General features: G+C 39.7%; 2 protein-coding genes across 4 annotated transcripts; one reads left to right on the top strand and one right to left on the bottom strand.

The window, feature by feature from the left end:
- The first annotated feature begins 6940 nt into the window (after nucleotides 1-6940).
- On the top strand, nucleotides 6941-13486 carry VGLL2 (vestigial like family member 2). Of its 2 annotated transcripts, XM_060030558.1 has the most exons (4): nucleotides 6941-7021; nucleotides 9267-9579; nucleotides 11651-12172; nucleotides 13446-13486. In XM_060030558.1, exons 1-4 carry the CDS (start codon nucleotides 6941-6943, stop codon nucleotides 13484-13486), a joined length of 957 nt encoding a protein of 318 aa, XP_059886541.1. The 2 variants fall into 2 exon arrangements, with proteins under 2 accessions (XP_059886541.1, XP_059886544.1); XM_060030561.1 differs by lacking the exon at nucleotides 11651-12172.
- A 17865-nt stretch (nucleotides 13487-31351) lies between these two features.
- On the bottom strand, nucleotides 31352-143886 carry ROS1 (ROS proto-oncogene 1, receptor tyrosine kinase). 2 transcript variants are annotated; one of them, XM_060030557.1, is made up of 45 exons: nucleotides 143764-143886; nucleotides 134161-134205; nucleotides 132014-132073; nucleotides 129918-129944; nucleotides 125141-125201; nucleotides 118252-118400; nucleotides 117454-117592; nucleotides 114567-114768; nucleotides 113540-113616; nucleotides 111945-112067; nucleotides 111595-111779; nucleotides 110755-110852; nucleotides 108231-108727; nucleotides 106651-106863; nucleotides 105789-105899; nucleotides 104467-104645; nucleotides 102111-102302; nucleotides 98604-98704; nucleotides 93678-93895; nucleotides 93190-93350; nucleotides 92664-92808; nucleotides 89870-90132; nucleotides 87855-87918; nucleotides 87339-87541; nucleotides 85545-85750; nucleotides 84385-84671; nucleotides 83928-83930; nucleotides 80558-80734; nucleotides 78973-79175; nucleotides 76634-76778; nucleotides 75240-75472; nucleotides 74976-75152; nucleotides 70699-70867; nucleotides 69849-69966; nucleotides 66763-66953; nucleotides 63007-63090; nucleotides 59900-60035; nucleotides 58504-58666; nucleotides 56395-56459; nucleotides 55331-55460; nucleotides 49209-49306; nucleotides 48776-48979; nucleotides 47607-47741; nucleotides 39272-39435; nucleotides 31352-31662 (listed from the first exon to the last, which is right to left on the bottom strand). In XM_060030557.1, exons 1-45 carry the CDS (start codon nucleotides 143884-143886, stop codon nucleotides 31352-31354), a joined length of 7035 nt encoding a protein of 2344 aa, XP_059886540.1. The 2 variants fall into 2 exon arrangements, with proteins under 2 accessions (XP_059886540.1, XP_059886539.1); XM_060030556.1 differs by lacking the exon at nucleotides 83928-83930.
- Between the last annotated feature and the right edge of the window lie 293 nt (nucleotides 143887-144179).

Genomic DNA, 144179 nt, shown 5'->3' with positions numbered 1-144179 from the left:
CCATGCTACTCATCAGCCCCTTCCATTCTTAAGAAAGTAACTAAGATAATGTCATCAGGTTGAGGGTGTATTACTTTTAGAGAAGAGACAGGGCAATGTCCCATGAAATGCAACCACTGGGCTGAGATCCCAAAGTATGTGACCTCTACAGTCACAGGCAGCCAGGGCTTAAGTCGGCCACCTCCAGTGCTTCAAAGGTGGCAATCAGCAACACACCCTTCCACCTTTCCCCGCCCCTTTTAAGAGCTAGGGGTGCTCTCTGGTTCTTTAACTACTTGCTCACCTAACTATTTGACGAGTGCTCTGAAATGTCTTCCTTTTGACATCTACTATTGGAATTTTCTTTCTACTGAAATAATTCTCTGTAGTTTTCAGGTCTACTACCCAAGGTAAAAGAAAAAAAAGGGACCTTTGTTTCTGTTTAACTTGTTGGGAGGGTTGCTTTAATTTAGCACTTTATTTGAAATGCACAGACACGGCCTATTTTTCTAACAGCAATAGTTGTTTACTAATAGAGTTATCCTACTGCATCACTGAAAGGCTGTTTTACCACATCCATTACCAAAAATAATAAAGGGTAGTGCCCTGGAATTAGCTACTTCCTCATATACCCAGGAACAAAGCCATATACATTGATGCAGATTAGGGTTTCAACTTATTGAATAAATTGAATAAACTCAATTTATTTTTCCACTGAATTCCCACAGAGAAAAAGAACGCTAAGGGGTAAAAACACGTGTTCATTTTGAACCATTTCAGAATCACTGGCTTCTTAAACTATTTACAAACACCAACAGACACTACTAAGGTCATGGCCACATTCTGAGTACATGATTTGTTTGGAGAAAGAATTAGCTATGCTCAGGAGTATAAGCATTAATCTACTAATATGTAAAGAAGCTTCCTTGGTGAAAGCCCACTTTGAGACCTGAGTTTTTCAGTTTGATTTCTTACATGGTCATATTCAGCTGGTTTTCATTCCAAATTAGCTGGACAACTGACAAATTTCCACTTTGATTCACTGTGCAGCAATATCTTGCATGAGGCATATAAAATGATATACTGTTCTTAAATTTTACATTTCAAATTTTTAAAACTTTTATTTTTTAATTACCCCTGTAATGTCACGGGTTGGATTACTTTACAAATTGATTGATTCATTCCTCTCTTAAAGAAAGATGAAAAACAATAGCAGCTGGTGAAGTTTAAATTTCATAGTCAACAACTGGACTTCTACCTTAAAATATGATGCACAGTATTTATAGCATAAAGTTAAGATCAAAAATAAAAGGTGTAGTCTGCTTTGGGGTCTGCTAAGCTAAGTGTCTTGATGCACCATCAAACTTCTTTCTACATGTTATACTTAAGGCATAGTTAAACCTAATTTACTTATGTCACCATGAAACAGACTTCAAAATCAGTCATTATAACCGAATACATTAAAGACAAACAATGCCAGTCTAGGAGTCAGTGCTAAAAATTCTTCCACACGTGCCAAAAGAAACTTCCTACGAGTGAGTTTCTAAGAAGCTGTTTCTTGAAGCATGTGACAGGACATCACACCCACATGGATATCTTCACCTTCTGTCTGTTATTACTGTGGTCTCCTTTTAATCCCTTTAGCATCCTGCTGAAATGAAGTTTATAAACAGAAGTTTGGGAATGGATCAACACCAATACTGTCAAATATCTAAGTCAACAGTTTAAATCCTTCAGTCTACTACTACCTTCTGAATCTGCAAAATCCTCTATGACCCTGCATCTTACAAAAGGAGTTTCACACATATGTTAGTTTCTAGCATATGTTTGTTTCTAGGCTGTCATCTCCAGACTGTATGTCTTTAAAGAAAAAAAATCCACTATGGTCAGAAATCTAAGGCAAGTAGAGTGACTTTTCCAGCCAAGTAAAGATGAAAAATAACTTCTTCCCATTAAGAAATAATTTATACATGTTCTCTGAATTAACTCTTTGTGTCCAAGTAAATAATCAGAGGATGTAAATTTTCTTCTAACATTTCCACTCTTGTAAAAATCTAACAAGCCAAAATATTTTCCACACATCTATTCCAAATCTCCCTTTTTGTCATTTGTTATCGTTTTTAAGGTTTGGCTCTTGTGAATTGTATTTGTATAATAATATTTTTATACTAAGCATCTCATAGAGACTCATTAAAAAGAACTCATTTCTGAAAGATGAATCTGGTATTAAATATATTTCTCAATCCTAGAACTGGACATTACTGTCAACATGAATTCAAGAGAAAACTAAATTCAGGAAGTTGTCTTATACCTAACATGAAAATAGTCATTAAAATATAAAGGAAAAAAAGTTTAACATTCTTATAATAACTAAATATATGTTAATAATTACAAAGTAGTCTCATCTATTCATCAGGATAAACCATAGACGATTTTTACTTGAAAACACTGTTAAAAACTACTCTAATTTGCATGAAAATAATTGAACCCTCTTTCTCTTGGTTTTTCACAAAGTAAACTGGAATTCCTCCACTTAGCATTTCAGTGAGATTTCGGAGAACAGGAATTTCTCCTTTTTTCTTTATTTCTTTAAAATAAAATCACCATTCAGACCCTCCATTAATCACTAGAGTATCATTACTAACACTGAAAAAGCTGGCTTCTGCAGACATGTTTTCAACTAATACTATTAATAGGCTGAATCCACAAAATCTTGTCAGCTACTCTCCAAATTCCAAACACATCTCTGCTTTGTAAAACAGGCAATGATGGGTTTAGGGGTTTAAAAAAAAAAGTCTGCAAGATTACCATCATGTTCATCCTCTGGCTGGCAAAACAAGGCAGCATAAAATGCCAAGACTCAATGATTCAAATAAACCATGGCTGAGGGAGGGGCTGGACTGGCTCAGGTCAGCAATCCAAATTAGTTTCACTCCTTACATCCTTCCTATAAAGCAGCTTCTTTGCAGTTTTCAGAATAAGATGACACAGGTGGACAGAAAAAATTCAGAAGGTAATGAAGTCAGCTTATTAAAAAACGAGAGGCAGTTCTTCTGAAAAGAAAATAATTTCATTGTGATGCTACCTTGAAACATGTATCATTCAAAAGTAATTTGGCTTCATTCATGAACTTTGAGAGTAAAGGCACTTTTTATTTTCACAGTTATAGATACTGTTAGAACTGCACACTAGAACTAGGGTACTGAAAGGGAGTTTTGGTGTAATTGATTTTATTTTCATATGGCACCCCCTCCCCCACCTTGGCAGCTCGGTAAATTGCCATGAAGCTATCATAAAGTGGAATTCCTTTCTAAAAGAAGTTTTATATTCGCTCGGCCCAATTAGGAAGTTAAAAGGCAATTAGATTAGATGCAATTCACAATAGCTGATTTTTCTGGGGATGTTAGTACATTTTTCCTCGGGACCCAAGTTCTGGGACATTTAACTGTTTGCTTTGCAATCTCTTCTCCTAAAATAACTGTGAAAGGGGAAGAGAGAAAGAGGGAAGAGGAGAGAGACTTTCCTCCCAGTTTTCTCCTTCAACCTGTACCCCATCCCAAGGTTCTAAATCAAAACTTGACTCCTTTGACTCTACTAATGTCCTGGCAGTTTGAATGGCTGGGAGAGTAGAGGGGTTAAATTTAGTTGTTTTTACTTTCTGCCTCAACTTAGAAACAAGAGGCAACCTCATCAGATTGATAAATACCACCCACGTGTAAACGACAGCTTTTCAGATATACAGAAAAGACTGAACATGCTTCAATCTTTGGATGTATTTTAAAACTGCGGACTGTTTGTTTTCCTCTCTGTACTTTGGATTTGGGGGGAGGAGACTGCTTTCCTGCCTAAATTCAGGATTGATGCTCACTGGCCCAATTGCCTGTGTTCCTTTAAGCTCCTGTGCAGTCGGTACCCTTAGTTAGGTTCAATGATGTTTTTAAAAACTGTTTCAAATAAGAGAGGATTGAGAAATGTGAACAGAAAGAAGCCTTAGGCAACTGGCATCGTACTCTCTTCATTTTCTTCGTTCAAAATGTGGGAAATCGCTGCTTCTGTAATCCTTTTCAAAAATAACAATTTGTTGGACCTTGTTGGTTCAGAAAGGTTGGCGTTATTTTCTCCTGCATTTGTAGGAAAAGTAAAGTTCAGGGCCAAAGTAAAATTAAAATGTCAGCGTGACTGTGTACAGAGGATAGGCGATGTCTACTGGGAGGTGAGCGAGGACAGGTTTCGAGCTGCCGAGCGCATTGGCTAGACATGCGATTCGGCGCTTGCCTCCCACCGCTTTTCCCGCGCAGTACTGCCAGCCTCTGGCCACGCTGCAGAGCCTGGGCTGCTCGGGAGGAAGCGCGCTCAGGCGACGGACGCTCAGGCCTGGAGATGCCCTACCCCAAGGAAGCCAGAGTAGAAACTCTATGTCCAAGGATGGACAGAGGGACCTGCGCGAAAAGCGGGAGTGTGACCGACCCACGGAGGCCGCGCCTACCGGCGGCGATCTATCCCGGGCACTGCGGTGTCCTTACACTTGACCCGGGGCTTGCGGGCCGGGCCCACCCAGGACCTGGCTTGGTGCGAGACGAAGTGGTCCCCAGCAGCAAGGGTGGCTCTTCCCACGACCGTTCGCTTCTTTGTCCCCAGAGGAGATACGCGTAAAGCGATTGTTGCCCTCCTCCAAAACTCCTGGGGAGGGAGGGTTGGAGTAGTGGTGGGAGGGACGTTCTGCTTCACCTGTGCGCCTGGATCATGGTAGGCTCCAGAAGCCACCCAGCTCAGCCACAAGGCAGCCTGGCCCCTAAAAAGAGACTTGCGTAAAACTGTACCACAGGGGTGTCTTTTTTTTTTTTTAATTTGCTTTAAAATAGATTGCACTGTAGCTAATTAAAAAAACACTTCAGCCACTCACGACTTCTCACCATTTATAAACCGAACTGGAGACATGGAGCCACTACCCACTTATAAATTGAACAAAACCAAAATTCAACCCTGAAACCATTTGGCTTAAAATATTCACGTTTTAAAGACAAATATATCTTTTTAAAAATTTTAATTCATTCATTTTTGGCTGCGTTGGGTCTTCGTTGCTGCACGTGGGCTTTTCTCTAGTTGTGGTAAGCGGGGGCCACTCTTCGTTGCAGTGCGCTGGCTCCGAGCGTGGGCTCTAGACGCGTGGGCTCTAGAGCGCAGGCTCAGTAGTTGTGGTGCACCGGCTTAGCTGCCCTGCGGCTGTGGGATCTTCCTCGACCAGGGCTTGAACCCCTGTCCCCTGCATTGGCAGGCAGATTCTTAACCACTGTGTCACCAGGGAAGTCCCTAAGACAAATATATCTTTTAAGGGTGCATTTGTTCGCAGTTTTATAGTCTGTGAATCGATGTCGGACTTTTTGTTGTATTTATACTCTATTTATAAACTCTAGTTATTCACTAGAGTTCATTTCTATCAGTGATCCACGCTGCTTCTTTCTTGGGTCTGGGCTCTCAATGCTCCCAACCTCTACCCTCCCTACCCCCAAGTATGCCCCACAGGTATTCTTGTAACGTTCTTTCCCCCACCTGTCCCGACGTACAGAAAGCCTTGTCTCAATTCGTTCCTAAACTTTAAGGACAGAGAACTACAGGGCTGGGGGAGGGGTGCCTGGGAAGGCGGAAAGCGTTGCAGGAAGCAGGTCCGAACCAGGAGAGGTCTCAGGGAAGGAAACAGAACGGCGATGCGAAATGCGTGTTTCACAACTGGAGTGTATTCTCTTTCACCTCTGAAACGAAACAAGCAAACAAAATCGCAGCTGCTGTATTACTGACTGAAGAGTCAGCAAAAGTCCTCTCTGACCTCCCTGCAGTGCCTAGGATAATTCCTCTTGCAGCCAATGAGTCCTCGTTCCAAAAAGTTAATGAAACTTTAAAGGATGACGGCCGAGGAGAGTCGGGGCGGCCGGGGTCTGGGTAAAGCCGCCTGGACTCCTCGAAAGCAGCTGGTACCCGGACGAGCTGGAGGCGGGGAGCGAATAACGCGGACCTAGCGGGCTCGGATGGAGGGCGTCAAAGAGAAAGGGCGGGATCATAATCTAGAGGGGCAATAGGGATCTGCCCCAGTGAGCGGAATTAAAAGGTGTGGTAGCTGACGGCGTACGGATTGGCTCAGAGGGGGCGCAAAGGAGGTGCCACAGGGCAGCGGTTACAGGCTTCAGCCGCTGCCGTTTCCCCGCAGAGGGAGCTCCTCCGCGCAGAGAGGAGTTCCTGGACTCTTACATCCTGTCTGCGAAGATCCGGATTTCCTGGGGTATTCCTAGGGATAGCGCCGTTCCTCCCGCCGAGGAGCCGAGAGCAAAGAATCTTCCCCACCTCGCCACCCCGGACGCACACACTCAACTCTCCAGTGTGAGGTCGGGACTTCCCACAAGACCTTTCCCCACTACTCAACAACTTTCTTTCTCTCTCCAAATGTAAAAGCCCCCATTTCTGCCCTCTCCTCTCCGTCCTCCCGCCCCCTTCTGCTTTAGCCTGGAAAATCCTTGCTTCTCACAGTGCGAAGTCTCAGGGCTCAAGTTCCGGGCTGCGCAGTTCACCGCACCCTTCGGCCACAGGTTCGCCGCCGAGTAGCCCAGGGAAACGCACCGGCAAGCCCCTCGGTCCCTCGTCCCACGCACCCCATTGGCCTCCCGGCCCCGCCCCCAACCCCTCCTCCTCCGCGGCCCGGGAATGGCGTCAGCACGCCGGCCCCGCGTGGGGTTTAAATGCCCACTAGCCGGAGGCCGGGTGCTTGCATCTCGGAGCGCGGTGGCGACTGGAACTGCAGGGGTGGGAAGGGAGCGTGCGAGCGGGATCCCGAGCCGCGGAGCACGCTGCCCCTCGCTCCGCCGCGGATGACTTGGGAGCTCGGGTCCAAGTGCCGCCCATGCAGCATCCCTGCCCTCCGCCGCCCGAGAGTTGATGATAAAACACTTAACCGTCTCCGCTGCGGGAAGCCATGAGCTGTCTGGATGTTATGTACCAAGTCTATGGTCCTCCCCAGCCTTACTTCGCAGCCGCCTACACCCCTTACCACCAGGTACGTGTCTCTTCTCGGCCGGGCCTCGTAGACAGGAGGCGCGCCCTGGCTTCTCCGAGCACTGCCAGTACTCCGAGGTTCCCGGTGCCTCCGCGCGGGTACTGGGCATCCGAACAGCGGCGGGCGCCTCCCGGATGCGGGGATTGCCCGCGCTGCCACCCAGTAGGTTGAGCTAACCCCTTTAGCTTGCCCGTTTGCTCTCTCGGGAAGGCAGCTAAGTCCTGCTAGTGCGTGCCCCGGACTTCCCGGGAATAATTAGACGAGGATCGCGCGAGCTGCATCGATTTCTTAGGGTATGTCGGACTCCAGATTTCTTCCACGCCCGGTGCTGGCGCGGGGAGATGCAAGCAAAGCTCACGCAGGGAAAACCAAACTTTGGTCCCAAAGGTGAGAGTGACAACAAAACAAAAGCAAAGGCCTGTCTCTGTCTTTATGTCTGAGAATCAAAGACTCGCGTTCTCATCTCTGCAAGCTTATTTTATCAAAGGCTTTTTTTTTTTTCAGTTTCAATTCTCAAGCGATCAGGCCAATTAATTCCAGAACCAGCGAATTCGTTACAAAGAGAACTGCACGAAACTCACTGGCTTTATAATCTCTGCTTTGCAAAGTTCTGGGAAATATTATTGACCTGGCAGAGGCAAGCTTCATAGATAATACTTCGCCTTTCGCTAGCTGAGTCCGGCTGCCCTGCCATCAACAAACCCACTTTTGAGAAGAGCACTAGCCCCGGTTCTGCAAACTCTTCAAGTTTCGTTTAATTTTTACAATATTTCTATTCTCCGGGCTATATCTGGTCGAAGTTTTTCTTTTCATTCCTCAGCTGCTGTAGTCGAAACTGAGGACAGTAGTCCAGGAAATGAATAAGATCGCACTCCAGTGGGCAGAGGGGGGGATCCCCTAGGAGTCCGGACGAGGTTGGAAAGTGAGGGCCTGGACCTCCTGCTTCGGGAAAATTGAAATACATCCCAATGTCCGAGTCCATGCTTTTGCCAATTTTGCTTGCAGAATATCTATTTGAAAATTTCCGGATGAATTAATGATGGAATGGGTAGACTTTGCCTTTTGTTTTTGTTTTTCTCCCTCCTCCTCTCCTTTTTAAAACTTTCCAACCAGAAGTTTGTTTAGTCTCAATGTTAATTTTAGTTATCACCAGAGTCTCTCACTGTAAGCCAAGTGAGAATGTGGTAGAAATGGTGATATTGCTAAATAACTCCAGTCTTTTGGCTTCGGTGTCCAAGATGAGCTCCTTCCCAGGCTGCGAGTATTACAAAGAGGAAAGGAGGGTTGGTTTTCTGTCCGTTTGGTCCTTTCTCCTCCCTGACCCTGGACCAATCTATTGCCCCAAGATCTCTGTTCATTTTTGTATGATCAGGGTCTCCCTTGAAGGGCATCCCTGCCTGCATACTGCTTTAACACTGCATTCAGTCCATTGCTCGTTTCTAAGAAAATGTTTTCAGCGGCCACACTTGGTTTTGTAAATCACTATCAGACAGTCATGATTTACCCAACCTTACAGACAAGATCATCCTCTGCTCCTTTTTATTACTTTTTCCCTCAATATACACAGATGGTGAGGTAGAAATTGTCATAGCCCACTGGTTTTTCCTTACTCAAAAGAAGATCTCTTTAAAAGCTGAGACTTTCTAATGGCCAGTTTATGAATGACCAAATATCAACTTGCATTTATTAAAATGATCCATGTCACGATGTTATTCCATGTTTTTATCCTACAGCAGTTCTTCCTTTATAAACATCCTTGTTGTGTAGAGTGGATTTTGTTATTTTCATGTTCTATCATGAGGATGCTTTAATCCTGCATCTTGCACGTCTGCCCTGAGTTCTCAGGCAGGGAAGAGTCAGGCCCTAACTGGACTTGGGTGCCTTTTACCCTTGGAGCCTGATTTTAAAACTATATCTGCCTTGAGCCTGGCTCTGTGGTCAAACTGCTTAGGCGTCTTCCTGGACCTTCACCCTGACACCTTCAGAGAGTTCTCCCTGTGGCCTGGCAGCAATTCCAGGGAGACAGAGGCTCCAAGAAGGGCAGTCGGCCTCTCAGGAGCCCCACCTTTGTTGAGCTGCAGGTTGGGAGGCCTGTTGACTGCAGCCCACGTTACTGAGCACCGGGCATGGACACCCATGTCAGTTGCTCCTGGATACCTTTGGGATCCGGATGAGGGAGTGCAGTCTGAACACAATTTGCTCGCTCTTTTGAAATTGACTTCTCTATTCTTTCTCCTTTGAGCAGAAACTAGCCTGTTACTCCAAAATGCAGGAAGCACAGGAGTGCAACGCCAGCCCCAGCAACAGCAGTGGCAGTGGCAGCTCCTCCTTCTCCAGCCAAACTCCGGCTAGTATAAAAGAAGAAGAAGGCAGCCCGGAGAAAGAGCGCCCACCAGAGGCGGAGTACATCAACTCCCGCTGCGTCCTTTTCACCTATTTCCAGGGAGACATCAGCTCTGTGGTGGATGAACACTTCAGCCGGGCCCTGAGCCAGCCTAGCAGCTATTCCCCAAGCTGTACAAGCAGCAAAGCCCCACGGAGCTCCGGGCCCTGGCGGGGTAAGTATGGGGCCCCAACTGGCAAGGGAGGATAGAGAGCCCTCATAGACTGGGGGCCACCTACAGGGGTTCAAAGAGATGCAGCTGAAAGAATGCTAGGTGTTAGAGAAGAGGTGAGGAGAGCCATTGGGAGAGGATAAGGAAATCGAAGGAGGAGTAGGCACAGGCCTAAGATCTCTCCTTGAAGAGGCAGAGCAGAGCAGTGACCTAGAAAAAACCAAAGGCCTTGGAATTGGGAGGCCTACGTTTGTGTGTTGGCTCCACCACTTCCTAGCAATATGACCTTGGGCAAGTCTCTTAACCTCTTGGAGGTCACTCTATTTACTGGTCTCTAAAATTAGAATAATATTTGCCCACTTAACTATCCCTGGAGGTGGCTGTAAGGGTAACAGAAAATGTATGTAAATGTGCTGTGGAAATGTGAGGTTTCCAGCAGCCTCCCAAGGCAGGTGGGGGGGGGAGGGGGGAGGGGGATCTTCACAAACAACAGCTTACAGGGCCCTTACCCCATTTCTGAAACTCTTTCCAGAGAAAAAAGTCCTAGAATGCAGTGCAAGCAAAACCTGCTGAAGAATGTCTCCTAAAACCTACTTATGCCTTTTGCCAGATTTTGATTACTTGGGAAATCTTGAAGCAGAGAATGTCTTTCAATAAGCGAGTAAAATAATAAAGAAATAAGAATTTAAGGGTAGCCAAAACATCTCTAAGGGATTTCCCCAAACACATCCCTTCTTTATTGGTTTACCCTCCTCACCAAGCACTGCTTTACCTAGCCTGGGACAATGATTTCTTGGATGAGTTAACGAACTCTCCCTTCTATTCTGAAATCTTGACCTCCCTTTATTACCAAAACAAGGGTGGAAGTAACTATTTGGTAACTTTGGTAACTTTCTCACTAATCTTTGCTTTTGATGTGTACCAAGCTGAGAAATGAGGACTTTGTTGTAACAAAGGAAAACAAATATTTCATTTTGGGGGAAATGACAACTGTCGCCCTTCCTTTTTTTTCTTAAGAGTGTGACAGTTTGTACAAACCTTGCCTAGACAAGATCCAAAAACATTAGTTTTAAATACAAAACATTCTTTTTATTCTCCAGTTGCCTAAATACTTTTAACAGGAAGACTGTTCACTACTTAGAATGCATTTTCAAAGCATTTTAAATTATCTACTATGAAATGCAGGTGCCTTCTCCAGGGTTCTTTTAATTAAATGTCTTTCTTTCCTTTCCTCCCAACTAAAGGCAACAAATTTGAGCTAAATGCTGTTCTCTTAAAATGCTTCCAGACACTAGGGGTCAACAATGATACAAACAATAATAATTATTATTGTTGTTATTATTATTATTCCTGACGTCCACATTTTGATGCAGAAAATTTTTTAATTAAAACTGAAAAGACCTGTCCCTTCGTGTCCTCCTCTGCAAATAATACAGCTGCCCTTTTAATAGGTCAAGTATACTCTTTGCAAAAAAAGTTTTTTGAAATAAAGTTTCTAGAAAGGAGGCTAATAATAGCAAGACTCCGAAATATGTCGATGGACTTCCAGTCCATCCGAGGCCTTGGAGGGGCACATTTTCTGGAGCAAGAGAGGCTGAAACGCGAGAGCGGGTAGTGAGATCGCTAGGCGGCCGACCAAGAGCGGGAAGAGGTACCTTTAGCTTCAGGAGAGGCTGCGGGCCGGGAAGGCGAGGCCGCTTCTGGTCCGAGGCCGTCCAGCCCGGAGTCCGAAAGAAGCTCCCTGCGCCCTGAAACTGGGGCTGGGGAAGGAAGTCTCTCCGCTCTTCCTCTCCCCGCCAGTCTCCAGGTTCCCGCAGCCTGGGACGCGCCTGCAACATCCGAGGAAGCGGCGCTCCTCCCCAAAGAGTTCCCCAGTGCGGCGCCCGGACCTCGCGTTCCCGGGCCGCAGCCCCGCGAGAGAGGCGCCGCGCGTGCGCCCAGCACGGCGCCTTTCCCGCCCTTTGCCCGCCCCGGCCGTTCAGTTCTGCGGCGGCCGAGCGGCGTCGGCAGCCGTGCTTCCGGCGGTGATGCGTTCCTCTCTCCCTCTCCTCCCCTCCGCCTCGCCGGCCCAAAGACGGCTCCTTCCCGATGAGCCAGCGCAGCTTCCCCGCCTCCTTCTGGAACAGCGCTTACCAGACGCCGGTGCCCGCGCCGCTGGGCAGCCCGCTGGCCGCCGCTCACTCGGAGCTGCCCTTCGCCGCAGCCGACCCCTACTCGCCGGCCGCGCTGCACGGCCACCTGCACCAGGGCGCGGCAGAGCCCTGGCATCACGCGCATCCCCACCACGCGCATCCGCACCACCCTTACGCGCTGGGCGGCGCCCTCGGCGCCCAGGCCGCCGCCTACCCGCGGCCCGCAGCCGTGCACGAGGTCTACGCGCCGCACTTCGACCCGCGCTACGGGCCGCTGCTGATGCCGGCCGCCTCGGGGCGCCCGGCCCGCCTCGCTCCCGCGCCGGCCCCCGCGCCCGGCAGCCCGTCCTGCGAGCTCTCGGCCAAGGGCGACCCGGCCGGCGCCACGTGGGCCGCGCCCGGGGGACCCTTCGCGAGCCCCACGGGGGACGTGGCCGGGGGTCTGGGCCTCAGCGTGGACTCAGGTAAGCGGGAGAGGGAACGTGGCATCCCCGGGCCCCTCCTGCCCTGTGCCCAAACCTGGGCTGAGGCCGGGACCCTACTTAGTTCTCCTTGGAGACCCCAGTGACCCTGAGGCCCGAAGGTCTGCCTGGCGGGGTTGTGTTTCATCAGACAGATGACCCTGTCTGTTATCGGTGTGGGCAGAATGAGAAAGTAGCTGGTTAATATTACAGAGGATTTTTAAAAAATAAAATTTGTTGGAAAGGTTCTAGCTCTGTGCTGTTCAGCACTGTAGCCACCGGCCACATGTGTCGGTTGAGCACGTGAAACGTGGCCAGGCCGAATTGGGATGTGCTGTAAGTGTATAATATACACTGGATTTCAGGACTTTGTCCCAAAAAGAATGTAAAATTCATCTCACTGATGTTTTACATTGATTGCATGTTGAAATATTTTCAACACATTGCATACTGAATATATTGGGTTAAATAAAATATATTACTAAGTCTCACCTGTTTGTTCTTTACTTTTTTTCGATGTGGCTGCCGGAAAATTTTGAATTATGCCCATGGCTCCCATTGTGTTTCTGTTGGACAGCGCTGATCTAGAGTGCCTGCTAAGAGGGTAGTTTAAATGGTGGCCCGGGATGGGGGGTGCGGGGGGGTCTTGTCACCTCTTGTGGTAGTTACAAGTCATACAAATATGACTCATGACTCTGATATCAACTTAATTGTCAAATTATATAGGTCTCTGGAAAACATAAAACTTAACAAGAATACGATTTTAGTGATAATATTAAGTCCCTGGCTTGAAGAGTTGAATTTGAAAGGTACAGGCAAATAAGGGTTTACTTTTTTGTTTGCTTTATTTTTAGGGCAAATGAAAAAAATAGTTATATAATAAATGCAATCGTTGGCTCGTAGTCTTGCCGGCTCTCCCTTCCCTCAGGTGCAAATTTGACACTTGTTTGCTTTGCTTTTACTTTCATTCATGCCCTTTAGATGAATTCTGTGACTTTCACAATGAAACAGTGCTGTTTGTCTTTCTCTTTCTTTAAATATCTTGTGCCTTCCCTCCCCCACCCCCTTCTCTCTCCCTCTCTCTTTCTCTTCTCCCTCTCTCTCTCCCTTTTATTTTCTCTCTGTTTTCAGATTTGCAGCCTCAGGACAAAAGCAAGGATCTGTACTGGTTTTAGACAACCCACCTTCTTCCCTGTAGGTCTCTGCATAGCGCAATTGGTGACACTCAGAGCTGAAATCAAGTGGGTTTGTAACAGCTTCTGATCTTGGTTTGCAGCTCGTCGTTATTCCCTCTGTGGTGCATCCCTTCTGAGCTGATCTGCTGACCCAGGGTTTCCCCTTCCCTTTTCCTTCTGACCAGCCATGGAGGCTGGCATCTGTGCCTCTCACTTCATGGATGAGGACATGGGGGAATGCAGAGACTTCAAACTTCTCCGTGTATTGGGAAAACCAGAACACACATCGACAGAATGTTCATCTAAAAATAATTCCTTCTGCCAAAGAGGAAATCCGAAGACTCTGAATGATGCTTAATGACTTTTGGGCAAATCACTGGAAATATCCATGGTGATCACTTAGGTGACATGATATCATAGTTTTCTTGGAAAGAGGGAAAGAAAAAGAGATGTTTTGGTGTGAATATTTTTTATGCTGATGTGAATTATTTCATTAAGTAGTGTGATCATAGCACTGCCGATGTCAATATCCTCAGACTGAAATGTATTTGTATTTGCATCAAAGACTGTGGTAGAGAAGTCAAAAGAAGCCAATTCCTTCTTCCTCACCTGTAGCCTCCAGCTCCTTTCCTGCCCGCTCCCTCCCTACAACACCCACTCCAGACACAAAGACACACTTTTTCCTTCGGACTGTGAACGTGGAAGCCTCAGCCTGAATGTGAGCGGCAAGTGGCTTATCTGGAGCCACCTGCCTGAGTCTTACTGAAATGCAGCTGTTGTAGGACAACTGTTTAAAACTCCAGAAATACATCGACCAAAGGGGGCACTTCCCAGTGTTTGGCACAGCAATTGCAGTTGCACTGGATATGTTTTATACGTGTGTGTGTGTGTGTGTGTATATATCATATTTTTTACAAAGAACATTTTATGATGAAAGAAGAAACTCTCTCTGCCTTCTCTCCCACAAATTCTGTCCCTCCCTCTATCCTCCTTTGGATGAAAACAAGTAAGCATCAAGAGGCCCCAGTTGTCTCCAAGAAGAAGAACTAGGAGTCACCAGAAGGGGAAGAGATGCCCATGGAGTCTCTGGTACCTCGAATATTCTTCTCAGTCTCTGTGGTCATGGTTTGGTCACTTTAGTGTTGGGACAGGGGAAGGGGTACACATGTGGGCAAAACTGAAGGGGATGAGGAAGAAGAAACGAACATTAAAGATGTTTGTTTACCACTAGGTCGCTGTGTTATTTCTTAAAAGGAAAACAAATACCTTATTTTCTCTCTAATAGCATAAAATAATTTATAGTAGTATGATCTGATGTCAGGAAGTAAAATTACTTCGTATATATATTTTTGGTTTTCCAAAGTGATTGTCATGCTGTGAAACCTGTGAACCCCTTTCCACCTCATGTCAACCCTGGAGATGAGAAGTTGGGTATCCCCCCTCCTTTTTACAGATAAGAAAATGGTAGCCCACGGAAGGCCAGGTTATCTGATGGCCTTCATCAAGTAAAAGCAGAGATGTGTAGAAAACACTACTTGTATACCATTGAGTCAGATACACACATTTTTCTCCAAAAGAGAATTATTGTTACTTCTTAAATTCTAGACTCTTCAGATAGTAGAGTCCTCAATTTAAAAATGTTTTGGAAATACTGGTTATTTTATATTTTAATCAGCTAGGCTAGGAAACCAAACCTACAGCTAGGCCAAAAAAAAGAAATTATTAAATTAATGGTTTTATTTTCCCTTTTATTTTATTTTATTTTAATGGTTTTATTTTATTCGTGTCCTTTCTCTGAAGAGATTTAGTGTTATGCCCAAACTGCCCTTGAAAGTTGTTAAAGCATAAAATACTAATTCAAATCTTGATCTTCATTATAACACAAGAGGCAAATACAGTGTATCTTGGGTAATTGTCTCAAGAGTTGGGTGCAGTTAAGGGACCTTACTCAGAACATGGCTTAGCAGAGTTACCCATCCCCTCTTTCTATCATTTTGGTACATGTTAAGTAGACTATGATCATTACAAGAACCTATTACTGTTTTTGCTCAGATGGAAGATACTATATGATTATATTGTCCCAGATGTGATAGTAATTAGTAATAACTAATTGCATTGCATATAGCAATAACTAATGTTAATTATCAGGCACTGGTCTGAGGGCTTTATATATAGGTTAACTCATTTAAACCTCACAACGATTCTGTGTGGTACTTATTACCACAGAGGCTCACAGAGGAGAAGTAATCTGCCCAGTCACATAACTGGGTAGAGCCAGGATGCCAACCCAGGCAGCCCGGGGCAGAGACTGCACTATTATCCACTGCAGTAACTACTGGCCCACTTCTGATCTGTCTTGAAATGCTCACCTTTGGGCTTACTTTCTCCTCCACAATAGATGAATAAAGAAGGGAAAAGAGACAGGCCAGCAAAGACTGACATGCTGTAGAACTTATAGAATCCCAGGTCTCAAAGGAAGTATCAGGACGTTGTCCAGACTCCTTCGTCAAATGGCACTACCTGTAGACCATTCAGCCAGATGCATTTTTCAATTCATCTCTAGGAAGGAATTATTATCGCTTCTCTTATTAATTCATTTCAGTATTTATAGCCTTCTCTGCTCTGAAGCTCTTCACACCCAACCTAACCAAGTCGTGTTCAGCGTGTTAGTCTGAGGTTTGGACATTGAAGCAATAACTAAAATTAAATTTGGATTCTCTGTGATTTTTTTAAATCCATGTTCCATTGGCATGGATCGCTGGCGTATACAAGCGTAAATAAAACGCATTTGGTTCCAGCGCCCTTTTAAAACTTTGCCACTGAGTGTACAGATGAAGAAGAAAGCACAGCAGGTGCATTCTCTGCTGGACATCTTTTCCAAGTAGTCCCCCTCCCCAAGAAGCTTTCCCCGTGCTCAACCTACGTTAGCACTCACAAGATCTCTGATCAGGACCCACAGGGGGCCTTTTCCCTGCCACGAGGTTCTGATTACTGAAGCCTCTCTCCTGAGCTGCATCCAACCTGAATATCAGGTTGCTGGTGAGGAGACTCATTCACTGGAACTGGCCTTTGGGGCAGTCCTGAACAGACCGTCCAGACTGCCGAACAGGGCTCCAGTGACCTACAACATAGGACACACGGAGCAGAGGAGCAGAGCCTTTCCCTCCATGTACATTCCCAAAGTAGAAATGCGAGAGGCCCTGGAACTATCATCATTCGGTTCTGTGTAATAAGACTTTCGAAGGGAACTTTGGTGAACTCATAGCTCTAACTGACATTTTTTTGACATTCTTTTAGGCCCACCAAGTCATGTAAAGGATGAATTCTCATGCTTGTCTTGCTAATATTCGTGAAACCATGCAGAGTAGAGAAGGCCCTAGTAGTTGAAAAAAGGACATTCAAAGAAAGGAGGGATGACATGAGAAAAGGTAAACATGATGTTTTTGCATATATTATACCTGGTTGGGGGTCTGAGAGAAAGATTAGATTCTCCTCTAATCATCCCGGTTGGCACTGGTGTCCTCCTCATCCACGGTTTTCCCTTTGCATTTGGCCTCTACTGAGGGAGAGGTGAGGAAAAGGGGAGAGACAGCTCCCCGCCACCAAATAATCCTGTTGCCGATTGCCCTCTGGCTGAGAACTCAGTCACCCAACTGCAGGGAACTCTATCTATTCTACTCCCTTAGTTTAATAAGAGTTGCCATCCTGTCTCATTTACCCTTTGAAGTTCTATTTCCATGCGTGGCAAATTCTAGCAATGACTTAAGATTGATTCAGGCCTGGACGGGAGGGAGGGCAGAGGTGGTGAGTGTTGGGATGTAGACTCCCTGACTGGAAGCTTCTCTTGCCACTCTTTCTGGGTAAATACTGCATTTTCTGTGCCCTTTCGAATAGGGGGAAGCAACTTGTAATTTTAACCTCCCATTTGCTTAGAATCATAAATCCTGTGCTTATGTGCAGGCACCTATACACCTTCTATCAAAATAAACAAGAAACCTTTTCTTAAACACTTAGTGATTGGTTACTTCAGAGTTGGGGATTTTTTAAAATAAAACTTAAACTGCTTTCCATATAAATGCCGTTTCCATAAATTGCATTTTTGAACATAATTCACTAGGAGTCAAAGCATGGAAGAAAAGTTGAAAGATATTTGAAAAGACTTTAAAAATAAATGAAACCAAAAAACGTAAGATTCCTTTATAAAATTGCTTTAACAGTCTATGGATAATTTGCATGCAAATAATTCACATTTTGATTGTACTTGTGAAGGTCTTTGCTCTCTATGGTCCCTTCTTCCTTGCAAGATTTTTAAGATTTGTTGTTCTTCATTATTTGTTGCATATTTCTAAATTCTGAAGTAAAGGAAAAAAATGTCCTAAAGGCAATATCATTGTTATAGTTGCTGTTTGCACATAACTGAAGTTTTGACATTTACACAAACAACAGGATTAAGCAAATGTAAATTTCATATTTCCTCAATATCAGCTCTCCCTCATCTCCCATGAATAAATGAAACTCACAATACAAATACAGGATCCATACAATAGAATCTATTTATCTACAGATACCACACACACATAGACACACACACACACCACTAATGCATGCCTAAAGAGAAATCAGAGACCCCATGCCCTCAGACAGGCACAGACACAAATGATTATTCTCACTTGACAGACCAAGTGTACCGCTCTTTCCTTGTATTTCATTCCAGCCACAGAGGGCTGGATCAGGAACGAGACACTTGATAGCTGCTGTTTCCGTGGTTGAAATATTTGTGAAGTTAACGCACAATCTGAAAGCAGAAGCTAATAAATTATAGGGTGCTAATTGGAGCTGGAGCAGAGCTGTCAATCATGTTATCCTAAACACAGAGAGACCCTCATAACCTAAAAAGGCAAGGCAGCCTTCAGGAGGAGCGCCCAGTTGTCTCCAGCCTTGACCTCCACCCCAGTGGAAACACTGTCCAGGCAGAGTGGCCACTGGCAGAGTCGGCAGAGATGATTCTGCTAATCCAAGCTCACTTTAAGAAAATAGACAAATTGTCTTTGGGGGAAAAGAGTAAAATATTTGACTGAAAAATTAATGTTTAGAGAAACATATTGTTTAGAGAAATATATAGTGAATTTACTGGAATAATTAATACTTTGATAAAATGTTACTCTTTACTTGGAATTTTTCCACTTTAAAACACAAGTTTAACTCAATAAGAGAAAAATCTAAAGTTCTCCACAACACAGGGTCATGTCTACCTCAACTTACAGTGTTTCCATTGGTTTACCAGTGTACTCATGAAACAAAGCACCTCTAAAACAGAAATAAGGAGTCCAAATTTCCTTTGTCTTACGGAATTCATTTCTTTCATCTAGAAAAGCAACAGCAGCATATTTTCTGTTTGTTTTGTTCTTCGAATCTCCTAGTAAGCTCTAGTTCTACTTATCTCCCAAAATTTCAAAGTCACTAAAGTGATTTTGCTCAAACCATCCTCCTCTGTCATTACTATTTCCATTTCCTATCAAAACTGCATAAATTAATAAATATACAATTTTCATTACATATAAGAAATTTAGTTTAAAGGTAGACTAAAATTTGGAAAACAAAACTAAAGAATTAAAATATTTTGATTCCTAATCAATATTTGCATGACTCTAACGATCTAGTTACCACTAGATTTTTACCAACATTTATTTAAGGAGTATATACTTTAGTCTATATATGTATTTACAACTGGTAAAATACTCTGTTTACCTCATAATTTTGAAGCTTCTTTAGAATACTTCAGGTAAAAATAGTTTTCGCTCAGGAAGAGCAAATCAAGTATCTTAAAATTCTAAACACATAATTGCTTAAAACATGGATTATAATTGATGGGAATGTCAGAGCTTATTTTTTTTCCTGCTAATTCTCATTACTACAGCTTTGCCCTTATTTTTGGCAACTACATTATCAGCCCTGTGCCAGTAATGGTATTATCAAGAAATGGGATGGAAAACAAACAAAAATTAACAAAACTTTTTGTTACTGCTGTTTATTTTTACTAGGTACAATCCTTTTTCTTTTTCTTCTTCTAGTGCATTTTACCCAATGTGTAATCCATCTCAGAAAACAATAGGATCCTTTTTCCTCTAGTATCATATTACTTTTTTTCATTGTACCTGCTTTTTTATGGAATTTCTTGACATATCTGGGAGGTTATCTCGATATATCTAAAGGTTCTGTATTATTAGTATTCTTCCATCTTGCTTTGTGGAGTGTGAAATCCTGTTTTTACCTCGGGCAGTTTCTCCTCCACACTCAGAAACCGACAGAGGGCATTGACAGACAGATTTGGTAAGAAACACAAAGAACAGAGCTTATGATATTTGTTCTTCCTTGTTCAAAGGCTTCTTCTAAAAACACATTCTTCGCTTGTACTTTCTGAAAGGAGTAAGATAAGAGCCTAGGGACATGTCAGACTTGTATCCCGAGGGAAAACCATGATGAAGTTGTATTCAGTTGGGATTGGTGAGAAGGGAAATTTTATTCACAATTTTATCCTTAACTGTTTCAAACTAGCTAGTAAATTTTAAAAATGATAATGCAGGCACCACCATCTTGCATTGAAGTTTGGGACACCTGGTTATTCGATGTTTAAGGACTGAAAAACTTTTAAACCTGCCAGTGAGGTACTGCCATCTCCCTTTTTTGTTTGCGATATAAAATATATTGAAACTATTTTAAATCAACTATACCCCAATAAAAATTAAAAAGGTTTTAAAATTTTTTAAATAAAATGTATTGAAACTAAAAAAGAAAAACAATGCTTCACTGCCATAAAATGTACCAGGCTGCAGGTTAATATAGGCTTTGGGTCTTAGGAGACTGAGGTAGAAAGAATAGGTACCACTGAATACCCCTGTGTCACAGAACAAGGGCAAGGCATTAAGTTAAAACAAGACAAAATTATACCACTTAATAATATATATTCTTTCAGATCATAAAAGCTTCTGACTACATTTTTACTGCTATTTTAGAGTGCAGATTTAATTCTTGTCACTTCCTTTATTAGAGGAACTTCTAATTTGAACTCAAATTACCCATGCTTTATTCTCCTTCTCCTTAGTTATTATAAACAGAAAAGTTCTAAAAGTGGTATTATAGAAAATGCTTTGCATGTTATCTGCTCGTTTCCTGATCTAGTTCTTATGCTTGTCCTATATGTCCATATGGCTGCTCAGAATGAAGTTAGAGCTATCTTGTCACAGTTCTCAGGAGGACATCAAGCTCACTACGAGACTATTTCAGCTCAAGGGTACATCATCTAGAAGTGACCAGAGTACTTATCCCAATTCTAGTTGACCGCTCCTCTGGGTTAGTGCACTCGGCAGTGTTTTTCTCATATTCCACAGAAGGTTCCTGGTAAATTCCTTCCTCCCATTCTGTTAGAAAACCTTCACCCTAACTACCTTCTCATCCAAATGCTATCTGTTCTTCAACATCTCACGTAAGTTTCTGCCTCTTCCTGGAAGCCTTATCTCCACACCAGACACAGTACGTGGTCTCACCCATATCAGAACTCCTACCAACTAATGTCTCTGCCATTTTTTTGCCATTTATTATTTAGCATCTTGGGACACACGTTCAGAATTTAAAAGGTTGCAGTAACCCTAAAGATTATCTCATTCTCCCTTGACTTGTTCTTCACCCCCTCAGCTGGATATTTAAGTACATTGAGCAGGTACTACCAACTATTGTGAAAAAAATACACACGTTATTGCATTAAACTTTTTATTTTACATGCAAACCAATTTTTAAATACAGGTTCATCTGAGGTTTAATGTCCAAGTTAAAAAAAAGAAAATAAAAATAGTCTGGAAGCTGCTTCAGTAAAGAAAATCCTCTTATTAAAAGGAGTAGGGAGAGGTTCTTCACTTTTAGGAGGCAGTGTCAAATATCCTTTTTCTGCACTTGTATACTGATCCTCAATCTCTGTCTTCTGCTCAAGGACATCCCTTCAACAATTGTCCTCTCTTTTCCTGCATCATCATTTCTCCCTCTCTACTGGATCATTCCCATTAATATAAAACAGGCTGCAATATTTCCTGCCTTAAAAAAAAAAAAAAAAAAAGCAACCTTCTTTGACCCTGTCTCCTTTTAGTTACTAACTCATTTCTCTGCTCCCTTTAAATGGCAGCGAGCCTTAAATGAGTCATCCTCTTGCTCTCTCCACTTACTTTTCCATTTTCTCTTGTACCCACTCTAGCTTAGCTTCCACTACACACACACTTGTCAAGGTCATCAGCTAGCTCTGTGTAAACCTGAAGATCAGCTCTCAGTAACCTTTTACTTGTCTCATCAATAGGGTGATACATCAGTGAAGATCCTGCCATAAGCAGAGGTCAAGCCATATACCGTGCACTTGAGGCCTTATTAATATGTTCTAGCAAAGATACTACACCTGGCATGGCAGTTGCAATTGGGCTACTGTTTGATTTAACTCATGCTACACTACAGCCATGCTCCAGGATCCATGTGGTTTCTGCAGAAGCTCTGGTGAATTAAAAGGAGGTGTGACAGAAACCATGAACCCTGTGACCTTTTGAACATAAATGCTGGCACTAATCATTGTAATTCCCCAGGATCCTATTTTATTTTTGACTTACTATCTTGGCTAGGGGAGGGAAGAGAGGAGGGCAGCAGTTCCAGAGGTTTCCGCTTGGCCTTCCACACCATGATATATTTTACCCCACAGGCCAAGGATCCAGTGATTCAACCACCAAGTATGTCAACCCCTATTACACATTTATAGAGTGTATAAATGTGTGACCCCCCCCCACCAGTGGGGTCACGGACCCGGTGGACACACTGTAGGTTGGCCTTTAGCCAGGACTCAATTTAATACCTGGCTCCGTAAACCCCACCCTAACAAAGGGGCTATGATGATGCTTCAGGTCTCTAGATACCAATGTCAACTCAGATCCTGTGTCTAATAGTCTGAAATGTCTGGGGATTCCCAGTGCACAGTACTGGAATAAATGGACACAGTTCCCTGTGGTGGAATCATCATAGTATATACAGTGATGGTGTTACAGGTTCTGTCCTAGGACCTGTCCACTTCTTCAGTCAGTGGGTTACAGATCTGTACAATGGTGATTTTTATTCAAGTGACCACATCGGCCTCCTAACTCCTCCATTTTTGCCTTTCTCTGATTGTAAATGGTAAGCACTGCTGCCCTTCTGTCTTGTCCTGGGGACAACATGCTTTATTAACCATCTCCACGACTCCCTATGCTCAAGCTTCTTTGGGTGCCTCTCCATCATCATGGTGATGGGGGTCCCCTGGCTTCTAGTAGTCCAGTGCAGCCATCTGGTATCCATTATTTCAGGGCTGTGTCATGTCCATAGATTTTAACGAGCCCAGATGTGGATGGCCTGCAGAGGAGGCCATTACTGAGCTGCTTAGTGATGCTCAGCGAGGCACCCCTCTCATCATCCTGTTTCTAATGACCTTAGTGTGTCCTTTGATGGGTCTTCTGGCCTCACATAATATGTCCGTGCCAGCATTCCCACTTCCCTCAGTCTTTTTATTCCTTCCTCTCCCATCTGACAGGGCATCTCAGCATGGGCCTTTGTTTTCTCCAGGCTTCCGAGTCTACCCTAGCTGAAAGTTTGCCTTGGGTCTTTTCCAAGATGTTAAAATTTCATGTTCCAGGAAGTCCCACTGAGTGAATGAATTCCTGCTTATCCAGTCTTACCTTCCCACTCCCTTACTCACGTACCCTCCGAATGTAATCCCAGCATTACTCCCCTGGCTCCCACCATTAGATGCTAGCTAGTTCTTAGAGCTCCTTTGAGATGTAATCTCTTTCCTTCTTTATCAGACCCAGCATATCCCAAGTCAGGTTAGGCTGGGATTTAACCCTGGTTATCAACCTGGCAGTCTCCATCAGAGGTAGGTGCAGCTCCCAAGGGGGCACCTGTTGCCTTGCTGGGGACAGGCCACAGGAGTATCTCCCTGCACAGAGAAAGTGCTAGCTCTTACGTTAGAGGTATGAGCCATCTCGACAAGCAGTGAGGTGTGAGAGGGGTCAGCTGAGCCAAATTCCTTGGGGGCATCCATCCAGTTGCCCCCATCCAGGGTTTCAGGGTCACAGGTTTTCTCAACAGACCTACCTTGACTATCACATGCAGGGCTTGCCCCTCAGTTGTGTCTACTCTTACTCTACAGTTTATAAGTGCCTCTTTTTAACCTATCAGAGACACCTTCTAGCTCTCACAATTAGCCTTTATTTGCTACATACCCTTAATTTCTCATGATCCTTCTGCTGGGAATCAGTACAACTGTTCTGCAGGGAAACAGCCAGTGAGTTCCACTGTTCTCATAGCATCATCGCCTCTATATCTTTCAAAGGCCTGAATCATCACGTTGGCAAAGGTGTTCCCCTCCATGGGATATTTTTCTTGTTCACCACTGGTGAAATTCGTAGCATTTGGGCTGCCATGTTGTGCCCAGGACTGTCTGTGCCCCACATATCTATCACTCATGATGAGGTCGTCTTAGCCACTTGGGTGATGAGTGAGCCAAACCCCAAATCCCATCTCGCTGCCTGTTTTCTTGGGCCATTCCTGGTACTATTTGTATTAGTTAAGGGCCTCAAAGAAACATGCCAAGAGGAATAGATGTGCAAATGATTTGTTGGGAGAAAGGCCTGGGAAGGATAAAGGGAGAGAGACAAAGGGTAGGTGAAAAAAGCCTTCAGGTTGCAATGCAGGCCTGACACCTGTTAAGAAGAGAGAAAAGGGAGGATTGGATAGGGAAAACCTGAGATTACAGTGCAATTCTGGGGAAAGTCTCAGCCAGACTGATAGAGAGTCAGTCCCCAAGTCAAAATGGCCTGTTGGTGGCCAAATAATGTCCAGATCAGGCAGGAATGGCCCATTCCTGGTACTCCCCTGTGTTTAGTCAGTGGCTGGAAATGGCCCAAGGGAAGCATGACCTGGCATGAATGTCACAATAGATCTGAAGGTACAGCAGCTGGAGGTGTCAATTAGCCGTGCTCCCCAAAGCAGGTTCTCTTGAAAGATGATCTAAATAGCACACCTCTGTGTCCACCGCAGGGGACCATATAATTTATGGTCTGAACAAGATCACTTATAAGTGTGAAAGGGACACTGGTAATAATCCAGGACAAAGGCATAAACTGGGACTATCCCAGGCAAATTAAGACATATGGTTACCTTACCTGTCAATAATATTTGACACAGTTCATAATTCCATCCTTCTTCAAACACTTTGTTCATTTGGCTTCCAGGATTCCATGCACTCTTGATTTTCATGCTACTTTTCTGACCCCTCCTTCTCAGTCTTCTTTGGTAGTCTCTCCTCAGCTCCCTAATGTCTAAACATGGAATGATTTTGGCCTCAGTCCTTGGACCTTCTTTTTTATACATACCCCTGGTTGAGCTGGACCAGTCTCATGGCTACTCTCAGCCTTATCTATATACTGACAACTCTCCAGCCTGAACCCTCTCCTTAATCCCCTGTCCCACTGCATAGTCAGCCTCTCACTTAGATCTCTAAAAATCATCTCAAAACTAACATATCCTAAACCGAACCTCTAATTGCCATCCTGCCTCTCAAAATGAATCATCTCTCCTTCAGTCTTTCCCACCTGATAAGTGGTAACTTCCATTCTTCCCACTGCTCAGATTAAAAATCTTAATCTTTTCTTCCCTTGTACTCCATATCTAATCCATCAGCAAAACCTTCAAAAGAAACACAGAATCAACCAATTTCACTGCTGTTTCATCACCTTCCCTGCCAAGCCGTCATCACCTCGTGGTTAATTATCATAACTTTCTAATTGATTTTCCTGTTTCTACCTTTCTGCCCCACCCTACTCTCAGTCCCTTCTTCACATGGGCTCTGGAATGATCCTTTAAAACCAAAGTCAAATCATGTCTCTCATATGTTCAAAATTCCCTAGTGTCTTCCTATCAGGTAAAAAGTCCCTACCGTGGCCTGTATGATCTAACCACCACTACCACTCTCCCCTCCTTCCCTCCCTTTTTTTTATTGCTATTGAGTTATATGAATTCTTTGTATATTTAGCCTACTAGCCCCTTATCAGATTTATGATTTGCAATTATTTTCTCACATCCAGTAGATTGCCTTTTAATTTTGTCGATTTTGTTTTGATTTTGCTATGCAAAAGCTTTTTAGTTTCATGCAGTTCCACTTGTTTATTTTTGCTTTTGTTGCTTTTGTTTTTGGTGTCAGATTCAAAACATCATTGCCAAGACATGTCAGGGAGCTTACCACCTGTGTTTTCTTCTAGAAGTTTTAAGGTTTCAGGTCTTATATTCAAGCCTTTAATCCATTTTAAGTTAACTTTTGTTAACTAAAGGGAGTTATGTATAAGATAGCAATCCAGTTTCATTCTTTTGTGTGTGGCTGTCCAATTTTCCCAATGCCATTTATTGAAGGGACTATCCTTTCCCCATTGTACATTATTGCCTCCATATTCTGTCATGAGTTAATTGATGATACATGCATGGGTTTATTTCTGGGTTCTCTATTCTCTTCCATTAATCTATGTGTCTGTTTTATATCAATACTACTACTGTTTTAATTCTATAGTTTTGTAATATAGTTTGAAATCAGGAAGCATGATGTCTCCAGCTTCATTCTCCTGTCTCAAGATTGCTTTGGCTATTCAGGGTCTTTGTGTCTTCTTCAGTTTTTTTTCATTACTGTCTTATCGTTTTCAAAATATCGTTCTTTCACCTCCTCGGTTAGATTTATTCCAAGGTATTTTATTCTTTTTGTTGCAATTGTAAATGGGGTTGTTTTTTTAATTTCTCTCTCTGATAGCTCATTATTAATGTAAAGTAAGGCAACAGACTTTTGTGTATTGATTTTGTATCCTGCAACTTTACTGAATTTGTTTATTAGTTCTAATAGTTTTTTGATGGAGTCTTTAGAGTTTTCTGTATATAATGTCATATTATTTGCAAATAGGGACAGTTTTACTTCTTCTTTCTCAATTTTTTTTTTTTTTTTTGCGGTACGTGGGCCTCTCACTGCTGTGGCCTCTCGCGCTGCGGAGCACAGGCTCTGGACGCACAGGCTCAGTGGCCATGGCTCACGGGCCCAGCCACTCCGCGGCATGTGGGATCTTCCCAGACTGGGGCACGAACCCGTGTCCCCTGCATCGGCAGGCGGACTCTCAACCACTGCGCCACCAGGGAAAACCCCCTTCTTTCTCAATTTGGATGCTTTTTATTTCTTTTTCTTGCCTAATTACTCTTGCTAGGACTTCAAATAGTATATTGAATAAAAGTTGTGAGAGTGGACATCTTTATCTTGTTCCTGATCTTAGAGGAAAAGTTTTTAGCTTTTCACTGTTGAGTATGATGTTAGCTGTGAACTTTTCATGTACAGTCTATTATATTGAGATACCTTCCCTCTATACCCACTTTGTTGAGAGTTATTATCATAAATGGATGCTGAATTTTGTCAAATGCTTTTTCTACATCTCTACTGAGATGATCTACTGATGATGTTTATGCTTCATTTTGTTAATGCAGTGTATCACACTGACTCATTTGTGGATGTTTGAACCATCTTTGCAACCTGGAATAAATCCCCCTTGATCATGGTGTATGATTCTTTTAATGTATTGTCATATATATTTTTGTTTTTCATTTACCATGTCTTCTCCCCCATCTATTGATAGAATGTTAGAATGTGGCCTCCATCAAGGCAAAGACTTAGCTTTGTTTATTGCTCTATTCCTAGCACCTATAACAATGCTTCCTGTGTAGTAAGCATTCAATAACTATTTATGAATGAGTGAATGAATCTACATGGGAACACTAAACAGCAGTATATCCATCCTAAGGGATGTATGCAGTCATTAGAAACATTCACAAAGAATTTTTAATGATAAGGGGGAAGGAAAGCTTATGCAATAAAGTAAGTGGGGGAAAAAAAAAACAAAAAAAAACAAGAGAAATACAACTACTCCAGCCATGAAAATAAGCTCACATGGGGAAGAAAAAAAAAACCTGGAAGGAAATATTCTAAAATATATACAATGGAGTTTGGGTTGTATATTTTGTCCCCTTGATTCTTCTAGTTGTGAAAAGCCTAGAAGGATTGGGATGGGTCTTCTGGTTTGGGCACCCCATAGCCTTGACCAATGCAAAAAGCAAAATTGGATGGGCTCCTCTTTACCAAAGAGAGAAGGTCAAAGAGAAGTCAAGGACAACTTAAAATTTATGACATTTATTCTACATCCATAAGGCTATTCTGAGGATAAAAGTTGGGTTTAAGATGGGAGAAATGCTAATGATAAAATAATTTTTTGCCTCCTTTAACATCCTTTACCATCATTTCAAGGGCTTTCAGAATTTCAGGCCTCACCTAAGTTTGATCTGAACCTCAAAGCAGTCCACCAACTTCTATAATATGTCTAGGTCTCAAGAGATAACTCAGGATCTAAAGAATCCTCTTGAGCCCCTCTTGACAGTAGACCAATCTTCTGGCTTCCCTTCCATGAGCTAAAAGTGAAGACTTGTGAAGTGTGTTGGAAAAGGATGATGAGAAAGCCAATTCATCCATTAAGTATGAATACTTACTTTAGATTAAAGGTATAAAATGTTAAAAGACATCACCCTGTCTTCGGAAAGCTTGCAATTTATTCGAGTAGATAAAATACATAGAAATAGAACAGGAATACATATAGTTGCCAGCAAATGAGATATAAAGACAAGGGCAACAGTAATTCTGAGAAGTGAGAGGGGAGGGAGTTAGGGACAAGCCTTTCCAAAAAGTTGGAATATGAACTGATCCTAAAGGAAGACTGGAATTTAGATCAGCAGAGAAGAATAGGTGAGAACATTCCAATAGGCCAGGGAAAACCAGGATGGGTAAGCAACACAGAGGGTATCTGAGACCAGGGACAGGCTCTTTTCTCCAGGACATTTTGAATAAAGCATTTTCAACAGAATTATAGCAACACATTAATTTTATCCAGGTAAATTTTGTTCAACTGGCAATGTTAAACCATAATAATCTTATGGATTATTTCTTTTCCTTGAACAATTTAAAATGAAGGTTAGATTTATTGATCGGCTTTTGTATTGTTTTGTTTCGTTCATACCAATTATAACTTCTGCCTTTGGGAGCCATTATTTTTCTCAAGTCTAACATTCCCAGGTCGTATTTTGCAGATAAAAGATTTATCAATAAGGTTTTATTCTTCTGTTAATTTTTAGTGAAGAACATATTTTAACAAGTGCCAATTTTAGCCATTGCCAATTTTTTCCCTCTTGATTACAAAATCTAATTTTTCCAGAATTAACTTACATGGTTTTCAGTATTACCAGCCATTTGTATTTTTATCAATTACTTTCATCTATAATAAATTTCCCTATGAGATTTCAGCCACTATTTTATGTTACATTAAGTATTTCTACCAATATTATTCATTATGAATTATAAAAAAAGACTACTAATTTGCACTTATATCCTAGCTGAAACATGATATTTAACGGGCCGTTCCCCTCAGCTATTCTATAAATTTCTCTATTGTAATGCAAATGATTGTAATGTAATCATTTGCATTACAATTACCAGATTGCATTACCAGATTGTAATGCAAATGTATTGTACTAAAAATCGAATTCTTCTATATGCTTCTCATCCCTTTGTGTATTCCAAAATAAAGGTCTGTGGCACTGGCAGAGCAAAAGTCACGGTTGCAAGAAACAGAAACTGACTCTGGCTGATTTAAAAGAAAAACATTTATTAACAGGCTGTGGAGATAATTTTAAAAAAAGCTTTGATGACTCATCTACTACAGAATGAAATTCAAACTCTGTGGTTTAGCACTAAGACCCTCTACTGTCTGCTCTTCCCTATCTCTCATTTCTTTTGCTTCTCCCAGGACAGGATGAACTGTTAATGCCAGTGTTTGTAGATGACCACACTCCATGTTACCCATTTTCTTTATTTTTGAAACTGCTACCTGGCCAAATGCTCAGTACTGTGAACTACACTAGTAGTTATAGTAGGTGAACTACACTCCATATAGGCAGGGATTTTGTTTTGTTCATTGCTGTATTTCTAGTGCTTGGAACAGAATGTGGCATGTAGTAACTATGTGTTGAATAAATTATTAAAGGATTGAATCAATAAATGTAAATACAGGGCGGGGGAAAGGCTATGGAGATAAGTCACAGAATCCCTGGGAGGGCTTGAGAACCCAACTCAGAGGCTATGGAACAGGGAGCCCGGCCAGAAGCAGACAGCAGAACCAGGCCAGTCTGGCCTCCCCAGCTGCCAGAGGCACCAGGCTCCAGACTTGCTCTGCAGACTCTCCTGGCCCTGGACACTGCATGCTGGGAGCTAGACCAACTGCAATTGCCACCGTCACCAGGGACGACTCACTGTGGTTCCTATTTCTTTGCTTCCTTCGCTCTCAATTAGAAGCCTGTGGTGGCTGTTTCTGAGTGGTAGGGGCTAGGGTCACTTGCCTGCCTTCTTACTGTGAGAAATCTCAGGGAAGCAAATGGAGCATAGCTTCCACTCGGAATATAATGGTAGAGGAATTCCCCAACACAGGAAGGGGCATCATATGCTGGGCTAACAAAAAGAATGATCAGTGTCCATTAGAAAGTCAAAAGATCAGAGGGAAAATATTCTGCCTTGTTCAGTGAGATGGCAGATGTGGCAGAGTGGCCATAAATCCTGGACCTTTACTTGGGGGCTGTTCACCACAGAATTGACACATTGACCTCCCTGTGTTCCTCATCATACAGCCTATCATCTGTGCAGGTTCTCAGGCAGTAGGCAGATTTTAAAATGAACTAAATGATCCAAGGTGAAAACATACGTGTTCCTCTTCCACAGTAGTTTTTAGCAAATGTTATGATCTAAGTGTTCTTTATAGCTCGTGAACATCCTGTATACTGCAACTAAGTAACACACAATACTTTCATTGGTGTTGCTATTAGAGCATTTGAGGCTTTCAGATTTAAATGGGTAACTGCAAAAATACGACTGGCTTTAAATCAGAGTGTTTCTCTGCAGCAATTTTTTAATTGCTCTCATTTAGGTGCTCTCATTTAATTTTTAATAGTTCTCATTTAGGTGTTTATTATTTTGTGTGGTTGCTAAAAATCACACAGCTTGAATTAACGTTATATAATCATTTATGTTTAATTTTAAGGACACTTGGATAGTAAATGTAATCCTAAGTATGTTATGTATAAAAGATATGGCAAACAAAAACCATCTTTATATTAGCTAATTTCTGTAACAGCACACAAGTCACAGAGTGATTTTTATATGACCCAAAGATCGTGGAATGCTAAAGTTTAGAACGTAGAGACCTTCATAGTCCTGTTGTCATTATGACTGAAGCTACTGTTCCAAGTCTCCAAAATACAAAGTATTTTAGAGTCGTCATTAAGGACAATACTTTATTGTAGTAATAGCTTTCCCGATGACTTCTCATGTCATCGGTGCTAGTTCCTTCTGTATGTGTAGAGTTATTTAGTCACTTCCTTTGTCCCTTTTGGGATAATCTGTAGTTCATTTGGCCCCTTGAGCACACTTCTCATCCTCCTCCTTCAGGTCCCTAAATATAAGTGTTGAGTCTTTAACCATCTAACTGAGATGTTTCTCTTACAGCCCAGACTGAAGGGTGGGCAGTGGCCTAAGGGACCTCGGGGTGAGGAATCACAGTTTCATTTCCAGACTCATAAGTCTTTCTAAGCTTTCCCAAATGCTCAAAGGTTCACCTCAGAATTCTGCTGAAGGTTAGACAGTTGGTATGGGATTGTCACAACTAAAACCAAATGGCTCTTGGGGCCAAGATGAGAACTCAGGAACTTCCCTGTGTTCAGTCAGAGTCATAGACCACCACCCACAACATGTATCATTCTACTAGGCTTTCTTTCAGCGACTACTTAATGGGAGGAGTGTTCCTCTCAACTCTGCATTTCCCAAACAGAGCTATTAATCAGACCCATCTCCACATCCACTGTGAGTGAGACAGGCATAGTTCAGGCCCTCGGGCTTGCCAGGAGGGCAGTAAGCCACTTGTTTTTCTTGGCAGATGTCTTTGTCTGCATGTGATTCCTTCTCTTCTTTCCTCAGACCACAAGATTCGGATGCCTTGGAGCTTAGAGGACCCTCAGAATTTGCTTCACCTTGTCTGCATTCCGTAGCCAGTACCACATAGTTTAACCCTTCTTGGTTCTTGGTTTCCAGTAAAGCAGTTGACATAACGTCATCTGAATTCAAACAAATCCTATGACCATCTTCATCTGTGAAAAAAAATACAAAAGTTATTCTAGCATCTGTTTGGTTTCCTTTATCTGTACTCTCCAGGCTGTATGAGAATTAGAACAACACCAGCCTTACCCATTGGTTCAGCAAATATTTATGATGACCACTAAGGGAACACAAAAGTCCAAGACATGTTCCCTGTCCTTGACGCTACTGCAGTATAGTAGGAAAGCAGAAATAGTACCAGGGAAGGTCATGTGTGCATATATAAGAAAGGAATACATAAAGTGATGAGAGCACAGAGGTGATTAACTCTGCCATAACAGGTGAAACAGGTCATGGTCTTTGTGACAGGAATTAAGTGGCCCTAGGGCAGCCCTTTTTGTGTGAAGTGCTTACCCTTTCATCTTGCCACATCAGCTAAAACACCTACCTTTAAAGATGTATTTCTTTAGATAAAGTAATTTAATCATTTATTAAGCTAATATCTATTGCATGCCTACTGCACACCAGGCTGTGTCCTAGGTATTGATGATACAGCAGTGAACAAAACACATTTGTTGCTATTTGGGGTTTACATTCTAATGGGGAGAGACAGACAACAAACTAGTGCAAAACTAAATTTATGTCGGGTGGTGATAAGCACTGATATGAAATATAATAATAATAATTGTTATTAATACTTACAGAGTACTTACTACGTACCAGGCACTGTTCTAAGCGAAATGCATATATTAACTCATTCTCCTGTTAAGTCAGTACTGGCACTATCTCCATTTAACAGATGAGGAAATTGAGGACAGAGGAGTTTAACAATTTTCCCAAGGTCACACAACTAGAATTTGAACCTAAACTGTCTGGCTCTAGTCTGTGTCCTCATGTTCACCTCCCTGAGGGGAGAGTGGAGCTGCCGTGCTGTGTGACAGGAAGGTGGTGGGCAGTGTGCCCTGCAGGAGTCCTTGAGAGGCACTGACTCCAGACACACATGTTTGTGAGGTGGGCCTGGCAATAGAAAGATGGGCAGCCAGAGGGTAGTTTGACCTTCTTCACAATTGTGCTCATATTATTTTGTCTTTCTCTACTTAGAAGCTGACCTTCTTACTTAGAAAAGTATAAGAATTCTTGTTGAAACCTAATTGCAGGGTTTCTGAAACATTCCGCAAAATTCTAGGGAGTCAACAAGATAAATATGCAAATGTATATTGTGGGAATTATTTGCTTTTTAACAATGCTTTCCAATCTCTGGGTGTTACTACCTGGATGAAAAATTTACAGTCGGAAATATTACTGTCCTTTCATACAGCATCACGTTTTACTAATCAGAAACATTCCAGTCAGTAGATGCAGGTCCTTCCCTTTCTCCTCCTCCTACTTCCAGCACAAGAGCATCCAAATGTGCGGGTGAGGCCTGCCGGGCTGCCAAGCCTTCTGTGCTTGGCCCTGACCTACACCCAGGCTGGATTTATTTAATATGGGGAAATTTTAAATAATTTCAAAGGACTAAGGGAAGCACCATTGCATCTATTCCTCCCTGATGGAATTTAACGGATCTACCTATGACCAAGTTCCAAGCCTGAACTACAAAGCCTATTTTATTAAAGAAGCATGTGAATCACTGTCCTTGCTCTGTCTTCTTAGGTGTTTATTTCATTTTCAGACACTCCTCCACTGCTGAAGAACAAGAAGCCCGAGCTACAGGCTCACAGGTTCTTGGGCATCACCCCATGTTCCTCTTCATTGTTCAAACATCATTCTAGTATATTTCAAACCACACAAATAGTCAGATAGTGTTGTAAAATATCTCCCCCACAGAAATAAGTTTATCAGATGTCAGGTTTGGTTAGTGCCTAAGTGCTGAATATCTATGGAAGGATCCAACTGTTATGATTATTGTCAATATGTACTTATAGCCATTGAGAAACTCATAAGAATAACTTGCTATGCATGATAATAGCAATAGAAAATATCAAAAAATGATAGCAAGAAATAGGATATTTAACTTTAAATTGCCCGGCAGCCCAGATTACTGAGGAAACTAGGATGATATTCCTGAAGGGCTTAAAGAAATCAGGCTAAAGGAGTTTAGAATTTCAACAAAAATGTACACCTACAATATAGGTCTAGCTACTCATGTTATCAGCTGCTTCACTGCCATACATTTAGTCCATTAAATAGCATATTGGGAAACTTTCTACTGAAACATGATTTAATTTTTTGCCTATATTGAGTTATTTGGAAAAAAATCTTTTACATAAGGCAAATAAATTCTTTTTACAAATTCTGGTCCAACATGTCAAAGAAAAATCATTAGCTAACTATTCCATTTGTTCATAGTACTTAGGGCAATATTTAGTAACTTGACCCTGGCAAGCTTTCAGCAATTAGTACATTTTCTTATTGCATAATTATGAGAGATGGGGCGGGTTGTTTATTTTGGTTTAAAAACTACTGTATAGAAAACCTGCAGGTCCTTAAAGCAGAGAGAGATCCTGAGCAAAGATGGCATGCACTTGGCAACCCTTGGTTTAAGAGGGAAATATTAAAATAAAGACTTCCAAGTAAGACAGGATATTTACAGACAAGACATATGCTGGCTGACTGGCTATGTTTAGAACAGCAGAAGAGCATTTAGATTTGTTTCCTGTGGAACTCTCTGGGACTGATGAGGTGATGTTTACACAAATGTTTGGATGAAGTCACTGGGATATTTTTACTAGATCCCCAGATATGTTACTAATCTTCTCTCTCTATCCCCTCTCCACCCCATTAGGTCAGTAGGACCATAGCATAGGCATGGTATTATTGCTCCCTGAAATCCTAATGCCTTTTTTTTTTTTTTCAAAAAAGTCCTCCCAGTGGCTTTCCTCTCTTCTTACATACCTCTGACAATAACAAAGAAGACTTCTTACAGTTTTGTTAAATATGCCCACCAGTCTGCAAAGCAGCACACTATAATTAAATGCATTCTCTTTTACTTAAAAGGTAATTAAGTTTAGGCTTGCCTTGAAGAGACTGTTCCATGATTTCTATCCTTTGCAAATATGCAAACTCTGCTTTTCATTCTATTTCTTCTCTCTTCTCTGTCACTTTTTTTTTTTTTTTTTTTTTTTATGTGGTACGCGGGCCTATCACTGTTGTGGCCTCTCCCATTGCGGAGCACAGGCTCCGGCCGCGCAGGCTCAGCGGCCATGGCTCACGGGCCCAGCCGCTCCGCAGCATGTGGGATCTTCCCGGACCGGGGAACGAACCCGTGTCCCCCACATCGGCAGGCGGACTCTCAACCACTGCGCCACCAGGGAAGCCCTTCTCTGCCACTTTTGTTCAGTCACATCGAATTTATCAAAATTTTTGGTGATCCCCGTATCTCTTTCTATTCCTTACCATCAGGATTTACATTCATTGTAAATCTCAGAATGTGAATTTCTCTTGTACCAAAATTCTATATCTGTCACGGCACAGAACTACTTGTTTCTATGTAAATTATCAGAGTTTGATTATATTCCCTGTTAACCTCTTCCTGCATCCTTATTCTGCCTCATTATGTCTGCTTCTCTATTTTTTTTAATATTATTTAGAATTTTAATTCAGTCTTTCAACAACTTAGCACCTAAATAAATCAGCATACCAAAGAAAACAAAGTGGGGAGAGTGTGGGAGCAGTTTTTTAACCATAGCCACGTCTCTGTGAAGGATGAGAGCAAAGGCTCTAGAATAGAGTCCTACTCCAGCCCCATTCAGCAGGATGACCATGGGCAAGTTACTAACCTCAATCTTTTCAGCTGTAAAATGGTAATATTATAATGCCCACTTCATAGGGCTATTGTGAGGATTTAATGAGTTAAATTTATATAGCACAAGTGATATATAAAAAAGTGCTAAAATAAAGTTAACTAATACTGCAATTAAAAGCCATTCACAAAAAGAGTTTTGTTCTCTATATGTACTGTTACCTCGGTCTCATAGATGAACTAGGTAATGCTACATGGTGAAAGGATTTTCTTAAGGGTTCATGGAGACTTCTGGTAGACCCTAAGGTAAAACTAAGCTCTCAGGCCCTCTAACACCCATTATGACAGCCTCCGTAATTTTTATATAAAATGTCTGTACTCATTAGAAGGAAAGGCTTCCGTGAGCGAGGAGTTGAATTTTAAAATATAACATAAGTCAACTGTAAATTCCTCGCAACCCTATGGAACTCTTTATCTCTGCAGCATTTGACCACTCTCAAGTCTGTGAGCCTCTCTCCTTTGGATTTCCATGACAGCCTTCCTCTTCCCTTTCTGACTTCTCCTCTCAGTGCCCATCATCTTTCTTTGTCAGTCCCTCATATATTGGCCGTTTTCTGGGTCCCATCCACTGTTTACTTCTCTTCTAATTCTATACACTTTAATTGAATAACCTCAATTACACTCTTGACTTCAACTACCTGTATTTCCAACTGAATACTGGGCTTCTTCATTTCTCCCACATTCAGCTCAAACCAAACATGCGTAAAGCTGTTCCTCCTCCTGTGCCCCCGCCTTTGGGAAGAGCATGGCTTTGCACCTAGTTTCTCAAATCACGGGGATTCACCATTGTCTCCTCTCTCTTCTTCACCCAATTAGATGCCAAATCCTCTAGCATCTACCCCTGTGGTAAGTCTGGTTTCCATATCCTTCTTTCTATACCTGTCACCATTGATTATTTCGGCTTTCATTAATTTTCATTTCTTATGTGATTAGTGTGACCACCGTTCCTCCAGTTTCATCACTTGCCATTTCCCACCGTCAAGTGTGATAAACTACCTGCAGTTCTGTGAACCCCCATTCTCTATTATTCCCTGACTTTCTACATACTGCTCCTTCTATCTACCTTCTTCTCACCCCTCTGTAGGACTCAGTTTAGGATTAACCTCTCAGTGGCTTTTATTGACTCTCCCTCTGCCATACAGTGTAGGTTTGGCATGCTGCCGCAGGACTCCCACAGAACATGAATTCCCTCTCAATGGCAACAGAATGCCTCCTGGCTTCTGGCAGAAGATGTAGTTTAAAATCATCTGCTCACCAAATCTTCGAAAATAAGCTCATTTGTTAAAAAAAAGAAAAATGGTGGAGAACCGACCAGAGAATCTACATCTCACTCATTCCTCTAGACTACCAGCCAGTGTGTATGTATGCAAACATACACAAATGAACATATCTGTAAACAGTTGTATATGCATATAAAATATCTGGAAGTATATAATCAAATCACAAACAATGGCTAGCACGGGGAGTAAGGACAGGGAAGAAGTAAGAGACTAACTTTTTACGCTGCTTAGATACTTTTATATGTTTTTTAAACAATAAGCATAAATTACTTTTCTAATAAAGATCTTTAAATACAGTTATAAAAATAATATAGCAAGAACTATTACAGAGATTAATTACTAGGAAAGTTAGAAGAAAAATTGGAAAGGATCAGGAGTCACTTTTTTGATGGATTGTAAAATAACATAAAAATTCTTTTTTAAACCTTTAAGAAGATGATGATTGTGTTTCATTTTATAAAGGCCACAAAAATGATATTCACAAGAAAATCTGAATCAGAGGCTTAGTAGTTAAGCTTTGCCTTCTAGAGATCAGAGCAGTGATTTAGTAAGGAAATCATGCTTTCAGTGCCCAGTAAGCAAAACCATGTTCTGCTTGCCTTTCAAACATCTCTGCAATCAACTCGACCCACTTACTGCCATTCATCTACCTCAGGAACAAAAGATTTCATTTTACATATTGGCAAACCACCCCAGATTGTTGTTCCTCTAAAGTTTCCATATGTGAAGTTACAACCAATAAGAACCAGGCCAAGCAGGGGCAGATTCAAATGGCTTGAGCAAAACAGTATTATTCAGTAGTGGGCTGGTGACACTCACCCTTCCTGTGGATAGAGACACAGTCCTATGACAAGGACAACTTTTAAAATCACCAGTAGAAGAACAGCTCACTACTAAACATTACATACAAGATTAAAGAAACTGACTCTATAGTTTCTCAAGGGAAAGAAATATTCTTGCCTCTTCTTTTTCTTTAAAGCATCCCAATGGTACACATTAAATTCAGGTGCTTACCACTATACTAGGCCTTGCACAAAAATCAACAGGTATCTGTTGAAATAATTTTTTAAATTTTCTCAAAAATTCATTCAAAGGAATACATTAAGCAAACGTTTAGAAAATGAGAAGGATTTTATTGTATGCAGAACGGCTTATAGATATGTATTTTCTTAACCTGGGTGATCTTCACATAGTCAGGTATACGTATAGAACCCTCCAGAAAAATGGGGTTGCCTTGCAGTTATAACTCGTAAGGGCTCAACCATTGGCACTCCTAGAATCAGCTCGGTTCCGTGATGAGAAGGCAGGTAGAGCCAACGTGAGATTATTAACAAGGCTTATTCTGTTAAGGATCAGGACGCGTGCTCAAAGCAAGCACAGCCCTTTCCAATCTGTCACTTAGCTGTTTGTGTTAAAGAAGTCTCATGATCAGAGTCTTATCTCCATTCATGTCATGGATCCAAAGTTACTCAAAATGTATAGTCAGAAACACAGCAAACAAGACAAGCAGATATTCGTCCTTGGCTTCGTATTTTTCCCTGCCATTATTAGTCAAGTGCATCACTCACGGTGAAGGTCTCACTGTAGAGAGATGACTCCAGGGCAACCATCAGCCATTGTGTAATCAATCAGTGCACAGACGGAGAGTCTTAATTTCTGAGGGATTCTGAGTCATGGTCAATCTTGCCAGGTTTATTTCTAAGCAAGAATGTTTGCATTTGAAAAAAAACAAAGGGTCCTATGAACTTTTAATAATGGGGTGAAGTTTAAGAGCAGCTGGAAAGGATCATTTTAAAATTTATTTTTCTGCAGCCAATTAGGCAAATGTATTGTAAATCTGATTTTGGAAATGAATTAAGTGACTACTGTGTTTTAATACCAAAATACTGTAGTGGAATCACAGTAGACCTTAGCAAGGTGTGACCCACTACAATAATCATAGCAAACTAAGTAGCAGTTAAAAGCACCAGATTAGACATATACATAGCAACATGGATGACTCTTAAAAACACAGTACTTAATGAAAAAGAAAGAAAAGAAAAGAAGCATTACATAACACGATAGTATCCATGCATACGATATACAACAAATTAAAAGATACACATTAAAGACATTCGTATGGCTGCCTGGCAGGTGGAGGGAGGAAATAGAACAGGAGAGGAATATGGAGATAAAGGGACTAAACAAACAAATGAAAGAGAAGTCTTGCATAGACCAGTGACGATAATGTACCATCAACTATAATTAACTCAACTCTGCCCCTGAGGTGCAAACTGGCATGAGGGGTGGAGGGCAGAGAGAACAGGCCTCATGAAAATATAGTCTAACATGTTAATTCTCATCCTTACTATCTGAAATTATAAATCCAGGGGCCATACCATTATTCTTTTTTTTTAATTTAATGAACAAATCAAAATTATTTGCAAAGAGGAGTACAATAAATACTTGATTATGAGGATGGTGCCAGTATGTTATTCTTCTTACGCACTGTAAGATGTCTTCCACGTACATCCCATTTTAACCTTATTCAGTTCACGCTGTAGAGAAAACCCAAAAATTCTGAAGAAGAATCAAACTTACCTTCAAAGGCTTCATTTATGACTCCACTGGGGTTTGTTTCTCCTCTGCATTGAGAAACACTATTTAAGGAAAAATTTCTGAATAACTGAAGCTGTTCTTGAATTTTATGGAAAGTAGGTCTTTGGTCAGGTTCTTGAGCCCAGCACTGGGTCATTAAATTCCACCTGGATATGTGGGTAAGGACACGAAGTAAATAGTGGTTGGATATGACTAGGTACCCATTACTGATAACCCAGGTAAGGTCATTTCAGAAGGAAAAGAATTTGAGGTATTGCCAGTTTTCCGTAATTAATATAACTGAACCAGAACAAAAGCTTTTGTTTCTTATATAATAGTGGCAGGCAGTATAACTATGTTTATTAGAAAACATCTTCCTTCTGAAAAGCTGACATTCAACAGTTATTAATCTAAATAAATAGATAGTAAATAGATGGTTGGAAAATGTTTACTGAACCCATTAGGAAACTAACAGCTATAAAAATTACTGAAGAAGCTGAGATTAAATTTTACATTCATACACTGATATCTGAAACAAAATCTAAGATTTACTCCAAGCCACACAGATATTTAGTGGCAGAACCAGGGGTAGAAATCAGATCCAATTCTAATGTTTTTACTCTTCCTTACACTGCCAGGTTCATTAAGAGACTCAGTTCTCCTAGACATAGATAGCTGGTTGAACATTCTCTTTTCCTTAATGGTTGTCTAAGAAATGTCTGTGCAGAACTCTTGACTAATGTTCATTCATTCATTCAGCAAATTTGTTGGACACTTACTATATACGAGCAGTATATCAAGAGCAAGAGATGTGGCAGTGTGACTCCTGTCCTCATACGATATATATAGCAAACGTAAGAGGGAGACAAAATTTATCCACTACAACTCATAGGAGCAGGGGGAGAATGTAGCTCTTTTATAGTTCTGTAACTAATTCTCAAAGCCCCACCTAGTAGAAGAAAATGAGTACAATGCCATTTATAACCTAGCCCATTCCAATATTTTAAACCACCCTTTTTAGGTAATCCTCAGTCTTTTATGGATCATAACTCAGTCTCTCTTATCTTTAGGCTATTCCTACTCCCTCTGTCTTCCTCTCCAAGGTGGTATCAGGATTTATGTTGGGTGAAAGTCTTTTGTGAGTTGTACTGGCACAGTGAAGGATCCTTTGGACCCCACTGTGCCCTCCTTCTCTAGTCTCAGAATGGAATGATGAGGAATTCCGTAAGGAGTGACTGGTCTGGTCCATCCTGCAGGCATCGGCTGCTCTCTGCAGTCTATGATCCCTTTAACCTGTTCTTTTGGCCCTTCTCCCTGAACTGGCCCCCCCTTTTCTCTCTCTAGCTGCAGGCCTCTGAGACGGCATCATGTCCCATATCTGCTGACAAGGCCCAGGAAATCCCTTCCTGTTTCTGCTGCATGCCCAAAGATGCTCCTCGGCTGAATCTCCAGCCTTCATCAAAATGTTCACTCTACACAGGAAACAAAGGAGGCTTAGAAGGGCAAGCTACATGTTCCCTGTCTGGACATGCCATCCTACCCTGTTCATGATGCTGGGTGTCCATGTCAATGTGGGGGATCCCCTGCTCAGTGATCTCCTTGCCATCCTGCCAAATTGGGAGGAGTGGGCAGTTGCTCCCTGTGCTTAGTGTCACCCGCACCTAATCTAACTGAGGCCTACAGAGGTTTCGAGACCTAAATATCCAACATCTTCATCCTCCTACCTCTGTCTGTTAAGGTCTCTTCTTCCTACACTTGCCCGGGGCTTAGAAGGAGTTGAGTTTCTCTTCAATTCCTCTTTTTTTATTAGACTCTCCTTATATAGAATTATAGGTTTAGTTGCTCACACCTGGCATTTAGCAAGCTAACAAGGAGCTAAAGGAGTCTGTTGGGTGCGCTAAAAGTTTCGTTTGTTTTTCTCCGTAAGGTGGCTCTAGTAGCACTTAGTTGTCTTTAACTTCATTCAAAACAATTTTGTTAGATTGTATGTGACAGCTGTCACGTCAGCGTGCATTATAAAAAAACTTATCAAAATTGGTGTAGCCATTTCAATATTGAAGGTGGAAGGAAAAAAAGCAACATTTTCAGCATATTATGCGTTATTATTTCAAGAAAGGTAAAAATGCAACCGAAACGCAAAAAAAGACTTGTGCAATGTATGAAGAAGGTGCTGTGACTGATCGAATGTGTCCAAAGTGCTTTGTGAAGTTTCGTGCTGGAGATTTCTCGCTGGAGGATGCTTCCAGGGTCGGGTAGACCAGTTGAAGTTGATAGTTATCGAATCGAGACATTAATTGAGAATAGTCGACGTTATACCACACGGGAGATAGCTGATATACTCAAAATGTCCAAATCAAGTGCTGAAAATCATTTGCCACAGCTTGGTTATGTTAATCGCTTTTATGTTTGGGTTCCACGTAAGTTAAGCAAGAAAAACCTTCTTGAGGGTGTTTCCTCATGCGATTCTCTCCTTAAACGTAACAAAAACATTCCGGTTTTAAAACAAATTGTGATGGGTGATGAAAAGTGGATACTGTACAATAACGTGGAATGGAAGAGATCGTGGGGCAAGCGAAATAAACCACCACCAACCACACCAAAGGCCGGTCTTCAAAGAAGGTTATGTATATATGGTGGGATTGGAAGGGAATCCTGTATTAAGAACTCCTTCCGGAAAACCAAACGATTAATTCCAACAAGTACTGCTACCAGTTAGACCAGCTTGAAAGCAGCACTCGACGAAAAGCGTCCAGAATTAGTCAACAGAAAATGCATAATCTTCCATCAGGTTAACGAAAGAGCGCATGTTTCTTTGATGACCAGGCAAAAACTGTTACAGCTTGGCTGGGAAGTTCTGATTCATCTGCTGCATTCACCAGACATTGTGCCTTCAGATTTCCATTTATTTTGGTCTTTACAAAATTCTCTTAATGGAAAATATTTCAATTCCCTGGAAGACTGTAAAAGACACCTGGAACAGTTCTTTGCTCAAAAAGATAAGTTTTGGGAAGATGGAATTATTAAGTTGCCTGAAAAATGGCAGAAGGTAGTGGAATAAGAGGGTGAATACAGTGTTCAATAAAGTTCTTGGTAAAAATGAAAAATATGTCTGTTATTTTTACTTAAAAATCAAAGACACTTTTTAGCCAGCCCAACAGATAACCCTCTCTCTCCTCCAAGCTTCATTTCCAAGTCTACTGACTCACTAAAAAGGTCAAGTACCTGTTCTCTTTTTTACTTTCTGGATCTAGAAGGCCGATTGGGGGCAGAGAGAGAAAGACTGCTAAAGAAACATAAACTGGGAAGTATTTAAAAATATTAGTACTACCATATCAACAGATAAATATACAATTACAAATTATAAGTTCTAAAAAAAAGTACTAAAGAAAACAGATGTGAGCTCTAATAAGAGATGGAACATTTTTGGCAAATTGCTTATAGAAGGACCCTCTGCAGAGGCGATGTTTAAGCCAATGAACTCGGTAGGAAAATAAGATGCTAGTCATGGGGACTGGGTGGGGATGGAAGTCAGGGAACACACTAGAAGAGGCAAAAGCATGTGTAAATTCCTAAATTGGGAAAGAGCTTGGCACATTTTAGAATGTGAAGGAAAGCCAGTGTGGCTGTAGAGCAGTCATTGAGGGGGAGAGTATAAAAGATGAGGTCAGAGAGGTGAGGATCAACCAGATCAAGGGCCAGGCTAGGTGCTGGGTTTTATGGCACTGCAATGGAAGCTGTCCAAGGTTTTTAGGTGGGCATGACCTTTACATCTTTAAAGGATGACTCTAGTTGATATATGTGGAGAATTGATGGTAGAGGGGCAAGTTGGAAACAAGGAAGTTGTGTTTTTTTTAACATCTTTATTGGGGTATAATTGCTTTACAATGGTGTGTTAGTTGCTACTGTATAACAAAGTGAATCAGCTATACAGATACACATATCCCCACATCTCCTCCCTCTTGCGTCTCCCTTCCACCCTCCCTATCCCACCCCTCTAGGTGGTCACAAAGCACCGAGCTGATCTCCGTGTGCTATATGGCTGCTTCCCACTAGCTATCTATTTCACATTTGGTAGTGAATATATGTCCAGTAAGCTGGGACGAAGCGAAGGAAGTTATTGAAGACTAGGTGAGAGATAATGGTGTTAGACTCAGACAATGACAGTGGAGCGGGAGTAAGAAAATATTCAATTGCTAGGTGACAATGACGCAGAAATCATCATAGGCATTGTATTTAAAATAGCTGTATCTGTATATGGCATGCAGACTCCACTTCCATCTCTTTCATTCTTGCAAGCACCTCAGGTCAGAGTTAATACTCAATATCAGAGTATCAGGGAGAACCCTAATATTGGTCTGTTTTTCAGTATTGATCTGATGACTTTTCATATATATTACAAAGAATTTACGTTCTGGATATGGAGTGCCAAACTTGGCTTTATTTTTTAAAGATTAGAATCATCGCTAAGAACCTAATCTTTTACGTATTTCTTTATAATCTGTGACATTTAGAAACAGGGATGACAGAGAACTCGGTGAAAGACAATTCGACTCTGAAATAACATCATGTAACTGATATTCGATCATGGAGTTTAAACCAGTAGTTAAAGTAGAATCTTGATGGGAATCTTAGGGTTGTCCTAAGAGGTGAGAGGAGAAAGTGAAATGTAACTTGCCACAGGGAGCCTATCCCTTCCAAAAAGAAAGTTGCGATTCTGAGATACTGCCAGAGGATACACTGAATCTCTCAAGACTTGTCATATTTCAGTTATGAAGTTTCTAGTTTATTTATTTATATCCCACCTCATTCTACAAAGTATTCAAGACACTTAGTGGAGATGATTTAGTGAGAAGGAAGGAGCGAGAGGAGGACGGAGGGAGAGGGGAGAGAAGCCATCCATACAGTCGCCCCTTTGCCACTCTGTACTTCACCCACTCACACTCCCCTCCAAAAGTTAAATCTGTGCAAGTTATTTAATCAGATATTCCTAATTTTCATCTATGGAGGCTTTAATTTACATTGAGTCCATCATTACTCTTAACTCTCTGATGGCAAAAACAATTGACCTGATGGTATTTAAAACCTTTCTCTCCCACTATCCAGGGCCAAATGAGCACTGGATTGCCCTAGATTAAGAAAAGAGGAGCTCTATAAAGCAGTAGTCATTTAAAAGTAAAGAGTAAAACTTGTGCTCTTAAACAGCATTAAGCTGACAATGGAATAAATGACTAGGCTTTTAAAATTTTATCAATCCTAAAAAATGCATATCTTTCAGGTAAATTAACAACAACTGTATCTTTGGCATAGGGGTCTTTCCTTACAAATACATACTTGTCACAATTCAGTATCATGCATTAAATACTTGTACCAAGTTATAGTTACAAATATTCAAGCATATTAGTCTAAATAAACTGACAGCTCCTTCACTTTTATTAAAATTTACCTGGGCTGGTTGTTCTACCTCTAAACAGATACACACTATACTTGAAATGTCTCATTTAGCTAAGTGTTCCGGTTCAAATTCTTCCACTCACTATGCCAACCCCTTTACTCCTCTTTGCTTCAGTTTTTTCCACAATAGCACAACCTCATTAACCATGTTCATTAATAGTCTCTATGAGTAAAATCCTTGGATTCGTAAGGCAATTGAAATTCAACAGTTGAAAACTCCATGGCATCTTTCAGTATTAAGGGGATGAGTTTCTATAAGTATTTAAGCACAGCACGTAAAATACAGATTTTAAAATACCCAATCCCGGAAAGACCCAGTTAGCATCAATTAACGTCTAGGTATACATATTCTTAAGGGGTAAAAATAAGGTGGTGAGCCTCCATGTTCTCCCATTGTCGCCTCCGTCATTTGAGAGACTCTCCAGTCATTTCAGTTGCCCCCGTGATACCTGTGAAAGAGCTCTCTCACTTGATGTAGATTGCCCTTTGATCCCGTTTATTCCTGAGAGTGCTATGGTTGTTGTGCAAACTAAAGGCTGAAGAGAATGCTGAGGGCTGGGCTTTGCACCGTACATCCCAGGCTATGGAAAGAAGGGCAGGAATGCTCTGAACTCTCACATTCCATTAATAGCTAGCCATCTATGGACTCACCTGACCCGGAGTGCATCCAGGTGCTGAGTATTTAAGCAGTGAATAGAAGGTGCAGCCTGGCTCAGCACAGACTTTCAACCCTCTAAGCTGGGCCTATGATCTCCGAGAACTGCTTCAAATAAAAATCAGTTCCCTCTGTACTCTAAGGAGAGTAGTTAATCTTTATCGTGACAACTTAAGGCCGTGGACAGATTGAATGGCATCGCTGAGAGCTCCGTTTCCTTAGCACAGCTTGTCTTGCTGGTTGGCCATGGGTCGTTAACCCTTCCTAGGGATCTGGAGCATGCAGCCCTTAGAGGGCTTGGAGCATTGTTCACTTTTTAATTACTGATGTTCAAATGAACTTCAAAATCAGCAATGGAAATTTTAGCTTCAAGGAAACTATATTTTTATAAAATTAGAGCAATAATGTATCCAACTGAATAATTATTCAAGGTAAAATTATATAGAATATTATCTTTTTCCACTTATAATCAGGAATATTTTTCTAGAACTTTTCTAGCACTCCTTCTTTCTCCTCCTTCTAATTGAATTTTTGGATACCTTTGGATAGAGCAAAGTTCAACATACCCGCCTTTTTCTTCTCCACAATAGGGCAGTTAATTATCCACCTCCCTCTTCCCCAAACAAAATAAATGAACACATAAGTCAAAACGTATAATTCAGTGACTGATTGCTAGAGTGCCTATCCAAAAAAAGAGCCTAATTATGATGAGGTACATTACCCTCTAGAGGGGAAGATATGCCAAATAGAATTCTAACAGCACAAGGAAAATTTCGTGCAACTGAAATTTGGGAGAAATTTTCTGAGTGGTCAATAGATGTGTAAGAGATGCAAAACAGTGATTAGTTTGCTAACTATTTAATTAAAATGTATTTTATACCTAGGTATGCTGGGTTTTTTTCCTCAAGCCCTAGACTAAAGTTTTTCAAATTTTGTATAACTTTCTTAGTCCTAACTTCTAGAAGTTTTCCCATCTGCCCCAAAAGGATCATGAGTCATACTTTTAGACACTGCCACCAAACTTGTTCAGGTATGTGTATAACTGATCCTTCTGTAAATATCCCAGAGGCTATAAGAGCTAAACAGAAACAGACAGTGATTCCAATCTTCTTCTAGCTGGAAGATTTAAATAATACAAAAACATTCACGCATAGAACATCCAGCCAAGGTGCCCCGATCTTAATCATCTTTGGCTCTAGTCTGAATAATCCTCTAAATAACACAGCATAGGCAAGGCAGTGCAATCATGGTGTGTATCCGCATACTGCTAATTCCTTTTGCACTTGTCTGTACCACGCAGTTTAGCACTTTATTACATGTTGGCTTGTTATCCAGCTGCTCCATGTGTGTGTCTTTTCTTTCAAAATACATTCAGAGATGCTGAAGAAGCGTGGCTCCGGTTTAAACACCTCTGTATTCCATACAGTCCTTAGCATGGTGTAGTGCACACAACAGAGGAGTTTATACTTGTTGATTATATGTTCTTTTAGAAATTTCTTGGGTAAAACACCTCTTAGAAAAAGTGTCAAGACTTGATATTTCTGCCAAGGTTGTTCACAAGAAGGTAGATTAGTACTCAGCAAAATTACTTGGCTTGCTTTTCCTTTATAATTAGATCAAAATCACCTACTGTTCCAAGGATCACAAATCTATTAGAATTCAATAGTTGCCAGGATCAATTTGATAAAGTCACTAATCCTTATGTAGCCACTTCGTGTGAAGTTCATAAATAGATAACAACCTATATAATTTTTAGCAGTACTATATCCCAATATCAGCTTTATCAACAAAAGCAATCCAACTTTTAAACAATATATTCCTAGTTAATAGAACCTTTTAATATGCAGGTTAAGATGTTAGTCAAATTAGATCTTCCAAAATGAAATGAGTATATATGTGAATACACACACACACACACACACACACACACACACACACGCACACATATACACAAAGAGCTTTTATTTATTTATTAGAATTCTCTTAACCTAGAGTATAAACATATTCTGCTGTTCTAGATTTTGCTTCTGAAATGAAATATCATGTACATATATAAATAAAAAGAAACCATCATGTATTTAGTAAATTAAGTGCCACAATAATTTACATTTTACATAAGATATACAAATATATAGATTCAGTTTTTATTTAAAAATACCATACCAATGAGGCACGTGATTGCCTGTGCACATGTTTTTGTTCTTGGGTACTTATGGAACATGATTAACTTACAGATCATCGGGACAATTTCTCGGTGGCTCCAGTCTCCCTCCTGTTTGCACATAGCTTAAAACATCAAGGTTAGAATGAGCCGGATAAGGCTGATGACCAAGAGTTAAAATTTCCCAAATCAAAATTCCAAAAGACCTAAAGATATTAAAGAGTTTGCTTTAATTATACATATTAGAAACATCATGTTTACAGTAGTTTTTCCAACATAATTATTCCTGGGGCTATCAGAGTCTACTTTGTGATTGGCATTTTTGGCCCCATAAAAGGCAAATGGGAGACTTAAAAGCAAGTTGACCTCAAGAAAAAGAGAACAAGCAACTGCATACTAGCAACACTTCAAAGGTGATAGGAAGGCTTAGTGGGGGCACAAACACACACACACACACACACACACACACACACACACACACTGTGCTCCTCTTCCCTGGCTGAATCTGCACTGCGGACCTCCATTACCTATGGCTTCCATAGCTTCATTATGCAAACACACTAGGGGTGAGCAAGAAAGCATTAAACCTTTCTTCCTGAGTTTGAGTGCTAGTAAATGTGGAGAGGGAAGGCATGAATATAAACTGACAACACTGAAGACCGACTTTATTTCATCCCCAGTTTTGCAGAGGTCCAGTCCAGCTTAAAAGTTATTGGATGAATCTTTACATTTTGAGCAGCTCTAATCAAAAGTTTGGGGTCAATAAGCAAAAATGAGGGGTTCTATTCAAATAATAAAGAGCTCTCCAAACCTCCCTCATGTCCTAATCATTCTGAGATCCATGATTTAAATTTTGTGTATAAATTAATGACCAAACATCCCAAAATAGTAGGCATTTGGACACATACTTGGACATTAATTCATAGGCACCAATTCCTATTAGTCATGGCCTCTGCACTTGTGGAGAGTAGTGAGCTATCTGAAATAAATGGATCTATTCCACATACACCAGTAAGGTAACGGATCAAAACTAATTGGAGGGAGAGGTATAAACTGTTGAGACCCAAGAATAGCCCTTCCTTGCCCACCAGCTTTCACTTTAGCTTGAGGCAAATCACTTAACCTCTCTGGTCTTATGTTTTCTCACGTAAAAAACAAGACTAGATGACCTTTTAAGATCCCTTCTGGCTCGGGCATTGGATGGTTCTGCCCACGTTTCTCTGTGTCCTGTTAAGCTCACCATACATCAGACTGAGTAGTGAAGATTCCATCCATCAAACTTTCTGGAGCCATCCACCGAACAGGGAGCAGGCCTTCTCCTCTCTTTCTATAGTAATCATTTTTATAGATGTCCCTCGCGAGTCCAAAGTCCCCAATCTTCACTATCCGTGATGGACTAGTATAGTCTTTTACAGAGACAAGGCAATTCCGAGCTGCTAGATCCCTATGGCAGAAGCTATACTTTAATAATAATACTAATAATAATAATAATAATAAAATTCCAGAGATCAGACAAGTAACACTAGGAGGTCTGTAGAGAAGAGACATTTTAACAGAAACTATTGCTATTTTGAAGGAATGAAAATGTCAATTATCTTGTATATTCTACCCTAACTACAGGTGATTATTGTGCCAATCTTCATAAGAACTCTTTATCCAGAATGTCACTGTACCTGTGAATGAAGTGCATCTGCTCCAAGTAGACACAGCCTTTTGAAATATCTACACAAAGGTCTACAAGGTCAACCAAGGTGAGTAAAGGACCGTGAAACTGTAAGAAATAAAAGAAAAATTACAGGCACTTTTCCAGTTTGCACAAAATATATATGTATATTTTTGGCACATATATTTGCATGTACACACACATATATATATGACGTTTTAAAGGAATTTTTAGTTATGGTAAAAGAATTCCAACAAAGAGGAAAAGAACTACATTTATATGCTTTCTACCAAAATATACATAAATAAGACTCTCTTTAGGAAGCAGAAGCAATGTAGAATCTTTATTGGAAAGATCTCAGGGTGTTAGATCAAACAGACTAGTTTAAAACCTAGTTCTGCTACTTACAAGCTGTGTGAACTTGCTCACATTGCTTAATTCACTAAGCAATTTTCTCATATGTAAAATGGGAACAATAATACTAACTGTGTCAGATCTGAGATAAACTATGTAATCTAGCTGGGACATAACAGGCACTTAATAAATAGTAGCTGTTCTCATTAGCAGTAATGATGATAGTTTAATCAGTTTAATTATTGGCCCAATGTCACGCTATAATGTCAGTCATGACAATGGGCTTGTTCTCCATATGGGCCCCATAGAAATTGTTAGCAATACTCTATTTCAAGGTCACAGATTACGCCTCTCATCTAAGAGAGCCAGCACAAATATACAGTTGAGCCTGTACTGGCTGCGATGATTTCTACGTGAACAAAGCAGTTGAAGTTTTTATTAGTACCATATGGAAAAAATTCAAAGTTCCTTCCTGGAGGCTCTATTCATATACTGTCTGTCCCTTACCATTTCCCTGCAATTACCCTGTTTCAAGCCTTTATCATCCCTATCTGATGCTTCCCAAACTTCCCATGTCTCCAGCCTCCTGTGTTTTAATTAGCTCACTTTGTTGTGACCCACTGCCTGTAGAGTCTATTACAGATTCCTGAGCACAGCCTCCATGGCAGCCCCAGGCTGCACCAGCCTCTCTTTACATCCATTTATTTTCCATAGATTCTCCTCTCACAATCTGTGCTTTGGTCACACTGGGCCATTTGCAGTTCCTTATACCTGCTCTGCATTTCTCAACCTCTCTTCATTATTCCTTCTATCATTCCTGGAATGCCCTCCGTATTCTTGATTTCCATCCACATCCTTCAATGAGCATCTCAAAGGATTCACAACCTTGAAATCCCTTGATTCCTCATAGACGGGTGCTCTTAAATGCTGTTCCCTCTGACTCCCCTGACAAGCTCATGTCTTGTACCAAAAAGTAGGAAGAATCCTGAATTCTGGGACTCAACATTGCCATGGTCCCACTCAACCACACCTATGTCTTAAAACTAAACTCAGCCTTACTCCCAAGAATCAATCCCTTGCAGCCCTGTTCAGGTCCACTAGATGCGCATCTCACAGCCTTGTGTCTGAGTCCCTGCCTTGTGTCTCAGCTGGTTCATTGGTTCCTCTGTGAATGGAATCCTGCTTTGCCCTTGGCAAAACCTACTCTACTCTTGAAGACATTCTTCGCAGAGGATCCTACTCCTGCACTTCAGTCTGGTGGCTAGTGCCCTGTTCCTTGCTGACAGATTTTCAAATGCTGCCTGCCTGTTTGAATCTCTAATTGTAACTTGCTCCTAATAGCCCCTGTGACAACCTATTGGAACATTTCATTACCCCATGTCGGGTCTCCTTAACCCCAGATGCTGCCCTCGGCTACCACCTGTCTTCTCTTGCCAAACCCTCCAGACATATTGAACCTCCATCTCTGTCCATCCCTAGTCAAAGCCTTTTATATAACTCATATCAGTGTAGTTTCAGAAACTGTTCTATCTCGCACCTTGGTTGTGTCCCAAACAGAAGACCTCCTCCGTGAAGCCTTCTCTCATCTCCCCAGTTGGAAATCATCTCTCTCTCCTCTGTGCTTCAGCAGTGTATTCTCTACTCCATTCTAATGGGTCTTCCCTCTTTCTACCTTAAATGATTCATTCATATGTGACTTACCCACCCTACCATGTGGCAGGGCCCTTGAAAGCAAGAGCCACATCCTCCACTGTCGTAAAATAAATACCCGGCAAAAATTTCATGAAGTGAATTGTGTCTGGCTGTGTAGTTGTATTATTTTGATAGATAGGGTTTTTTGTTCCCTTTTTCTATCTTACTACAATCTTAGAATATCAAAGCTAAAAGAAGCCGAAAAAGTTTTGGATTCAGTGTTCCATTTTACGATGCAGAAACTGAGTCCTAAAAATGAAGGACCAGACTAAGGTTTATAAACCCAGTTGCAGTCAATCCTTATGCATTCAACCCAACAAAACAGTCTCAGAGTGGGGATGGGGAGAAGGGTGCTTGTAGCACTCTCTGTGGAGAGGCGGCTGGCCCCGTGTGACCTTAGACTGATGGGGGCGTAGAGCCCATGGCCCTCCGCTGTGGACCCCGCACCTTGATTCTGGCACTCAGCACCTAAGGGCACCCTGTCCGATAAGGTCAGGGCAAGAGAGACAATCATGGACGCTGCCTTGGTAGCCAGCAGGAAAGGCAGTGGAAGAACTGAAGTGCACTTGAGAACCAGTCGTCAGAACCACTAGGACACTGGCTGAATAAGAGTAGTTTGGGAAAAGCAGCTCTGTGAGTTCTTTTAGTCCACCTTCATTGTCTCTTCTCTCGCCCACAAAAAACTAAAAAAAAAATCTACAGAGGCACTTTCTTGTTAAAGATGAGGAATTGAATTTATGCATTTTAGTTTTATTCTCTCCCCAAACCTTACTAAAATGACATTATAGAGGAAATGTTGTGATCTCAAGAGGATAAACAGATCAGGAGAATAGATAGAGCGCAAGGAAACATTTTTGGAGGAAGGAAAGCAGGTGGAGGTGTGGTCATTTAGCAGAGCCAAGAGAGATGAAAGCTGGCTGCCTGCAGAGGGAGAAGACAAGAATTAAGTGATGTTTTTCACTATAGAACCCCATAAACCCTCTGGAATTCGAGGTAGCAAGTATCTCTGAATGCAGGGTTGAGGGGCAGGACTGAAAGCAAGGTGAATATTTAAAAGTTTGTTTTAAGAGCTAAGTAGACCCTAGATCCCCACCCCACAGCAGCAGCAGGCTTTCCTCTGCTAAACCCACACGCACACACACACACACACACACACACACACACACACACAGAACCAGAGCAACTCCAAGTTCAAAGATACCAGTCATACTAAGGCGCTGTGCTAAAAATGGAGAAGGGAATTAAATGAGAATCCTCATCCTGAGCCTTGAGACCTCCAGCCCTCCTCCCCGACTCGACTCCCTGACTGAGGCTCAGGCGTTTATTGCCCAGGCAGGAGACCAGCAGATTCCTCTCTGGGGAAACTGGCATATGCCAGGGAAGACATCCAGGTGCTGTCATCAGGCGACCCCAGCGGAACATCAGGGTCCCCCCTGACAACCAAAAGGAAGCTGCCACAGACATAGGCTCCAATTCTTAGGTCTCCCTATTAAATATGAAGACCAGTCACAAATTACAAAACATTTGAGAAAAGCTTCTCATATTACAAACAGATCCCAGAACAATGAGGCAAAAAGGAAGTCAAGACAATGCAGGAAGCAAATTAACACTTAAAAAAAACTATGATTAGTATCCTAGGAAAGATAAAAGAAGACTTTGCATGTATGGAAAAATCAGAATACTATTTTAAGAGGCAGTCAAAATATAAGAATGAGTCTATGGAAAATTAAATTTTTAAATTCTATTAAAAAATTAAGGAAATATACCAGAATTGAGAGCAAAAATACAAAGAGTAGAAAATAAGAGAAAACAGCTAATAAAAGAAAAGGATACAACAAAGGTGACCATTATCCAACTACTAGGATTCCTAGAACAAGGAAATAAAGGGAACAAAGAGTTTTCTTTATTACCAAAGAAATAATATTAAAAAATCCCAGAACTAAAAGGGATGATTTTCCAAGCTGAGTGTCCAGATGAGTAAAATGTACCACAGATAAGAAGCAGTTCCTGGGACTTCCCTGTGGTGGTGCAGTGGTTAAGAATCTGCCTGCAAATGCAGAGGACACGGGTTTGAGCCCTGGTCCAGGAAGATCCCACATGCACAGAGCAACTAAGCCCGTGTGCCACAACTACTGAGCCTGCACTCTAGAGCCTGCAAGCCACAATTACTGAGCCCACACGCCACAACTGCTGAAGCCCGCGTGCCTAGCACCTGTGCTCCGCAGCAAAGAGAAGCCACTGCAATGAGAAGCCTGCACACTGCAATGAAGAGTAGCCCCAGCTTGCAGCAACTAGAGAAAGCCTGCACGCAGCAACAAAGACCCAACGCAGCTAAAACTAAATAAATAAATTTATAAGGAAAAGAAAAAAAAAGAAGTTCCTAAAATTTTCCAAAGAGAGGACAAAAAGCAAGTCACTGACCATATGTCCAGGAATCAGAATGGCATAAAACATTTTAAAGGCAATTGTAGAAGCTAGAAAACAAAGAGGCAGGAATTTTATTTTTGAGGACAAGGGATTTTCAACCTAGAATCCAGCCAAATTATTAATCAAGTGTGGGGCGGGAGGGAAGAACAGTTCCTCAAAATGAAAAAAAAAAAAGATTTTTGCCTTGCATGCTTTCTCTTTTCTAAAACAGAACAAAGAAGCCATGGAATTGAGGAAATAAAGGTCCAATATGGAAATTACCAAGGTACATGTGAAGGAAACCCCTAGGGTAACAGCTCTGTAGAGACCAGAGGACAAGCGCCTGTATCAACTCTAGGAGAGAAGTGTCCAGGAAAAATATAGTGAGGAGCTGGATTATCTCATATATATACCCATATTGTGAGAAGGGTTACAATTCTGTCAGAGTTTAGGAATATAGAAACCTAAACGAGGGGGGGGGCATTTATTAAACTACTCAAGAGAAGAACCACAATCATAGTATTTGAGTAACTTAGCAAATAATAATTAAATAGACATAGTAACATAAACTTGCAATATTGATTCATCTGCAAATTGGGGTAACTGTCAGAGGATGGGGAAAGCAGAGTTTTTCTGCGTGTAGAGCTGGTGGGGTCAGGCTGGTACGTGACTAAGAGCTTAAATCCTTGCCTCTTGCAGTAGGCAGTCAATAGATCTCCCCCAAGGTTGAAAACTCACTTATACTGCAGCAGTATAAGCAGAGCGTTTAGGAAAGTGGAGGTAAACACCAGAAGGAATGAGCAGAGGCCTGGGATGTGGGGATGAGATAGAGCACAGGACTTCTGTTTTTCACCATAAACCTTGTCATATGTTTCAGTTTTTTAACTATATAATGTATACTTCAATAGAAATAGAAATAAATAGAAATAGAAATTTATTTCAATAGAAATAAAACCTTTAATTTTAAAAACTACACATTTAAATTTTCGTTACTTGTTTTGTCTCAGGTGTTTCTCACCTGAGACCTAAAAGCAGGTTCCCACAGGTGCTGAGACCCCCGGCCCTCATTCCCCACACGTGCCACAGTATTTACACCATCCACTGTGCTGGATGCTGCTCTAGGCACTGCGGGCATGGAGAGGATGGATCGGGGCTGCATTTTGTTAGCAGGACCCTAGAGTGGACGGGACCTATTAGCATGGTTGTAGGAAAAGAAAAGTAAGGAACTAGATGGATGGCATGAAGGAGGATGCATGAAATCAAGAGCTCTGTTTTGGCCAAAGTTTGAGACGCCTGTGAAAATCCACACAGAAAAGTCAGCTGGGAGAGATGTAAGACTAAGGGCTGGAAATTTCAATTTGGGACAGAAAGGCAGATAGATTAAGTACAGAGAAACTCCACACATTCTCTGTTCTTCAGAAACCATGATTCTGGCAGGGAGGGACCTATTTTTCCATTAGATACTAAGAGCAGGCTCAGATAGCCAGAAAGTGCGAGACATTAGCCCAGGGTTCTAGTTTGACTAATCCAACATGAAGGAAATATAAGAATTTTTTTGACAGAAGTCTTCTAAGTTTCTACCATCAGCCCAAACTGCAGCCTATTGAATTTAAAGGAAAGTAAGACGAACTTATAGGTCATCTGCATTACATAACCAATACTGTGGACCCCATTTCCTACCGATGTCATCCGGGCTTTACGCAAATAGGTAAGAAGGTCTCCTCCTTCCATCAGTTCCAGGATGATGTACTGGGGCTCATTCAGCAGACAAACTCCAAGCTGCTTCAGAATGTTGGGATGATTAAACTTACTAGAAGGCGAAAAGAGACAGGCAGGATAACATGACAACGACAAAAATCTAGTGAGGATCTTTATGGAATAGAACAATTCTTTATTTCTGCTTTCCTTCAAAACCCTGATTTTTTTTTTCCTCTTAATAAATGAAAGCCTCCTTTTCCAAGAACCCGGCTGCATGCCTGCCTTACAGAGGTAATATTGCAACCCCTAGTGGCCAAGGCATGTGGATAGAACAGAGGGAGTTTTAGAAGAAGTTATATTTATATTAAGCATTTTATGTTCTGGAAAAGAAAGTAATTTTAACTAATGTCCTTCTTTGAAAAATATTTTAGAACATCATGTTTTTGGTCATGACAAGTATGAAATACTCTCTCCCTTTCAGAGAAACAATTCAGACACTCAGGTTTGGCTACAAATGTTTGCTCAAGAGGTCAAAGCAAATAAGCCCCAATCTAGCAATCAGAACCCACAACTTGGGACCTGATCAACCACTGCCTCAGGGTGTATTAAGATGTATTTGAGTAGTTTTCATGACCATCAACTAATTCTAACCTTGAAGACAAGTTTACCAAGACCAGGGATATTCTCATTGACATCACTGTACTTAAGAGAACTCTCCCTTACTTGGTCTACTTGACCCATTATCACACATTTAGAAGAACATAAGCATATTTAAAGCTGAACAGCTTCAGAAATCCCTTGCAAGACATGCTTCTTATTGAAGGTAAAAGAAAGGACTGCCTGAGGACTGCTTGTGACCAGGCTCAGAAGACTGGGTTCTATAGAATACTTGTCACTCCAGACATATTTCCTTTTAAACTTCAGCCATGTTTATTTTGGGCATGATCTGTTATGTCAGGTCATTTTGAATGTTAAAAATCCACCAATCACGTGTAAGAGCTTCCTACCCATACCAAGGGAAAATTATTTTAGAGCTGCCCTGATACCTCATCAGGTGTGCCTCCTTCAGGAATTCAATCTTCTCCTGGTCTGTGGAGCCCTTCTTCAAAGTCTGTGCAATGTAAAAACAAGCCAGGAATCAGTATAGCAGACATTTCCGTGAGCTCAGTGGGTTAATGGAGACAATCTTTGTTTTGTTTTGTAATATGCACCCTTATCATAAAAAACTGTGTTCTCCAATTCTCCAGCCTCCCTTGCAAACAGGGCTGGTCATATGACTCAGTACTCATCAAAGAGATGTAAGGGGGAAACTGCTGAGGGGGAGAGAGGCTTGTGCAGAACTTTTACTTTCCTGAACGTATACATCTAACACTATCCTTCCCCCTCTCCATGTCCTGAATGAAGATGTGATGCTTGATCCTTTGGCAACCATCTTGGGACCATGAGGCACCATACATGTAGAAAGTTGAGAGAATTTCAGATATACTGGCTCTGGCCTGACACAGTACTACACCAAAGCCAGAAGTCAACTTGTTATCTAAGAAAAAGAAACACTTGTTTAAACCAGTTGAGGTTAGAGTATGTGAAAGACTGTTAAATGCTATCAATTGGAAGTGGAGAAAATTTTGCCAACTTCTCTGGCTGTATAGCCCACTCTCAAAGCAATAAATTCCTAACAAGCAGTGATCAGGATATTATTCAATTACATAAAAGAGTCATCATCCTTTGATCAAAAGAAAGTTTTATAAAAATATGAGAGTGTATCCAGGGCTTCCTTAAAACTACATCATCAAATACACCATGATGAATAATTGTGTAGTCCAGGGGTCAGCAAACTACAGCCTGTGGACCAACTCCAGCCTGTTACCTATTTTTGTACAGCTTATGATCTGAAAATAGTTGTTACATTTTTATTAGTTGTTATTTTATTTTTTCCAGGTTTATTTTTTTAACATCTTTATTGGAGTATAATTGCTTTACAATGGTGTTAGTTTCTGCTTTATAATAAAGTGAATCAGTTATACATATACATATGTTCCCATATCTCTTCCCTCTTGCGTCTCCCTCCCTCCCACCCTCCCTATCCCACCCCTCTAGGTGGTCACAAACCACCTAGCTGATCTCCCTATGCTATGCAGCTGCTTCCCACTAGCTATCTATTTTACGTTTGGTAGTATGTATATGTCCATGCCACTCTCTCGCTTTGTCGCAGCTTACCCGTCCCCCTCCGCATATCCTCAAGTCCATTCTCTAGTAGGTCTGTGTCTTTATTCCTGTCTTACCCCTAGGTTCTTCATGACATTTTTTTTTCTTAGATTCCATATATATGTGTTAGCATATGGTATTTGTTTTTCTCCTTCTGACTTACTTCACTCTGTATGACAGACTCTAGGTCTATCCACCTCACTACAAATAACTCAATTTCATTTCTTTTTATGGCGGAGTAATATTCCATTGTATATATGTGCCACATCTTCTTTATCCATTCATCTGTTGACAGACACTTAGGTTGCTTCCATGTCTGGGCTATTGTAAATAGAGCTGCAGTGAACATTGTGGTACATGACTCTTTTTGAATTATGGTTTTCTCAGGGTATATGCCCAGTAGTGGGATTGCTTTTTCCAGCTTTATTGAGGTATAATTAACTTGTTACATTTTTAAATGGTTGAAAAAAGTTATAAAAAAGAAGAGTATTTCATAACACATGAAAATTATATAAAATTTAAATTTCCGTTTTCATAGATAAAGTTTTACTGGAACACAACCACACCCATTCATTCACATATTGACTGTGGCTAATTTCACACTGCAATGGCAGAGTTGCGTAGTTGCAACTGACACCATCTAGCCAGCAAGCCTAAAATATTTACTATCTGCCTTAGCACCTAGCACCCCAGTTCTCTTATGGTATATTTGAAGGGAAAGACTGTCTGCCAGGTCTTAGCTAATTAGTAACCTCAGAGGTAACTGTTAATAACAGAATTTATGTAGGAAATGGGGGGGAAATGTGATTTCTGTAGCCATGGCCAGGTTTCTGCCTTCTCCCAGTTATCTTTTCCATCAAGAACACTCCTCTTTTATCATAGTTGTATCCATGTAAGTCCCTGTAAATATGTTGACATAACAAGTCAAGGAGTTAAAAGATCAGCATTACCTTCACTGCTACTTTGGTTTCTGCACTTCCAGCTCCTAAGATGTCTACCACTGTCCCTTCATACACTTCTCCAAAGGCCCCACTTCCCAACAAGAGATGCAGGGTCAGTTTTTCCCGAGGGAAGGCAGGAAGACTGTCAATCTCCTCTTGGGTTGGAAGCGTACTGGAAAATAACAATATGTTTGGTCTCCCAAAATGCATATGGTTTACGAGTGGGTGTTGGTGTTAGTGTTTGAGAGAGAAAAAGTATGAGAAAGAGGAAGAGAAATCTTATGGTTTTGCAACACTGCAGTGCATTCAACGTGACATAGTGATGTGTCTGTTCCTATTCCTTTCCTATTCCACCATCCAGAATATTCCTTCTCTCTTCCAAAACCCAGACAGAACATGTTACTTCACTTCTAGGCACCTTCATTTTGATAGCATGCCTGTGTGTGCACTGCCTCAAGGCTTTTTACTGTAGTTGTTTCGTTAAAGTTATCAGTTATTAATTTCTTCGGGTCACCAATTTGTGTCAAAAGCTATTGCAAATTAGTAATAAATACAGCTGGGCTTATGATCTCAAAAGCTTTTGCTTTACTTCGTACACCTGATCTCTCATGTAAAACAAAATTTACTATGACCACAAAATTACTCCATGTCCATCAGGTTAACTTTTAGAAAGTCAAGCTTCTCACTTGGAATATCATGAGGGGAAGGAAATCCATCTGCATTAAAAATGCTTTGAGATTTTAAAAGAGAATCTTGAACATCAAATATGCTGTGTATTTTCTCCAGGAAAAGTCACTTCTGAAAAGCTGATTTAGGTCACCTCTGTGTCTACTTCACATCCTGTGTTCTTATGTCTTTAAATAAATTTCTAGAAGCAAGGCCAATGGCCATATAATCCTTTTTGCGTGGAACATAACATAGTGTCTTGTACAATGAGACATTTAAATATTTTCTTTAATTATGAGGACAATGGAAGTTCAAACCTCATCTATTTTAGAGAAGTTTTGTAGGCAATCACCATAGAATTTCTGAAAACAATAAAATTGACTTAATAGCACACACAAGAGACCTTGGAATTCTTCTCTTCCAGTTGAATCAATCATGTTACCATCTACTCCCTTCCACGTAGTAGTTATCTCCTTGTTTTACTGACTTTCAAACTATGTGATAAGACACTAGAAAACAACTAATTTTTGTTTATTTTTCTTAGGATAGGATAACAACATAATTTACCATCCATCCCAGGTCACATTTGAGAGTGAAAGGGGATGTTACTTTTGAATATGCCAGAATAATATGGGCATAAAGCAGGACAGTCCTGGGTAACGTGGCATGCATGGGCACTCTCTTTAGAGTTGCCCTCTCTCCATCTAGGTGCCCCGTAATGCTGGCCCAGGTTACATACTGTATCGCATAGCAGGCATTCGCCAGTCCTACTCCAGCGGCCAGACCTCGAAGGTCAGCCAACTCTTTGTCTTCATTTATGAGACCCGTCAGCCCTTCCTTGGGAGTTTTTTGATTCTTTAATCTTCTGTGCCAGACTATAAAGACAAAAGATCATAATTTACAAAATGAAACATTGCTTTCTTTTTCTTTAGGAAATGCTAACAATACATTTTTAAAGTTTATACTGAAGAACACTATTGATAGAATAACAGAATTTGATTGAAAAAATATGCCCATAATAGAATAACTAAATCCAGGTACAAAGCCATATAAAAACACATAACTTATACCACATCACATTTTATCTCACTTCTCAGAGTAAATTTTAATATATTTCTTATTGCTGTTATAAACAAGTTGAAGCAACTTAATATCAGAACTTATTTCTCAAAATCACCCATAAACTAGAATCAAAATAAACCAAAACAAACTTGCATAATAATTATTAGTGAACAAATTCAGTTCTGAATCCAGATATGTCCAGGTTATACTCCTCAGCAGACCTGAGGAATGCTTTCAATATAATGGCATGCTTTATTTTAAAATGCAGAGTACAAGAGTGTATAGTCATTGTTTTTCAAAATACACATACTCAAATACATAGAAAAATTATTAGAATGAAATCTACCAAGTGTTAGCAGTGATCCTCCCTAGCTGTGGGATCATGGGCAATTTGTATTGTCTTCTTCATACAATGGGCAAATATCATTTTTATAATCATGAAACATAAGTAATATCTTTTGAAGATTAAAATACAATTATATCATTAAGATCGCCCATCAATACTAGAATATTGGCTCAGAAGTTGAAAACAGCAAGGATGCTTTGTGAGATGATGATTAAAATTTGAACTTTATTCCATAGTAGCTTCAGTACCCAACAGGTGAGAGTTTTATGCAAGTGAAATTCTGTCTGAGGGACCACACAACAGGGAGAGATCTTAAGTACCTTTACTAATGCAATTCTTCAAACCTGAAATGCTCTTACCATCCCTCTTCATTTTTAAAGGCCCAGAATGAGGCCCCACATCCTCAGGGATGCCTTCCGAGACCTCTGCAACCTCTGTTGATCTCTCATCTCTGAACTTCTAAGACCAACTGTGGCTCTCAGTCAGCATGGCTATGTCACTGTCTTCTACATTTCCTATTTCCTTTTATTGCTGTTTAACACATATCCTGCTATTTATCTTTTCGTACAGGTATGTCTTACCTCCCCCATTAAATGGCAAGCTCCTGAGATCAGCAATTGTATTTTACAGTTTATTTTCCTTTGCTCCCAGCGTCAGGCTCATGTTGCACAGTAGATATAACCACTCACCAAAGTGAAAGCTGTCGATGCTTATTTTAAAACCCTTGCTTCAATTTTGTATTTATAAGTATGACTGATGAGAGCCCTCTGCACAATACAAATTTTTAAACAATTGCTGTCTTCATTATTTGAATAATTCAATCTTTTCTCATGCGCTCGCATAATCCTACCGGTAAAACCGCATACACTGCTACTAAAAGCAAAAGAACCAAATTAGCTTACCTATACTCAAAAATCTGTGAGTTCCAAGTACAATAAAGACCTTTAAGTCCTGCGAAAGTCAGATATCCATAGGATGTCTTGAAAGCACAATAGCTTGTCTGAAATTATCTCATGTTCATCCACTAGAGTTATGGGTTTAAACAATGGTGATGTACAAGTAGGCAGGCAAAGGTCAGATGAAGGACTCTTCATGTAATGCTCCTTCCCAGTAGGAAAGCAGACAGTCAAGCCTATATGCCAACTGCCAAATATACTGCAGTCATATGCATAATTCTGGAGGGGGCTGGCTTAGTGGCACAAACATCAGCTGTGCAATACTTAGACTCCCTGGAACCACAGTTTAAAATCCTGGCAGGGTCAGCTGAAATATTTAGCTTTCCAAGTGAGCTGAAGAAATAACATATTCCATATATTGTCTGGTGTGGAATCTTTGAAGAGAAATCTCAATTCAAGTTTCAATGTGCTCTCTAATAGCTTATGACTCCAATCAGTTTTGGGAAGAATATAGATTTAGAACACTTAGTAAAATATTGGCTTTCTTTATCCTGAGAGTTCAACTTTATGTTTGTAACTTTTCCTTAAACTTTCCCCTATTTTTGAAAAAAAAAAAAAGAAACTACTGTTTCCTGAATATGCGCTTGAGTGTTCTCTTCCGGTAAATATCATGTCTTCTTTTGTAATGTTTCAGCATGTCAGGGACTCATACGTTAATAATGACAGGGTGACCATATATCTTATAATCCAAACCAGAACATTTTGGGGATAATGATTATGCTGAAACAATAAGAATGAAGCAGGATGTATGATCCACTATGGTAACCCCATAGGTCCAATATTTAATCATCCTTTTGGGAGTTGTCACTGTATTTTCTCATCATTAAATCTTGAGAAAAAAAAAAAAAGACTTTTAAGACCAATACATTAGCATAAAATGAGTGGTGGGAAATAGCTAGCTTCCTATCTATCTAACCTAATTCTTCTGCTTTCCTGGTCATTTACAAATGAGCAGGGATTGGAAACAAGCAGGCCAGACATCTGCAAGAGAGAGTATTGAATGCTATAAGGCAGAAATGGATCTTTTGCAAGAGGCCCTGCTCATTCTAGACCAGGCTGTCTGCCTGGAGACCTAAACTATCCCGACCAAGGATTGTCACTGGTTTCCCTATAAAAAAAACAATTTTTTTATACCCAGAGTCATTTTTCTTTTATTTATTTCAAACTATAAGTCACAAAACACTTGTTAGATAGCCAATCTGTAATACTGTTTTAAGGAAGGCTAAAGTTGGTGACTTTGCAAGTAGTTTTATCTAAAGTATACTGTGAAGTGTAAATACAGATTTATTTTTCATAAAAGTTACCCCAGATTAGAAAAAAAAATTCACAGGAGTTAGTGGTTATTGAAGTATAGCCAAAGGTAATATTGTGAACTTTATAAATTTATTTCATGTGAAAAATTAAATCAACCCAGAGATTAAATCAAGTAATATGATCAAATAAATAGTTTATTACCTATATTTCTAAATCTACTATACTTACCAAAGGTCAATAGGATTGTAACAACCACAAATATTCCAATTATAGTAGTAAGTATAAAGCTTGTTTCTGATATCCAAAAACCATCTAATAAAATAAATGAGAAAAAGAAATTAATTCAAAGAGTAAAACTAGATTGTCTCAGTGATATGCCAGATATGCCAGAGTTAGCTCCTGTTGGATTTTTTGCAAGCCACTTGTTAAACCATCGGTAGCTTGAAATCAATCATGGTGAGAGTATTTACACCATGAGAAATCAAAATCAAGGTTTTCTTCTTATTTTTTTTTCTTTTCCAATGATCTGGTTTACCAATACATCATTGGGATATACCCACCCCGTCTTCTACTTTAAAATGGCTGAGGAAACATGTATAATCTTTTTAGCGAATTTGGGACAAAGAAGTCTCAGTCTTCACGCACTATATGGTTGGGAGTATTATTTCTTCTATAATATGTTCATGTACATTTAATTCCATGAGTACTGAACTGAGGAATATAAACATGATAACATGGTACCTGCTCTTAGATAGTTTCATTGAGCAGAGGAGACAGACATGTGGACCAGAGCTGGCAAACTATGGCAGGCAGGCCACATGTGGTCACAGCAGCCTGATTTTGTACTATTCATGACCTAAGAATAATTTTTACATTTTAAAAATATTATTTGAAGGAGTTCCCTGGTGGCACAGTGGTTAAGAATCTGCCTGCCAATGCAGGGGACACGGGTTCAAGCCCTATTTCAGGAAGATCCCCCATGCCACGGAGCCAGTAAGCCCGTGAGCCACAACTACTGAAGCCCGTGCACCTAGATCCCATGCTCCACAACAAGAGAAGCCACCACAATGTGAAGCCCGAGCACCGCAACAAAGAGTAGCCCCCCACTCACCACAACTAGAGAAAGCCGGCACGCAGCAATGAAGACCCAACACTGCCAAAATTAATTAATTAATTAAAAAATATTTATATATATTATTTGGAAAAAAAAAAAGAGGATGCTACAGAGATCATTGAATGTAGGCCAGAAAGCCTAAAATATTTACTATTTGGTTCTTTGCAGAAAAGGTTTACTGAGCTCTTCTCCAGATAACTAACTATAATGCAAATAAGAATGATGTCAGTTTTGTATAGAATAATGGGCTGTGTGTGTATAAAATGCAATAGCTCATTTTGCCTAAGGAGCAGCAGTTAAGCATCACAATGGGTTCATTTAAAGTTAGGCCTTCAGGCTCCCTGACTTCAGACTATACTACAAAGCTACAATAATCAAGACAGTATGGTACTGGAACAAAAACAGAAATATAGATCAATGGAACAGTATAGAAAGCCCAGAGATAAACCCATGCACATATGGTCACCTTATCTTTGATAAAGGAGGCAAGAATATACAGTGGAGAAAAGACAGCCTCTTCAATAAGTGGTGCTGGGAAAACTGGACAGGTACATGTCAAAGAATGAAATTAGAACACTCCCTAACACCATACACAAAAATAAACTCAAAATGGATTAAAGACCTAAATGTAAGGCCAGACACCATCAAATCTTAGAGGAAAACATAGGCAGAACACTCTATGACATAAATCACAGCAAGATCCTTTTTGACCCATGTCCTAGAGGAATGGAAATAAAAACAAAAATAAACAAATGGGACCTAATGAAACTTCAAAGCTTTTGCACAGCAAAGGAAACCATAAACAAGACGAAAAGACAACCCTCAGAATGGGAGAAAATATTTGCAAATGAAGCAACTGACAAAGGATTAATCTCCAAAACATACCAGCAACTCATGCAGCTCAATATCAAAAAAAACAAACAACCCAATCCAAAAATGGGCATAAGACCTAAATAGACATTTCTCCAAAGAAGATATACAGATTGCCAACAAACACATGAAAGAATGCTCAACATCATTAATCATTAGAGAAATGCAAATCAAAACTACAATGAGATATCATCTCCCACCGGTCAGAATGGCCATCATCAAAAAATCTAGAAACAATAAATGCTGGAGAGGGTGTGGAGAAAAGGGAACCCTCTTGCGCTGTTGGTGGGAATGTAAATTGATACAGCCACTATGGAGAACAGTGTGGAGGTTCCTTAAAAAACTACAAATAGAACTACCATACGACCCAGCAATCCCACTACTGGGCATATACCCTGAGAAAACCATAATTCAAAAAGAGTCATGTACCAGAATGTTCATTGCAGCTCTATTTACAATAGCCAGAACATGGAAGCAACCTAAGTGTCCATCAACAGATGAATGGATAAAGAAGATGTGGCACATATATACAATGGAATATTACTCAGCCATAAAAAGGAATGAAACTGCGTTATTTGTAGTGAGGTGGATGGATCTAGAGACTGTCATACAGAGTGAAGTAAGTCAGAAAGAGAAAAACAAATACTGTATGCTAACACATATATATGGAACCTAAAAAAGAAAAAACAATGTCATGAAGAACCTAGGGGCAAGACGGGAATAAAGATGCAGACCTACTAGAGAATGGACTTGAGGATATGGGGAGGGGGAAGCGTAAGCTGTGACAAAGTGAGACAGTGGCATGGACATATATATACTACCAAATGTAAAATAGATAGCTAATGGGAAGCAGCCGCATAGCACAGGGAGATCAGTTCGGTGCTTTGCGACCACCTAGAGGGGTGGGATGGGAAGGGTGGGAGGGAGTGAGATGCAAGAGGGAAGAGATTTGGGGACATATGTATATGTATAACTGATTCACTTTGTTATAAAGCAGAAAGTAACACACCATTGTAAAGCAATTATACTCCAATAAAGATGTTAATAAAAAAATATTTTTAAATAATAATAAAATAAAGTTAGGCCTTGAAGGATGAGAAGAATTTCAGTTGACAGAAAGTGAGAGAAAGGAAATCCCAGCTAAGGACAAGTGGTAGGTGGTACAAGCCTGCATTCTAGGCTGAGGGAAACAAAGGCTGAGGACCCAGTGTCATGAAAGTTTTTTACCAGTCTGACGTGGCTACAGCATAAGGATAAATATCAGGAAAGATGAACCACAATCGGAGGGCAAGTCACGAAAGGCCTTAAGTGCCACAGAAAGGTCTGTACTTGATTCTGAAGGCAGTGAATGGAGAGCCATTTCAGGCATTTCAGAGAGCAGTGAAGTGATCCAGACTGTGCTTCAGCTGGATTAACTGTCAGCGGTAGGATTAAGCCAAGAGCACAGGCTAGACATGGTAGCTTAAATTAGGAAAGTCAAAGTAGGAATAGGAAGAAGCAAACTCATTAGACAGAAATCAAGATAATAAAATCAACAGACCTTGGTGGCCGAATAGAGGGGAAAATCCTACATGGTACTGAGATTTCTAGCCTATGTGATTAGAAAGGTAATGTGTTATGAACACAAATAGGCTACCCAGTGGAAGATATAGATATCGGGAAGTAGAGTTTCAGGCCTGTTGTGTAGCAGATGAGAGTACCAGGAACAGAATAATAAAGCTGGATAAAAACCAGACTGTGGACAACCTTGGAAATCCATCTAGGAACATGGACTTGATGTGGTGGGCACTAACGATTAGCTGATTGTTACCGAGGAGAAAAAGGACATGCCGATCTTGATGTTTTAGGAAGATCACATCAGATGAAATGAATAGTTCAATAGTTTCAATGATAGATTTGTGAAGTTATACATTCACCCAATTTAATGCTAAGAATTCACTTATCTTTACCTCTGAACCTTTGTGTAATAAGTTAGTATATAGACAGACATGATAACATACCTCCAACGAATATAATATCCTCACTGATTCCACTATATTCACCAAAACCCAGATTATTTACAGCTACTACTCTGAACTGAAATGTTCCTTTCAGGTTTTTGGGCTTCCATGTGCAAATGCTACTGCATGAGCCATTAAATGCCATCTTCCACATTAAATTCTGGTTCTGTGAATTCTTTGAAGTGCCCTTACTGCAAAAGAAAGAGCAAAGTTATAAATATAGGAAATATACAAGAGAATATATGTGTTATTTCTAGGTGCTCATATATCATTTAATGACAGAACTCCAAAGCGTCTCCTGTTGCACACTTTGCCCTTGATTTCATTCCTCTCACATGGTTTGGCTACAGCACATAGCAGAGTCTTATAAAGTCATCCCAACAGTGCCTGGAGCCAACCAACTCAGCCCATCTGGAAAATTACGAATAATCAATGGCCAAGAGAAAGCTGAAGATCCTCTTCTTACTACTAGGGTGTGCAAACCTTCCTCAGAATTCCAAACACATAAGACAATTATTTCATACTTTTTAACTGGGAATTTTTTATTTTTCTTAATTTTTGGTGTCTTATGCTATCTGTCATTTACTGATACCGTATCTGGATAAAATACAGAACATAAAATTGAAAAGGAAAATAACATAGTTCAGCTACCAAAGTTATCATTGTATCTGAGATTCCAAGGTTCATTGCTTCCATTTATATTGGGCTACACTACCTCAATGTCAATCCTCATTATTCTTCATAACGAAACATGGGAAGAGAACAAGAGCTGGGTTCGAAAGACATAACTGAAATTACTTTTAACAGAACCACATACTGAAGGCAAGTTCAAGGCCTTCCAATTATGTCTTTTCTGACAACGAACTTTTCAAATCTGAAACTTCTCAGACCACAGCCGTTTTAGGACTTGGTACCAACCCACAGTAACCTTGAGGATAAGTAATGGAAGCCAGTTCTGCTCCCACTAACTGAGTGGTTGTCCTGAAAGAGCACCAAGGACAGCAAGGGCTGAGCCTCTGAGGGACAGGGAATGAGCAAGGGTAGCAAGGATGGTCACAACTGTGACCAGGAGCTAAGTGACCTCAGGACCATCCTAAGTAAAGCTGCAGGACACAGTGATTTTGTACATTGTGTGAAGTCTCACGTTGGGCATTGGCAATTTCATTGTTCAACCCAAACAACGCTGATCCAAGAGAAAGAGACCCTTAAAAATGTATAAAGGGCCTCTTCACGGATATTGGCCACTGAGGAAGAGAAGGAAGAATGCTTCCTTTGTTGAGCACCTTCTATTTACAACACACCGTACTGGGGCTTTTCATATGTTGTTTCATTTCATTGAATCTTCTCAACAACCTAAAGAGGTAGATATCATCATCCCATTTTACAGATGAGAAAACTTAAGTTTAAGAGAGCAATAAAGCAAGGATTTAAACATGGTCTGTGTACTGGGTTGAATAATTCTCCCCAAAATTCATGCCGCCCAGACCTTGTGAATGTGACCTTGTTTGGAAATAGGGTCTTTTCAGATGTAATTAAGTCAAGATGAGATCATACTGGATGAGGGTGGGCCCTAAATCCAATGACCAGTGCCATCTTAGGAAAGAGAAATTTGGACACAGACACATACAAGGAGAACATCATGTGATGACAGAGCCAGAGACTGTTGTGATCCATCTACAGACCAAGGAATGCCAAGGATTGCCAGGCATCACCAGAAGCTAAGAAGAGGCAAGGAAGGATGCTTCCCAAGAACGCAGTCCTGCCAGCACCTTGATTTCAGACTTCTAGTCTCCAGAACTGCTAGAGAATAAATATCTGTTGTTTTAAGCCACCCAGTTGATCGTACTTTGTTCCAGCTTCCCTGGAAAACTGATACAGTCAGCTCAGCTCCCAAGTGCATGCACCTTGCACTACGACCACCACTGCACCATCAGCAAGTACACACGAGTATCCTGACTGAAGAAGATATTCTGAGATACTGTGAGGTACTCTGAGACAGATAATACATTCTATTACACCATAGTCCCTCTCCTGAGAGCAGAGACTTGGGGGCAAGGAAATGCAGAGTATTTATGGAGCCATGCACTTAAGGTGTTACTGAGGGGAATACACTACAGGGGTCCTAGTGGTGTAGCCTGGTTGGTGAACATAAATGCAGTCACAGACCACCAGGATGGTTCTGCAGGTCAGAATGTATTTCACTCTGCATGAAAAAAAAAAAAAGTGACAGAAATTTCAAGAAAGTTTCAGTTAGAAATATGGCCAACATAATTCTCTAGCATGAGCAGGAAATTTTTTTAAGGCTATGGGAATGCCAGAGCAAGATGAAGCAAAAATAGATCTGAAGCTCAAGTTGCCAGGACTATAATTATGGAAGTGACTTTTGTCCTTGGAGCATCTTAAAAGATGGCTTCAGAGTCCCGTGAGGGGAGTGTCTGTGGAATTTGGAATTCGCCCCTCAAGCTGGCACAACATCAGCCCATCTGAGCCAGTTATGATTCACAGAGCTCCCCATACTGGCCAGATCTGAGGTTGCATATGTTCATCAGGTTTTCATCAAAGGCACATTTTCAGTCCCTGGGAACACACTACAAACTGTAATCTTGACGATAGAGAGGGAATCCTGGGCTGCCTACACACTGCAGGCCATTTCGGATGTTGACCTGATTTTACATTCTGAAAAATACCTAACTCATTGTCAATTCTCACTAGACCTTATTCATCTTCCTAAAACAAATTAACCTCAGAAATTTACATGCATACCGTCATCTAACATCAAATGTCAGCTCAGAATAGGTACTAAGTAAATATTAGTTACATGTTCAAAAGATTGAATTGTTTCCATCCACAAGCAGTTGCAGATTTCTGAGAAGAACGACTACCTGCCTTGTAATTGAGTGCCAAGGCTGACCACTAGGAATTGTGCAAAGAACCTAATGATGCATGCAAGGCCCTTAAACTAAAGATCCTTTGTGTTTATTTATGAATACACGTTCATAAATAGTGTTACTTTTGATCTAATAATACCTTACAATTAACTGCTTAGGTCTTTGTAGTTTACAAAGCACTTTTGCAAATGGACATACCTGATCTCAAGGATATAGTACATAAGTCTGCCTCCATTATCCTCAGCTTTTTCCCACTGTATTGAATTTTTACTCCCTTCTGATAATTTTGGAATGCCTGGTTTACTTGGGACTCCAGCTTTGGAAACAAAAGAAAATCTGATTTGTATGTTAGAAGTATAAAATATTCTGCAAAACATCTTTCTATAGACTGTATTTACTCAGAGGAAAGCCAGATATATTAAAGGAATATTCAGAAAATTATTCAAAAATTTTATTCAAGAAATATTCAAAAATTCTCATATGATTGTGTATTTTTAAATGTGTAACTGAGGTTTTTATTAGTGACAGATTGGATGGATTAGTGACAGGAGTAACAATAGATCTTAGCCTGACACGAAATAAGTGATGCAAATAAAAAGAATTATTGTAAGTTTGGGAGCACTTTCCCTTGATTCCTATAGGGATCAACTTGGAGTTATAGTATACCTTTTAGAACACTAGTTAATTTAATATACTTGTTAAATATTTTTTATTTTGGGCATCTGGTTATAGTAGTCAGTAGTAAATATTTGAACACTCAGTGACACTGTTTTCATTTAGTTCTTACTGCAAAATATCATAGCTAGACAGGAAATCAGAATACTGAAATAATTTTGCCCAGTTCAGGATCCTGCAAGACCAGATGAGTATTATCTCATTACTGCCAGTAAGGACTCCTACCTCTTTTCAGTTTCTTCAGTCAGGCTCTAGAGATAGTAATTTACTCTTTTAAGAAAAATCTCAACCTCTAGGATTAGTGAAGTAAGCGATGAGAAAGGAATTGAGAAACGTCTAAAGTTTTCTAAGTGCGGAATATGTTAGTACTCACCTTTAGTCTTAAAGCTTTCTGGAAGTGAGGTGCTATTTTCTCCTGTCCTGTACACCACCACTACTCGGACATTATAGAAAGTATAAGGCTGTAGACCTGTGATGTTACAAACATAAGCAGGACCTTGGCTGCACGAAACTTTAACATGGTAAAACTCATTGTGCTTCCACTAGAAAAAGAAGTCTCAATTAACATTTTGTTTCTTTAAGAAAAACATTTTAAACATAGAAATTCAAAATCTTGTGGCAATTAAAATTTAAAGTTTACTTTCTATTAAAAAATAAGAGCTCCTTTATGAGTGGTTGATCCCAAATATTATCCTTACCACCAACAGCAATTTTATTTTTTATGACAAGCTATAAGTGACTTGAATGGTGGTCCTTAAGATAAGTCCAAGGTGGGAAGTGCACCCCTGAGTATATATCATCAGGGAAGATTCAGAGCTTGACTTCTTGTTATCCCTAATCAAAGGCATTTTTATTAAATCAGGATGACTGAGAACACAAATTTACACCTGAGGGGAAATGATGGATCAAAACAGTGATACTTTCAATTCCACGGATTTGCTAATTTCAAAGTAATAATATTTTTACATATTTTGCTTCTTTGAAGAAATCCACAGTGACTTATAAATTAAAACATTTAGTTTTTCCTCCCCAAACCCTCTTCAGACATCTAACCAACATTCCTTATATTTATACATAGGAAGCCTAGTTCCCTAAAAGAAGGACATTTTTGCCCACCATCACTCAGTCACTAAATAGCAAGGTTACAAGTTAACTATAGGAAATGTTACTTTCATTTCACTGGGTCTCTAATTATAGCTATCTTAAACTTCTTTCTTTGAAACACTGCTTTAAAAAAATTTGTATGTTTGGACCCTTAATATCTTGTTTGAAAATGATGATTTTTTTCAATGTACAAATAGGAAAAGACAGAGGCATTCTGTCAAGGGTTCTTCTTGTCTTTTCCTCAGTAGAGTTTCCTAAGAAGGTCAGTTTCCATAAATAAACCTGACTTTACATCTCCTTTTTCATTTAGCACTCACAAGGTCATGCCATTTCATTGGATGGGCACTTTATATTAGTTTTCTGTTCAGTTAGAAATGATTCTCTGTAGCACCTTCAGGAAGTAGACCACCTGGTTCCAGAAAGAAAGAGGAACAGAAGGAATGAAAAAAAAAACAAAAACCAGAAATGCTGATGTCAGAGACATTGCCTGTTAAACTCATAAATGTCTCAATCCCACTGAGACATATAGCCTAATGAAACAGATGCACTGGGTCCTTAATATTTATGCTGAACTTTCTGAGAGAGACAGAGCGAGAGAAATGCTGAGCCCTGGCTCAAAAATTTTAGCCCTTTTTGGTCCTGCCTCCTTAATGCTCTGTCATAGAAACCTTCAGTGAATAGTCTAGATGGCCCAACATTCCACACCAACCAGAAATTATCAGAGCTCCTTGGAATGTCAGGGAGATGTTTGACCAGGGGTTTTGCTGGAAAACTGTGGAGTATTGACCTCACCACAGCAATGAATGTTCTGGGCAGACCATCAGCTTGGAGAGGTACCACGGGCTACCCCAGTAAATCACAAGGGAGTTGGGATTTTCCATTCATCAGAGGCCAACAGGTGCAGGGGGGGAAGGCTACCACAGAGGATTTCCAAATTCTTGGGCAAGGGTGCGAGGGAAATGGTGCAGACTATGGTGCAAACTCCGTGTCTCAGTTTCAGAGACTGAAACTTCAGAAATGTTTGCTTCTGGTAGGGATTCCCCTGGACAGCTGAGAAAAAGACAATTGTAATGAATTTCCATGAAAATAATTTACCAAAGCAAAATTATTTGTTTCTCCTCAATCTTAAATTGAATATGTTCTTCTGCTATACATTGTTGTGTGAAAGAATCTATGAAATTGAAGACCAAGATAAAAATTTAGCCTTGTGCTCTAATTCCCTCATTTTTCCATGTAAGGAAAAGATGAAGACTGGAAGTTTATCCTTTTCTCCTTTCCTTTCTGAAAAAAAAAAATTCATTAAAATATTTACTCACCCTCATCACTCACCCCTCAGAGTTTCAGTGTGGAGTTACAGGACCATTGCTAGCTGTCCTATCATTATGAGTTAGATTCAACTTGCTCAAAAGAAACAGAACTTTCTGACTAGATGTAACACAGCCTTCTACTGTGCTCATCGGTTAGTACTTGTAGGTGGTCACGCATGTAGAAATTACTATCTTACATGTTCAGCTTCATGATTTCTTAAGTGGTCTATCTGGAACCTGTGCTGAGCAAGTGTAGTGGAAGTTTTGAAAGAAAAAGCATCCCATGAAAGTCATGAGGACTGAGCCAGATGGCCCCTGTCTGCTGCCCCTCTCCCAAACTTTGCGAAGCTGGGTGGGTGACGATGACTCATGTTCCTTCTGTGTATGAACCAAGGAGAACCTCTGTAAGGATGAGTCAGCCCTGAGGGTCCTCCCCTGCACGGTTGTGATATCTGACTCATCAGGGTGCCTTACTGGGTCTCTGGCTTCTCATCAGTAAAACGAGAGGCTGGAGTCATCACCTCTACGGTCCTTCCTCAGTTCACGTCTTTGATCTGGGAAATGAGCTTTACATCCCTCCCCTTGACCTCAAACCGAACCACATTAAGCTCACCTAAATAGATGTCCCCAAAGAGATGATCCTTTAATTTCTCCAATTTAAAACTGAATTTTTATGAAATGACCATTTTTTAAATAGGCAACAAATCATCATAAACATGCTCAATGGAAAAGATCTGATTGAACTATGGTCTTTGGTCTTACCAACTTAATATTCACTGCTGTTTTATATTTTTCATAGTTTTTATCTAAAAGTACAAGATTATAAAAAATATTTTACATAGAAAAATTTTAAACCTCTGGGGAGCAACTCCATTTTTTTTGTTTGTTTGTTTTTGTTTTGTTTTGTTTTTTTGCGGTACGCGGGCCTCTCACTGTTGTGGCCTCTCCCGTTGCGGAGCACAGGCTCTGGACGCGCAGGCTCAGCGGCCATGGCTCACGGGCCCAGCCGCTCCACAGCATGTGGGATCTTCCCAGACCGGGACACGAACCCGTGTCCCCTCCATCGGCAGGCGGACTCTCAACCACTGCGCCACCAGGGAAGCCCGCAACTCCATTTTTAAAGAAAAGTGAGGTCATGACTATACTGATTTGTTTTTAAGTTCCCACTAAACAAAACACTCCTAACCAATCTTTACAAATGCAGACACACAAATATATAATAATGAAAAATGAAACATCACAGTTATAAAATCTTAATCATCTATTAAGTACATCAGTATAAAAATTAATGTAGACTTTCCCTAGCAGTGAATTAATTAGATTAACTGATGCTTAAATTCAGTGGGCATTTTTACATTGGTTAAAGCGTGAAGATTTTTGGATGAGGAGCCATTTAAACTAGTTTACATGCCAAGATCCAACTAGTTTAGAATAAACTAGTTTTATATTTTACTTCTCTCCTGTTGCTATTCAGCCCTGAAATGGCTGAAAGAACATTTCTAAACAAGGTTTTAGATTTATGTTTGTTCATTTCTTTCCATTTTTTTTTTCATAGAAAACAGCAAATTGCTATGGACTTTAAACTGAAGAGCCATGCTGGAAACATCTAAAGTAAGTAAAACATTATGAAACCAGTAAACCATAATTTATACCCTTTTATGTGAAGCCTTTTAAGAGCAAATGAATCTCACTGGGAATTTTTTCCGTCAGAAATTATACCACTTCTATCTGGCAAACCTGAATCAATGAATCTTGTCAAATATATTGCTCATTTATACAACTGGATGCCCTAGAGATATCTTTTAAAAGGCCTTTTGATTTATTCTATAGCATAAAACAAAGATTTGCATTAAAAGTGTACAGTGAGGGTTTCCCTGGTGGCACAGTGGTTAGGAATCTGCCTGCCAATGCAGGGGACACGGGTTCGAGCCCTGGTCTGCGAAGATCCCACATGCCGCGGAGCAACTAAGCCTGTGTGCCACAGCTACTGAGCCTGCACTCTAGAGCCTGTGAGCCACAACTACTGAGCCCTCGCACCACAACTGCGGAAGCCCACGTGCCCTAGAGCCCGTGCTCCGCAACTAGAGAAGCCACCGCAATGAGAAACCTGCACACCGCAACGAAGAGTAGCCCCCGCTCGCTGCAACTAGAGGGAGCCCACGTGCAGCAATGAAGACCGAAAGCAGCCAAAAAAATAAATAAATAAAATTTAAAAAAAAAAGTGTACAGTGAGATGTACCTTTTGGAGTTCAAACCAAAATCTGATAAGGTGAACATTAGATGGAGCCTTCCAATCTAATTGCAAACTAGTGCTCCCTGGAACCAAGGCATGAGGTTTCTCTGGCGTGTCAAACGTTTCCACAGTGACAGGATGACTCTCCGTGCACCACATTTCCTCGGCGTGGCAGGCCAGAACCTTTTTGTAGAAAAGAACAATTGCTTAACTTTTCTAGAACCTTGCACTTGAGAATGGCAATAAAAGTACCCAATATACTCGCCGTACTTTTAACACATAGAGTTTTCCACCAGACAGTCTAGTAACAAGGAGAGAGAGCCTCCCATTTGGATAGTCACTTTGCCTTAGTGGAGTCTCAGGAATGGGAGCCAGTTGAGAGATTGCCACCTGATAGCGGACTGCCTCTTTCGGTCCATTTGGCTTGTGAGATTCTCTCCAGGATATAACGAGGCTGGTGTCTGACTGCACGCTTGTGTTAATGAGCCAAACCGCCTCTGGTACTGAAATAAATAGCAGTGCACAATAAGGCATGTTGCAACAGCACTGAAAGATGGAAAGAAGTAATAGGGTCTTGATTGAGGAATTGGCATATCATGTGAGCAGAATGAATGACAGATGTTCCAAAGGAAAGCCAGCCTCCTCCATAATGGTAAGTTAACAGGCTGCCTGAAAGGCTCTCGCTTATTTTTGCCTAATGACTAAGTCATTCTCTGGCTGCCGCTCAAGGATATGGCCAATGATGAATAATCCAATTCGGGTGAGTTTTGTGAATGGCATCAGAGATGTGTGAAAGAAATGGCCTCCCCTCGTAATAATCGCCACCTCTTACAACACCTTTTCAGATTCTAAATCCACTTTCTTTAAGGCAATGATGTTATATTACTTTACAACTCAGTAGCCTTGGTAAAATTCGCATAGAGAAAAGGCTTGGCTTTCCTAGGTTTCACCACGTGTACAGAGACCTGTAAATACATGGGAAGAGAGTGACACTGTGAGGTGAGACCAAACAATGTGTTTCCAGACACATAGAATTGATGATGATGTTTTGCCATGTAGTTGCTTTTCATTTTGATGGGATATTTTCCATCATCTTCTGGTGTTCGAGTAAGGATCATGTCAACAGAATATTCTCCTAGAAATACATTTTTCTTATTAAGCTTAAAAAAACTCACATAATAAAGATAACTTAGCATCCAGATAAACACCAAGTATAGGGCTTCCCTGGTGGCTCACTGGTTAAGAATCCGCCTGCCAATGCAGGGGACACACGTTCGAGCCCTGGCCCGGGAAGATCCCACATGCTGCAGAGCAACTAAGCCCATGCACCACAACTACTGAGCCTGTGCTCTAAAGCCTGTGGGCCACAGCTACTGAGACTGCATGCTACAACTAATGAAGCCCACGCACCCTCAGCTCATGATCTGCAACAAGAGAAGCCACCGCAATGAGAAACCTGTGCACCACAGCGAAGAGTAGCCCCCGCTCGCCGCAACTAGAGAAAGCCCACGCGCAGCAATGAAGACCGAATGCAGCCAAAAATAAATAAATAAAATAAATAAATTTATTTTTTAAAAAACCCCAAAAAACAAATATAGGCACACACAAGCACATATATCACAAAATTCCACTCTAGAAAATCCCACACCACACCCGTAACTCACCTCCACTTTTAGTTTTTCCCCAAATCTCTTTTCCCAGAGGTAATTGTTCCAAAGGATCTGAATAATAATTCCTTACAGCTGTCCGTATCACATATGTTGAAAATGGTTGTAAACCTTCAATAAGGGCTATACTCTGCTGAAATTCCTGTAATTAATTTTTAAAAATCAGTGTCTTATTTTTTGTACAAACGGGGAGAAATTATTTAATCAAAGAGAAAAAAACTAAAAGACTCAAATATTTTTAATTCATCTTTAAATCTTGGATCATGAGTGACAATCTTCACTGTCCTAGTCTGCCCAGAATGTCTCCAAGAATAAATGCCAAATGATTGGCAGCCTCAGTCAGTTGTGACATAATCATTTCACTTAGGAAGCTGAATTCCCAGAGCACACCATCTCATTAGCATTGCATTAGAAATTCAGCAGGAAGGTATTGTAAGGATGTGACACATCTGTGAATACAATAAAAGAATAAGCTACATTATCTAATCATTCTCAGAAATAAACTTTAAGAAACTAAAAAGGCTTTCCTTACACTAATGGTTCTCAATTTTGGTTACACTTTGGAAACATCTGGGAAGTTTTAAGAAAATACTGATACCTGGGTCCCACGCCTAAAGATTCTGATTGCATTGGTCTGAGGTGAAGCATGGGCTCAGAAATTTTAAAAGCTTCAATGTGCTGTCAAGTTTGAGAACCACTCACTGCCTTTGGCCCATATTAATCATTATGAAGACAATAAGAGATAAGCTCTAATAAGAGAAATGACAGAAACCCAATCTTGATCAGCCAAATGATCCAATCTGTCTCTGAAACGACTCCTGTTAGAAATGTGTAAAGAAAGGTTAAAATAGACAAAATTTTAAAATAAAATAAATATATATATATATATTTTGTGTGTGTGTGTGGTACGCGGGCCTCTCACTGTCGTGGCCTCTCCTGTTGCGGAGCACAGGCTCCAGACGCGTAGGCTCAGCGGCCATGGCTCACGGGCCCAGCCGCTCCGCGGCATGTGGGATCTTCCTGGTCCGAGGCACGAACCCGCGTCCCCTGCATCGCAGGCGGACTCTCAACCACTGCGCCACCAGGGAAGCCCAAAAATAAATATATTTTTTTAAAATAGACAAAATAAAGGAAGTTACAAGAATCAGAAAGAAAGTATATAGTGCTTAACCTCCAATAGATGATGGTCAATTTCACCTTTTGACTTGATTATAAAATAAGCACAAAGAAAAATACTGGATACATACAATTCCATCTCAAAGACAACTGGAACACCCAGGCCAGTGATGGAATGAATTGTCTCCATTCATTCATTCAAGAAATATCTAGTAATGCCTATACAATGCCAAGTAGTATCTAGGTGCTAGGAATACAATGATGAATAAAAACGTAGTCTCTGTATAACAACACATTTCACAACATATAGAAAATAAACAAAAATATAATGTACAATTTTTATATTAGCTACATGCTATGGAGGAAAGGTATACAGAAATGTTCTTTCTGTCCAGTTCATTTCTTACCCCTCAATCTGCTGGAATGGCCACAAAAACAAGTCTCTATCACTTTCTGGGGATAATTAGATAATTAGGGAGGGAAACAAACCCAGCTCTTTTAGGACACTCAGGAAACAGTCACTATAAGGCAATCTACCGACTGATTAGGGTTAATATATTTCCTTGAAGCTTAACTTACTCGTAGACAAGAGACTAGATAGAACACAGTATGTTTTTGTTTTTTTTACATCTTTATTGGAGTATAATTGCTTTACAATGGTGTGTTAGTTTCTGCTTTATAACAAAGTGAATCAGTTATACGTATACATATGTTCCCATAACTCTTCCCTCTTGCGTCTCCCTCCCTCCCACCCTCCCTATCCCACCCCTCCAGGCGGTCACAAAGCACGGAGCTGATATCCCTGTGCTATGCGGCTGCTTCCCACTAGCTATCTACCTTATGTTTGGTAGTGTATATATGTCCATGCCTCTCTCTCGCCTCGTCACAGCTTACCCTTCCCCCTCCCCATATCCTCAAGTCCATTCTCTAGCAGGTCTGTGTCTTTATTCCTGTCTTACCCCTAGGTTCTTCATGACATTTTTCTTCTTAAATTCCATATATATGTGTTAGCATACGGTATTTGTCTTTCTCTTCCTGACTTACTTCACTCTGTATGACAGACTCTAGGTCTATCCACCTCATTACAAGTAGCTCAGTCATCTGTAAAAGTTAGCATCACAGTGTGTTTCAGAACATAATATAGAAAATACTATGGCTGAGGATTTATATCAAAAAAAGGCATCTTGTGAAAAGACAAAGACAACGGGCTCCAACCTTACCAGCATTCTATCTTTCAGTTCAGAGCTGTTCTTCCTGTCATTTACTTCTTTGTAATAAAGCAGGTATGTGGGAGTGGGACTGGTGATGCCATCCCACATGTGGTTTGTCTGGACAGGTGGTAATCTGATTGTGAGGCTGGTATTAGTGGTGTTAAGTATAGTTGGCTCTGCAATATCTGAAGCTAGAGACAGAAATGCTCTATCTAAAATAATAATAAAAAGATTAAATATATACACATGTACGTACAAGAGAAACAGCAGATTTATCTAACATCAAGGATAATATCATATTTTCTTTTTATTTAACTGACAAGGTATGGTACATTGGAGTGTTGGAAATGTTATTCAGGACAGGAAGACACGTTTTTTTTCATACGTTTTGAACATGTTAAACGCCTGGGGAAGAGTGCAAAATAACTGGTAATTGCTTACAATTTCCAGCAGATGGAGCTAAACTACCCTTAATTACGTACCTAGACAGTGAATAGCAAAATAAGTTGACCCTTTTTTATTTTGAAGAAAGTAATGAGAGCATTATATCAATCATATTTTTCAATGAATTCCGATTATGAAAACTGATGTTATCTTTAGGACTTTTATTTCTAGGGATATGCGTGTGTGTTCAAACTCAAACAGATATTGCATGGATTTTTTAAATCTCTTAAATGAATTATTTCACCAAAATATGCACTCAGTTTATTTATAAGTTCTCCCATGTTTTCATATTGTATAACTTACGTATTTTATAACTGAATACATTTAAGCAAAGAGGGTTTATTTTACTCATTTCTCTCCCTCTCTAAGAGGAAATTATACTGAATTTAGAATGACATTGTGACTTTAATGGCAGAGAGAGCTTGTGAAAAAACTCAGAGACCACTTTAGGTTTGAATGTCACCCATGAGGCTATGTAGTGCTGTTTTTGTTTTTGGTTGGTTGGTTTTTATATTTCAAACATTTATTTTATTATGACTCTCAGCAAAAAATATATAGTCAGTTCTGCCATAATGTGATACATGCATTCCTAAAAGTCATTGCATTATACAAAACCCAGAGGATGTGTGGGGAAAATAGAGTGAAGGGCACAACACTAAAAAACTTCATGAGTGACACATAAAACAAACGAGAGAAACTTAATAAAAATGGTAGCACAAATGTACACGTTAAATGGTTGACATATCTAATCCTATAATACATAGGCATTTTACCTTGAAAAAGACCTGAAATGTTATGCAAAGCTTTTTGACACCACTGGGAGGTCTAAAATATCATCAGGGGAGAAAAAAGACAAAAAGAAGGGAAATTATGGGACTGAGAAGACAAAGAGGATAGACAGAGAGAATGACAGGACAAGGGTTTCCCATGTCTAAAGTAGCCTGCCACAGCCCAAGCCATGTATACAGATAGAGATAAATTGTGACCCAGGGCAAACAGCAATCACAACGTGCACCAAACCCTGACCGTCTGGAGCAATGCTGAGAGCCCAACGAAGAGTTGGAGGGACAGCCCTGGAGGAGAAAACATTATGAAATTTTCCTGACCCTAAACTGGGAGAACAAGCTGATTAAGTATGTGACTCTCTTACCTGGAAAAGGCTGCAGAACTGAACTGTAAACCAAGATATGCTTACTACTTAGGGCCTCCACCTGGGACAGGATGGCCCCATTGCTTTTCTTTGCCTGATAAATTTGTGTGCTGTCCTTTGCTGTGGAGATCCAATAGAGAAATTGTCCATCCACAGTCAAGCTAACAAGCATTTTTCCTGTTCATGAAAAACAGAAAAGAACATAAAGAACAAAATACATATCTGACATTTTCTGCTCTAAGCAATATGTGAAATCCTTTTTCTATAGCATAACTGAGAAATTTTGAATCTTTCTGTTATTTCAATATGAAAAAATAATACCTTAATGTCCTTAGCCTAAGGATTTTACAGATATTTTCTCACTTTAGCTCCATATCAAGCCAACAAAGCAAATACTATGATTATTAGTCTCATTTTGTATAAGTGGAAACTGAGGCTTCGAGGGGTTAAATAATTCCCCTCAAGGCCACAAAGTTCATCAAGGGCAGAGCCAGGATTTAAAGCTTACCTGTGTGATTCCACCCCAAACAACACCAACTGAAGGGAGGTATTAGCTGAGGCACAGGGCTCAGCGCCTTGCTCAGTATATTTATCAATGATTTAGAATGAATGCATAATAAACAGATTTATCAAATTTGCAGATAATACATGATTCTTACTGTCACTAGTACATTCAGTCTCTGACTTATTCAAAAATATCACAACAGAATCGTGAAATGGATTGAAATTTAATAGCAACAAATATAACATCCTAAATTCAAGGTTAAAATTAAAACTGTAAATAAGGAATGAAAGAAATTCTGGCTTAATAATAGTTAACATGAAAAAGACTATGGGTTCTTCAAATGGCAGGCAGCCCAAAGACCTGATGTCACTTTTAGCTGCAGTAAAAGAAGACCTAGGAAGTCACAGGCCCTCTGTGCTGAACAGAACATACTGAAAGTACAGTGAGTCCTTATGGGACAACATTTAAGAGAACTAAGCAGCTAGAGCGAAACCTCAGGAGGGTGAATAGGGCAAAGAAAGATCTAGAAGTCATACCACCTAAGGGGTACTTAGAGATACTTGAATTTTTTCCTCTAACGGAAGTGCTTAGCATGGGCTCTGGCAGCTGTTCCCACATAGTTGAGTCGCTATCATGTGGAAAGTGATTGATTTATTCTTTGTAAATTTAGAAGTCAGAACTCAGGCCAATGAATGAGAGGAATGGGGAGAAAACTTCCGCTAAACATAAGAAAAATATCTAGCGTTTAGAATTGTGCAAAAATTAAACAGACTTCCTTATAAGGTAGTAAATTGTTTTATAAACAGGTGCTCAAAGAAGGCTGTTTTGGTAGAGGGGATTTCTTCCAATATTATGTCAGCTAAATGATCTCTAAAGTCATTTTAATTTTCTAATTTTTGGATTATGGATTTCAATTGTGGCTTCATGAAAGACTGACTAGTTCTATAGCTATAAAATAATGGCCCAACAGATAACTCTTGTGTATCAGATGTTAAAGAAAAATTATTCTGACACTTGTTTAAATGGTAAGGAAGACTTTAATCAAGGCTGTTGCAATATTGCAGTAGGGGAGGGAGATGTGCACAACTCCAAATACAACAAAGACAACTGGGGGTTATATCCAACAAGCAGAGGGAGAGAGCAGTCAAGAAAATTACTAAGAGGAGACATCAATGGGAGGGGGATTCTTGCTAAACTGGCCTCATAGGATTTTTGGCCAAGAACATCAAGGGTGGGGGTGAAGAACTTTATCAGATACCAAGATGAGGGATTCTCTCTAAACTGATTTGGCAAGATTCTTGCTAAAACTGGACTCAGCAAGGATGGACAGGGAAGACCAAGTTTGAGGTCTAGTTGAGAAAAGGGCTCACAGGAGCGTAACTAAAGTTTGATCCGGGAATTCCCTGGTGGTCCAATAGTTAGGACTCTGGACTCGGTGCTTCCACTGCAGGAGGCACGGATTTAATCCCTGGTTGGGGAACTAGGATCCAGCAAGCTACTCGGCGTGGCCCAAAATAAAAAAAAAAAAAGCAATTAAAGTTTGATCAAGGAAAGGGTCTTTGTCACACATTCAACAGAATCAAGTTATTCTCCTAATAAGGGAAGTTCAGAACATTATCTCCACTCTTAAGCCCATTGAAAGTACATTGGAATTGCTTCTAAAAGGCTCTGGGGGCTTCCCCGTTGGCTCAGCAGTTAAGAATCCACCTGCCAATGCAGGGGACATGGGTTCGAGCCCTGGTCCAGGAAGATCCCACATGCCACAGAGCAACTAAGCCCATGCATCACAACTACTGAACCCACGTGCCACAACTACTGAAGCCCGCGTGCCTAGAGCCTGTGCTCCACAATGAGAGAACAGCAATGAGAAGCCTGCGCACCACAAGGAAGAGTGACCCCCCCCACACTCGCCGCAACTAGAGGAAGCCCACACGCAGCAAGGAAGACCCAACGCAACCAAAAATTAATTAATTAATTAATTTTAAAAAAAAAGCTCTGGCTGGTATGTCAACAAAACCATACATAAAGTTACAACACACAGACACACACACATTTGCAATTTCAAAACTTTACTATATAAACCAGCAATACCCAATATCACTTTTTTAAAAATAAATTTATTTATTTGTTTGTTTTTGGCTGCATTGGGTCTTCGTTGCTGCACATGGGCTTTCTCTAGCTGCAGTGAGCGTGCAGGGCCACTCCTTGCTGCGGTGCTCAGACTTCTCACTGTGGTGGCTTCTCTTGTTGCGGAGCACGGGCTCTAGGCACGTGGGCTTCAGTAGTTGTGGCACGTGGGCTCAGTAGTTGTGGCACACAAGCTTTATTGCTCCATGGCATGTGAGATCTTCCCAGACCAGGGATCGAACCCGTGTCCCCTCCACTGGCAGGTGGATTCTTAACCACTGTGCCACCAGGGAAGGCCCCCCAGTAGCACTTTTGATGATGGAAATATTTTACATCTGTGCCGCCCAATACAGTGACCATTAGCCGCTGTGGGTTTTGATCATTTAAAATGTGACTAGTGTGGCTGAGGAATTAAATTTTGAATTTTATTTAATTTTAATTAATTTAAACTTAAATCACCACACGTGATTAGTGATTGGATAGTGAGGACTAGACCCTTAAGAATATATGGGGGTATTTAGAGTGTTTTTTTTCTTTTGCAATTACTCCTAATTAGAAGACTTCCAAGTGACTTTAGACTTTCAAATATTTCCTCCACAAGATTGTGAATTTCAACAGATAGACCTGTCAAGTATTGACCAAGTCATGCTGAACGTGGAGGCAATGAAATCATCAGCATGGGGGTGGAGTACTGGTGGGAAGATCAGGGATGCCGTAGTTAGGCTCAGTTTCAGATACCAGCTCCTCTATTAACTATGGCCCTTTGGACAAATTACCTTTCTCAGCCTCAATTTCCTCATCTGTAAAATGTGGATACTAGTATCTACTTCACTGAGGTGTTTTGAAGATCAAATGAGATAATACATTTAGTAGCCTGCTTAGAACACATAGTTGAGCTCAATAAGTTGTAGTTCTACTGTTAATTATAAAATAACAACAAAAAAAGCCCCCCACAGATCCAGAAAATTATGTGAATGCCTATGTACAATTTACCTGAAAACAACTTGAATTCTACAAAAACATTTGGCACGGTCTGGAGCAAATACTATATATATATATATATATATATATATATATATATATATACACACACACACATATTCCTTTGAGTATAGGTTGAATGTAACTCCTTTTTAATGGGACAGGAGGGGCTGCCATTATTAGTGAAGATCTACTACACACACGAGTGTCTTACCAAGCAGAGCAGGCATGATGATAACCTGCCAACACTGACATCCTTCCAGATCCATTGCCCAGATCTCTTGCCCCTTGACAAAGTATATCCGTGGTTTCTTTAGGTCAGAGGTATCAATAGTCATTGCTCCACTTAACTCGAATTCAGTCACATTGCAAGAACATTGGCTTCTTCCATTTGGATGGTTTCTGGCTGGGGGTTGCAGAATTCGGTGCAAGGTCTGGTTGATAATACTGTAGTAGAACATCTGAGATCCAAAATCAGAAACTTCTGTCCAATACAGGCGACTATAGGAACAAAAGGACACTCCAACTTAATGAGTAAAATATATCATTGCAAATATCAGTTTCTAATGAAGATCAATCATTTCTAATGATTGTGGGGACAGATGCCACCTTTAAAAAGAACATGTCCCAGTGTTCAATAACCTTCTGATGGAAGAGATCACAAGAAGTCTAGTTTGTAGCATTTTCCAATGATTTCTCAATAAATGTGTTTGCAACGAAAGCCTTGGACTATAATGACCTTAGGCATTGTATTAAATGGCTCATTACTGGCTCTAAATATGAAACATATTTGCATACTTTTCATCAACACCATCTCCATTCCCTTCCTCTCAAGTTTGTTTCTGTTTCTTAATACTAGTTACCAATCTAGTTTCAAGATAGACTATAACCATGCTTATGGCACAAACAAAATATAACTCTTCAGCCGGAGAAACTGCTATTCAGTTGCTGAATGGAGGCCTTAAAATTAATCTCATAAGGACATTAATTAAAGATGGATGAGCCCAGAATAGCATTTACTATGGAAAACATGCTTCCTTTCTATCTCCTGCTCATTTCCTGCTGCTGTCTCAGTCCCCTTCTTGTCCTTACCAACTGGGGATATTATTAAATTCACTGGTATAAAAATATCCTTTGGTTTCCCTCTGGTAATTAACCTAACTTTAGGTTAGTGGAATTGTCAGTATGGATTAATTTTATATATTGGTGGTTGTAGGCTCATCATTTATATGTAGAATTACTATAAGTTAACATCAAGAACATTAAGTATCTTACTGTCCCAACATTGACTCTAATATTAAACCAAAGATACTACATTAAATATGTCTATGTCTATTTCATCACAATAGAAACAGACACTCACGCTTCACATACCTTAAGAAAGGATATACAGAAAAAGAGATTATTGTTGAATTTCTGTTGCAAATTTTCAGCTTCCTGGGATACTTCACCTTGTTTTCAAGATCTACATCAAATATTTGCATTCCATTTTGTGATTCTTTCAGCACAAAGTAGAGGTGCCTTGAAATCCAGTCGATTGTAATAATTGTGATATCAAAAACCAGTGCATCTCGGAAAATCTTAACAACAGGTAGAAAACACAGCCAAGAAGATAATGCTCATTTTCTTCAACTCTGAGGACTTTTTTTGTAGTCACTCGATTTCTTATTTACTGCACTTCTCTTCTGTAATCCAAAATCTCGGTAACTCTGGACTGTGTGCCACTGTAACACTGGTCCTCTTCTCACACTGTATATTTTCCCTGGTTAATTTCAACTACCATGGCTTCAACTGTAATCCATAGACCGGAGCTACAAATTCACATCTTCAGGCAAGATCTCTCATTGAGTTACTGCTTCAAATATCAAACTGCCTACCGAACATCTCCAAATGAATGATCTCAGAAAACAAAATTCATCACCCCACCCCCCAAACCTCCTTTTCTCCTGCATTTTATATTTTTATGGATTTCCAACACTCACCTGAAGAGCAGTCTCGACAACTGTGGTTGCCCCTTGACTTCTTCCTCCCATTACTACCCATAGCCAATTAGTCCCATTTTAAATATCTCCTGAGTTTGTCCTCTCCTCTCTTACCTCGGTGTCTCTCACTTCCTGCCTAACATTTCCTGTCTGGATTCCTGTGATAGTTCCCGACTGCCTCAGACTTAACCTTCTCTTCTTTGCTAACAGAGAGGTCTTCCTAAAACACACCTTCTCTTCTTTGCTAACAGAGGGGTCTTCCTAAAACACTACTTGATCATGTTAATGACCCACTAAATTTCCTGAATGGCTTGATGTTGGCTTCAAAATTGACACTCATCTCCTTGGCACCGTAAAGAAGGTCCCTTATATTTAGGCTCTTGCCCACCTCTTCAGCTTTACCACCTGCCTCTTACTCTGCCCTGACCCCCACCTCCATTCCAAGCTCCTAGTTACAGCTCCCCGAACAGGCTATGGCTCTCTGGTTTCCCGGACTTTGCTGCTCCCTCAGCTTTTCCCCACATTCACCTGGTTCATCTTATTTGTACCCAAGATGTCTTTCCACTCTACCACCACCACCACCACTCCAGCCTGGATGAAGCATCCTTTCTCTGTGATTCCACTGCGTCCTGCCCTCAGCATAGCACTTACAGTCTTCTGCCTGTCTTCTCCACTAGCTAACAGTCAGTGAATACCTACCACATTCCAGGCGTTGTGCTAAATGCCTTACATGGATTAGCTCATTAATCTTCACCCTAAGATGAGGGACTATGCAACCATAGTGGTTAAATAAGTTGCTGGTGGTCACAGTTCTAGCATGTAGTAAAGTCAGAATTAAATTCTAGGTTGTCAGGTTTCAAGGCTCACCCTCTTAATCACCATGCCATACTGTCTTACCCTTGTTAGACTAATACTAGACTGGATTTGTTCAAGGACTGTGACGTTCTGTTTTCCCTCTATCTCAGGTAACACAGTGCCTTAAGCCCAAGAACTGTTTGCTAAATTAAGCCTGAATCACATCTGCACAAAACATAACCTGAATTCATTTGTGACTAAATATACAACATCTGTCCTTTTCAACCATTCTAATCTTAATGGCTCAACCACTGGCTCGTCATTTTCATCACAGCGTTGTGTGATATGCAAATACTCCACTTCCTTTCAGAAGAATTACATAGCGAAATACCTCAGAGCTGGACTGATTGTGCATGTTGAGGAGGAGGAGTGAGTCTCCCTGAGCATAGTACGCCACTGCGTCATCAGCTGTGTAGCCCATGGCACCAACGTCGCCTTCTGCCAAAAGTGTCCATACAACTTGATTTCGATCCATATCTAACAAAACTATCTTGTTGTCAAAAAAAGTTATGAGGCATGGAAATGCACTGATCTCTAAAAACAAAAAACAAGTAGATAATGTGTATGAGAAAAAGAACTTCAGCAAAATCCCTTGATTCAACATCAGGCCATTCTGAAATCCGTGAGTCTCCTTTGGACTCATTTACTACACCCGTCTCAATGATTCTGCCTGGGTGCTCTAAGCCTAGGTTTATTCAAGCGTGTTTGGTGATGATGAAAATCGATTATTTTATTTGACTTTAATTTCAGCTCAGAGATAGCACTTGGGTATCCCTGAGAATACTAAGGGTCAAAAATGTTTTTAAATCACTAGTTGTTATTTGCACAGGTTTTAGATAATAAATACCTGATGTTTTGGACTTTACTATGTCAGAAAATGGTCCAGGTCCTTTGGATGTGAAGACTCGAACCTAAAGAAAGAAAAGGATACAAAAATGTGCATTCAAAGTGTCCTCAGTGACAACAGTTAAGTTCTGAGACTGATAAATTATTGAATGTTTCATTTCACAATTATGAGATATATCATGAATAGGTTCAGTTATTCACATCTAAGTATATAACAAAAAATTACTAAGAGAAAAAATATTGTCCCAAACAATTTTTGGTAGGATTGTTTTGTCCAGAAAAGTACAAAGTAATGGCACAAACCTCTATTGCAAAAGATCTGAATTTCTATAAAACGTCTTTAGCTATTTCCAAAATTAAATTACATGGAACATTTAACAGAAACAAAACCATACAGATTATGGTAAACTTCCACTTTATCATGAAATCAACAAGAAGCTTCAGATAACTAAATTTACTGTACTTTTTTAAAAGAAGATTTATAAAAAGAAAATAGTAATTAACGCTTATATTTGAAAATGAGTTGTGCATTTCAAACCACTTTTACGTATATTATCTCTTTTGATCCTCACAACTACTGAGAGTAGAAACTGGACAGAGATCATAATTAGGGGAGGCAACCTATCCGCAATGACACATGTAGAAACTGGCATAAAACTAAGTCTTCTGAGGTCTGTATGCTTTCCTTCCCACTGTGCCAAGCTGCGTTCTAACAGCAAAGTTTTTTTAAACAATTTTTATTACATGTCTCTTATTATATAATAATTATTTCCACTTCCAAAACTTGCCTGCGTTCTATAGCCTAAAAGAAAATTGCCATCCATAACGGTGGCCTTGAAAGATAGAAGCTCAAGTGCCCTCTCAATCAATGAAACATCGGATTATTTTTATTATACTTCTAGAATTAAATCTCTTTTACTATATTCTGTTTATTACTATCTGTGTATGGTGTGCGTGCATGTGTGTGTGTTTATCATGGTGCATATATATATCAATCAGTCTTCACTTTTGCACCGGACCGTGTTAAGTCAAACTCAACGCCTATACATGCAGATCACTTTGCAAAGCTCTGTGGTGACTGAGATTTGAACCAATATAAACATATAGGCAAATACACTTAACCAGACTATTTATTTAACTGGAACACACGTAATTCTTAACAAATAGGAAGTGTGTGTTATCTTTAACTTTTATGTACAACTGTTTTGATTAGTATATGTAAACCTAATATATTATCAAAATAATTACAGAATTAGAATTTTACAAAAGGAAAATAGATCCTCTGGAAACTGCAAATCTCTAAAACACTCCCCAAAACATTCTGTTCCCCAAAATGAAATGGAAAATAACTCTAAATATGTACAACCTTGTCACCAACCTGGTATATAATGACGATGTGAAAATCATCAGGCTATCTACCATAAGGGGAAAGCTATGTCATATTATATTTAAAATGCCAAAATAGGTGGCAGTCGTTTTTCCTTTTGACTCCTACTCTCTCCGACTTTCTCCTCTTTCCGCAGCCAGGTGATAAATGTGAGATGTCAACTACCCAGACCCTCAGCTTTTATTTCCTTTAGTAGCTGCAATTGGGGGCGTCCAGATGACTTCCAGCAGTTGATGTAATATAGTGGAAAGGACTCTAGAAGCTAGACTGTAGCACACCACTTCCCAACCACGCAGCTTTGGTACCTCACTGATACACCCAGGGACATGGCTTTTGCTTCACAGTGTGAGGATCAAATGAGATCATGAATATAAAAGCACCTAGTGTGGTACACGGCCTATAGTGGTGGGGCCAAAAAATAATGTTTGTTCTGAATCTGGAAGCAAGAAAATTGTCAAGATGTCCTTTACCCTAGCTGTCCCCTCTCCCTTCTGTACCTTTGACTTGACCTCTGTGATCACAGCGTACATGAAATTATTGACAGAGCGGCAGAATTCTTAACCTGGTCCTTTAATCCACCTTTTGTCTACACTATTCAGACCCCTGTATCCCTGTTTTCACTCTCATACCTGGAAGGCAACACTGTACTCAAGACTCATACCCTCAAGTTGAAAAGACATCACTGAGGAAGTGACATTGACAGCAATCCAGTCTTTGAATGTTTTGTTTGTGTCGCTTTGGTTGGATATTTGATAGAAAATTTCGAATCTTGTTAACACACCATTTTCGTGCTTAGGCTTATTCCACCTAAATTCCACCACAACTTCATTCTTATTGTGGTATTTGTCACTTGGTAATATAAATATTCTGGGATTCTCTGGTGCTGATGGAACTGAAAATTAGAGACACAGAGCAGAAAACAATACAAGGTCAACTTCTACCACTCATGATGAGGGTGCAGAGCAACTGAGTAATAGATATTTCTCATTCCTGACAGTTAAGGTATATCTGTCTTCTTAAAGATCTTCAGGAGAGAATATTCCATAGATTTCTTCAGGAACCTATCCTGATATTTCTGCAACTCTTCCTTTTCTCCAACCCAAATCCTACTTACTACCACTGAGGCACACCTTTCTCATCTGTGGTCTGTGTACATGGAAGCTGGCTAGTTCACCTTATAAAATACGGTATTTACTCTCACTCTGGAGGCGGAAATGGCAGTCACCAGGAAGGAAGACACTATATCCCGCCTTCAGCCAGTTCCGGGTGTAAAATACAGCATATCCAGGATCTAGGCCCTCTCACCGTGAAGCCTCTCTGAGAGTATGGCTTAGTTGTTGCCATCTATTCTGGAGCCACATCAAGAAATTTAGCCTCTCCCAATCCTTAGTTAATTTCCCTCTCTCTCTCTCTCTCTCTCTCTCTCTCTCTCTCTCTCTCTGTCAATCAAGAAAAATTCCTCTGCCTGATTTCCAAGTCATTCCATCCAAGACATCCCTCTTCTTTCTTAGGATTCCTCCATAGGTCCCCTCCCACTCTGCCGCTCCAATCACATTGCTCCGTAATGTTCAACACTCACATCGTTATCCAATCCGCAGACCTTCTTGCATTGTATTTACACGGGATAAACCTCTTCTTGCTTCATGCCTTAGAGCCCAGCTAAAGTTTCCACTCCCCAAAGGCCTTCCCCAGCCATACAAGCCTGCATGTATGGCCCTCTCATAAGAATGCTGAGAGGCAGCCTGATAGAGGTGAAGGTTTCATAGCCTGCTTATTCACTCTATGGCACTGCTACTCAGTTGTCACTGTCTTTATTTCTTTGATCATTAGCAGCGTCTGCGTTTATCTCTCTACTGTCTTATGAGCTCCGTCAGAGAGAAAGCACCTTTTCTTATTCCTTATTAAATCCCCCCAAATCTAGTAAAGGACTGGCACAGTAAATGCTTAATAAATATTTGTCAATTTGAATAATTTCCAACTATATTGTAAACTCCCCGAAGGCAAGGGCCAAATCTTATCCTTTTTCCTTATTTCAGAGTGTTGATGGCCCCTAGCCCCCAGTGCATCCCCTGATAGTCAAGTCCATTTCCACAGAAGAAGCCAGCCAAAGCTGCCATCCCAAGACAATCTCAAAGAGAGCATACCTGGATCCAAATGCTAACTGCTCCACAACCTGCCCAGGCTCCACTATGTTCCTGTTATGAGACTCATGGATAAATATTGTTGATAAAATCTTAACAGTTTAAAACAAAATTGCAACAGTGAACGTATGTCTGTTTATTGAGCTCTTACTGCCTGCCAGGTCCCGTGCTAGGAAGTTTATATAAATTAAATCAACATGATAAGATCACTTGCCAGTGTCTGCAAAAATGACTGAATGGAGATTTGAAGAAACTAGAGTGAAAAGTCCAGATTAAGCCCCAGCCCTGCCACTCACTAGCTAATTTACATTGGGCAACTCCTAGGCTTCCATTTTCTCTTAGCATAACCAAGATAATAACATCTGTCCTACCTACCACAGAGATGATACAATGATGTTAAGGGTCACTGAAATGATACAGTGATGTTTCTGACACATGATAGGGATGTAATAAATGTTTAATAAAGGAGTGATATATATAAATGTGCTTTGTACACTTTAAAGTGATATACACACGTAAAGGTGTGGCTAATTTCCTTTTTAAAAATATATTCCAAAGAAAAAATTTTTTAAAAATTTAGAGGGACTTCCCTGGTGGCGCAGTGGTTAAGAATCCGCCTGCCAATGCAGGGGACGTGGGTTCGAGCCCTGGTCCGGGAAGATCCCACATGCTGCGGAACAACTAAGCCCCTGCGACACAACTACTGAAGCCCACGTGCCTAGAGCCCATGCTCTGCAACAAGAGAAGCCTCCGCAGTGAGAAGCCCCCTCACCCCAACGAAGAGTAGCCCCCGCTCGCAGCAGCTAGAGAAAGCCTGCGCGCAGCAACGAAGACCTAACGCAGCCAAAAATAAATAAATTAAATACATTTTTTAAAAAAATTTAGACATCGATATTCACCTACAGAAGATTCTGAGTTACCATCTGTGAGAACACCTCCTGGTAAACCTGCCTTCCAGGAAATTTTTACTGTTCTTAAATCCCCTTTGTCTTTATGAAGCATCTCACAAATTACCTGAACCATGTTTCTGCATTATAGACATACTGTATATCATTACAGTCAAGTGAAACAGCCTTTAAAAAATCTTTGAGATATTCGTTAGGAATAAATTATGCAGATTTATTTTAATTGTGCTATTCTAATCTCCAAAGAGTCATTAAAGAGTATTGAATCTAAACACATCTGCAAAACTGAAAGTTACTTTTAAAAGTTATTAACTATCCATTCTAGATCATGAAGGTGAGATTCTGTCTTTTTTTTAAAGAGATTTTAACCCCTGTACCTGTTTCAGGTGCTCGGAGTGATAGAGATGTTTTGGGGCCCTTTCCCCAGTAGGTATAAGGAGTGACAGAAAGATTAAATAAGGCATAGGGCACCAGCCCTTCCACAGTAAATACAGGTAAAGAATGTTGTTCACTAGCCAGGAACTAAAATATAAGCACAAAACATTATTTTCTTAGGGAGAGAATCATAACATCTTTTATTCCTAATTAACTAAAATCTTCAACCTTTGGTTCACATGTAAAGTTAAACCTTGCAATTTTGGAAACACTAATGTTGGTAAATTCCATGTTGTTCCACGAGGACCAGTGTATCTAACACACCAATGGTTAACACTAACCACAAAGCAGTCAGAGACTGGCTATAAAAAGGAGTTCTCAGGAATAATCTTAATAATCAAATGCTACAGGAACAGTGAGGGAGATGAGCTTGGCTAAGTAAAGAAAGTGGCAAATCAGTGTGGGCAGGGCTGACACAGATGGTACACTCTGTTTGAAAAATGGAAGTTACTAGAACCAATGCCATACCTTAGAATGAGCACTAAATTCCACACTGTAGAAAATTACACCCCAATCCACTGCTGGGGAAGCATTCCAGAGGATTTGAAAACTCGAAGCATTTCCTTCAATCATAAATGAAGACTCTGGAATGGCATCTGGGATAACCTTAGGGGTAAAGGAAAAGTTCCCTATGGGATGAAAGAAACAATAGAGAAAGAAAGAATTTAGGATTATCAATTATCACAGATACATGGAAGATTAATAGAAATTACTAATAATTAGAACCAAAACAAAATTTTTCTTTCCTTTAACATATCCTGAAAATCATCTTTTTCTGACTGTTTCAGGCTGTAAATTTGGGTTAAGAGTCAAATGACTGCAAGCAAATTAACAGAAACTACTAAAGCCTTTTTTCCTCTTAAAACATAATTCTAAAGAAAAAAAAACCCCAACCTTAACATTTATGTAACAGAAAGTATGGAGAAGAGAGGTTATGAAGGAATAAAATATCGTACCTGGCAGAGGCTTGAGGGATGTCTGAATAATTGTGAACTGATTAAATTTGGCTGGTTCCAAAACAGAGACACTAGTTCTCTGATCTATTTCCTGAGCTGTAATAATCCTAAAGCCATTGATCCAGAAGAGCCGACCACTGTAGTACATCAGTGTGTTCTGGGAAATGTCAGAAGTACTCCAGGCTGCGAACTCTGTGATGGTGGTGTCCCCAGCAGTGCTGAAACAGGACGTCAATTAGTATTTCTGTCTGGAGTGGGGTAAGGGCTGGTGCATTCAAGTACTGGAGAGAATGTGTGTTTGTGAGTGTGTGTGTTTGAAAACAAAGAGAAAATACTTTGCAACAATAATTGTCATTCTTCTTAATTCCATATTAAGTTGATTTTTACATTTTATATGAAGTATACCGAAAGCAAATTTCCTAGGGTTTTTCTTATGAATGTGATATTGCAATAGCAAGAGTGTTACACAGATTTTAATAAATCCTTGTGATTTTTATCAAAAAAAATTTTTTACCGTACATCAAAGGCACAACCCATTGATTTGTTTCTCCTCATTGCATCATGCCTTCCTCCTATTCTTGGTTAGTCATCTTATTTACTCACCATTCTTTATTCTAGGTTGTTTAGTCCTTCACTTTATACTATTCACAACTGTCTGTTGCTTCAACGATACTTATCAACTTCCACAGCTTAGTCCAAATGCTCCGTTTCAGACCAGGGAATTCAAGGAAACAGACTATTGTTTTAAACTGCTTTTAAAGTTTTTTTCTCAATGACAAGGAATTTTATTTTAAAAATCTGCTTGGTTGTTTCTAAAATTACACCAGTTGTCTGGTTCTCACAATAGCTATCTCAATGTTCTCAGCCTTTTGGAGCAGTTATTTCACTTTTTTTAAATGATTTCTCTAAATTTTTTTAAAGTGTTGACATTCCCTTCTTTAGAAAAGTATGGCACTTAAAATCAAAATAAATAAAAGTTTTGTTTTGAGAGTTTCATAATACTTCCTTGAGAAAACTGAAACTACCTCCAAGGACCTGAGAGGTGTCAGACTTATAAAGAAAAAGTATATTCACTAGTACTATTCCCATAGTCCTTTTGCTCATAAAATAGTCTTTATTCATACCTACTCAGATGTGAAGGCAGCACCTGGTTTGCCTTTTGGCCTTTCACCCACTTGTCTAATTTTACACTTTGTCGTTTCCACTTCTCATTAGAACTTTCCAGTAACCTTGGTGAGGTATATAAAACCTAATTCCATATGGAAAGAAGCTCACCAAGCAGGATGCACTTGGCCTGAGAAGGCTGGCCCTTCTGGACCACACACAGAGCTGCTGCAGCCTAGATACTGTGAATGTGTTCATGTTAGCCTTGCTCACAGGTCGTTTGTTCAGCATTCCCAAAACAGTCCCCAGGGCAGAGATTTCCCTGCAGGGTGAGACTGGAGATCTTTAGTTGTCACTGGCTTGGATTGCCCCTCATTTCCAGCTGAAGACTCCTCTCCTGTAAATATCTCCTGGGCTGGTCGGAAAACTCTTGCCATCTGGTGTTCATCGCAATTTCAGCACAACTTCCTCACTTACAGGAGATGAGTACCTCAAACCCTTCAGTCCTCAGACAGGTAGAGCTGGATTTAAATCAAAGCTCAACAACAAAAAAATCATTAAAAGGTAAACCCTTCCATGAAGCATGAGCTGTGTATAGAGGTCAGCTGAGGTTACTCTACTGAGGGCTTACTCATTTATTCGTTCGTTCAGCAAATGTTGGGTGCCTAGTTCTGTGTTGGCCACTAGGAATACAGTGGTAAATAAGACAAATACAATCCCTGCCCTCATAAAATATACAGCCTAGCAGAATAGGCAGGTAATGAGCAAATAACTACACCATTGAATGGCACTGTAAAAGGAAAGGTAGAGTGGGCTCCTAAACAAGGAGACCTAATGGGGTCTGGTCAGAGAAAGCCACTCTTAGAGAACAATGTTTAAGCTGAGCCTTGCAATCTGAACACAAAGTAACCAAGAGAACTGGGTTTGGGGACCATTTTAGGCAGAGGGAACAGCAGGATGTAGGCTCCTTTGGAGCAATATACTCAGTCCTGACATGACTAAATATGCCTGAACTTTTATGACAGATGCGCCCTTTTCAACCTCCAAGACAGATATGTTGTTATAGATTATATATATATATGTCGGTAATAGATTCATTCTTTAATAAACCAAAGGGAATGGCTGTACATAGGAAAGGGAAGAGCAGTTTGAAAGGCAGCTTACAGTTGTCAAGTTCTGAATATGCTGAACGACAGCAGACAGCTAATCTCATCTCTACTCTATGCTAGAACTACACTGTCCAGTAATGTAACCACTAGGCCACAGGTGACTACTGAGCCCTTGACATGTGGCTACTACAATTGAGGAGCTGAGTTTTTATGTTATTTAATCTTAATTAATTTAGGTTAAAATTTTAAGCTAATATTTGATTTATATATTATGAATCATATGTATGATTTACTGGAAAACTTTAAATATTTTGTAAAAACTTGGGTACGTAAATCAACTTTTTCAATTGTAAATTTTATAAAATCTAACTGCAGATCAAGTATTTCCTATGAAAACTTAGTGTGCAAAATGAGATGTGCAGTACATGTAAAATACACCCAAGCTATCCAAGAATTAATATGAAAAAGGAATACAAATAACTCATTAATAATTTACCTATATGCTTTTACTTTTTAAAATGAGGCAACAGGAAATTTGCAATTATATATGTGGCTCACATTAGTTGTATTGGGCAGTGCTGATCTAGACTAGAGGTGAGGAACTTAAAATGCAGAAGAAGGAAGCTTGATTATATATTAGGAAAAATTTTCTGCTTGTAAGATGGCTTTGGAATCCCTGTCTCTATGTACAGCTTTTTTTTCCCCCAGTGTGATAAAAAGGCAAGTCTTACGTGGAGGGCAAAATTGCCTGTCCTTTGTGTAACCTTGTCAAGATCTGCTGCACTCCACTGGGCATGCAGACAAGGAAAATTATTAACCTTGAGATAAGGAAATGCATTTTTAAAGGAGAAACTTCCTTCCTCTATCTGGTACTGTAGTACTGATTTTTCTGGACACCTGAGGAGCTGGGCTCTCAACGCCAGCTAGCCTGTCCTCTGGAATGTACAGACAGAGAGAGTGAGCCGTAATCCTTCAGGACACTGTCACTTTGAACACTGTCTATATCTCACAGACAGATTCTTTTGACAATCACATCGCCAGTATCTTACATTTCTAGGGAAGGGAACAACCAGTTTTCTATGGTTCACAGTTGGGAAATGAACAAGAGCTGTATGTTATAGCTGATATGAAATAAATGATTAATCAGATTTGCTGTGTTTATGCTCGTATGCATTATAGGTTTATAAACATATACTCCTTTTTTATAGTCTCTATGATTAAGAGTTTTTCCATAAACCAAAAAATATATATTTTTTAATCTAAAAGTAATTTTGACATTGTCTTCATAGAGCACAAATTCTTGGTCTTTGTAAGATTAGACTCTTTTGAAAATTTGATGAAATGAATGGATGCTCAATTTCCAAGCACTCACACACCACCTGAAGCCCTCCATGAACTCCCTAGGGGGTCCAAGAACCCAATATTAGAAATCTCTGCCCTAGAGCAGGACCTTTTGTTTTACTTTAACCTTTTCCTATCTCTCTAATTTACCATGTGACAGTCGGCAAATTTATACACATCTGTGGTTTCAGTTTCCTCATCTATGTAATAATATGACCTCTAAATTCTCCCTTTAACTGCTGTTCTTTAATGATTTTATGCCCTGTATTTTAATTTGAGATATGTAACTGTTTCCTTGAAGTTAAAAACTATTGGCTGTTTAAACTAAAAATAGTAGTGAACATGGATTTTAGAGTGTAGATGAAAGTAAAACATATGACAACAAGAACCCAAAGAGTGAAGGGTAATAATTGGAAACATATCACCATAAAGTTTTAAAATCATTTATGAAGTAAGAATATTTTGAATATGACTGTGGTAAGTTGAAGATATTTAATGTTAAAAATGCATATTTTACTCTCTAAAGCAACCTAAAGAAAATTATAAATACACATAATTAAAATGTTGTGAGAGGAGATAAAATGGAATACTAAAAAAGTATTTTATTTACCCTCAAAAATGCAGAGAAGTAGAACAGAGGAATGAACAGCTGATGAGACAAATGGAAGTCAAACACCAAGATGGTAGACTTAAATCCCAACATATCAATAATTATATTAAATGTAAATGAATCAAACACCCCACTTAAAAGGCAGAAATTGTCAGACTGCATAAAAAAGCAAAACTTTATATGCTATTTACAAGAGACACCTTTTAAATGTAAAGACGAAAATTGAAAGTAAAGAGATATAAAGAGCTGTACCATTGCAAACACTAAGCATAAGAAAGCTGCTATGACTTTCCTAATACTATCAGACAAAATGGTCTTTAAGATGAAGAATATTACCATAGATGAATGAGGATATTTTATAGTAATAAAAGGAAATACAATGTAATCAAGTATATAGATAACAATACTAAATACAAAGCATGCAGATACGTCAACTAAAGAGTTATAGGCAAATCTATAATCATAGTTGGAGACTATATTAAGAAGCAGAAAAACCCATCCACCCATTTCCTGGGCTCTTGAGGGACATTCTCCTCAGTGCCTCTACTGGACTCTCTTTACATCCTATCACAGTATTCACCATATCCTACGGTAATTGGTTATTTAAAAACTTACCTTTCCTTACAATCACAATGCCTGCAACACAGTGGAAAATTAGTAAATGTTTATTGGAAGAATAAATGAATTCTCATGCACTATCATTTATAACTGAGGAGCAAGTTGTTCTCTTATTCTCAACCAATTGCCTTCAATCTTACTTACCTCTGACCCCGAAGAACAGCTGTGTACAGGTGAATACACTGACTGTCTTGAACCAACCAATACAGGAGCCCATCACTAAGGTCTAAAGTTAGAGCAATTACCTAAATAGAAAATATGGAAAGAAAACAAATCAAATACATGTTTAAGGATACCTTTGTGATTATGTCACACTTAAGCTACAGATTTCTCTTTAACATCCTCTTTGGAATAATAAACTCAGTGATTATTGCCTTTCACTGAATATAAATATTATATGAGTATGTCTATTACTATGTAATTTTGATATAAGCACTGGTTTCCTAAAAATCCCCAAATGGCAAGAAGTATTCACTTCTATATACTTATCTCTAGTGGTTCTCAAAGTTTGATTCTTGGACCAGCAACATCAGCATCATCTGGGAATTTGTTACAAATACAAATTTTCAACCACACTCCAGGTCCTACTGAATGAGGGACTTTGAGCCACTGTGTAAAGCCTTGTCTAAAGCTAGCCATAACTTTGGACTCTTCAGCCACATAAGCCAGTGAATTTGATCGTTGTTTAAATCAGTTGTTCTCAATTGCTACACATTAGAATTACCTGTGGAATTCTTTAAACATCTCAATTCCCAGTCTGCATCCTGTTAAATTTTGATCTCTGGAGATGGTATCCAGTCTCCAGTATGTCTTCATATTCCCCAGGTAATTCCAATGTGTCCCCAAGTTTGAGAACCAGTGGTTCAAACCATTTAAAATTATATCTCCTGTTAATTACAACCAAAAAATCCTGATATTTTTCTAAAATATAACACAAACAGGGTTTTTATGTGATATAATTGGATAGAGTCATGTATATATAAAGTCCTATTTCCAGCTGACATCTTACAACTACTTCTTATTACTCTTTCTTTGTCTTCTTTTTACAATCTATGTCTTAATTTTACATCCAGTTGACTACGTGAGGCTTGAGGGAAGACTGTTTCTCCTATGAAATAAGGTGCATGAGATAGAAGTTACAATCCAAAGGATCTTTTTTGCTTTCTTTGGCTTTATAGGTATTTTTCAGATGAGTTGAGATTGCTAGGAGTCTGACCTCAGAATAGCAGAGTCTTTCTATAGCAGACCTAGAGGCTGAGAGGTATCAGATAGGATTAAAGTTGATGACTGTATCTTTAGCAAGATACAACAGCATATAAACAAAAAGATGAGCCAGTGGAAAATGTAAAAAGAATACAATAAAGTATCCAACAACTAAAAGTACTTGCTGGCAAGTTACCCAAGGCTTGCTACAAAGAAATAATCTCAAGACCCATGGCTACAAGAACCTTCAGTAGTCATGTAAATCACAGCCTTCAATCTTCAAGAAAACTCAACCTACTCCTTTCCCAAAAGGTAGAAAACTATTCTAGCAATTCCTAGCCTTTCAGGAGTTGAATTATGTCCTTTCTTCAGGCTAAAAGAGATTTATTGATAATTTTTCCAGTTAAAGTGAAACCAAGTTAATATTGTTCGGTTATCTATAATGAGATGCACTAGAGTTTTCCAAATTACAGATTAACTCTACTTTATCTCTTAAAAAAGAGTTTCTACAACTCCCTTTGCTGGAATACAACAAACTGTTCAAGCTATAAGTGAAATTCAGGTATTGGATCATTACCCCATTCCTTTACACCAGCCATTTGGGCCCATATTTAAGCAGTGTCAGAGGCTGTTCCATAAATCTTTGGTAACCATTGTTATGTCTAGTAACTCCCATACGTAGGAAATAATCCCTTTGATCTAAACAAAAACCTTAAAGTTTAATCCTCTGGTAAAATGTACTATATACTATGAGCCTGACACATCAGATGTGGCAAAAAGTATCTTTTCACTTTAAAAGAATTTCTCATTTCATTCTCCCTTTTCATCGCACAAATGAGTCTTTCTATAAATGATTGGCTAACTATTTTATTACACCGTTGATTGCAAAGTATCTTATACTCCGTGATAAATCTGTGAGTAACACAGAAAGGAATGACAGTGAGATGGAGCGCTTTGCTCAGTGCAAAACATATTACCTTCAAAACACCTACTAGCATTAATGGAGGCAGATGAATAAAACTAGCCACGGAACCAGAACACAGATTTGCACAAGTAGGAACAACATTAGCCAGCCTGTGAGAGTATCTGGAGTGGATTTTAAAGAAAAGTGTATTTCCCCAAACATGCTGAGAAATCTAATGATTCACTCATTTACAGAAAAGTCCCCAGGGCCACTCCCGAGCTATCCTGAGTGGAAAAAGCTCAAACGACAAGATCAGGACAGCAGGGAGATTACTGACAAAGTCTCAGGGATGAATAGGAAGTTACTCCTGATATACTGTTACCTTTAATATGCTTTTACACAGAAAAAGGTTTTCCCCTAACATTTCTTATGGAGACATAAAAAATGTACTTTCTTTGTATTCAGACTCAAGTGGCTCTAAAATAGAATTAAGGGATTATTTCATTATTTGACAGGAATAATTAATCTCTGGATATGGTGTGTAAATTTCTATTTCTTTTAAATATCTGTGTTATAATCTGTAGGTGCCAATCTTAGGAATTATAACTGATACATCCTATGGAATTGAGGATCAGTGACTCAACAATTTGTTTGTTTGTTTATAAATGATCTGATACATCTGTATTATCTCTACTGACAACAAAAAAGGCTTTAAAAAAAATAAGAAAATTTGAAGAAATATCCTAGATAGAAATAGTATAAATGATATATTTCTTCTTCATGCTTTTCTGTAATTCCTAAATTTTCTACAGTAGACATATATTATTACGATGATCAGAGAAAACAAAATTCAGAAATTTAGATGGGTTGCTAGAGGGTAGCTAAACAGGATCAAGAAAAATAGGTATTGCTTCTAGAAGTTGAGGAAGTAAAAATATCATTTGTTTTAGAACCATTTCTATATCAGGGTATTTTTTCGATTGAGTTACAAAATACAAGCTTAACCTCTATTGAGTGGTTACCATGTGCCTGGAACTATTCTCACTACTTCCCATGAATTATCTCATTTAATCTTCACAACAACCCTAAGAGGACAATTGTTAATATTCCCATTTTTCAGATAATGAAACAGACACAGAGAAGTCAACTGTCCTAGGATTTACACAGTTTTTAGAGCAGTCAGTACCAGAAATTGATTGAAAATAATAAAACACCTAATCATCGCCCAAGAAGAAGCTCTAAAATATCCAAAGAATTCCTAAAGACTATGAAAACAGACGGAAATTAAAATGCTCGTGAAGTGTGAGTCCATTCAAGATAAAGCAAACTATAAAAATCTCCACATTATATTCTAATTTATTTAATCACTTATGACAATCAATAAGACTTAGAGAAAGTTTGGTTATACCAAGATCTTACCATAACAGTATTTCTTTTCAGATTCTACCTGAACAACTCACAATAAGCAGAAACAGTATTATCATAACTATAAAACAGCATTATTTAGTACTATTAAATGATCAGATCTTAGTTTTCATTTTCACCTTTTTCCCAGAAAACCAAGGCTGTGCCTGCAGTATAAGGGAACTTTCTCCATTTAGCCTGGTACTTTCAACTGAATACAGTGTGGTCCAATAGAGATATCCGGCAACTGAGTCCACCACCATGTCATTCACCAACGACTTCACGTGAGTCACAATGTCTGTGTGTCCTGTCGACAGAGACTGCCTTTGTATCTACAAAACATAGTCATGTCAGTTAGTGATTTTCAAATGGCATCATGATTTCTGAATAGTTTATTGCAATTGTTAGTAAATTACTGCATTCATACATTCATTTGTTCAACCACAAGTAGTTATTGGCACTCTGTGCTGGGTAGTGTGCCTAGCCTTGGAAACATAACAGTTAGAAGTTATAAGAAAGTTAGAGGTTATAAGGAAGCTTACTCCTTTTCATACCTCTAAAGAGAAAGGAGATACATTTATTTTGAGTTAAAATACTTGCCCTTCCTAATCATACATCCAATCAACACATAAAAATGTATTTGATTAGGCTCCCAAAGAAGAAGTATACTCCTGATAAATGGTGATGTCTCTCTCCTTACTCCTGTCAGTATATCTCCATAATATTAATTACTATCATTATTGAGTACCTATTGTGTGCCAGGCACTGTACTTCTTTATTTCAATCTTTAAAATATTAGCTCTTTTAACCCTCACATTAAGCCTGTAAATGATTTCTATTTCCTACTTTTTCACAAGTAAACTGGGTTCAAAGAAGTTAAGTAATTTTTCAAGGAGTGGAACTGTTTTATAAGAGACAGAGCAAATACTTGAAACCAATTTTTATCCCACTCTTCCACTTCCTCCTTCAAAACTATTTTCAAACTAACCCATTTTGGGGAGCATTCTCTGATTAACCCCAGTCAACTCCATTCTGCCTACAGGTCATTGGCACTTATGAATTCAGACTATACCATATTGCTTTGCTTCTAAATACATTGTTTTGTATGCTTCTTCTATTAATTCATGAATGTTTTTTGTTTGTTTGTTTTTTTGGCTGCGTTGGGTCTTCGTTGCTGCCCGTGGGCTTTCTCTAGCTGCGGCTAGTGGGGGCCACTCTTCGTTGCAGTGCGCGGGCCTCTCATCAAGGTGGCTTCTTTTGTTGCGGAGCACGGGATCTAGGGTGCACGGGCTTCAGTAGTTGTGGCACACGGGCTCAGTTGCTCCGCGGCATGTGGGATCCTCCCAGACCAGGTCTTGAACCCGTGTCCCCTGCATTGGCAGGGGGATTCTTAACCACTGCACCACCAGGGAAGCCTCATGAATGTATTTTTATGTCATGAAAAGAGCAGGGGCAAGTAGTGATGGTTGCACAACACTGAACATACTAAAAACCACTGCATTTTATACAATCAAAGGGTGAATTTTATGGTACATGAATTATATCTCAACAAAGCTGATATATTTTTTCAACAGAGCAGAGGCATGTCATCTATTTTCTTCATATTCTCTACTATGCCTATTCTCAAGACTCTAAACATATTGGTAACAGATAATGAGTAAATAAATGAATGGATGCGTGCCTTCCTGATTAGAAAACGATTTCCGTACCATATTTCTTGATCTGTTAGACCAGTGTTCTCATCAGCAACCGTCTTATATTTCAGTGTGCGCAATGCACGGGATGTCTTCATCTTGCCCCCAAATCCACTCTCCACCCTCCTCTGTGCCCCCTGAGCCTGATATCAATGGACTACGTCAACCTAGCTCTGTTGTTCTCTGGCTTCCAGAGAGTTTCAGCCAATGGAAGCACTGGCAGAAGATCAGATGCCAGAAGAAAAGAGGGATAGGGGTACATAGGTACCCCCGTATCACTCCTTGCTAGACCATACATTTTGACAGTGGCTGGCTTTCATGTCAGCAACTCTCCTAAAGCTACAGCCCTCACCATTCTTGCCCTTCTTTCCCTTGCCCTTTATGCCTGGTGGCAGTAATAGCCTCCCACACTTGCTAGCCCAGGGCATGCTTCACCATCCTTTGTTCATTTTCCTTAGCCCTGTAGATACCTTTGAAAATAGTCTCATCACTTAGTTTCTTTTAATCATGCCTTTGGAGTGTGCCATCTTCCCTAGGACACTGACCCACTGGTGAACATTTTAATATATTTATTTTAACATATTATTGAAAATATGTGACAAATACACCACATAGTGATATAAAATTTCCTTTATACCTAAATACGTTTTAATTAAAAAGTGAGTAGGCTTAGAGACAAATACTAAGTAAATAGTAGCAGAGGTGGTACACAAGTATGAAAAAAATTGTGAAAATTACATTCCAGTCACTGAAATGGGTGGGCATTGTTCGAGAGCATCCAGAATGCCAGGCTTCTACTTACCATGTACGTCTTTCCAGCCCAGTAGAGAAAGTGACCCAGCCACTCGAAAGCTAACGCCCCTGCTCCTGCAATGTTGGGTATGTGATAATTCTCTGAGATGTCCGTCCCACTCAGCAGCCACACATAGACATCACCTTTCATGTCGCTGTAGTAGAGGCTGTTGTTATACCAATCCATGTCTCAAAACAAAGTGAATTGGTAGCAGTTATTTTTTCATACATGCCAGCGTAAACATGGCGAGTCAACAAATCACACATGCACCTCAACATAACATTAAAGCATATACTAACATAGATACTCACTAGAACTTCAAGGATCTGTCAAGAATTTTATCCCAAAATCTTAACCCCTGGAACTAGAGAGAGGAACTAATAGTCATTGAGTGTCTCCTCTTTGCCAAACATTGTCTTGGGCACTTTTACCTATTTCACTCGACTCTTAAAAACAAAGCTATGAAGTAGAAATCATCCCCATTTTTTTTTTCTTTTTCTTTTTTTGGCTGTGCTGTGAGGCTTGCGAGATCTCAGTTCCTCAACCAGGGATTAAAGCCGGGCCATGGCATTGAAAACCCAGACCCCTAACTGTTAGGCCACCAGGGAACTCCCCATCCGCATTTTTGACATGGAGAATGGAAGACTCCGTGAAATTATCTATTCTGCCCGAGGTCTCACAGGTGAAAAGAGGAGGAGACCAGATTCAAGACAACTTCAAAGCATCGTTCTTTCTGTTAGTACCACACCGCCTCCTAAGTCCAACTCATTTTGGTCAGAAATGCTGTGGTACTTTTAATAGCCAAACAAAGAGATCTAATAATTAGATAATTATAGAAGATGCCATTAAATAATAAATAAATAATAATAAATTATAGAAGATGCCATTGAAGTAAGATACCATTACTTAATCTTCTTTGTCATGAAATTCTTTCTTATACTTGATTTAGAACTTCACATAGCTGTTCTGTGTTCCAGTCTTACAGCAAACTCATAATAAATGACTTAACTATAGCTGTCTTCATGGAACAAGTTAGGCTGTTACTGTGAGACAACATTGAGAAATTAAAATACATGAGAAGTATATCAAAGCCTTCCTGGAATGGACATAAATCATTAAATAACTACATTTTGTGGAGTAATAAATGGCCCTCCTCCTTGAGAACAGACATTTTCTTAATAGTGTCACTGGCAGTATAGTTCAGTCAATATTTTTTCCTTTCATTATTGACCTAATACTAAAATACGCAATCCTTTTGATTGGTTGAATATCTCAAGAAGTCTTACAAGTAGAAACCTGCCATCCAAGTGTACAGGGGACTCGGTGTTTACCTGATACATTTCCCATATCAGAGGATAGGAATTCTCCCGGGCCAAAGCTATTTAATGGTTTACTCCAAAGCCCATCTTCTTTCACAGCCATGATAAATGGTGGCTCTGCAGCTGTTTGGTTTAAAAAAAGAAAAAATTGAAAGAAATATCACAGAAAACACACTTTTTTTAGGTACACATTTATACGTTAGATTTCCTTCATAAAGTCAATGAGCATTTTGAAAAATACTCTGGAATAATATGAGTAATTGTATCTGCTTAAAAGAATTATCTATCATATTAAACATACTTTCTGATTTTTGTGTAAATAGTTGTAATTGAATGTGAAGAGAAATGTGTAGTGATGTTGCCTCTATAGCAATGTCATGGTCATGGCAGAATTTTTTTTTTTTTTTTTTTTTTGCTTTAACTATTGGTGGCCATAGTCCTATTCAGAGCACCCAGAATCGATTGCGATAACAACAGTAGTGTAAATGGGTCAGTTATCTTTCCATTTTTTTTCAACCAAGAGGATAGAATTCAACATAATTCACAGCCCCTCAGCTTCTCTCGCCAAGACCTTCAGAGTTCAAGGAGTGCTACTGCTTAATAAACCATGAGAAAGGAGAAAACCATGAAGAAGAAGAGAATTATATTGTTTGTTAAAAAATATCTTGGACAGTTTAAAAGAGCAGGTTAGAAACATAAATGTCACACAATGCTTTATTTGCTTTCCTAATCTCAGATAATAAACACATCCTCAAGGGGTCAACGCACTCTCATTCTAATTTTTTTTACCACATTGAAGGTGAGAAATTTTAAAGGACATAGGGAGAAAGGCTTTTTGTCAGAATCACTCCCTAAATCAAGACTATTTTCTCACCTGGTACCAGGGTAGTTCCCACTGAGGGCTCTGACCAAGGGCCTGGCCCCTTGGGAGAACTTGCTCTCACAAAAACCTTGTATTTCGTAGCACTCTGAAGGTCGTGTACATTAAGGATGGTCCCACTTATATTAGAGAACACGTGAGTGGTTTCAGGAAAGTCTTGGGTTGATACTTTCACCTCGTAAGTCCAGTTCTGCCAGGCGGAAGGGCCTAATTGGAAGAGTTAAACAATGTTACTGATGAGGATGACATCAGCAAGGGCAAACAAAGGACTGTCAGTAAATTTATCTACAGCTTCACCTTGAGTGAAAGGATAATTGGGCCTGTTACCCCGTAATCACCAGGGTTAACTTGGTGACGTGACTAGGACAGTGGTCATCCCACCCACTCATTTTGTTCCATCAAAGGAGACATCATGCCCAGCAAATCAGAGGCCACTGTTCCCCCGTCAGTGCTGTATGCTTGGCTGCATAGAACTGTCGGAGGGCTTTTCTATACAAGCTCCTAATAAACAAATGCTTAATGATGAATCTCTAATATAATTTCCAGGGTTGGTAGAGCATCTCCCTTCTAGAAGCCCAAACAATACAAAAGAATTTTTTTTTGCTAATTCATTTTCAGCCATCTTTGACCTATACAGCAAACAGGCATAATTAACTTAGTCTTAAAGTAAAAAAATAGCCAATGTTTGCTAGATACTCTAGGGGACCAGGGGTTGACAAACGGCAGCCCACAGGCCAAATCTGGCCCACTGCCTGTTTTTGTAAATAAAAGTGTACTGGAACACAGCCACAGCTACATGTTTACATTTTATCTATGGCTGTTTACACACCACAAGGACAGAGTTGAGTAGCTATGCCAGAAGCCATATGACCCACAAAGCTGAAAATATTTACTTATCTAGTCCTTCCTTTATAGAAAAAAGTTGCCAGCAGCTGTGCTAGACACTGTTCTAAGTGTTCTACCTGTGCATCTTAATTTGGTCTGTATGACAATCCCATAGAAGTATATAATTGATGTTTTTATTCCAGTAGCGAAAACATGCATGAAGTGGTTAAGTAACTTGCCCAGGTCATTCTGCTAAAAAAGGGCAAGACCAGCCTTTGAATCCATGCAGGCTGGCTCCAGAGCCCACCTGCATACCCACCACACATGCTGCCTCTCCAGAGATGAAAATTCAAGTCCAGAGAGTTTTAGGCTCAAATTCATGCAAGATCTCCCTGGATACATAATCTCAACCCAAATCTCCGTCCCCCTGGCTAATGCATTCCCTCAGACTGGAATGTTAGTGCCTGACTCCAAGGAGACACTCAATAAATGCTCCACCCATTCTGTTGGGACATATATGATGAAATATAGAGATTCTCTTAATGCAAAACTGATAAATGTAGAACAAACGTATAAACACGTGTGTGTGTGTGTGTGTGAAAGAGAGAGAGAGAGCACTAAGTAGTGCTTTGAGTTGATGACTAAATAATCACATATGGGCTCTCAAAGTTGAGTCGCCAGGTCAAGCCATTCAAGCTTTCCTCTCCTTGCAGCAAGGCCAGTCTCCAGGCTGGGGACAGGGCACTCACTGGCTCCAATGGCGAGCACAGGGGGCTTCCACTGAACCAGGGCCTGGTGTGAGCCGAACAGCAATGAGAGCTGCTGTGGGCAGCCCGGCAGCGGGTGTGGCTGGGTGTACAAGCCAAAGATGACCAAGTTGCCAAACCCAAATTCTTCTATGTGACTCAGGTCACATCCCACGATGAACTCGTTAAAAGACAGAGAATCCTGTTGGAAAACAGCCTTGCCATCTGTGACCAGGAAGTCGTTGTTTTCACAAGCAAAGCTCTTCACATCAGTAAAGGGGACATGAGGTAGGACAAGGTGGGACGTGGAGCCATCCAGAAAGGTTGACATGAAGACTTGGGCGGTGTCATTGAAGTAAATGATTCGCTTGGACTGTGGCTTGATTGCAAAGTCCTTTAATGTGCCACTCTGCACAATACGCACAACTTCCGAGCCCCGACCAGAAGCCACAGGGAGATCGACTCTATAAATGCCGTCTCTCAGAAGATAAAAGAGATACCTGACACAGGAGCAAAAGAAGCCTGGTGTGATTCAGCGCGAGGGTGAAGGAGCAACAATGCCTCAGCACATTGTTTTATCCTGTTGGGCAATTAGAACCAGGTATCTCCAGAGTGGATAAGTACAGGGTTTCCCAAGGTGCAAAGTAGTAAAGGTACTTATTAAAGATATGCTCTAGTCATTTAAGAAAAAGAGAAGAAAGGTGAGGAGAGCTGGGTGTGGGGGGAGGAGGACGGAGGTGAGAGAGAGAAGCAGCAGGGATGGGGGAGAGGGAAGAGTTTTATAATAAGTACAAACTCAGTGAGTGAATAATTCAGTGGTGCAAGATAACAGCATAATGGTAACCGTTTTTAATCAGAAGAATAAACTATTTCATCTGCCTGAAATTCTTCAGGAATACTACATAAAAAGGGTTGCTAAAAGTTTTGATTTTTACAGAAACTCTATCATTGTATAGGGAGATGATTAGAAGACAGGCCCTGGAGCAAGAAGTCAAATACTGATTCCAGCGCAAAACAGCTGATGGTCGTGGGCGGTCGATAAATCAACTTGTGCTTTGCTTTCCTATCTATAAAATTGGGGTAATAAAAGTACTATCCCATACGGCTGAACAAGAATTAAATGAATTATTGGAAGTAATGCACTTAGAAGCACATATTAAGTGCCTGGTAACTATTATTGAATAATTATTATTATAATTTCTAGTCATATTTCAAAATCTAAGCACAAATCAGTTTTATCCTAATGGAAGAAAGAGCCACCAAAGACCTCTTTGAGATGTATTTTGAGCGACTGATTTAGTGAGTGAAGTTCATTATCCTCAGAATGAGTCATTTCGTGTAACTGCCAGCAACAAAGTTCATTTCATAGGATCTTAGACTTTTACAAATGAGGAAAATAAGATCCAAAGAGTCCAAAGGACTTGTCCTACATCACAGGGTTTTAAAAGAAAAAAAGAAAAAAATCCTGTAATTCAGTAATTCACTCAAGCTTAAAACATTAAAATAAATATCTGGTAAATTATGAAAGAATATGAATAGAAAATCTTGATTTTAAATCAATAATGAGTAAGAAAGTCAATTCGTGAAAGATAAAAAGTGCTATGGGCTATATTTTTTTTTCATTCAAAATGAAAACAACTTTATCCCTACAAGAAAGAAAAATGTTTAGTCTTACAAATGTTGGCCTTGCTTATTGGTTACTAACCTGTAATTATCTGATTATATTTAAGAAATAATAACCCCAAAATAACTTCCTATGTTTTCATCCTTCACATGTGAGCATGTGGAGATCATGTAATACATTCACAGTGAATAACTCATTTCATCCTCAAAATACCCCAACTGAGTATTATTGTCTTCCCCGAATGGGAGGATAAAGCAAAGGTCATAGACCCGAAGTTACTTTCTTGAAGTCCTCCTACAATTTAGCATCACAACTGAGCTAAAATGTGTCCATTTCATTTGTGGCAGGGGGAAGCATAGTGATTTGTAATGGCAAATTTTAACTTGTTATTAGCTATCAATTTCAGTTTCCTAAAGTGGATGGTAGCAGTGTTCTTTCTAAACCAGCCTCCTGATAGATGTGAGAACCAGACCAGAAAAATGAACAGGTGCTGAATTGCTCAGCAAGAGAAAATGGTGCAGTGAAAAGACGAAAGAGAGGCAGGAAGGGCTTCTCATGGGGAGCATCGAGGGGGAATAAGACCCTGAGTCATGCATAAAATAGTGATATACCCAAGACGAGAAACCAGGCCCCGGAGTCCCAGACAAGAAGTCTTTCCCATAAGCCCATATTTTACTGTGAAGGAGAAAGGAAAAACTACTTACCTAGAGAAGTAGTGGATCAAGTTTGAATGAAATTTCCTCTTGGCTCTATAAGAATGAAAAAAACTTTGCCTGGATTTAATTAAATGTGAAATCAGATACATAGATGGGCTCATCTGGTACTAGGATGTTATTAGCAAGCAAGTTTCCCCAAGATTCTTGCCAAAGGAAGAGAATTCACATTTGCAAGGCTAACACTCACCCATTGTATGAATCAGCCACAACTTTTTGAGGTGCAATAATTGAGGGAGGAGTAACTTCCTCAATGTTTGAGCAGTTTTCTAAATCACAGACACATACCTAGAGAAGAGTACATCAGTAGAATTAGTGTCTATTCAATTTGACCAACACGTATTTCTTGAGCAACTGTTCTGTATTTAGAATTTCACTAGTCACAGAGCACTTTTAGAAAACATAAAAAAGTTCTTAAAAGACAGTGTCATATCCTATATCCTAATGAGTTTATATCCTCTTGGTATCCGTGAAATACGAGTACGTATTTTCCTGGCTTACAGAGGCACTCAACTATTTTTATTAATATTTAAGCTGTTTCCAAGCTTAGGGGCTTCCAGCCGTAGTGATTGTGACCAGCCTGTCCCTTTAAAAGAAGGAAACTTGAAACACAGCAAACTGTGTCTTCTCAAAGGTTTGGTAATACAATATTTTCAGAGACCTACTAAAGTTATCCATGGTTATTATACAATTTACAATGCTTGCAGCTGATTTTATGATTGGCAGTTTTATCTAGTGATAATTCAGGTACCACCACTGTCTTATGGAAGATGAATTATCATTAGTATAAACTCATAGCTCTGAAAAATCACAATAAAGATGATTTAATGGTAGGTCAGGACTAGTACTAGGTAAAGTCTAGACCCTGCTATAGGCTAGATCTATGGTTCGTTGCTAACCCAGTGTCTAAAACATAGTAAACACTCAGTGACTAATTATTGAATGAAAGAATTATGTTTATTTGTAAATATACCAAGATATGCGTTAGAGTATCAATATCAAGTTGTTTACTTTAAATTCTCAGACTAACCAGTTGAGCCATGATGAAGTACATTCTCTGATAAAGCCAGTCTATGGAGATGGAAGAAATTAATCCTGAACCACTGTAAAAAATTCTCAGGTCAGACACGTCAGACATGTTGGCAGCTCCCTTCACCCATATGAGAGTTCCTTCAGAGAAATAAACAACTTGCTGGTGGACATTAACTGATATTCCTGGAAGAGCCATGCAAATACATGTGTGTTATTAGGTAACAACCAGACAAAACACTTCCATGAAAGAGAATTTATTTCTTTAATCCTTAATAAAGGGATTAAAACTGAAGTCAACCTGGATCTTTCTTTTCACACTAAGGAAACATTTTTCTCTATTACACTGACCTGTAATGTTACGGTGTGTAGCACTCGGCTGAAGGCAATGTGCTTCATCTACTAAATGTTTTAAAGATCTCTTTCGTAGAGAAGTTTTCCTGGATAAAAAGAGCCACCGTTCCTCTTCTTGAACTAAAACAACAACACACTTTCTAGACAGACAGACCAATCATATGCACGTTGACACAAAAAAGATCAATACCACCCTTCAAAACAAGGGGACTAGCACGTGAAAGAGGCTGGTCAGATTTTCTCTGAAGGCACTGGGGTATTTCAACTGTAGTACAAATCACATTCTGTGATGGGGATGAGAAGTACAGTGTCAGTCAAGTAGGATTTCTGGGTATGTGCCCCTAAATGCCCTCAAAATAACATCCCATGCGGGATCACTGTTCTCAACAGCCTTGCCCAAATAGGAGCTCGGCTTATTTTCCTCCACCATAGGAATCTGACTGCTTGGTGGAGGTGGTCCAGCCCAGGCTGGAGCGGGTTGTTGCATAACACACACATATGGACAAACTTCGGTTGTCTCTGTTTTGTCTTTAATTATCTCCCTTTGAGGCAGGAGAAAGGTCTGCAGTAATGAAATGTGAGGACTACAGAACCCTGACATCCTGTTCAACTGGAGACTGATGGAGTGTGTGTTGATGAACACTTTTAGTGTAATTAATAAATGTTATGCAATAATCACGGTAACAACAACCTTAAGCCTGCTCTATATTTAACTCGCCCTTTGGATGCTTCTTGCATAACAAAAATACCTCTCCTTTCCTAGAGTGTAGTAACAGCCCCAAAAAATAAACTAAAGGCTGGTGATAGATGACATTCACTCCCCACTGGCATAGGCGTGTGCAGCTTAGAGGACGGGGCAGTCAAGTCAGCAAATGGGGCTCCCATGAAAACGGAGAGCAGACTCCTAGAATTCTGAATCTTTGGGTGTTATTCCAGTCTTTTAACTCACTTCCCCAAAATATTTCCAGTGCTTCTTAGAGAGCATTTTCTTTTATCATTTTGCTCACGTGGGCATCATGCAGAAAGTATTCAATCTCTCAAGGCAATTGTTAAAATGCCGAAGTAAAAAAAAAAAAAAATGGTACTTGCAAAATAATAACAGAAGCCAATTTGGTAGACTGAATATTCAGAATGGTAAAATGTAACTTATTAAGTTTAGATATATTTAAAAACCTTAAGGAAACTGGAAGAAAAAGATATCTGGTCTGTGTTAAATGATAATACATGATATAAGGTGGAGGTTAGGGCAGAAACAATATATGTATCCCCTAAGTGTGTAAATGAGAGTCATAATCACTAGTGACTTTAACTGAAACCAGGGGTTTGCTTGAAGCCATTTTTTTAATCCCTAATTTTTTTTTAATTTTTAAATTCCGACGTGGAAACTTTAGATCAAACAACTTACTCCTATCTGTCAAATACTGGGACTCATTTAAAATTGAAAACTTATCAAGTATTCAGAAGACAGTGTGCATTTGGGCAGAACAGTAGGGTCTTGGGGAGCACCAGAGGACCCAGGACCTCCAAGATCTGAACCCACCCTTGCCACCCCCTCAGTTCCGTGTAACAGGAGGCGCATCCCCAGTCTCTACCTGCTGGGGATGAAGTGGTAATACTAGATTCTGCTTCCGGCCCCTCACCAACTTCATTTACTGCTGCAACAGAAAACCTATTCCAAAAACGATTTGGAGAGATGTATTTTACATGGCATGGTGTGAACATGAGATAAAAATAGAAGGAGCAATAACATTTCTATTTAAAGGACGATGTGGCAATGCATGTATCTAGTTACTTGGTGCCACTGCTTAGCACTAAAATGACCATCAATCACATCCTTGTTTGCATTCCCCATAGAATAGTTCAGGGTCACAGAGGTCAAAAACTGAACTCTGCTATCTGCATGACCCCCATTCATGCCCTAATTTAAAGAGGTCTTAGTAAATGCTGGAAAAGCTAACAATAATAAAATAATCCCCTTAACAGTTAATACAAAAATACCATTAACAGAATTTTACCTCCTTACTTTTTTCATGTTGGATTAAATGAAGCAATGATATTTATGATGCTTATAATGTCTTTTTTTAGCCAATATTTATAAGCCCATATTTATTAGCCCACATTTATCTCTGAATATAATAGAAATACTTACAAATGTTTTTGCTCAGGATGGTGTAATCTAATAAGCATAAAAACTTGAGGAAAACCACAGTAACTTAAACCAACAGCACAAAGCCAATGCGACTTCTCAAAATACATTTAAACTATTTTTTAGCCCTATTTCTTAAATAATATCATGCCTGTACCCATGCTGGTTACTATTTTTAAATTTTATATTGGAGTATAGTTGATTTATAATATTGTGTTAGATTCAGGTCTACAGCAAAGCAACTTAGTTATACATATACATATATCTATTCTTTTTCAGATACTTTTCCCATATAGGTTAGTACATAGTATAGAGTTCCCTGTGCTGTACAGTAGGTCCTTGTTGGTTATCTATTTTATATATAGTAGTGTGTATATGTTAATCCCAAACTCCTAATTTATCCCTCCCCCACCACCCCCCACCTTTCCCCTTTGCATGCTAGTTACATTTTTCCTGCACCACTTAATTCTTACCTGTAGGTGGTATTTGGTAGAGTGGAGTAAAACTGGAAACTGGTTCTCTGTGTCCCTGAATCTAACTTTTGATTTTTATTAATCAGCCTTAAGTTATAACCCAAAATAGGTCCACCTGGGAATTGAGGTGGAGCCCAACTGATTTCCACCGTGTCCGGACTGGAGCTTTCAATATTTTTAATGAGAGGAGCAGTTTCAGGAACTGGAAGAGATAATGGTGACATCGTGAGCAGAAAATATACAGTGAAAAATGTAAAAATGTAAATAGGATAGGAAAAAAATGTTGTTTTTTTGAAAACAGCATAAATGAAGTATTTTTGTTCATATTCACAGAAGTGATAGAAAGAAGATAGTAATATATCTATGAGCTGCAATTCTTGATCCCTAAATGATACCAGTTAACTACTTTCCTAAGGGACTCTTTCAAATGTTATTTTCCTCAGTTCTAATTTATGCAATAAAATTAAATGTGGAAGTATGCAAATTGGATAAATGTTCTAGAAAAAAAGTGGTCAAAAATCTCCAGAGACCTAAACACGTTGAAACGTGGGATGGAACCAGGTTAGGAAGGAGAAGAGAATCTGTAATAAACTGGAGTCAATGATTAACACAAGTTAAAAGAAGTAAGTCCTGGGGCCTGTTCCCTCACTAGAGTGCTGTGGCCGGACTAGTTCCAGCTAAAGATATGGATTTAGATAAGCCTGAATTAGAACAGTCTGCTTCACTTTTGCTGGCATCAGCTCTGCTGACCTAGACTGTACTTTCCTCCCCCAGCTCCCAAGGTCCCCTGGAACCCAGGCTTTCTGTGCCTTAGCAACATCCCTTCCCTTGTGAAGGATGAAAGGAGCATGCATTCTCTAATTAAGCGCTCACCCACAGACTTTAGGAGCTACCCAAGTGACAAAGAACAGAAAGGAAAACAAATGATCTAACAGCCTATCTTCCACCCATGTCTCCACCTGCTTTCCATACCCCCCACGCCCTGAAACCACACCCTTTTATTTCGTCTTTCCATAGAAAGACAGACTGATGTCACTTTGCTCTTCAGTACTCTCTCTGCCTCGGAACAATTTTGGCAGGTGCTCTGCGTCACCCCTGACCCTTTAGAGTGGGGAGAGAAGAGACAGTTCAGCCCTCGCATTGGCTGCATTTTAAAAAGGCTTTTTAATTGATCTCTCAGCCTTTCTCTGATACAGTTCCTCCCCAACTCTCAGACTGAGCTTTAGCAAACACAAATACCATCACATCACTCCTCTGCTCCATGCACTCAGTCACCCTGGTGAACAGGGAAGTAGGAATCATCTCCCAGTGAATCAGAATCAGGATGTCAGAAAAACTAACTCTTCAGGGTCAGTGCCCAGACAGACATGATCTGCTCCACTTCAAGCATGTAGATGTCCCATGGTGAACTGTGATTATTGTCCAAATCGCCCCCACAAAAATCGTCCCTGAAAAGGCTGGTCAGGTTAGGCAAGGTAACCATTCCACCTGATTAAGAAATTATCTTCATAAAGGCCCCAATTAAAAGGCAGTAATACCATCTAAAAATCATATATTTCCCATAGCTAAAAAAGAAAAGAATCATGAAGTGATGGAACATGAAACAGATAACTTTATAAGTTTTGATGTGGCTAAAAAAAGTGAGATAGAATTGAGGCATGCGATGCTATCCATGGAAAAGACCCTCAGTACGAGGACTGGAACACCTGGAGGGTATGTGGGCTTGCATATCCAGAGAAACGCCCGGAAATGGAAAGCAAAATTTGCCTTCTTCATTATTTTGATTTGACTAGCCTTGGTCCACACGGTATGTCTCCAGCACTGGAAAATGTTCCAACACTATTGGAGTACACGAGGCATTGCTTTGAATGAAGAAGGATCCACGTATTCTGCTCGGATCTGGAACCTTTCGAATATGACCCTAGGCCAGTGTCTGACCTGAGGTCCCAAGGATAGTCAGAGAACAGTCAGCAGAGGTGCCACATATACCCTAAAATCTGATAAGCAAGAAGAGAGCACTAATCAGAGAAGAGGGAAAATGCCCCAACCGGCTTCATCTGCTATCTAGCTATGCTTCTGGCCAAGGCCTAGTTCACAGTGAGGGTCTCTGCACATAGCTGAATCTCCAGAACGAGGGGTAGGGACATATAACGTCTGGCTTGGAATAAGTCCTCCCACGTCCCCTCAGCTAACTCTAAGGGTGAGAGCACCAGGCAACTCTCCCTGAGTGTCTGCCCCAGGCATTCACCTCCCTAACAGGCTCTAGGCTTGAATCCTTTTCCTGGTATGGAAGTCACAACTTTGAAAGAAGAAATCAGAAAATGCCCCAATATATGTACTATTTTTAAAAATCATCTCTAATCAAATGTTAAAGTATTATAATAACCTCCCAGCTGATCTCACTACCTCTGTACATTCCAGTCTCTCTCATTCCTTCAATCCATTCCATGTGTAGTGGCCAAAATTATCTTTTTAAGGAGTACTCAAATCAACTACTCCTCTTCTTCAAAACCTTCCATAATTTCTGACTGCTAAGTGAGGCTTATTCTGACCACCTTCTTTAATACACTCCCCATTTCTAAAGAACAGACCCTGCTCAAAACGTTCCTCTTACCGTAGCACCCCGTATCTTCCTACTTACAATATACTTTCCTTATTTATTAGGTTTACTGCTTAGAGTATTCTTTTCCACCAGAATGGGTATTTTTGTTTTGATCACAGAAGTACGGTGAGCACCTAGAACACTATTTGGCACCTAGCTAGGTACTCCATTGTTGGATGGGTCTATTAATGAAGGAATACATTTATTTCATTGTTTAAAATAAAATGAACTAACCAAAGCTTTGGAATAATCCCTGATTTCTTAAGCAACGTGTGCATGCCATACCTCCATAAGGATGAGTCCTATAACTGGGACTTGGAGGGGAATACAGCTGCAGCTGGGCTGTGAAGATCCAAACCACTCGAAAAATATATTCAGTGAAGGGATGCAAGGGCTCTACCACATAGGAGAGCTTGGACACAGCCTAAATCAACAAGAGATCAAAATCAGCATTTATGGAATAGCCACCGTATATTGTAACTCAAGAGCACAGATTCGTCTGTAGATGATGGATGGCCTTCTGGATATGGAGTGACCCAAGGCCTGCCAGACCAGTTGAAATGGAGGCCTGGAGCTCAGAGCTGAGCCATCCCGACATCAGTCAGCATAATTCACACCAAAATTCTTTCCTTCTTCAAAACTGCAAAATTATGGATTCAATTATATGGCATTTACCTCAAGGCTTTACTTTACTTTTCCATGTTAATATACTTGGTGTCTTTGGACTATTTTTCTCTGAACATGATTTCCTAAAAGGGAGCATCCTGGATGACCTCCCTGCCCTCCACCCTAGTTGGAATCATTTTCAATGGGGTGGGCAGATAAAGACCAATGATATAAGTAGTTGGTTATGTGATGCTGTGCTGAAGGAATAATATATATGTCCAATAATAAATTTTCCTTAAAAATAAAAGGTTTAGCATAAAAAGTAGCAGAGATTAAAGTTCATCTAATCCAACCACTCATTTTACGTTTGAATCTTCTCTAGAATGTCTTTTCACCTATAATTATATGTAGTAATTTGGCACTTTTAATAATTTGAAGAAAAAGTCTCCGTTTAGGCACATGGGCAGCAGTTCATACCTCAGTGTAAGTCCAGCTTCCAGGCAGTTGTGCATATTTCCACTGAATGATGTATTTTACTCCAGAGATGTTGGCCGATTTCCATCGTAATGTCACACTGTGGCTTCCAATGGAAGAAGCAAATGGTGCAGTGGGGAGGTCTGTATTTTCTGGGGAGAAAACAAGATTTCATTCACCATGTCCCCTGTCTGTCAAAGCAGGAGAGAGTGTCCCTGCTTCATCTAGTGCCCTTAGCACCCTCTTGCCACAATTATTCACCTGAACAATAACTGATGCACATATTCAAGTGATTTATTTTTTTAAATCAGCCAGTCTGTCTGGCAGCTTTTTTCTCCTGTAGAACGCACTTATCTTTTTTTTTTTTTTTTGGCGGTACGCAGGCCTCTCACTGTTGTGGCCTCTCCCGTTGCGGAACACAGGCTCCGGACGTGCAGGCTCAGCGGCCATGGCTCACGGGCCCGGCCACTCCGTGGCATGTGGGATCTTCCCGGACTGGGGCACGAACCCGTGTCCCCTGCATCGGCAGGCGGACTCTCAACCACTGCGCCACCAGGGAAGCCCCGAACGCACTTATCTTTGACGATAGATTTTTTACAAGCAAACAACATGGAGTGTTCTGAGACTGTCCAGTTTTCTCTTGTGATACCACTTCTATATAGGCTAGAAGGGTGGGTACCAAGGGTGTGTCTGGTGGGCAACCATCCACTACCCTAGGACATGTATCTCAAGATATATTTTAATTTTACACTATATGTCTACAGTTGTTGCCCATTTTGTCAACACATTATTTTTATACATGCAAGTAGTTGTCTGTACTCCAAAGGATTCTATATTCTGCTGTTTTTTATTGTGAAATATTTCATGACTTTTAAACAGTAGCAACATTACAATTGGTACACACAGTTATTGGTGCTACTTCCCAGGTCCTGTGTGAGGGGTTAGAATTCTGAATGGTATGTACCACTGGGATGAAATTATTTTACTTTACTTTTTCTATTTTCCAAAATTGTGACTAATTTAATGCATTAGCTTGCTTTTTCCCCAGAATTTTTTATTGTGGTAAAATACACATGGCATAAAATTTACTATCTTAACCATTTTTAAGTGTACAGTTCTGTGGTATTAAGTACATTTGTATTCTCGTACAACCATCACGACCATCCATCTCCAGAACTCTTTTCATCTTGCAAAACTGAAACTAACCATTAAATAATAACTCCCCATTCCCCCTCTCCCTCCCCCTTCCCTAGGCAACCACCATTCTACTTTCTGTCTCTATAATTTTAAGTACTCTAAATACCTCATGTAAGTGGAATCAAACAGTATTTGTCTTATTGTGACTGGCTTGTTTCACTTAGCATAATGTCCTCAAAATTTATTCCTGCTGTGGCATATGTCAGAATTTCCTTCCTTTTTAAGTCTGAATAATATCCCATTGTATGTGTATATTGCATTTTGCTAATCCATTCATCTGTCAGTGGACATTTGGGCTGCTTCCATGTTTTAGCTATTGTGAATTCAATATTTGAGTATAATAGGGGTGTATAAATATCTTTTTGAGACCCTGCTTTCAATTCTTTTGAGTATATACCCCCAAAGTGGAATTGCCAGATCATGCAGTAATTCTGTCTTTAATTTTTTGGTTTTTTCCACAGGAGTTACACCATTTTACATCCCCATCAACAGTGCACAGCATTCCAATTTCTCCACATCCTCGTCAACACTTATACTTTTCTGGGATTTTTTGCTTTTTTTTTTTCCTTAAAGTGGTATTTCATTGTAGGTTTGACTTGCATTTCTCTAATGATTAGTAATGTTGAGCATCTTTTCATGTGCTTTTTGGCCATTTGTATATCTTCTTTGTAGAAATGTCTAAGTCCTTTGCCCATTTTTTAATTGGATTGTTTGGGGGTTTTGTTGTTGAGTTTTAGGAGTTTTCTATATATTCTTGATATTAATCTCTTATCAGATATGTGATTTGCAAATACCTTCTCCTATTCTATTGGTTGCTTTTTTTACTCTGTTGATAGTGCGCTTAAATTTTTTTAATTTTCATGAAGTTCAATTTGTCAATTTTTTCTTTTGTTACCTGTGCCTTTCGTGTCATATCCAAATAATCATTGCCAAATCCAATGTTGTGAAGCTTTTGCCCTATGTTTTCTTCTAAGATTTTTATAGTGTCAGGTCTTACATTTAAATCATGGATCCATTTTGAGTTATTTATTTATTTTGGGGGGCTGCATTGGGTCTTTGTTGATGCACATGGGCTTTCTTTAGTTGTGGCGAGCAGGGGCTACTCTTCGTTGTGGTGTGTGGGCTTCTCATTGCGGTGGCTTCTCTTGTTGTGGAGCACAGGCTCTAGGCACACGGGTTTCAGTAGTTGTGGCACGCGGGCTCAGTAGTTGTGGCTCGGGGGCTCTAGAGCACAGGCTCAGTAGTTGTGGTGCATGGGCTTGGTTGCTCTGCAGCATGTGGGATCTTCCTGGACCAGGGCTTGAACCCGTGTCCCCTGCATCGGCAGGTGGATTCTTAACCACAGCGCCACCAGGGAAGTCCCCATTTTGAGTTAATTTTTGTATATGATGTTTTATAAGGATCCAACTTAATTCTTTTGTATGTTGATATTCAGTTTTCTCAGGACTATTTGCTGAAAAGACTGCCTTCTCCCTTGTCAAAAATCATTGGCACCCTTGTCAAAAATCATTTAACCATATATATAAGGATTTATTTCTGAACTCTCTATTCTAGTCCACTGATCTATATGTCTGTCTTTATGCCAGTACCACAGTATTTTGATTACTGTAGGTTTGTAGTAAGTTTGAAATCAGGAAGTATGAATCCTCCAGCTTTGTTCTTCTTTTCAGCATTTGGGGTGCTTTGAGATTCCATATAAATTGTAGGATGGGTCTTTCCATCTCATGCAAAAGATCTGCAAAAACATCTTTGGAATTCTGATACAGATTGCATTAAATCTGTAGATTGTTTTGGTAATATTGACATCTTGACAATATACCAGGTCTTTCAACCAATGAATAAGGTTGTCTTTCCATTTATTTGTCTTCTTTAATTTGTTTCAGAAATGTTTTGTAGTTTTCACTTTACAAGTCATTCACCTCCTTGGTTAAGTTAATTTCTAAGTGTTTTTATTCTTTTTGATGCTATTGTAAATGAAATTGTTTTCTTAATTTCCTTTTCAGATGGTTCATTATTAGTGTATAGAAATGCAATTGATTTTCAAGTGTTAATTTTGTATCCTGCTATTTTGCCAAATTTGTTTATTAGTTCTAACATGGTATTTTGTGGTATCTTTAGGGTTTTCTGCATATAAGATCATAATATCTGCAAACAAAGAGAAGTTTTACTTCCTCCTTTCAAATTTCGATGGCTTTTATTGGATCCATCAAATCTGGATGCCTTTTTCTTGCCTGATTGCTCTGGCTAGGATATCCAGTACTACATAGAAGTGGCCAAAGCAGGCATCTTTGCCTGAACTTAGAGGATAAGTTTTCTTTTATAGAAAAAGAATCACTACTCTGGTTCAGAAAAGATGGTAAATTTTTTTAAGGAGCTTAAAATGATTAAATACAAACTCCCATGACCTCTTTCCAGTTAAAGGAAATGTTGACACAATTCTAATCACTATAGATACTGAATCTGAACTAATTAAAGTCCATACTACAAAAATACTCTGTGACCCAGAATAAATAAAGCCACTGTCATCTGAGAGTTTAGCCCACAGAGTGGCTTCACACAACCCTTCTCTGCTTATTCTTCCATTTAGGGTTCATTTTTGGATACTATAACTATACAGGCAAAGCACAGTTCCATTTTTCCCTTTTTATATAGTGTGAGATGCTTAACAGCAGGGATTGGAATAGCTGTGGGACACCTTGAAGAGGAGTCCAGTGATGGAGTGGTCAGCAGAGCAAGGAAGAAGAACCAGGAGACATCAGAAAAGATGTAAGTTAAGAACTGGGCAGAAGGGGCCAGAGTTATATAAGTACAAGTAAATGGAAATTTCATAGCTAAATACAGACATATGTTTCAAAGCCATGGTGATGCATATGGAAAAATAGAGATAAGGTAGGTTTATTCTAAAATATCAAGACAAGAGTGAACCAAATGAGAAAGAGGAAGCTAGGGACTTCCCTGGTGGCACGGTGGTTAAGAATCCGCCTGCCAATACAGGGGACATGGGTTTGAGCCCTGGTCCAGGAAGATCCCACATGCTGCAGAGCAACTAAGCCCTTGCACCACAACTACTGAGCCTGTGCTCTAGAGCCCGTGAGCCACAACTACTGAGCCCGCGTGCCACAGCTACTGAAGCCTGTGCACCTGGAGTCCGTACTCTGCAACAAGAGAAGCCACCACAATGAGAAACCTGTGCACCGCAACGAAGAGTAGCCCCCGCTCGCCGCAACTAAAGAAAGCCCACACGCAGCAACACCCAATGCAGCCAAAAATAGATAAATAAATGAATAAATTTATAAAAATAAAATTTAAAAAAAAGGAAGAGAAGCTAAACTGAGCTATATACTACTTTCAATATATAGCAGAGTGGCTAAGAATAGGCTCTGGAATGAGATAACTGGGTTAAAATTCAAGTTACATCCTTCTCTGGCTATGCAGCGCCAAGTAAGTATTTACATTCGTGCCTTATTTTTCTCATCTGTAAAATGAGGAGGATAATAGTGTTTATACCTCTGAGGACAAAAAGAGCTAAAACCTATAAATTACTTAGAACTGTGCCTGACTTATAAATGCCTAATAACTAATAGCTATTTTTATTTCAATATATTATTAGCTGTTATCATCCCTACCATGAGGAAAAGGGGAGGATGGAGGGTATCTAAAATAAAATAATGTAGCAGATCCTCAGATAAATGGACCAGTACCAGATGTGTTAAAGACAAACAGGGTCTTAAGTACATGGGTGAAAAGACTCATCAGAACAAACTAAACGTAAGGTCTGTAAGCACAAATGCCATATATGTAAACTTAGTACATCTCAGTTAGTGGTACATAGACATTGATAGCCAAATGAAAAATATAAAATAAAGCACTGATTACACTTGTACTCTAACAGAATTGTATAATTAAGTTGGTAGTATAATTTTAGAATATGAGAAAAGGATATAAATCAAAGTTTCCCAAACTCTCTCAGTTCTGGCATCTTTAATATATTAGTAATTTTTGGGCTTCCCTGGTGGCGCAGTGGTTGAGAGTCCTCCTGCCGATGCTGGGGACACGGGTTCATGCCCCGGTCCGGGAAGATCCCACATGCCGCGGAGCGGCTGGACCCGTGAGCCATGGCCGGTGAGCCTGCGCGTCCGGAGCCTGTGCTCCGCAACGGGAGAGGCCACAGCAGTGAGAGGCCCACATACCGCAAGTATATATATGTTAGTAATTTTTTCATGACCCACTAGAACAAAAGAATCACCTAAACAGTTCCATTTATTAAGTATTATAACTTGAGTATGCGTGTCCTATCAACTTAGTAGATGATTGGGGAAAAAACACATAAATTGAAAGACAAAATAATATATTTATTTCATTCCTAAATAAAAATAATTGCATACTACTTGGATCTGTGTGCCTACTGGGCACTGCACAACTTCTCAAATATTCTAATCAGACTGGACACCTCCATCCTTATTTCCTGTTCCTCGTTGTATTCCTCATGGTATTTGCTTTTTAACACAGCAACACCAAAAACGCAGGATTGTAAAGATATGATAGCATAGAAAAGAATGTAGTGCAATCCATTGTTTATACCATCACTTACCTCTGGCTAGTAGTTCCTGTGATGTCCAACAGACATCGACTACCCTTGTGTTTCCCTCAATGTTTAAAATGCCCCCACACCTCCCTGGGAGGTAGATGTGATGCCCTGGGGAACCTCAGTGCACAGTTTGGAAACCACAGAATATAAATTTTATCCACAACTAACTCCCACTACACAGAAGGTAAAAAATGTAATACCACTACCCCTCCACAGAAATGTCAAGGAGGGTCTTTTGTGGGACATTAAAGGGCAGAAGCAAATCAGGATAGGAAGGCAAGATCCACCTTCCAATTTCCATCAGCCACTGAGAGCAAGGAGCAAGCCACTGAAACAAGGACTACAACTTATGGAAGAACCAATCATCTCTTGTTCTGGAAGGAGCTGTCTATCTCCCAGTGGGAGGAAACACTGGGGAATTCTGGAAAAGTTAACTGCTAACATATAGGCTATAATTTATCAAAGCGTTGGTCCTTCAGAAACCACTAGAGAATTAACACACTTGGGCAAAGTCACTTAGAGACACCCAACCTGCTCTGAAATAAGTCAGAGGGAGCTGGAAACCCAAGTTCCCTACTTACTCAAAATTTAACACTGAGAAGGATAACTTCCATACATTGTGCAAATTTCCCAATGTCTTGTAGGGAGCCATAACTATAGTAGGTACTTGAGTGAATAACTGTTAGCTGAGTAATGAAATGTGCATTAAATAAAATACTTCTACACTTTCAGTTCATTAAAACAGTGGCATTTCCTGACATCAAGTTGCTCAGGATTCACATTGGTCTTTCTCGTTAAGACAGAAGTAATTGCATCCACTGAACTGCGGGCGAAATCTCAAGTTCTAAACATGTCATGTGCTGTTTCCTCTATTTTGCTCTGAAAGAAGAGTTTTGCTGAGTCTCTGTCAAAATGGCTTCCACATTTGAAGTTATTGAAAAATATATATATTCAATAATACATATATTCAATAATATATATATATATAGATCATACTGAGACATAGAAGTCTAGATATTTTAAGAGGTGGCTCATTACCCCTACATTAGCACAGGTCCCTGGAGTAGTGTAAATTATTTTCAATAACAGTTGGTTGCGTCTGCTTACCTAGCACTTCCTCTTCATATGCACCTTCCCCGCTGCTGCAGCCGACCTCACAGGATTCTCGCTATGGAAGACAGGTAGCATGCCAGTCAGCACAGCCTTTGTACTGCTTTTCTGATAAGCTTCAAGTAAATTTTGAAATATGAATGCCTGATATATAAGCATACATGTATATCAAGTATTTCAGCTGTAATAAGTATTAAGTTCCCATTTGCTAGTGGGATTAGAACAACACTTCTCAATCTTTTTTGACCGTGTCCCAAATTCCAAAATACATTTAACAAAACAACTTAGTACACACATACATGTTGGGAAAAAAAAGATTCTTGAAATGGTATTTTTTTCCCTGTTTTAACAGTTTTATTGAAATATATTTTACATAACCATAAAATTCGCCCATTTAAAGCACATAGTTCAGTGGTTTTTAGTATATTCAAAGATTTGTACAATCATCACTACAATCTAATTTTAGAATATTTTCATCCCAAAAAGGAATCCTGACCTGTGATGCAATCTTATATGTTCTATTCTATGTCATTTTATTGTGATTGTTTATTCAGTAAATTGATTTCATGACCCTCTAATGGGTGACACCCCACAATGTGACAAAATACTGAGCTCAACAATGCAATTAGATGTTTGCCATCAAAGGTTTAGTGAGTTAATAACCTAAAGCTCTAGCCTAAAGTTATGCCTATTTATTTTATATATCCATGTCTTCCTTGAAAGATTAAAAATGGACTATAAACTTTATAGTAACTAAACGTTTCAATGGTTGTCTTAATGCCAACGTTAAATTTTAAGGTCTACAAAAACCTAATGATGATTAACATGTTTATCTCATTAACAGAAAACATAGAAAACATTTTGGTGACTGAGAGATAAATTTCCTGCAACTTTTAGCAGGTGCATTAACAATAGTTAATGGGGGGGGGGAACTTGGAGAAAAGGCACACATCGTAAAACTACAACACAATCATGATCAATCTTCCTGCTCTCACTCAGTTTACAATACCTAGGACAACATGCTGTTGTTTCTCATGATAATAGTGGAAACCATGACACAATGCATTTACTCTGAACATCCAGGTAGAGAAGGGCTGTAATTTGCAAATACTTAGCTGTCCCACGTTTGATCTGTGCACTCAGAGGAAGTGGAGCCTGATAAGCCTAGTTTTGCTTAGTTAAGGATTAATTTAAATACTTCAGTTTGGGCTCAGGGTTATTTAACTTAAGGGTTTAGTATACTTTTCACATCTTCTTTGCAGGTTTCAGTAAAATACATTCAACACATTCATTAACTGCAGAGAATAAATATACCAATTGGGAGCAAAATTATCATTAACATAGGATTTTCTTTTCAAGAAAGAAAACTGAGGAAGAAGAAAGGAGATGGAATAATGTTTATTTGGAAATGTAGCTAGTCCTGACCTAAGAGTTTAAATTTTTCATTTTGTTTACTTTGGTGAAGCTCGTATTTTTTTCCAGCTTTTTTGAGATAAATGATTACCACCAAAGCATTAGCTAACACCTTCATCCCATCATATAATTACCATGTCTTTTTTGTGATAAGATCAGCTCTTTAGCAGCATTCAAGTACATAACACAGTGTTATTAGCTATAATCACCGTGCTGTACATTAGATCCCTAGAACCTGTTAATCTTATAACTAGAAGTTTGTACTCCAAGGAGTTTAAATGTTTTCTCAAGTGGAGGCAAAAGCTGTTGATTAGGATTTCCTTCTCTCTCTCTGTCTCTCTCTGTCTCTCTCTCTTTCTCTCTCTCTCTCTCTCTCTCTGTGCCTTCCTCTCTCTCTCTCTAATCTAACATTAGACTTCAAATGAAATTATCCACTGTTTCTCAAGCTCAAGTTGCCTGGAGAGAATCTAAAGGAATTCGGATTTAAGAAATTCACAGAATCTGAGCTCACAGCCCCTGGATGGGGCGTTTATACAGCATATTCCAGGCTACTGAGCTGCCATTCCCACTGCAGAAGCCAAGTTCATACTTCCCAGGGGCTGCATCAGTTTGCTGTCTCTGTTCTCACAGCAGTAAGACCATTTTTATCATCATCCCTCTGGCTCCATGCTTGTGTTTCCCAGACTGGCACACCTGCTGTCGGTGCCTTTTCTTATTCCTGCAGCACAAGGAGGACATGCCCCACCATTCTCCTGGGATGCCTCTACTGCAGAGTCTCTACACCAATTGTGGCTTCATCTCCTAAAAAATCATTCATTCACTCATCAAAAAATATTTATTGATACCTTTTATATGCCAAGCACTGTTTTAGGTTTTAAGGGTATGGCAATGAATAAGACAGGCAAGCTCCCTGACTTCATGGAATTTACATTCTCTTAGAAGGGAAGAGACAATAATTGAGTAACAAACTTAAAAGATAAAATATGCTCAGATATGAAAAGTGCTATGAGGAAAATAAAACAAGTCAAAGGCAGACGGCATGACCAGACAGGAAGGGGACTAACTTTAGTGAGGGGACTCAGGAAGAACCATGCAGAGGTGACCCCCAAGGCAAGACCTGAGTGATTAGAAGGAGCTGGCCTTGCAAAAGTCTCGGCAAGGGCAAACACCCTGAGGCAGGCATGTGCCACATATACTCAGAGAAGAGGGAAAGGCCAGTGTGGCCAGTACAGAGCACAAGGAAGAGGGGGCAAGATGAGGCAGGGGCGTCAGCAAACACTGGCAGTCTGTATTTTTTCTCAAATGGCAATGAGAAGCCACAAAAAGGTTTTTAGAACCTTTTAGATTAGGATAATCTAATTTGTGTTCTTCAGGGATAAGCCACCTTACTTGCTAACATCATTTTCCAAGTTATACTTTGCTAAGCTACCAGTTGTAAAACTATTCCCTCCAAGGAACATGTGGGCAGATTCCAAGCTTCCTAGGTTGAAGCTTTGATGGTTGAGGAGTTTGATTTCCTAAAGGTGTGAGCAGCTGAGTTTAAAATATCTCTCTCGGGACTTCCCTGGTGGTCCAGTGGCTAAGACTATGTGCTCCCAATGCAGGAGGACCGCGTTCGATCCCTGGTCAGAGAACTAGATCCCACATGTTGCAACTAAGACCCGGTGCAACCAAATTAATTAATTAATTAGTTAAATATCTCTATGTTTATCTCTACCTCCACCTATATTGAGCATGTATTACTGTTCAGTTCTACATTATTTAACATATAAAATAGCAAAATATAATAGAAAAGAATAGAATAATTATATATTACAATAGAGAGAAAAGATGTACATTACATAAGCACAGACAACTGGACAGCATACTGATGAACAGGGAACTACCACACTGGAAACCCAGTCCTGGGCTGCTTCAATGCTTGAGACACTTTAACTCTCTCTGGCTTCTAAACACAATCCTCCAGGGACTGTTTTTTTGGCTGCTTTTATTGTGGTCACATAAGAGAGTTCTCAGGCAGTCTTTTTTTTTTTTTAATCTCAATCAGGAAAGAACATTCATTATCTATTTACATACGGAGCAAATTTTCTTCTCTGTTTTATCTCTTCTTACCCAACTCAATCACCATCCACTCCCAAGGAAAAATCACTCAGGAACAGGGTTGCCGCAGACTATTGAGAAGATATTCCAATTTACTTTTTTGTTTTTACTTTATTTTCCACTCAAAGGAAATTTTTCTATTTTACTAATGAATGACAATCTTTGTTTCTTCCTCAGGCAAGATAGGATAGTTCTGTTCTCTGGTTTCAAGGACATTTTAAATAGAATACAGCATAGATGTTAAAGTGAGAAATAATGCCGTTTCATCATAAATACTTATTGTCAAATAAACTAAAATGAATTCTGAAGGGTATTGAATCCAGGACAGGAAAGTTTAGTTGAAGGAGATTGAGTAGGAAAAGATCAAAATCCCAAGGTCTTTCTGAAGGAAGAAGAAAGTCAAGAGCAGGAGAGGGAGCTCCTAGGGTGAGGGAGACTGGGGGCAGGGATGGCGGGGAGGCGTTGATAAGAAGAGACCTGGGCACCAGAGTCTGCACAAGGTCCCTTATTGTCATAGCAAGAAGTAAATTAATTAGTTAAAATTAAAAATTTAAAAAGCTGTGTTTCAAATTGTTGTTGAAAGAGTTCACTGAATAAGGAAGAAAATTGTAACTAAAGGGATCTCTCCTTTTTTTTTTTAACATCTTTATTGGAGTGTAATTGCTTTACAATGGTGTGTTAGTTTCTGCTTTATAACAAAGTGAATCAGCTATACATATACATATGTTCCCATATCTCTTCCCTCTTGCGTCTCCCTCCCACCCTCCCTATCCCTTTGTCACAAAGCACTGAGCTGATCTCCCTGTGTAAAGGGATCTCTTCTAATGCACTGTATTAATGATAGCGCATAGGCTTTATGGGGAAGAAATGAAATCAGCAGAGATGAGGGTAGTCCTCCAAGTGCCTTTTCCTCTCTTCCTGCCGCCCTCTCTCACCCAGGCTTCAAGAATCAGAACCTTTCAAACCAGATTAGAGCAATAGACATGTATATACGTGAATGTGTGTGTGCGTACACACATCTATGTACATTCATATATGCATTTTATGTATGCACATAGATACATAAAGCACAGCAAATATTTATGTCAAAATGGAATTATACAGTCATTTTTATAGCCAGAGTAGAGCACTCCCAGGAAGAACATTTCTGTGCATTAAGAATGACTCACTTTTCTTCATTCTTATTTTAACAGCTTCTTAAAGACAAGAGAGAAAGACATAGGGTTTAATGACATGTTTTCTGTAAGCGACTGACACTCACCTCACAAACAGCAGCATAGGTATCATTCTGCATAGAAAGAAAAGGAAAGTAAAATTATTGAAAAGCTCTAAAGTTGTAAATAATTTTAATGACACTTAGCTAGGCATTTCTTCCAAATTAATTTCTTGCTCCACCACTGACAAAATAATCAATAAAAATATATCAGAAGCAAGGGAGCCCATAGATGGGCCTTCCATCCAGGAAGGCTGCTGTACAAACAGCTATAAAAATTATGCTGTTTGCATCGTTGGAGAAACAGGGTTGCATGATGTCTACTAAAAAATCCCAGTCAGTTAAGAGGTAATCTGTCATGGACCAGGTTAGAGAATGAAGGGGTGTTGGCAGGTGCCCGGGGAGACAGAACCTGAAATGAAAACCACCAACAGCTCTGGCTAGGAAAGGCCGGCGGGTTCCTCTGCCCAGACAGGCTGCTTCAGCGTCCACTCTGCTTCCTGGACTGTTACTGGCAACAAATGGTACTTCCCATTCACTCACTCAGCAAGTGCGATCTGAGCACCTGCTACGAGCCCCTCACTGTGTTCAGCGCAAGGGACACAGTGTGAACAAGACAGAGAGGATCCTGCCTGCCTTGATGGGCTTACATGTCGGCAAAAGATACTAAACACATAACTAGACAAATAATGATTTAAATTGACATTTGGACAAAGTGCTACCAAGGAGAAGGAAAAGTGTTTTTAGAGTGTGTAATAATTCCCAAGTGCAGACAGCATCTGCTCCATCTTTTGGTAAATTCCATTCTATGAAGCACACAGTCACAAGCATGAGAGTAGGCATTAAGTGGCTCCCATGCGGAGATCTGTGAAGACACACTATATAAGAAAAGCTATAAGGACTGTACATAAGGAGATGTTAATGACGGATTTAAATCTCAATGCTATAATTTGAGTCATTAATAGAAAATGATATTACCTAAAGTTATCATGATCCTAACTGATTTAATCTCTGACTTGAACAACCTGAACAAAGCGACCCATTTTTTCTTTTTTTTAATATATTTATTTATTTATTTTTGGCTGCATTGGGTCTTCATTGCTGTGTGTGGGCTTTTCTCTAGTTGCGGCGAGCGAGGGCTGCTCTTTGTTGTGGTGTGCGGGCTTCTCATTGCAGTGGCTTCTCTTATTGCGCAGCACAGGTTCTAGGCACACAGGCTTCAGTAGTTGTGGTATGTGGGCTCAGTAGTTGTGGCTTGCGGGCTCTAGAGCGCAGGCTCAGTAGTTTTGGCGCACGGGCTTAGTAGCTTCACGGTATGTGGTATCTTCCTGGACCAGGGCTCGAACCCATGTCCCCTGCATTGGCAGGCAGATGCTTAACCACTGCACCACCAGGCAAGTCCGCGACCCATTTTTAAATTACAGAATTCTTAGCCATGAGATTGGAGTAATTATAGTGTAACAGGCACTATCCCTAGCAGGGAGATTCGATTATTATCCTCATTTATCCATAAGGAAAGCAAAGTACCAAGGGTGAAGTACCTTAACAAAGTCACACACTAATTGGCAAAGCCAGGATAAATGAAAAATAAAGTACTGGGGATGTATTTCCTATACAAAGTGGAGTAAACCCAGGTGTTTGTGCCCTCTGGATGAGATTGCTACCATGTTCCCTGAAGAGAAACTGAACATGACCTAGGACCCTGTTATCCAAAGTGTGGTCTGGAAACAACAAGCATTGCATCACCTGGGAGCTTGTTACAAGTGCAAAATTTCAGGTCCTGCCCAAAACCTACTGAATCAGAGTCTGCATTTTTAGCAAGATCCCTGATATTTGCATATTAAAATTTGAGAAGTGCAGGGCTAGGAAATTGAACAAATACCTAACATTCTACTGAAAGGCCTTTATAATTTGGAGCAACTGGTCATCTCCGGGTTCCATGGTTTGCATTAACTTCCCTCCATCTCCAGTTGCATTAATAATGTTGATCTCATTTTTTCTATTACTATGTATTACTCATACTTTTGCTTTAGAGTCAAGCAAACTAATCGAAAGCCAATGGAAGCTGAAATGGGAATCCTCTTGGAGAACGTTTCTCTTAAGGGAAACAGTAGTATCAAAACAGAAACATAATTAATACTTACACACTTTAAAGTACAGTTTTCCTGATCTGCAGAGGTCCAAAAATGACATCCTTGGATGCACTACAAGAGACAATACGAGACAATGATGACTGAAGAAGGGTGATTTTTTCTTGTCACCTGAAAGTCCAAATAGTGACATGAAGTCTTTCTGAAATAGAAAATCTACCAAGGAATCCGTGGCCTCACAAGGATCAGGACCTTTGGAATTCTAAGCAGAGCTGTCATATTTACAGGCAGACAGGGCTTGGTGTGGCTCAGGGCTGCTGAGTGGAGTCCAGCCTGAGGCGGGCAGGCCTGGATCCCAGAGAGCACCAGACCTTCAGTGAACGCACTGTCCATTGGGTGCTTGGCAGCAGGTTAAGTCCAGGACAGCATGGCATCAAGCATATTATAGAGGTCAGTGGGGTGTCCTCACACAACAAGCAAAAAGCAAAGCTGGGGACTCAAACAGAAGGCAGCCCATCACAACCTAAGTAGGTGGACAGTTTGGGAAGTCAGCTGCCCGCTAGCTGGCTTGCACCCCTTAGCTGCTCTGAAAACCTGCTTGCAGAGCTGCCCTGGCCTCCTACTGAACAGATTCAGCCAGTTCCTCCTTCCCTTACCTGGCTTGTCTGTGCCTGTGACTGTGTTGACCTTTCCGTCCACAGGCCATGATGACACCTAGGTCCCACCTTTTTCTCAGTTCCTTCTACTTTGCCATCTCTTTTTTCCTCTCCTTACTCCTTCTGTGTTTGTGTCCTATGCTCAACTTTTTCTCTTCTGACTCTTCACGTTCTCCAAGTGAACTCATCCCCCACCTCAGCTTCAACCTTCCGAGGTGTCAATAACCCCCATGTGTGAACCTCAGCTGAGACTCCTTCCGGAGCTCCAGACACAGATTTCCAATTGCTCATTAGATATCTCCATTTAAGTCCCTACAATACCTCAAATTCAGCAAATGAAACATCAGATTCCTCACTTTCTACCCTCTAATTTGCTCTCTCTCCCGTGTTTCCCATTAATATGCTTCAATCTTCTGAGCTGCCCGAGCCAGGAACCAGGGTGGCTTCTCTTTCTGCCATCCCCTTGCCCCATGGACAGTCCATCATCAAGTCCTACTGACTCACTCCTTCGTTACCTGGACTCTATCTGGGGTCATCACTCACTCACTGCCCTTGCTTTTCTGTGCCTGCCGCCGCTTGCCAACAGCCTCATGAGGGACCTCTCTTGTTTCCACACTTGGAGTGATCTTTTTAAAACAAAACCTAATCATATCCTTCTCTTACCTAAAACCTTGTGTGTCACTGAAACCAAATTATCAACATGGTACTCACAGCTCTCCACCACGTGGGCCTGCCTAGCTTGCCAACCTCTTCTACCTGCCATCTCTGCACACACGCCCTGTCCTCCAAGCAAGCTGAAATCCTCCTCTTCTCCTGCACCAGTCAAGCTCTCTGAAACCGTTGTGTCTTGGCACAAAGGGCTCCCTCTGACCGGTGTACTCTCCCCTCTAGTCCATCTTTCTAGTTTTAGCCATGCAGGCAAGCAAGTGCTTTTCCTCTTGTGTATTCTCTTTGCTCCTGCCACACACCACTGATCTAACTCTCGCATGGCTGTCTGGCCGTGGTTTTATCCATGTCTGTCTCTCCTACAGGGTTGAGAGTCCTTTAAGACAGAGACCCTATTTTACTCATTCTTAAGTCTCTACTACCCAGCACAGTGTCTGGTTTAGTCTTACACTTGGAGTCCCTAAACGCTTGTTGAGTAAATGGATACAGGTGCAGAATAGTGATAAAACCATAAATGTAATTATTAGAAGAACCAGTGGAGACTATCTAATCCAACCCTCTCAGAATACACATACTTTAGTATTAACTACATCTCAGAAATTTTAAGGAATTTGCCCAAAGCCACATAGCAATGTAGAATCAAAATCATGGTCATGGCTTAGTCCTGTGCTCTTTCCACGTCAACACACTGTTCCTGAACTCATGTTTGACTTCTCTGTAATTCAGACTTCTCGCTGTTTTCCATCCAGCTTCCTTCATCAGGCACAAATAAACGAGCTTTTACTTAGGAATTATTCTATGGTAATCAAACCTGACCATTGTCCCTTTTTTATCAATGCAAACAGTATAAAGTCCCAGGAGGTGGGAGCGATTACTCACCGGTGCACTCAGATTGTATGGTGTGCTGACATCAAGCTGTCTGCCCTGAAATGAAGAAGGAAGGAGTGAACACCCCTATCAATCTTGTGTTCAGTATAACTACGACACCTTTTTTTGAAAGCTTCCTGGAGTAGTGTTGCCTCCTCAATGTTTTCTAACTGTAAAGTAAGGAGCCAACTGTTTTAAAGTTGTTAAATCAGTCATGAAACCAGACAAATGCCAGTGCAAATTAACAGGCATACCTTGGAGATACCGCAAGTTCAGTTCCAGACCACCGAAACAAATGGAATCACACAAGTTTTTTGGTTTCCCAGTGCATATAAAAGTTATGTTTGCACTACAGTAGTCTATTAAGTGTGCAATGGCACTGTGTTTAAAAAAAATAATGTGCATACCTTAATTTAAAATACTTTATTCCTAAAAAATGCTAACCATCATCAGACAACACAAGGTTGCCACAAATCTTCAATTTGCAAAAAACTGCAATATATGCAGAGTACAGCAAAACGAAGTATGCCTGTCTAAGATGTAATGCTTAAGGACTCTGCAAAAATGATAAAGGTGGGAGTGGGGGTGTAGCCAAAAGGAGTAGTTAAGAACAATGGAGAGGTTCTACATAGTATTAAATAAGCCTGTGAATTAGTCAATTAATCAAGGACTGCTGGATTAGAGATGAATTATGTTTGCATTTTTCTTTCTTATTTTAAGAGACTGAAACAACCATTGACTGCATTTAATTAACATTATATAACAGACTATACAAAAAATATTCATATTCCAACCTAACTCTGTATACATTTGCATTCATTACACACAAGGTAAAAATGTGGGTATTTCCCTAGGCAAGATTTTTCAAGGTGTATCTCTTTCTTGTGTTTCCGTATTTATTATTTTGGATTTTTTTGGATAATGGGAAAAACTATTTTCCTCCATCCAAGAAATTGCTTCCAATATATAAATCATTAGTGAGCTTGGATATGAAATTCAGAAATGGGAAAATGAAGTCATTAGCTAAACAGACTATTTGATCATGAGATTAATAACCTGAAGCCCAGAAACAACTTGATTTTGTTCCTTATAAAGTTTCATGTACTAATATGAACAGTATGTCTTAATTCTCATGGCTATGCAGTATTTGGGGTTTATATAGCCAGGCACTCTCCAACTCTTTAGCAAAGGGATTTTCAGAAGTTCTGGTAACAAAGGAGTTAATGGAATGGCATTACTATTAAAAGATTTATGCTAACCAGTTGTTTGAGTTGGTTGAAAAGTCAACCATTTAACATATAACCATTCTGTTGTAAATACTGTACCACCAGAAGACAGATGAAATCGTTTTGTATAAAACTACGGTTTAAAAAAAAATAAGGGTAATGAGAAAAACATTGTGTTCAAATTTTCTTGAGTAAGTTGCCAACCATGTGACCCGGAGAATGCCACAATGTCCTGATACCAGCAACTCACTTAAATTGTCTCATGCAGAGACAAAGGTGGTACTGGGGGCTTTAAAACATAAATATAGGATATGCATACCCGAAACAGATTGATGACTATGCTAATCACGTATACAATTATATGTGTCATGTGCAAAAACTCATTCAAAGGACTCCAAGGTTATGGTGGCCTATACCATCATACTTAGAGACTTTCAGTTTGTCTGAATAATGACTTTAAGACTGTTAACCCTGTCGCCTTCACACTGTTTCGCTGGAAATCCTTCCTGTTTGGGAAAACTGTGGTTTTTCAGGCTTACAGTCTGGAGCTTGCTTTATACAAACTAACCACTAAAAATGGGGGCGGGGGGCTTTTCGTGAAATGAGCGTTATAGGAACTAACCTCTGGGTTAAATACTACAATCATTCACAGGTGGGATTAACGTGGGTTTCGTAACTTTCCATGAAGGGATTTACATATGCCTAAAAGAAGCCACTGCTGAAACAGGTTGTTTTTTCCTTTGGGGCGGGGGCCGGGTGTTAGGGGGTTGGGTGTGCAATTTTCATTAAGCAGGGAAGTAACCGTATCTGTTCATGGTTGTAGAGCTGTTGTGCTTTTTGTTTAGTAGGTCAACATACTGTTGTCACCTTAGTTTGCATCTGGGCCTATCACGCAAGGGCCATTGCCTCACAGAAGGTTTTAATCAAAGCAGCCACACCAACAAAAGACATCCTGGTCGGAATTATTCTCGAAACCTCATTTTGAACTGTTGCTTTTTCAGAGATTCGGCAAATTTTACGATAATCCACTTAGCAAAGTGTTCACATATAATGTGGCAATTTTTACAAAAAAAAAATCTTCTGTCACCAGGTCCTTTAAAATGTCAAATATCCATAGTTAAATAAAGAGCAGTGCTACCTTTTCAATCAGTCTGCCATGAAAACTTAAAGCATAGAGTCTAAAACCGTGCTGCTCTTTAAGACTTCTCTACTCATACCCCTATAACCTGGATGCTAATCGTCCCAAAAAATTTTAAAGATTTTCTTTCCATCCTTTTGAGCTTCCCATAAACATAAGGACCATAGTATTGTTTAGTATTAAGCTTTTGAGTATCCGTATCCATCTTCCTGCTCTACTCTTGGATCTCACAAATGAAACAACTTGTAGGTGACTACTAGAGCCTGCTACTGTAAAACGAAACAGAAAACCACCCATTGTCATCAAGAGTTACTAGATTCCCCTCTGGCTTTCTCATGAATCACCAAGTTAAATGTACAGTCACAACCCAGAAATTTCTAGATTGTTCACAAATGCCCAAAAGGTCAAGCGTGGTGCATGTTTAACAGCATTTCAGTTGAAGACCATCCTCTTCATTCACACAGTCATGGCATCATCTTTTTTTGCCAATAGTTCATTGAAGTCAGGGTGTTTTTTTTTTTTTCTTAAAACAGACCAAAACTAAAGTCTCATTTCTCTCATAGATAGATATGAGATTGATGTTAATTTTTAAAAGCTCAATTTGAAGACATATTCTAGGCTTTACACAGAGGCAGTGTGTATGTACACATTGTGTGCAAGCAGCTAGCATGTGTCAAAATGGGGATCAGGCCTTCTAGCCCTGCCTCATGGCACATGGCATCTTTCTTTTTTTAAAGCAGCCTTATTAAGAACAGAGGAGGGCTTCCCTGGTGGCGCAGTGGTTGAGAGTCCGCCTGCCGATGCAGGGGACACGGGTTCGTGCCCCGGTCTGGGAAGATCCCACATGCTGAGGAGCGGCTGGGCCCGTGAGCCATGGCCGCTGGGCCTGCACGTCCGGATCCTGTGCTCCGCAGCGGGAGAGGCCACAACAGTGAGAGGCCCGCGTACCGCAAAAAAAAAAAAAAAAAAAAAGAACAGAGGAAAAATACAAATTCAGAACTTTGCATATAGTAAAACAACAGATTACTCTGTTTATTTCTCAATTTATTTTCAGAAATTTTAAGAACTTTTTTGTGCTGGAGGAAAATACATGGAAACTAAGGTGGGAAAAGTCTATAAATTGTCCATCCTCTCCCTGGTCATTTTTGAGTGGAGACCTTCATGAGCAGAAGGACTTAGAAAGGATGGCAAAGCTGAGTCTATGATAGTCAGATATGCACCCGAATAGCCTTACATGGATATGATCTAATTGTCAACCTGCCTCACTCATTGACTTAGAATTATAGGCAGAGGAAAAGTAAGTGAATATTTTTAGTAACTCTAATTGGTACTGACCAGAACCTCCCCTTAAAAGTTGCTGAATTCGAACCATTGAATTGGAGAGGTGATTAATTCAGCAAGAAGCACGCCATCTGTCCTGGGCTGACCCAGCACTACAAGCAAGATACGTTCCAAGAGACAATCGAAAATCTATAGGGGCTTGGGAGGTGGCTTAAGCATCTGTTGTGGCCTTCCAAACAGTCTGTGCTTATCAGAGGGAAGAGGAAAGGCGGCCATTACTGAGTTCGTGGAGCCCTGTCTCCCCCTTCCACGTAAGCACCATCCATTTTGCTCTCCACTCTCTCCAGCATCTAGAACGGTGCCAGAGGGATAATGAGTGTTCAATAACTATAAGCTGAAGGAATAAATCCATGAATTCAACATGGCCTACTACTCAGGAATGATCCAGAAGTCGTGCCTCTTGGAAACATCATCCGGTGACCTAGCGTCATGGGGGTTTACTTGAGAAGTAATCAGACACAGGAACCAAAGGACAAATGTTGACGTTTTTCCTCTCATTTGATGTGTAAATAAAGATTCCTCTAATCTCTATTCCCTACCACTTGTATTTGTAGGGAAAGGAGAAGAAGGCTTAATATTTTTTGTTGTTTTTAGATAATAAATACATAGAGAGTAAGAACTGTATCTTTTAGATTAATTGTGCAACCACATACTTCACAGTTCTTTGTTTTCATGATTTTGTTCAAAATGAAGCCTTTGATTCCCCTTTGTGTGACTGAAACACAACCATACACAACCAAGTGTAAGATGGTGAATTTGCAATTGAATTTTTTCTACCCCTTCAAAAAAATCAGGGTTAGCTCATAAAAGCAAAAGGGTGGATGCTGGGTAGTTTTTAAACAATAAAGCAACAGATGTTTCTTGATGACCATAAAGTCACACTGTAACAGTATTAAGTCCTTCTGTTGGCAGCTCTCAAAATTAAATTTAACAGGCTGAATGGCGTGCCCATAAATGGGCTTGGGCAAGGTAGCTTCCTGAGTTGGGTCTAGGGGGTTCTGATGAAGCAGATTTGTCAGCCCTCTTTCCTGACCTCCACTCCCTTTCCATCCCCTTCCTCCTCATTATCACAGCTAACATTAGTGAGTGATTCCCACGTCCCAGCCACTCTTCTTGGTGTTTTACACCGTCTTATCTAACGTGCCAACAACCCTATTCAACAGGTACTATTGCTAATTCCATTGTGCAGCTGATACCCAGGGAAGTTTTGTAAATTGGCCAAGAGTTAGGATTTGAATACGGCACGGAGCCTCCAGAGCCTGTGCTCTTAACCAAAGCATGGATGCCGCCTGTAGTCTGCACCAAATTCCTCACGTTGGACTTAGGATCCTCGTCGTTTAACTTAGTTCCACCTGCTCCAATTACCTGCTTGAAAGACACAATCCCAGTCCCAGATCTTAAAAACTCAACCCAACACCTACTTCTTGGCACAAGCTTTTCTATCTTGCCCGCCTCAGCCGGAACTAATTTCATTCTTTACTTCCTACCCTAATAATAAAACAGAGCAGAATGATCTGTATTTTAATCCCACATATGATATTTGCTCCTGATGTGATATTTTGAAAGTTACCTATGCTGTTTAAACTTAGTATTCTCATCTGAAACATAAGTAGGATAATATTAATAAACATAAAGTTCTGTGAGGATTCAATTAAATCATATATTCATTATTATAGTACAGTGCCAGGTGCTTAGAAATCTAATATTAATATGTGCAAATTTGCTATAAACAGCCTTTTGCAGACATATCGTTAGTTATGCAATAATCTCTTCAGATAAATTTCTTGATGTTCAGTGTTAAAAGTATATTTTCTCTTTTAATTTTGACATTTATTAACCCACTGTTTTCTAGAAATCTATCAACTTCATCGTAACCAATAGCCCATGAAAGTCCCGTCTTATACAAACTTGGCCAACTGTAAAATGTTTTATCTCTGCCAATCTGATAGAAGAAAATTGATAATTCATTTTTTCTGTGCAACTCTATGGTTGCTGTGAGGTTGAACATTTTTCACATGTTTTTTCACCATTCATAGTTCTTCTTTTCTAAAGTAAGTCTTCATGTTCTAAACTTAATTTAAATACTCCTATATATATATATATATATATATATATGAGTTGGTAAAATTGTGTTTATCATACGTAAAGCTTTTTCCCATTCTTTGGCTTTATTTTTATTGTCTTCCGTTTATTGTCATATAGTTAGTTTCTAAGTAGTTGAATTTATTAATTATTTCTTTTAGTGATCCTGGATTTTTGAAGCTGGCTTCTTAAGGCATTCCCACTCCAAGATTGTAGAAATATTCATCCCTAATTGATTCTAATATTTTTATAGGATGAGGTCTTGTTTTGGTTTGGTTTTGCTATTTGTCTGTTTGTATTTAAATCATATCTTTTTTTAAATGCCTCCTGGAATTTATTTGAATCTGGTAGTGTTGTAGGAGTTGGATTTTTTTTTAATCCTTCTTTTAAACTTTTTTTTTAAAGAAAGAAGTACTGAACTTTTAACTTTTTTTTTAAAGCAGCTTTAGGTGTACAGCAGAATTGAGATTATTCAGGTACAGAGATTTCCCATAAACTCCCTTTCCCCACACATGCATAGCTTCCCCCATTATCAACACCACTCACCAGAACAGTACATTTTTTAGTAAGGGCGAACCTACATTTGCATAACCATAATCACCCGAAGTCCACATTTCACCTTACCTTCACTCTTGGTGTTTGGACAAAAGTATAATGAGATATATCCCTCATTATGATATCAATACCATACAGAGTATTTTCACTGCTCTAACAGTCCTCTGTGTTCTGCCTGTTCATCTCCCCCTAGCCCAACGCCATCCCTCTCAACCCCTGATCTTTCCAGTATCTCCATAGTTTTGCCTTTTCCGGAATGTCATACAGTTGGAATCATACAGTATGCAGCCTTTTCAGATTGGCTTCTTTCACTTAGTAATGTGTATTTAAGTTTCCCCCATGTCTTTCATGGCTTGATAGCTCGTTTCTTTTTAGCTTAGAATAATATTCCATTTCCTGGATTGCCGCAGTTTACTTATTCTTTCGCCTGCTGAAGGAAGGAGTTATTTTTCATTCTAAATGGCTGGCCCCACTTTGGTTTGAAGGATCATCTTTATCATATTCCACACTCCCTTATGTACATGGTATTGTTTCTGGAGTGTATTCTCTTTAACTGGCTTGTCTATTCCTATACCAGTACAAATTATGCTAATTTCTGGATATTTTATGGAATTTTTGGATTATGGTTTTGTTCCATGATCTTGTTACACAGTTACATATTGATATACAAGAAAGGTATTGATGTTAGTACATTTTTTTAAACAGGACAACCTTCTGAATCCTATAGTTTCTAATAGTCTGTTTTTGAATTGAGTTGATACTTGTAAAAGAGCACTTCTGAACACTAGTCCCTCAGCTGTTCGGATTTGTTACTCAAAAGAGTTTCGTTGCCAAAGAAGATCAGAAAATTCTGATTAAACAGAGCCATTAATATGCAGTTGTGTCCTATGGATCTACAAAAAAAGAGTATGGCAAAAAGCATTTCCATACATTATTTGACCATGAATCTCTTTTCTTTTTTATAAAGGATCTCACAATACTAGTGTTCTGAAGAACATTATTTTTTGTTCTCTGCAGCACATGGCATATGTAATTTTAAAATATCAGGTCAGTTAATACACTCAACTAATACATATAGATTCCTCCATTAATGTAAAACCCATGCTGAAGCATAGAGCACTGATTTGTGCATTTTGGGACAGCAATTCTAACATTCCTTTTTACAAGACTCTTTTGTTTCTTTTTAAAAGACAAAGATGCCTCAATATCAAGAACCACCCAGTGAGAATAATATAATATACATCCAATTAGAGTCTCAGAAGGCAAGAAAAGGATATAGTAGAGACAACCTGTTGAGAAATGATGACTAATAATTTTCCAGAAATGTTGAAATACATGAATTAGCAGTTATAGGAAATATGTTGTATACCCAGCATGATAAAGCAAAAAAAATTTAATTTTTTAAAAAAAAAAAGGACCACCCAGTGAAATCGAAGATGACCTTCATAGCAAAAATCCAGGCTAAAAAGGATAGCACAGAAAAAAAAGTCAAACAGTGAAATAAACTCAAGCACTTTTCCATATCTTTCCTCTGACCCATGGCTCCGTTCACTGTTCTTGCACCGAGCTTTTGTCCCCCCAGCCCCATGTGGGAGGCCCAGATGGAGGACATGATTACTGTCAGATTGGCAGACTGGGTCTTCTGCCACCGCCGCATCAGCTGTGCCTTTCTCTGTAGGTGGTGAGCGGAAGGCAACTCGGCAAAGGACAGACTGTCTACTCCTCCTGCCAAGCCCTGAAATCAAGGTGCCCACACACAAAATAAGACAGAACTAAGCTTAGCTAAAAAATAAAACAAATAGAATAATAGAAACAACCAACATCAGTTTTGATAGTAGGGAAATTAATAAACAAATTACATTCATACGATGGAGTATTCTAAATATATTAAGAATCCTGTTTCCATCAAAACTTCAGGGTATAGGGGAAAACCCACCATGTAATGCTCAGTGAAAAAGCTGGGTACACAACTGTGTGAAAAATTATATACATATTTGAGGGAAAACACTGAAAGAAAATACAATCATAGGTTAATAGCGGTGGAATTATAGGATTTTTTCTTTTATTCTTCTCTAGCTCTTCTCTATCTTATAAATATTTTACAATGAATATGTACTGTTATAATCAGATAAAATTTTTTAATAAAGAAAACATTTAATAGTCCCATTTTTCCATGTTTAAATTTAGATTACAACTGTAAAAACCTAAAGCACACAATTGTACATTCGTAGCAGTGAAGCCTTCAGCAAAGATTTATATGAAATACCAAACTTTTAAAAAAAAGTGCTACTAACCATAGTAAGCCTAAGTAGTGTTTTAAACTATAGTTTAAATTAAACCAAGAGTGTAACACAAATGTTTCTTTTTTATTCTACCATAGACTTCTATCTCTAATACCTTAGCATAATAGTGAATATTGTATTTAGTACTTTTATTATTTTTAAAAGTATGACTATAAGTATTGTCACATGTAAGCTATCATGCTATTTCCTTTGTCTTTAGATAAGAAGAGTGCATCTTTCCCTGGCTAGAATGTATTTGGTTTTTAAAGTTGATTCAGTGACTGTTTTAAGCACAACTAAGTCAAAATAACTGAAAAGACATGAAACACTATATATAGGAGGAATGACACCCAGAAATGAGAAGGAAATCATAAATGTCCAGCAAAACTCACCAAAAGAATTACAAATGCACAGATAGAAAGGAATTTACCAACAATTCTGACTTTTAATAATTATTATTATATATAAATATATAATACATAAAATAATATATAAATATATAATAACTAATAGTAAGATTAAATGTTCACCTACATCTGCTTCCCTCATCATCCACTTCCCGATACAGTCATCCATCCACAATATAAATAGTACTGCTGCCTGCAATTAGAAGGCATTGCCCTGTGGCCGAACCTATTGCATGCTTCAAGACAAATATAAATGATTTTGTAATAAATGAGTTTAACTGATATTTTTTAAGGTGTGCAAAATTGATTTTATTTAAGCCTCCTTCACCCGAAACCCATACACCCCCTGCAAAAAAAAAAAAGATCTATGAACAGATAACTTAAAGAAATAAAGTAGCTCTGCCCTACCTTCTGTAATGACTAATGTTCCTAACTTATTTTGGAAAAAGAATCTTTCTTGCCTTGCTACCAACTTCTCATGAGAAAACTTCTCATGAAGATAAAATAATTCAAGCATTTGTAACAAGCTGAATTCTACATGTTCTAATTTCTACAAAGACAAATATTAGACCAGGAAAACTTACCAGGTTAGTTACACATGACTTTAGGCAGCTGTTTAAAATTGTACACTGTAACACAGAAGTCCATATGCAGCCAAGAGTCACAAAATTGACAAGTTTCAGAACAAGCCAGTAAATGTTCTTCATCACTTCACCAATGGCGGATTCTTAGATGAACTTTCTTCTCATTTTCTCCATTTAGCTATCTGAATTCTTTGGGTTTCATCACTTCAGTTGAAAGAGTGGCCGGTGGATTTTTTGGGTTTGTTTTGATGTGTTGGAATATCTTTGCCTTTTAAAATAGTGTTTAGACCTTTGCATCCTAGATAGCTTGTATCATTCCCATAACAGCTATTTCATAACGTAGCTTCCTTTTACTCCCATAAAGAAAGTCACCCACTGCGTAAAGGTTAGGTCTTAGGAGAGCACTTCACATGGAA

The sequence above is a fragment of the Delphinus delphis genome, chromosome 14, assembly GCF_949987515.2.
Source record: "Delphinus delphis chromosome 14, mDelDel1.2, whole genome shotgun sequence".
NCBI lineage: Eukaryota > Metazoa > Chordata > Mammalia > Artiodactyla > Delphinidae > Delphinus > Delphinus delphis.
Note: the sequence above shows the minus strand (reverse complement) of the source record. Positions and strands in the feature narration are given on the sequence as shown.

What these genes read in the sequence shown, in the direction of transcription:
- VGLL2 (XM_060030558.1), top strand. Translation starts at nt 6,941, where the DNA reads ATGAGCTGTCTGGATGTTATGTACCAAGTCTATGGTCCTCCCCAGCCT. An exon ending in GAGCTCCGGGCCCTGGCGGG is followed by an intron (nt 9,580 to 11,650) that starts GTAAGTATGGGG and finishes GCCGGCCCAAAG; the next exon opens with ACGGCTCCTTCCCGATGAGC. An exon ending in GGGCCTCAGCGTGGACTCAG is followed by an intron (nt 12,173 to 13,445) that starts GTAAGCGGGAGA and finishes CTTGGTTTGCAG; the next exon opens with CTCGTCGTTATTCCCTCTGT.
- ROS1 (XM_060030557.1), bottom strand. Translation starts at nt 143,886, where the DNA reads ATGAAGAACATTTACTGGCTTGTTCTGAAACTTGTCAATTTTGTGACT. An exon ending in AATTTAGTGCTCATTCTAAG is followed by an intron (nt 92,809 to 93,189) that starts GTATGGCATTGG and finishes CTTATATTTTAG; the next exon opens with TTCCTGGCTAGTGAACAACA. An exon ending in AGTACAGTGTTGCCTTCCAG is followed by an intron (nt 87,919 to 89,869) that starts GTATGAGAGTGA and finishes TTCTTTCTTTAG; the next exon opens with GTTCGAGTCTTCACATCCAA.